Raw genomic sequence first — 143517 nt, 5'->3', positions numbered from 1 at the left:
AGTCAACATCAGTTCATGTAAGTCCTTCCAGGTTTCTCTGAACTCCTGCTCATTGTTTCTTACAGCACAATAGTATTCCATTACATTCATATACCACGACTTGTTTAGCCATTCCCCAGTTGATGGGCATTCCCTCGATTTCCAATTCTTTGCCACCACAAAGAGAGCTGCTATAAATATTTTTGTACATGTGGGTCCTTTTCCCTTTTCTATGGTCTCTTTGGGATACAGACCTAGCGGTGGTACCACTGGGTCAAAGGGTATGAACAGTCCCATAGGCCTTTGGGCATAGTTCCATCATAATTTCTTATAGCACAATATTAGTCCCTCATAATCGCATGCCACAATTTGTTAAACCACTTCCCAATACATAGATATCCCCCTCAATTTCCAATTCTTTGCCACCAGAAAAAAGCGGCTATAAATATTTTTTTGCACATGTAAGTCCTTTTCCTTTTTTAATCTCTTTTTGGATATAGACCTAGTAGTTGTATTGCTAGGTCAAAGAATATGTGTGCTTTTATAGCCCTTTGGACATAGTTCCAAATTGCTCAACGGGTTAGTTGAATCAGTTTACAACTCTAGCAACAATGAGGAATGAGGAGAGAGGGAGAGAATATGGAACACAAAGTTTAAAAAATAGATGTTAAAATTGTTTTTAAGGGGCAGCTAGGTGGCGCAGTGGATAAAGCACTGGCCCTGGATTCAGGAGGACCTGAGTTCAAATACCACCTCAAACACCTGATACTTACTAGCTGTGTGACCCTGGGCAAGTCATTTAACCCTCATTGCCCTGAAAAAAAATTGTTTTTACATGTAATTGGGGGAAAAGAAAATGCTAAATAAATAATTAAAAACAAAAACAAAAAACAGAAATAGTCTGCAACCTATTTTAAAAAAAAAACAACAACTCATTCTGCAAATTCAGGAAATCACTTCTTTCTTGGGTTCACAAATGGGCTTTTTCTACCACTAAAATATTATTCTTTGGGGGCATTGGATCAGAATCACAGTTTTCTGAGAGATAAAAAGAAAGTCAAGGAGAATACCACAAACACCAATTACAGTAACTTTATAAAACTTTTATTCATTTGTTCAAAATTATTTTTCAATTTGTTGCCTAACCCAGCACAATCATAGCAATGGCTGGAAGGGTTGGTTACTATTTAGAAGCAATAAGAAAATAGTTGTGTTTTTTTAACTGATTCAAGTGTAGCAGAAATTTAAGCAGAAACTTCATAAAAGATCAGAAATATCAGTTGCATAGAATAATATAATAAAAGATCATGCTTTTGCTATCCAAAATGGAAGGCATCATACAGGCTCAATGTTTGCATCTGTTGGAATTCTATTTCTTCCTCAAACACTTTACAATAATTCATTCACTTTCACCAGTTCACTTAACAGGTGGATAGCCTGGGGCATGGAGAGGTGGACATCTATGTATTTATTAACAGGATGGATTCTTGGACAGACAAGAGCCCACAGCATCCACTCCCTGTCTTTTGGGGATCTTTAAATTGGGATAAATAGAATCAGGAGAAATTCTGAATATTATTTTTGAATGAATTTGAAAAATATAACCCCTTTGGGCAGCAGCTATCATTGTCCTCTTTACTAAAACTGGTTTTATAGGATCCTCTTTGGATGTGGCAGAGCAGCATAACGTGGGTATCTTCACAAAAGATTATAACACATTCACTTGGGTTTTTTTTAAGTGCAGCATATGAGAAGTCAACTTTTTCTTTTTACCTGTTAGAGGAGAAAAGTAAACACACTTTGAACAATTCATCTTTTAAAGTACCAAGGATTCAAACCAAACCAAATTTTAAAGAACACTAGAGCTATGCAGGCCTCTCTTAATTTATACTTGTTCAAGGGTACTGTATCTCAATACTGCCCACAGAACCAGTCGTATAAATTCCAGAATAAGCCATGCTTATAGATGCAATATCTGTAAGAATGGAGCCAACGAAATTTCTGCAGAGTTCTGTAACTTAAAGAGGTGCAGTTACTATGAGCTCAGGCTATAGTGACATCTCTGAGGCTAGCCTCACCCAAGACCTATAAGGGTTCTGGGAAAGTACCAGGAACTCAGCATAAACTCTCTTCCATTGTTAAACTGACATACAACAAGCCTCATGCACTCTGATTCTGCTGGAAAAACTCAAACATTGCAGGTTAAATGGACTACCCCTGAATTCACAGTGAGTCAATGACCGAGCAAGTTTTCTCTGAGGCCTACGATATAAACATGGCAGCTCAATTTCCATGCCAATATGCAAAGTATACAAAAGTGGTGCAGTAGATAGAGAGACTGGCACGGAGTCAGGAGGACCTGAGTTCAGATCTGTCCTCACTTATTAGCTGTGTGACCCTGGGCAAGTCACTGTTTGTGCCTCAGTTTCCTTACCTGTAAAATGGAAATAATAATGGCACCAACCTCCCAGGGTTGTTATGACACAGTGCATGGCACATACTAGGTGTAATATAAGCACTGTTGTGGTGGCTGTTCAGCTGTTTCAGTCATGCCCGACTCTTCATGGCCCCATTTGGGGTTTTCTTGGCAGAGACACTGAAGCAGTTTACCATTTTCTTCTCTAGCTCCTTTGACAGATGAAGAAACTGAGGTAAACAGGGTCAAGTGACTTGCTGACAGCTATTATTATAGTTTTTTAAAACTTCAATGGAATTCTAATAATAATAATAATAATAATATTAAGTGTCTACAGTGAGCAGAGATTTGCCAAGAAAGATGCAAAGACAACTGGTTCATTAATCTTGCTCTCAGGGAACTCATAGTCTAATGGGGGGATGAGACTTAAATCCTGTGTCAAGAAGGTGATATAGGATTCCTTTTCTTTGAAAGGGAAATCTGGGCCAATGAAATAGCAGGCATTTCTCTCAGCAGTTTTCATGGTTAAATTAAATTACCTCCTGTTTTTACTTACGTCTTTTGCCCTCAGTTTCTGATCCGAGTCATGTATTTGTCTGGGTTTGCGGCACTCATTACTGTTGTGTAAATTGTTAAACTGGAAAAAAAAGAGAGAAAGAGAAAAGGGTGTACATGTCTACCATCATCCCTGATGAAGATAAAAGCAAGATAATCAAGGAACCAGGTTCACATAAACCTCTTCTGGGTTAGGGGCCAGACAGCATTTGTGACATGAGCCCTTCAAATTCAAGGCTAGTGTCTCTAGTGGTGGAGCTAACATTAAGTACACAGGACATCTCTCTGTACCCTTTGCATCCTCACTGATGCCGGGGTGACTGGTTTGTTGATTCCACCTACTTTGTGCATGCCCATGAGGCTACTGTGATCCTAACCTTGTCATTTCTAAGTCTGATCTAAGCTCCCAAAGGGCCCTAGTCCAGGAATAACCAACCACACATTCCAGCTTGTCCCAAGCAGGTCCGTCCATGCCAGAGTATTGATGTCCACCGATTGCGAACAATCTCTTGGCCAGGAATCAATGAGGAGGGGAAATGGTATAACTATGTGAGGTCATTCATGAGTCTGTGTACTATATAGAAGATGAATACATATCTTCAAAATCCTCCTATATGGATACTAACCCACTTCAACTGTAAAGACTCCTCACGGGGCAGCTAGGTGGTACAGTGGATAGAGTACCAGCCCTGGAATCAGGAAGACCTGAGTTTAAATCCAGACAGACTCAGACACTTACTGTGTGACATTGGGCAAGTCACTTAACCTTCATTGCCTCCAAAAAAAAGATTCTTCACAGGCTTAAGTTACACACACACACACACACACACACACACACACACACCCACCAAGGAGAGGTAGCATTGTCTAATAAGTGGAAGGAGTGCCAAATCTGGAATAAGAAAGCCTGGGTTCAAGTATTAGGTGTGACAGTAATATGCTTATCATGTGATATTATTATCTTATATTACTATTATAATGACATAGAATATTATTATAGTTAGCTGTGTTTGTAACTTATTTCCCTACTAGACTTTAAGCCTGCAACAGGGTAGGATTCTACTGTATCCAATAATCAACCAACAAGCATTTATTAACCACTTACTGTGTACCAAACCCTGTGCTAAGCACAGAGAATATAAAATTATTATTATTGTTTTTATACTTTGATCTACTTGTTATTCACAATGTCTCTGTTTGGGGGGCAGCTAGGTGGCACAGTGGATAAAGCACCAGCCCTGGATTCAGGAGGACCCGAGTTCAAATCTGGCCTCAGACACTTGATACTTACTAGCTGTATGACCCTGGGCAAGTCACTTAACCCCATTGCCCCATTTAAAAAAAAAGTGAGAGAAATTATTATTTCTTTTAGATATTAACAATCAATTATTGAATTAGGAGCAGGACTTTTTCAGAAGCCTATAGGTTGTTTAGTCTCTGAAGGACAGCTGATAATGAGATTGAATTAACTCTCTTATCAATCTTGTTCAGATTCCACCCAGGTAGGGAACTCCCTTGTGCTCTACTCAGGTTTGGGTGAGGATAAATTCTTTGATTAGATTGCCCAAGACTGGGCAATTTAGAAGTAAATGACAGGGGCAGCTAGATGGTGCAGGGGATAGAGCACTGGCCCTGGAGTCAGGAGGACCTGAGTTCAAATCCGGCCTCAGACACTTAACACTTACTAGCTGTGTGACCCTGGGCAAATCACTTAACCCCAATTGCCTCACTAAAAAACAAAAAAAACAAAACAAACAAAAAAAGAAGTAAATTACATAGTCAAAGTTGCCCCCTAGCCCTTCATTAGAATAGGTCCAGCCCCTCATTGTAATATCCATTTTCATTAATTATTAAATAATCAGACTTGATTATTTAATAATTATTTAATTATTATTAAATAATCAGACTTGATTTCCATCCTCAGGAACACCCACTCTTCCAAGGGCATATAAACTGTGAGCCCACCATCATGATTCCATTGTGGTGGACAGATAATAGAAAGAAGCCAAGGAGACAAGGACAAAAATGTCAATTGTCAAATAGTAGTAATTCAATTGAATTAAATAAATACTTATTAAGCACCTACTATGCACTACTATGTGCAGTGGTGATACAAAGACAAAAATGCAGCAGTCTCTGCCTTCAAGGTGTTTATGTTATCATTATTCAGATGGGCGTGGAGATGGTCAAATGGACAAAAATAAATTCAAATTATACTCAGAGTAAATAAAAAATAATTTTGAGAGAGACGGAAAGGAAGATCAGGAAAGACAACATGGAGTAGGTAGCAACTGAGCTAAGCCTAGAAGTAAGTTGGAGATTCTAAGAGGAAAGTAGGGTTTCAAATAAAGTATTCCAGAACATCAACTTCCTTGAGAACAGAGACTGTTTCATTGTTATTTTTGTATCCCTAGCACATAGCACAGTATATATTCAGCATTTAATAAATATTTATTGAGTTTAATTAATTTATCCTAGAGGCAATAGGGAGCCACTGAAGCTTCTTGAGTAGGGAAATAGAAACATGGTAAAATCTGTGATTTAGAAAAATTATTTTAGCAGTTTTGTAAAAGATGGATTAGAAAGAAGAGAAACTAAAATCTGGAAGACCAACTAGGTTGTTATTAATGAAGTCCAGGTGAGAGGTAATAAGGGGCTGAACTGCAATGGTGGCCACATGAATAAGTGGGACAAATATGAGAATTTGTAAAAATACAAGTTGACAAGATTTGGCAACTGATTACATATGGGGGAATGAAGAAAGAAATCAAGGAAGATTCAGAGGTTGTGTGGGTGATGCTCTCAACAGAAACAGGAAAGTTAGGAAGCATGAAGCATGATGAGTTTATGAATTATGATAACGAGTTTCTTTCTGAACATGTGTTTCTGATGCTGTCCATGATTAGGAAGTCATGGGCCAAGAGGCAGTTGGTCATGTGAACCTAAAGTTAAAGAGAAAGATTAGGGCTGGGGGTCACCTACATAGCAACAATACAATTAACAATATCATTCATGGAAACTGATGAGATTTCCAAAAGAATATGAAGAGAGGAAGAGGGTCCAGGAATAGGACACGGATGATAATCTAGCAAAGAAGACTAAGAAAGAGTGGTCAGAGAGGTAGGAGGAGAACAGGAGAGCACATTATCATGAAAGCCAAGAGAAAAGAGTATCCAGGAAGAATGAGGGGTCACCAATATAAAATGCTGCAAAGACCTCACAATGGATGAAGAGTGGATTTAGCAATTAAGAGATACTTGAGGGGGTGGCTAGGTGGCGCAGTGGATAAAGCACCGGTCCTGGATTCAGTAGTACCTGAGTTCAAATCCGGCCTCAGACACTTGACACTTACTAGCTGTGTGACCCTGGGCAAGTCACTTAACCCCCATTGCCCCTCAAAAACAAAAACAAAAAACAAAAAAAAAGAGAGATACTTGATAACACTGGAGAGGGCAGATTCAGTCAAGTGGGAGGTCTGGAAGTCAGATGGCAAGGGATTGAGAAGTGAATAATAGGGTAGGAAATAAAGGCAAGTGCAAAGTCATTCTCTGTGACTGATAACAAATGAATATAATTCATGTCTATGAATGACAAACACCATTTTTCCTACAGATTTCCCTTGTTCCCTGAGATAAGCATGAGACCATTCTCCCCAGTGTAGGTAAAACGAGACATTCTTGACTTAGCTGTTCTCAGCAATACAATGACCCAAGATAATTCCAAAGGACTAATGAAGAAAATGTATTCACCTCAGAGAAAGAACTGATGGAATCTGAATACAAATCAAAGTAAACTTTTTTCAACTTTATTTTTCTTGTTTCTTTTGGGTTGGTTTTTGTTTTTTTGTATGTTTGGGGTTTTGTGGTCTGTGTTTTCTTTCACATGATTTAGGCAAGGAAAATCATCAATGGTGGTGGAGAGACAATAAAAAGAAGCCAAGGAGACAAGGACAGAATGTCAGATTTTCAATAGTAGTAATTCAACAAATACTTATTAAGCACCTACTGTTTGCTACTATGTACAGGGGTGAAACAAAGAAATTGCTGTCCTTCTCAATGAGGGAGAAAATCTGAAACTCAAAAAATTTTAAATTAATGTTAAAAATTATTATTACATGTAATTGGGGAAAAGTTAAAATATTAAATTGTTAAAAACAGACATTCTTAATGACACAGAAGACACTTACTTGTTCAGAACTGGAAACACTGACAAAACCTGCAAGTAAAATTTTAAAAAGAATCCAATTATACACAAATTATTGGATACAAATCTGAAATACAAGTGGGATAGAAGGAAGTTAAGATATGACAGTAATTGGGTATGGAGGGTGGGAAGGATAACTTAATTATTTCACCTAAACAAGTCCAGAAATTATCAACCACCTTTATTAAAAAATAAAAGTAGGGGGCAGCTATGTGGCTCAGTGGATAAAGTACCAGCCCTGAATTCAGGAGGACCTGAGTTCAAATCAGCCCTCAGACACTTGACACTTACTAGCTGTGTGACCCTGGGCAAGTCACTTAACCCTCATTGCCCCGCAAAACAAACAAACAAACAAACAAACAAAAACAGAAGTAAAAATATTTCAGGTAGTTAATATTCCAACACAAATAATTTTATCAGTCTCTCTCTGATATCCAAATATAATCTGCTATATTTGTTTTCAAATCTCTTTTTCCCATGGCACCATTTTGTTATAGTAATAAATCTCTGAATTTTTTGTACAAAAATTTAAAATAGCAATCTCAAGTTACCTTAAAAAGTGTATCCAAGTTGATATTTTCCTGTCCAGTTGTGTTAAGGGCCTTGATAGCAGGTGTTCTGTGGAGGAAATCATTGAATGTTATCTATCAATAACAAAATCCTTGAGATAAGTTTTGAGACACAAGTCATCAAATTACAAAATTTATGGTAGAAAGGATTTTTTAAAACCTGAAACAGAATGCCCACAACAATCTGCCCAATAAGTGGCTATCTAGAAATGGCCCATAGGTCTTTGGGAAAGCTCTCATTGTTAGGAAATCTTCCTGACACCAAGCCCAAATTTGCCTCATTGCAGCTTCCATCCAGTGTTCCTGGTTTTGTCTTCTGGGTTAGGCAGGACCAATCTGAGCCCTCTTCCTTATGTACATTTGCTAAGCATACTCAAAGACAGCTACCTTGTTCTCTTCCCTGGGCTCTATCACTCATGCCTTCAAACGTGGAATGGGTACAGGACCCTTCACTATCCTGATTACTTTACTCTGGATACTCTTCATCTTATCGATGTCCTTCCTAAAATCTGGCACCTAGTTAACTGAGCACAATATTTCAGAATTTGACTTTCAAATACAAGACCCTGGAGAAGCATAAAAAGGTAAACAGGAAAAAGACTTCATGAGGGATATTAAAAGATCAAACTGTTTACATTCCTACATGGGAAGATAATACTTCGAACTCATAAGAACTATCTCAGTAAGGAATTCACAGAAGACACAGGTCTGAACTGAATATGAAGGGATGATATCTGTAAAGCATTTATGTTTTGTTCTTTGTGGGGCAGACAGGGTGGGGTGGTGTCTTATGTCTGGGGCCAGATTTGGGCTTGGGGCCTCCTGGGTCCAGGGCTGGTGCTTGTCCACTGTGCCACCTAACTAACCCATGATGACATCATTAAAATAGGGTTGAGGTGTAGGAGGAATAGACTGGAGGAGGGAAAAGGGGAGAGATGGTCTGGGGAGAGGTAGTTCACATGAAGGAAATAAGAAAAAAGCTTATGGAGGGGAGAAGAGAGGGAAGGAGTTGGGGGTTGGCTCAAAGAAAGACTCACATACATACTCAAGTAGGTATAGTATTATATTTTTGCCCTGAGGGAGGGGAGGGAGAAAAGGGGGGGAGGTAAGAAGAGAAGGAGGGAAGGGCAGATTGGGGGAGAGAGCAGTAAAAAGCAAAACACTTTCAAGGAAGATGAAGATGTTCTGCATTACTGCACCAGTATGACATATTGAATTGTTTGATCTCATAGGGAGGGTTGAGGAGGGAGGGAGAGAGGAAGAAAAATTTAGAACACAGAATTAGCTCAGGGACCTTGATCTCGTCGGAGTGGGCTCATGGAGGGAATAGCATTCATACCCAATTGGGAGAAGTAATCTATTTAACCCTGCAGGAAAGTAGGAGGAGAGGAGGATAAGGAAGGAAAGATGAAAAAGGGAGTGCAGAGTGGGGGAGAGGATAGTCAAAAGTAAAATACCTCTGAGGAGGAATAGGTAAAAAGAAGATAGAGTAAATGTCATGGGAAGGGAGTGGGATGGAGGGAAATAGTTATGATGATTGATTATAATGGCAAAACATATGGTACCTACTTTGCTGGGCTTTTATGTAGAAAATTATCTGTCAAGCTTTCTGAGGTTATAACGAACAGGATACTATCAGAATAACCTGGAAAGACCTACATGAACTGAAGCAGAGTGAAATGTACTGTATACAAATAACAGCAATAGTGGGGGATGATCTGCTGGGAAGTATGTGGTCATTTTCAGCAAGGCAATGATCCAATATAACCCTGAAGGACTTATGAAGATTGCAGCCCATCTGCAGAGAAAGAACTGATAGTATTTGAAAACAGATGGAAACATTTTTAAATTTTTTTTCTTTTCCTCTTTGACAATTCCTTAATCTGAAGTTTGTTTTTTTTACTATTTTCTCTCACAATTAGCTAATATGGGAATTTTTCCATGACTACTCATGTATAACTTATTTTGAATTGCTTGATTTCTTGTGGGTGGGGGGTGGGAATGGAGGGAAGAAGAGAAGTTGGAACGCAAAGTTTTAAAAAATTGATGTTAAAATTTGTTTTTACATATATTTTGGAAAATAAAATTCTATTCAAAGTCAAAAAAAGTAGTAGTCTGAGTGGAGCCGAGTACATCAGAGCTCACATCTCCTTATTTCCAGCAGTTATTCCTCTCTAAATGCTACCTAGGATTGCATTAGGTTTTTTTGGCTGCCATAAGAACAAGGTAAACTAATACTGAGCTTGCGGGTCACTAAAATCTCTTTTCCAGACAAACTTATCTAACCATGCCTCCTCCATCTTCTACAGTTGGGTCTCAATTACTATGAATCCTGAATGAGAATTAGGAATTAGGAATCTGATGAAATTTCATGCATTATAAAATTGATTTTTTTGGACCCAAATGTATGACTTCACATTGATCCCTATTCTAGTTTATCTAATTAGAGTTAATTCAAATTTTTGTGTAGAGTGTGGGAAGGGGAGTATTGTATAATGAGACCAGGAAAACAGGATGTCAATAGGGAGCCAGTGGACTTTATTGAGCAGTGGAATAAAACGGTTGGTTCTGCAGTTAAGGAGAATCACTTTAAGCAGCTTTGTGGAGGGAAGATTGGAATAGGAAGAGACTTGAAGCTGGGAGCACTATTCAGAGGTCCCACAAATGGAGGAAGAAATGGGAAAGGCCTGAACTAAGGTGGCAGCTGTGGGAATAGAGAGAAGGGGTCAGATACAAGAGATGTTGTACAGGTGGAAACATGGAGCACCAGAATGGCTCTGTAGGGTAAGGGACACAGAGAAACAGAATATAACGATAGGTTTATGAACCTGGGAGCCTGGAAGGATGGTGATGGCTTTGACAGAAATAGGGAAATTCAGTGGTAAGGAGGATTTGGGGGGAAAGATAATAAGACCCACAGGCTTCATTTCCAAATTGAGAAGAAATAATCGATCTTACCTACATTCTTAGCAGTTCTTCTACAATAAAACTCCCTATTGCCTTTCTCAGCAAAACCAGGTGGCTAGACGTGCCTTTAGCTAAATGGCTGCCCCTGAGGCTACCAAGGACACTTTTCTATGTTATTCTTTAAATAGCCATAGCACCATCAAGAAAAGGAAAACAAATATTCCTGGGAAGACAAGCTTCTTGGCTTCTAAAGCTTTCCATGTGCTGTGTGAGAGGGTCTCTTATTCTTCTCCTTCTCCTTCTCCTTCTCCTTCTCCTTCTCCTTCTCCTTCTCCTTCTCCTTCTCCTTCTCCTTCTCCTTCTCCTTCTCCTTCTCCTTCTCCTTCTCCTTCTCCTTCTCCTTCTCCTTCTCCTTCTCCTCCTTCTCCTTCTCCTTCTCCTTCTCCTTCTCCTTCTCCTCCTTCTCCTTCTCCTTCTCCTTCTCCTTCTCCTTCTCCTTCTCCTTCTCCTTCTCCTTCTCCTTCTCCTTCTCCTTCTCCTTCTCCTTCTCCTTCTCCTCCTCCTTCTCCTCCTCCTCCTCCTCCTCCCCCTCCTCCTCCTTTTCCTTCTCCTTCTCCTCCTCCTCCTCCTCCTTCTTCTTCTCCTCCCCCTCCTCCTCCTTTTCCTTCTCCTTCTCCTTCTCCTTCTCCTCCTCCTCCTCCTCCTCCTCCTCTTCCTCCTCCTCCTCCTTCTCCTCCTCCTTTTTTGTGGGGCAATGAGGGTTAAGTGACTTGCCCAGGGTCACATAGGGTCCTTCTTTTTGTTTGTTTGTTTGTTTGTTTTTGCCGGGCAATGGGGATTAAGTGACTTGCCCAGGGTCACACAGCTAGTAAGTGTCAAGTGTCTGAGTCCAGATTTGAACTCAGGCCCTCCTGAATCCAGGGCCAGTGCTTTATCCACTGTGCCACCTAGCTGCCCTGGGTCCTTCTTTTTAAAAGAGAAAAAGTACCTCAATCCCCAAACCCCTGTAGAAATGTACCTTCGGTCATCCCATGGGGGAGTTGGTTTCCAGTGATCATAATTCGTCTCAACCCGGAACCACCTACACCACAATACAGAAAAAAAGAACCTGAGATCCTAGGCATGCCTATGTAGAAACACATAATTTTGACTACATAATTCAGAAGCTACCAAAATTTTATATAACTGTTAAATAATAAAATATTTAATAGTAAATAGTAAAAAATATCATTGTTCATCAGGACTCTCATGAATCTGATTGATACGGGTATCAGCAGGTGAAGGGAGCTCCCAATTCCACTTACTCTCCATTTGTAGGATCAAGAGGCCAGATGTCTACAACACCACCTCTATTTCTGGTGATGACCACCCCTTCCTTGGGGGACACACCTCCAACGATATAGTAAACATCTGCAACGATGGGTGTTTTGGCCAGCTTGATCACAGCAGCTTCAAAATTCTCAGCTTCTTCCAAGGTCTAACCAAGAAAGGTAAATGAAAACATCAATCTCGTACATGGTGGGCTCCTATGCAAATGGGTGGCAGAAATGCCCACAAAGTAGAGCAGTATTTGGTTTATTTGGGTTTTATTACAAATTTAAGGATAAGAGAATTGTTCTTTCCAGACCTAATCACAGAAAAGGGGTGAAATGACAAGGTCTCATATTGTAAAAATGCAACTACATGAAGTCATCCTTTATGAGGCACCAGGAAATTTCTTGAAAGAATCAGATAAGAATCAATAAACCATAAAATAAAGGGCAATAGACCATGCATCCTAGTAACTTTTGAAAATTGGTTTACTGAGTCCAGAAGAGAGATTTGGGGGGCAGCTAGGGGGCGCAGTGGATGGAGCACCGGCCCTGGATTCAGGAGTACCTGAGTTCAAATCCAGCCTCAGACACTTGACACTTATTAGCTGTGTGACCCTGGGCAAGTCACTTGGCCCCCACTGCCCCGCAAAAAAAAAAAAAAAGAGAGAGATTTGAAGAGGAAATCAGTTCTTGGTGATATGCATAAATGACATCACGATCTGGAGAAGCCATGGAGAGCCGGGCAAATGGAAGCAAAGCAGAAGCAATTGTCACAAAAAAAGAAATCCAGGGGGCAGCTTGGTGGTGCAGTGGATAAAGCACCGGCCCTGGATTCAGGAGGACCTGAGTTCAAATCCTACCTCAGACACTTGATACTTATTAGCTGTGTGACTCTGGGCAAGTCACTTAACCCTCATTGCCCCACAAAGAAAGAAAGAAAGAAAAAGGAAGGAAGGAAGGAAGGAAGGAAGGAAGGAAGAAAGAAAGAAAGAAAGAAAGAAAGAAAGAAAGAAAGAAAGAAAGAAAGAAAGAAAGAAAGAAAGAAAGAAAGAAAGAAAGAAAGAAAGAAAGAAAGAAAGAAAGAAAGAAAGAAAGAAAGAAAGAAAGAAAGAAAGAAATCCCCGAGGGTGAAACTGTTTGGTGTGAGTGAGATTTTCCCCAACCCTTAGAGACTGTGATCCAATGTGCTCTGAGGATTCTTTGGTGGCTTAAGCAAATGCAGTAAGTAAGCCCTAAAAAGTATGTAACATATTCTTATGTACTTTGTCGTAAACTTGTTTCTTGACCATTTCCTTTTCATTGTGGTTCAAATGTTCAATTGAGGTACTAAAAATAGTATCTTCTAAGGTGAAGGAACCAATCAGCATTGAGTGCTTGATCTGACCCTTTTGCTTCGATTCACTGAGCAAATGTCTAAATAAGCTAGTTGCCAGCAAAACTTTGAGTATGGCACGTTGTATAAGAACCATGCTCATGACTTGTTTGATGGTGATTATGTCCCAATGTTTCATTCTTATCACATTTGGATCATGTTCTGTACTATTTGCTATATGAAGGGCAGCTAGGTGGTGCAGTGGATAGAGCACCGGCCCTGGAGTCAGGAGGACCTGAGTTCAAATCCAGCCTCAGACACTTGACTCTTACTAGCTGTGTGACTCTGGGCAAGTCACTTAACCCCAATTGCCTCACCAAGTGGAAAAAAAAAAAAGATTTTACTTTCCTCTTTGCTATATGCTCTAAAGATGCAATGGGAGGGACTTACCGGGATATAAATACCATCGAAGCCCTAGTTCCGGGTCTTCAGGTCCTAGACCTGAAACCAGCTTTATCATGAGACAGGATCCCTCTCTCAGTAGACCTATTTTCTACGGCTTGGAGACGTCACTGTTTCTTTTTCTTCATTGGACTTAGAAATTTTTGTGACATTGGGAAAATCAGACAGAAAGAGTATTGGAACAGCTGTGTTGCTGAAGCTCTTCTGAACTATAAATCCCAAGGTAGTAATCCTTTACCTCCTTTCCCTTCACAGGCTCCCTTAGGGAAAATCTGTTTACCTTTGTTTCAAATACTTTTCTTGACTTTATAAACAGTGCTAACTATTTTTAAAGCCTTTGTTATTCTGTGTGGACTTGCAGGAAATTCTCTTGGGAGAACGGGATTCCTCAGAAAAGAGAGAAATAGGTATAAGGTGTTTTTCCAGAGCGCTATCTCTGACTGGGGGGTTGGAGCGATAATCGAATTTTGAAAAATGAACAAACAAATAAATAAATACATGAATAAATAAATATTAAGAGGAGTACAGATCCTTTGATACAATTTCCCAAAGCAGAAAAAAGTGTCCATACTATCAAGGCAATGAGTCCATAGTAGGATAAGGAACAGGCAAATAGAAGTAGTTGTACAACCCTGAAGATACACAAATAATACCACTACATTCATAGTCACCCCAAAATTACAAAATATTAAATGAGGAATAAAATCTCACTAAAGATACCGAACATTTAACAATCTACAGCCAGCAAATAAGCAACAATGTTTTCGCATCATCTAACATGCCATCATGTCTGGTCGGCCTCTTTTTCTCCACCTTCCTAATACAACTGTATGCTGTTGCCCTGAAGCTAACTTAACCTGTCATCAGGATTATATATGCCTCTAATTCTGCTTCTACCAATTTTATTTTCCATTACTTAATAGTCTTTCCATATTTCTTTATAATAGTTGGGGAATTCCCCAGCTCCAGGTCCTAAGATTCTATTAGAGAATAATTCTTCTCACTTTGACCCATTTGACTGGAGGCAAGTTTAATTAGCAGCAGCTTGTGGGCAATTGTCAGATGAATAGCAACTCTCTGTAACAAAGGAGATACATACACATACATACACACATATATTTGCGTATATACATGTATCTCCTCTGTTTTACATACACACACGTACATATATGTGTGTATGAGAAGTGTGTACACATATGTATGTGTGAATATGTGTGTAAATAATGGCAACACACAAATCTATGTATACATACCTATATTGTATACAAATATAAGTATATATTATATCATATGCATGTACGTGTGTGTGTGTGTGTGTTTATATTACAATGGGCAAAAGGAACCCATTTTTTGAGGCTGTTCAGCTACTTTCCTCATTTAGGAGGTTGACCAACAGGGACGGGATGTCAGGGGATCTGGAGGAAAGGTTGTTCACCCTGGGATCTCAGGAGTTGCACAGATTTGGTTTGTCCCTTTGTGATAATATATTCTCTCAGGACAGTCTTATCAGAATATCCTCCTGGGAAAGGACATCTCTAAGGTAGTGGAGGCCTCCTTCTACAAAAAATCAGTAAGGCTAATTCTGTCTTGCCTACCAAAGGGTCTGCCTCTCATTTACCCCTAGCTCAGTTTCTTTGACCTCTAGGTTACTTTAAGGATTCACTTTCCCTTTAAAAATCTGTGTTTAACATCTTCCATAACTGGCAGATACCTTCAGCTAGAATCTGTCTCTCTGTTTTATGTCTCACTTGATGTTGTTAGCAAAGGGTCATTAAACAAAGTTATCCCCACAGTCAAAAACCCCAGAGAATTTTGCATGATTTTAATGTATTCATGGGTTTGCTTAGTTGAAGGAGAGCCTTTAAGGTTGGCAAACTATAGTCCAAGGGCTTAGTGCTATCTGTTTTAATATGGTTAGGGAAGCTAAGAGTGGTTTTTAGATTTTAAAGTACAATAAAACTTTATTTTAAAATGTAAAAGCCATTTTTAGGAATCCACCCACAAGCCCTGACCTTGGATCTACTGAATCAAATGCTTTTTGTTTCTGGAGACTTTGCCCTTGATTAGACCCCTTTGGGCATACTGAAAGTTTGCAGGTTCCTAGCCTGAGCTGTTACTGAGGTCCTGGAATAATATAAAACTCAATATCCCAAGAAAGCAGTAACAGAACCAACTCTAGACCTTGTTTCTAAGAGTACCACAGAGTCTAGCCCTAACATCAAGTCTGAAGTAGGCTGGAAGAACAGGCAAACAAAAAAAGAACCCTAAAAGAAGCTATTATGGTGTCAGGGACACTCAAGACACAAATGCAAAAGAAAATGACTGCAAAGCATCCACAAATAAAACTTCCAAGAAAAACAATGGGCACAAATTCAATTGGAATTCTTGGGAGAAATGAAGAGGTTTTTTTAAAGTTTAACAATGTTTATGTAAATAGAATGAGAGCACTTGAGGGAAAAAAAGAAAAGAAATGAGAGCTATGGAAGAAAGAATTCAAAAGGGAATTAAGAGCTTGGCACAAGACAAACAAAACCTTGCCCAAACAATAACTCTGTGAAAGTTCAAATAAACCAAACAAAAGCCAATAGCTCCCCAAAGCAACAAAAAAAAATATAAAAACAAGTCAAAGGATTGAAAAATAGAAGAAATGTAAATTATCTTAAAGCAAAAACAATTGAACTAGAAAAAAGATCAAGGAGAAAAAAATTTTTAATCACTGAACTATCTGCACATCATGACCAACAAAAGATCCTGGGAATCCTATTTCAAAAATTCTTAAAAGAAAACTACCCATATCTCTTAGAACCAGAGGGCAAAGTGTTAATAGAAAGAACCCACTGTCACCTCCTGTGAGAAACTCCCAAAATGAAAACTCTTGGGAACATCATAGCCAAAATTCAAAGCTTTCAGATCCAAGAGAAAAAATACCACAAGTAGGCAGAAAGAAAGAGTTCCAAGGATCCAATTAGGGTAACAAATGATTTAGCAACCATCACTATAAAGGAATATAGAACTTGGAAGAAGATTCCAGAAGGCAAAGGATATGGGATTATAGCCAAGAGTAAAGTACTCAGCAAAACTTAATATAATGCTTTGGTGGTGGTAGTGGTAGGGGGATCTTTAAAAAAATAGAGGACTTCCAAGCAGTTCTGCAGAGGTGCAGAGAAACTTTAAGATACAGGCATAAGAGGGAAGAGAAACAAAAAGGTACACACGAATGAACAATGGTAAAGGACCAAGCAAGGATAAACTGCTTACATTTAAATATAAGAAGAAGATCCAGGTGTCCCCTCTGATCCTTATTATCAGCAAGGGTTATAGAATGAGTCCAATTAGACAAAACCTGGAAGTGTTTTGTCTTGATGATCTTAAGAAAAGAATAGAGAGGGGAATAGGAATACATTGAGGAATGGGTGAGAAAGGAAAGTTAGGGGAAATTATCTTGTATAATGAGGGTATGCAAGGAGATAACTATGTAAAAAAGGAAAAGGGGGTGGGGGTGAGTGACTACACTTGAATTTCATTCTCATCTGAACTGGTCAAGAAAGAGAAGAATATATGTACACATATACACACAGAGTTGTGTAGTGGCAGTCTAGCAGTCTTGAGTTCAGTTAGGGATACTCTGACAACTAAGGGGGACACTCTGACCATAGAGAAATATGGTTGATCAACTTTCTGGGGTTAGTTAGAGATTACTCTTTCCTTGGAAAAGCAAAGTAGTTAATTAACCAGATGGTCTTTATTCAAACAGATAACGAAGCAGACATGTCATGGACACTCAGAAAGCTGGGCATCTTGAAATGTATAGCATGAGCTTAGTTGGGAGCCAGTCATGTTTGCTATGTGTTTAGGACCACGTAGTGACAATAATCTCAAGTTAGAAATGTGAAATTTTTATTATTCACGTATCCCACTCCCCAAATACCATCATCATTCCTCAAATAGCTATAACTTTTCAGTCCTATGTCTCTCCTCTATAAAACTATCACCTTCTTTGTGAGGAACATGCCATAAATCTTCTCCTCCCCAGGAGTTGAAGTTTAGACTTCTTCTCCCAGCCATACCTCTGCGTGCCGAATAATAAAAACTTTCACTTAAATTTGGATCAGATTGTGTGGGCGAGTAATTCTTTGAAAGATAAATATTTTCAGATTCAGTTTCATCATGACAGTTGGGTATAGAAATACAGTTCATTCAACATAAAATAGAAGGGAAGGGGAAGAAGGGGGAAAGGATTAAAGGGAGGATAAATTAAGGGAGGGATTAAATTAATCCAAGCAAAATGAATTCTGAGGATGTACAAAAACATTATAGCACTTTTTAAGGTGGCAAAGAATGTGAATCCAAGGCGATGTACATAAATTAGGGGATGACTGAACAAGCTATGGTATATAAATGTGCTGGAATACTGTTGTTTAATGACTAACCATGATTCCAAAGAACTAATGATGAAACATGCTGCCCACTTCATCAAAGATAGGGAAAGAGCTCAGAGTGTAGAATGAGATAAATATTTTTTAGGACACGGCCAACGTGGAGATAGGTCTTCATCAATTATACACGTGTGTATAATGGAGAAAGGGAGCAAGAAGGCAGATCTTGACTGGTTATAATTATATGAGTGTGTATGTATGTAAATAAAAGGAAACTTGAAAACTCTGATCAACACAATGATAGCCAATGATTCTAGAGGATTCCAGATTAAACATGGAGCCCAACTCCTGATTAGAGAGCTGATAGACTCAGACACAGTATGAAACATATACCTTTTTAGACATGGCCAATGAGAAATTTTGTTTTGCTTGACTATACAGGCTTATAACAGGAGTTTTGTTTTCTTGTTTTCTCAATGGGAGGAGGAGGGAGGGAAATGGGAGGGACAGATGGCTGATATTTTGAAAATAAAATAAAATTTAATTTCAAAAAAATAAAATAAAAAAGTCCTGCCATGATTTCTCTTGGAAAGGAAATATTAATTTATCTGTTTTTCAGTTTCAGACTTTTGTATATTAGATTTTTTTAAAAGGGAGAAATATCTGTTGAAAAGGTAAATAATAGTGGTAGCCAAACTACCTACCTTCTTCAGAGACAGTCCAGTTTGCAATGTTCCCCTAAATAGGTGTCACCCAAACTCCATATGTGACTTGATCAAATCAGAGTAGATGAAGCATATTGCATGTGCTTTGATCCTGAAGTCCACAGACTGGTTCTATTCCAGTCTACTACCATTTTGTGATCTTGGAAAAGTTACTTTTTCTCTTATTTATCCCAGTCTGATAAATGAGAGAGAGTTGTACTAGATAATCTCTGAGAACACTTCCGTCTCTAAAGTTCTGTAGTGGGGCAGCTAGATGGCACAGTGGATAGAGCACCGGCCCTGGATTCAGGAGTACCTGAGTTCAAATCAGGCCTCAGACACTTGATGCTTACTAGCTGTGTGACCCTGGGCAAGTCACTTAACCCCCATAGCCCCACCAAAATAAATAAATAAAAATTAAAATGCTGCTATTAATATTTAAAGTTCTATATTACTTGACAATTAACTCTTTTGTCTCATGTAATCTTCATATATGATCTCTTGAAATATAGCTCTGAAAAACTAGTTGTTGACAAAGCCCATCGGGATTTAAAGAGCTACTTGACTATGCCTTTAAACCCAAATCACTCTGGCTCTCACTGATTGGCCAATAATTGGTCCCAGCCCGAGTGTCGATTGCTCATTGTTTGGGTTTTGATGGCTCAGAGTAAGTGTAAATATTAACAGTTTCTGTTCTGGCCAGAAACTCTGAGAATCTTTCCCTCACAGACTGATTCTTTTGGGAAGTCAAACTAGGCCATCTTTTGCCTCAATTCTTACCTAGCCTTTAATTATTGAATGGGCCTTGCCTTAGACAAACTGAGACCTTAGCCATGGTCTCCCACTACATCTGGGGCCATCGACAGACCTCCTGACTTATGTTTTACCACTGGACTCTGATGACTCTGGAAGAGAGAGTGAGGCTGATAACTTTGCACAGCTCTACCTCACTTTAATCCAATTCACTTGCAAGTCAAGACATCACCCTGATGATGTCATTGGTCCTAAGGATGAAACAACCATCTGGAATACATTGTTACTGGTCACCTCCCTACTGTAATCAGGGTCTTGCTGAAAACACCAACCCTAGAGTTTTCAAGGACTTTGCAGATCCCAAAGTATTAGGGACTTGTTAAGTAATGTAGCTTCCTTATCTTAGAAACATGCATATGGAGTATGGGACATCAGAACAGGAATCACAGTACAGAAGACAAAGTTAGCTGGACAGGCTCAACGGCAAACATACTTACATTCCTGAGAAGCCAGCTCACGGGACAATATTTTCTGAGAAGAGCTGCCACCGCATTCTCCCACCAAAAACCTTTGGCTAGAAATTTGGGGACAGAATATTAGGGCAAGAGCAAAGTTTATTGATCTCTACATAATAAAGTTGATTTTTAAAAATTGACAATTCCACATATGCTGCTCAAATAACATTGTTTTAAAAGCCCTCACATCTAGTTTCCATTTTATTTCCTGAATACACAGCAAGAAGACTTGGCAGGAGTGTGGTTAGAGGAAGGATAAGCGGCCAACAGACCAAATATTGGGTAACATTCAGTCGTTGGGGGTTAGTCAGGCCTGTGCATTCTGATAACCAGGGAACAATCATCTCTTTAGGCATATGAATCTGCTAGACAAGTACAACTGATCTCTTCATAAGCATACCCCACCACCAAATTGTAGTAGTTTATGCAAGTTTTACAACAGAGTTACTGATTTTGCAGGAGGAAAGGCGGTGGATACTAGACCAGTAATTTCACATGCATAAGGAGGAATTTCATTAAGGAAACTTCTACCAACATGTCAGCATCTGCTCTGCAACTTAGAGAGTTCCTTAGGGTGCATCAAAAGTCAAGTGACAGGGCAGCTAGGTGGCGCAGTGGATAAAGCACCGTCCTTGGTTTCAGGAGGAACTGAGTTCAAATTCAGCCTGGGACACTTGACACTATCTGTGTGACCCTGGGCAAGTCACTTAACCCTCATTGCCCCCCCCTCCAAAAAAGGTTAAGTGACTTGTCCAAGGTCACACAGCCAGTTCATATCATAGGCAGCACTTGAACCCAAGTCTTCCTGACTCTGAGGGCAGTTTTTTAAAATCCACTATACCTTATTAATTTCCCTGGGCAAAAAGGTAGGGAGTTATTTCCAAGAATGAATATAATGATAACCTCAGAGAACATTAGAAGTCAGAGGACGGGGGAGGGGGGGGCAGCTAGGTGGTGCAGTGGATAAAGTACTGGCCCTGGATTCAGGAAGACCTGAGTTCAAGTCCGGACTCAGACACTTGACACTTACTAGCTGTATGACCCTGGGCAAGTCACTGTGATGTTTAAAATCTAAATGTGTGGTCGCTTTAAATTAGAAACTTTAGCACCAGTATTTGGACATTAAGCATTTATTAAAGCATACCAGGTATTCACATGGAGTTCAGAAAGTTAAGAAAAAGGCCTATCTAGTCTAGAGTTCCAGCCTGGTCTGGTTCTTCCTCAAGTCCTCCACCACAAGCCTGCTTCAACCATGAACTGCCCCCACAAACGGAGTGTGGAAGCTTTTTATAGGTCCGGAGCAGAGGCGGTCCTTACACACTGCTTCAAGCTGATTGGTTGGCGTCATCCAAATTCATTGATTCACTGGACTTGAAGGTGGTTTCAAGTTGAGTTCAAAGTCCTTAGCTTCTGAGAACAATACGTTCTTAAGGGCCAGCCAGTTGTGGTTATAGTCTAGTTAACTTGAAGTAGGCTAATAAACAAAGTCACTCACTCTCACTTAATTCAATCAGTTTAGATTAATCTCCAGGTAAACCTTTGGGTATCTGCCAAATCCCATTATTTTCTTACATTTCCCCCTGCTTCATTAAGAAACATTGTTTCCTTAATGAAGCAATAACATTACAGATACTTATGACTAACAATATAAAGGAAATGAGAGAAAAAGAAATTGAGTGATGCATTACCAAAGGCTAAAAGGGGGCACTCCCCTTTTAGCAGGAGGGCATTACAAACAGAAAAAAACTAAAGGGGGCATTCCACTTTAGTAAGTGGACATTATAAACAGGGTATACAATGGGGAAAAGGAAAACAGGAAAATGTCCATTTAAGTCTTTGGAAGTCTTTTCTCAGATGATTCTTGGGATGTCCTCTGGGTGTAGTTGTGGAAAGTCTTTCAGGTGGGGTAGCTAGGTGGCGCAGTGGATAGATCACTGGCCCTTGATTCAGGAGTACCTGAGTTCAAATCCGGCCTTAGACACTTGACACTTACTAGCTGTGTGACCCTGGGCAAGTCACTTAACCCCAATTGCCTTGCTAAAAAAAAAAAAAGAAAAGAAAAGAAAATCTTTCAGGTGTGGATGCTGATAATCAACTAACGAGTCTCAGCTGTAGAGTTTCGGGTGTGTTTGTAAAGTCCCTCAGGTGTTTCAGGTGTACTGGTAATCAGCTGGGAAATTTTCCTACAAGCTTAACACAACTTTAAATAGCTTTGCCAATAATCAAATCAAACAATGAGAGTTCTCAAAAACATGTCTAAGGAAACTCAGAATCTTTTAGAGATTTTACAATTATTGTCCAGTTGTTACAAGAGGGTCCTTCTCTGCTTTTCTAATTCCCCTTTAACTCGGTTCACTGACAGAAGTATCCCAATTACCAGAATCCTTTCTAGTCTTCTTTTTAGGGGATTTGTGTTTTGATTCTAATCTCTGCCTAGTTCTATCCTTTTCATTTTCTCTTTCTTTTTCTTTTTTATCCTTTTCTCATTCAGCATCAGACTCTGGAGAATCAGATTTGTGTCTCCTCTTCTTGCTTTTCTTCTTCTTTTTTTTGGATTTCTTGTAACTTCTCTCAGACTCAGCAGTAGAAGAAGGTTCTGAAGCAGACCTGGATTCTGACCTTTGCCTCTTTTTCTTTGAATGGCTATTATCATCATCTGAATCTGAGCCCGATCGAGAATGTGAACGTTTCCTGTGATGTTTTTTAGATTTTTTAGAATGTTTCTTGTTCTTTGAATGATGATGCTTACATTCATGCTCAAGCACATGCATGAAATCCTTAAATATTCTTTTTCTTTCAGACTCTAGAGTGATGTCTTCAAATGCCACTTCCTTTACAAATCTTTCTCGAATATCTTCCCAGACTGCATCCAATTCTATCGGAGGAGCAGCCTGTTTCAACATACTCTTGAATGCATACTCTTTTCGTTTCATTTTCCGAGCCTCTTCCTTTTCTCTTTCCTGTACATGGGCTTTTGCCTTTTCTAACAAACTATTAAAAGCCAATTTGATGTTTCCAGCATCTAATGTTTTTGATCTTTTAGTTGAACTGATTACTGCTACAAAATCTTCAAAGGTACTATTTGCTTCAACCAGAAATCCTTTATCCTTTAGAATGTCTTTTATTATCTTTTTTTCATCATGATAACGTGCTTTTAGATCCTCAATATAAAACTTGAAAAGATCAAGTGCAGTTGATCCTGATGAAAAACCAGGCTGACCAAGCATGTTGGTAAATCTAATATCAGAACTAATTGTTGGATATAATTCCATCCAAGATGACATAGAATGCAGCTGTCCACGTTCATGCAACTCATCTAAAAATATCTGAAAAGATTCTCTGTTTTTACGCTGTTGCCTCCTTTCTCGTAACAAACGCTTTTGGTTTTTTTCTTCTTCTTCTTTTTCTAAAGCCCGGATACATTCTTCAAAACATATCAGTGCATCTTCTTTGTCCATGTTCTGTAGCTCCTCATCTGCTGCAAAGGTAGGGTTATCCAGCAGATATTGCTGGGCTTCGGACCAAGTAGTGGAGTAGGTAACATTAGCCATGTTGTCAAGTATATTTTTGAAGGCCTCCCAATTTCTCTTTCGCAACTGCTTTGCTTGTTCCTTTTCTTTTTTTGAAAGAAAGAATAAGACATCTTCATAAATTTCAAGACGATCTTGCCCAGATATTGCATTCCATACTTCCATCTCTCCAAACATTTGTTCAGCTTTTTTATATCTAGTTGTAGAAGTCATTTTTTCATGGTTTTCAAGAAACTGCTGAAAGGACTCCTTAGCTTCCTTATATTTTGATCTCGCTTCTTCTTTTTTTTCTTTCTCTGTCTGGACTTTATATGCATTAAAGACCTGCTTTTTTTCACTAAGCTTTGCCAGGGCACTGTATCGCGGGTCATTGATAATCATTTTCATTGCTTGATTCCATGAGGCATTAGATGGTACTCGCTTTTCTTTTAATAACTCTTTAAAAGCTTTTTTTGCTTCTTCTTTTGCATTCCAAGGATATGTTATTTTAGCAGGTTGACCATCTTCTCCCTCCTTTTTGGAGGTGTAATCTATTGAAGCTTGTCGCTTTGAGGATGCTTCCTCTGGTACATTGCTAGACACTTCTGCACTTTGTTCACGGACAATAACAAGTTGTGCTTGTTCCTCTGTTGAAATTGTTACTGTATTGTCATTCTCTATGACAGTAGCAACAATGGAAGTAACTTCAGGCTCAGTGACAATTGGTGCCATTGTAGCAACAATGGAGGAAGGAGTTGATATGGAAGTATTAGCATTGGCAGCTGCTGCAGCAGAAGTCATAGTGCTCATTGTAGTTGGACCTTCTGTTGTAGGAACTGGGGCAGCTGATGTGGTTGATTCTTCTTCATTGCTTTCTTCTGCTTTGATCATTGCATGCAGGTTTGGTTTTGTAATGAGACTTCCAGCAACAATGATATTCTGGTATCCTTCAAGATCCTCAAGTTCCTTGGGTTTGGCCCAGCGAGATTCCTTTGTTTGAGAATTGTAATAATAAGGCTTTCCAGAGTCAGATTTGTACTCCTTCCAGGGGCATTTAGATAATAATTGCTCAGCAGGTGTTTTGAGATCATCAGGTTTTTCCCATGTAGACTGCTTTGTTTCTGTGTTATAATAGTAAGTTCTTCCATCATGAGATTTATGTTCAGTCCACATTGACTTTTGTGTGCCAGATGTTGCACCTACTGCTACATCCATATTGTTTACTCCTGGCGGTAAAGCAGGCTGTATGCTAGCCTGAGACATATGAGTCATCTTCATCCCAGGCATGACTGAAGACATCATTCCAGGCATCCAACATGAAGATCAGAAGGTTTAGGGGTTCAGCAATCCCTTTGTGGTTGCCAACTGTGATGTTTAAAATCTAAATGTGTGGTCACCTTAAATTAAAAGCTTTAGCACCAGTCTTTGGGCATTAAGCATTTATTAAAGCATACTAGGTATTAGAAAAAAGAGAACACATGGAGTTAAGAAAAGGCCTATCTAGCCTAGAGTTCCAGCCTGGTCTGGTCTGGTCTGGTTCTTCCTCAAGTCCTCCACCACAAGCCTGCTTCAACCATGAATTCTCCTCAAACTGACTGTGGAAGCTTTTTATAGATCCAGAGCAGGGGCGGTCCTTATACACTGCTTCAAGCTGATTGGTTAGTGTCATCCAAATCCATTGCTTCATTGGACTTGAAGGTGTTCTCATGTTGAGTTCACAGTCTAGCTTCTGAGAACAATACCTTTTTAAGGGCTAGCCAGGTGTGATTACAATCTAGTTAACTTGAAGTAGGCTAATCAGCACTCAATCACTCTCACTTAATTCAATCAGTTTAGATTAATCTCCAGGTGAGCCTTTGAGTATCTGCCAAATCCCATTATTTTCTCACATCACTTAACCCTCATTGCCCCACAAAAATAAACAATTTTTTTAAAAGAAGTCAGAGGATAAGATAAGAAGATTACAACAGTCTAACATGGATATACATCCCAGCTTGGAAAGGATTCAGCTTTGAAAAGTTCAGACAGAAGGGGGCAGCTAGGTGGCACAGTGGATAGAGCACCGGCCCTGGATTCAGAAGTACATGAGTTCAAATCTGGCCTCAGATAGTTGACACTTACTAGCCCCAATTGCCTCACACACACACAAAAAAAATGTGATGGGGAAAAGTTCAGACATAAGGTTAGCACAATCAGTCCCATGACTGGTTCTCAAGAATGAAATGTTACCAACAGTTGCTATTCATTCCAATGTGGGGAAAAAGCAAGGTTGTCTTAAAGAGCTAGCTGTCCTGTGTAGGGAGTTCATCCATGATATTAGAATGAGAAAGGAGGTGTGAAAGAGATGGAAAGAGAAGGTAAAGGAGGGGAAAGAGAAAAGAATGGTAAGGAAAGCTAACATGTTTGGTGAGTAGATAATGCTAAAGATGGGAAAATGGGCTCTGTCTTTAAAGTTATGCTGTGAGTGAAAGCACAGGAACAAGTCATATGGAGAAATGAAAATAGATGCTTGGGAGTTGGTTGAACCACTCAACTCTTTTACTTCTGTTTCCTCTATCAAGGAGAATAATTTTCAAACTAAGACAAGAAAGATCAAGAGGGAATTAACACCTAAAATAAGTAGAAGTTCTAAGAATATGTAGCTTCCCTAAAAAAATTGGAGTCACCCAGTGTGGACAAGCTACATCCTAGGGGATTTTTGGCAAAGGGCCCATGGCAGTGTGCATGTCATGGATTGCCAATGCTGCCAAGAAGGTCAAGGGAAGCGGACTAGGATAAAGCCCTGGATTCAGGAGGACCTGAGTTCAAATCCGACCTCAGACACTTGACACTAACTGTGTGACCCTGGGCAAGTCACTTAACCCTCATTGCCCTGCCCCCCCCCCCCCAAAAAAAAGCCAAACTCCCATTAGGGTGAAATCTTTCTAAAATAGTAGCACATGTAATAAGACTGTGGGCCAAAACTGTGAATTCACTGGGGTAGGGAATTCCCTGTAACAAGAGGCCTTCTCCAATACACATCAACAATTATCATTCAACATATAATAATAGAACAGTTTCTAAACTTAGAGTCCATTATTTTTTTTTAATTTATAACTATATTTCAATATAGTTGGTTTCCCTTATAATGATATTTATTTTATTTTATGTACTTAAAAACATTATTTTGAGGAAAGCTTCACCAAAAGCCAAAATGTCAAAGACATAGAAAAGGTTAAGAGCCTTGTCTTAGAAAGTTGCCTGGGGCGCTGAAAGACAAGTTAAGTGATCTGTCCAAGGTCACCCCAGCCAGTGTGTGTGTGTCAGAAGGTAGAGACTTGAATCTGGGAATGACTGACCCTGAGATCAGCAGTCTACCCATTATGCTTTTCAGCCCCTCAGCTTTGTGCTTCCAGCACATGGTATTCCCAGGCAGTCTCCCATCCAAATATTAACCAGGGCTAGCCATGCTTAATTTCTCAGACTGGCTGTATAGGGTGGTAAAGCTGTAGGCAGAACAGTCAATAAGTCTATTAAAATGCAGGAAGGGGGGAAGCTAGGTAGTGTAGTGGATAGAGCACTGGCCCTGGAGTCAGGAGTATCTGAGTTCCAACCCGGCCTCAGACACTTAACACTTACTAGCTGTGTGACCCTGGGCAAGTCACTTAACCCCAATTGCCTCACTTAAAAAAAAATGCACAAAGGTTAATTTGCTTACCTCGTTCATCACCAGAAATTGTAAACTTTTTGGGACTTTGTCCAGTCCATAAACCGATATAGCCAACGAACGTTGTCCCTGTGTATGCAATCTGAAAAAAAAAAAAAAAAGGAAATAAGATTATTCTACAATTCTTACCTCACATACCATAGTATAGATTTACTCTGTGTTTCCCTCCTCTCTCCTACTCAGTATCCTTGTAAATTTCGGGAAAAAGAACCTAACTATACAATGGCCTTAGAGGAGATGCTAACTGTCACCATTTACAAACTTCCTAACTTGTTTATAAGACAAAGATCAATCAACCTAATTTAAACAATGCTGAAAATTAGAAGGCGTGAGAAGCAACATTATTTCTTATTCACTCTTTATTTTACTCTTATTCACCTGCTAAAAAGATACCAAAGTGGTACCAGTTTGAATAGTAAATGATGTCCTCTTACCTTAACCCTAAATAAAATAATTATGTGGTTTTAGATCACAAGGGGGCCTTAGACATCATTCGATCCAACCTTTCAGAGATAAGAAAACAGAGACCTGGGGAAAGGGAAATGACCAAGGTCACCAAGGTAATCAGTGGAAGATTTGGGATTCAAAACCAGGTCTTCCAACTGCAAATCCCATTACCCCAAGCATGTCATTTCAGAGAACAACACTTATAAATAGCATTATCTTGTTTTGCCTCAGTTTCCTCAACAATGATATAGAAATAATACCAGCCTCTGTACCTCTTGCTCATTCTCACTGTGAGGAACAAATTAGAATAATAGAGAGAATTCTTTGGGGCATAACATGAGCCCATTTCACTATCAACCCAGAAAACAAAAAGTTTATTAATTTAGTAGACTAGGTTAGAAGTTGAGAAGCCTAGATTCTACTAATGGATTTCCCCTGACTCCCTGAGAGTTCTTAGATAAAAGTTCTCCCTTCTTATTCCCAACAAGAAAACAAGGATAAGTTAACCTACCATGGACAGCAGGGCATAGCAGATAGAGACCTGGATTCAAATTTCACCTCAGACTCACACCTATAGGTTGTGCAATATCAGGAAAGAACAGCCCCTTTAAACCTCAGTTGGTTTATCTGAAAAATGGATCTAAAAACACCTACTTATAGGTTTGTTGTAAGGAACAAACAGGCAGCTAGGTAGTGCTGCAGTGGATAGAGCAATGGGCCTGGAATCAGGAAGACTCATTTTCCTGAGTTCAAATCTAGCATCAGACACTTATTAGCTGTATGACCCTGGGCAAGTTGCTTAACCCTGTTTGTCTTAGTTTCCTCATCTGTTAAATAAGCTGGAGAAGGAAATGGCAAACGTCTGCAGTATCTTTGCAAAGACCCCAAATGAGGCCGCAAGGAGTCAGACATGGCTGAATCAACCAAACCACAAAAAACAACAAAAAGGAACAAGTAATATTGTATGGGTCAAAGTGCTTGGCACACCTCTAAATGTCATGTTAATGTTGACTTAATATTCCTAACAAACTGAAAAACTCATGTTAGAGATCTTCTTCAAGTTATATTGAGTTTCTGTAAACTAAATTATGTTCTTATCCACACGTAATCTATATACATATATGGGACCTTGGAACAAAGTTAGTGCCAAATTTCCATCTCTCATAGTCTTGTATAATTTTAGTATAGGTTAGGGATACAACTTAGAGGAGGGAATTCCAGGTTGTGAACAGCCCATAGCAAGTGATTAATAAATGATTGTTCAATAAATGCAGCAGACCCAACAGAAAAGTACAATGACAATCCTATATTGGCAGAACACAGAAGTTTTAAAAGTGCATTTACATATATTATCTCATTTGACTCTCATGAGAACCCTGTGAGGAAGAGTGGATGGTATACCCTCATTTTGCTGATGAGGACAAAGCAGGGAAGAGAGGCAATAGGAATTACTCAAGATCCAGTGGCTAATAAATGGCTGGAAAGAAACTGGAATTCAAACTTCCTGACTCCTAGCCTATTCCTCTCAGCCTTGTCATTGGTTTCTGAGCTAGAATGGCAACGACATTTATGTAATGATATAAGGTTTGTGAAGTACTTTACACATATTATGTCGCTTTTCCCCTCACAACACTGAGAGGTAGTGATGATGATGGTGGTCAGTGGTGTACAACTTTTTATGATCCCATTTGGAGTTTTCTTGGCTAACTTACTGGAGTGATTTGCTATTTCCTAATTAGAGAAATGATTATTTCTCTTTTATATTAATAACCAATTATTTAATCAGGATTAAAGTTTTCCCTTCCTATTTCCTCATTCAGAAACCAGCTCCCATAGGTTACTGGGCCAGTCTGAAAGACATTGCTGATAGATGAGATTGCCCAAATCCTTGGGATATGTGCTTTTTAATATTTTGGTGGGACCCCACCAGACCCCACCCAACTAAAAGATCTTACAAACAGAATCTAATGTAGGTGAGATCTTGCCCTTAGGGAGTAAGCCCCTGTCCTTGGAACCTTCCATTAGAATTTAGGGTGACCCAGCTTATGAAGTAGAAAACCACCCAGAGATGGATTCTTCTGTCCAGATTGCTGGAGGTGGCTGAGTCTCATGATCAAGTCATGTTCTCAGCAGGAGAAACTGAAGATTTTTTGCCCACTTCCTCATTAAGATATCCACCCCCTCATTGATTGTTAACCAAACAAGAGTTCTTCATTTCCCCCTTTTCGAAAAGCTTTTTTAGCATTCATCTGTTCTCTGGGGGCATCTTTGGTGTATGAGAGAAAGCCACTGACTTCAATCCATTAATTATTTGCTAACCATAATTAATAAATTGATTATTAATTACCCCCAAATTATGTCTCTCAGACTTTTTGTTTGTCACACTTCTCCACTTCATTTTACAGATGAGGAAACTGAGGCAAACAGGGTTGGGACTTGTCCAAAGTCACACAGCTAAGTGAGTGTCTGAGGTCAGATTTGAACTCAGGAAGATGAGTCTTCCTGACTCCAGGCTCATCACTTTACCCACTGTACCACAGACCTGTCCTTATTATTATCCTTATTATACAAATATAGCTTTTTTGCATATTTTTTGTTAGAATGTAAGCTCATTGCTAGAAAAAAATTATTTCACTCTTTATAATTGTATCCCCAGTGCCAAGCAGGTTCCCAGCATACAGTAAGTACTTAATAAAAGCATATTTGTTGATTTTGCCCTGGTCCCCAGCACTAAGTATGTTACTTACATTTAATAAAAAGTATTTTACAAAAGCACTTACATTTTAATGTGAGAAGATTAAAAGACAGGTGACTTTTTTTCTACTGCATTTTTTTTAATCAACAGGAGACTGGTAATGGGGCTGTTGGTCAATTATATTTACTAAAAAAAAAAAGGATTGTTTACTTTTTGGAGGAGCGGGGCAATGGGGGTTAAGTGACTTGCCCAGGGTCACACAGCTAGTAAGTGTCAAGTGTCTGAGGCCAGATTTGAACTCAGGTACTCCTGAATCCAGGGCTTGTGCTTTATCCAGTGTACCACCTAGCTGCGCCAGATTGTTTACTTTTAACCAGTTGATCTGAATGAGGAGAGAGTTCACTGGGGTATGAAAGTAAAAGCTGACCTTCCATTTTATAAGAAGACTCCTGACATTGCCATCTAGTCCACTAACTTCTGTGTTCTATACCGAAAGCACATTTGGATATTGATGCTGAGGGCAGCATCAGTTAACACCAGATCCCCACTGTACCTGCCCATTCTTTTTGTACTGCACATCTATTGTCAACTTTCTCAAAAGATTTCCAAATGCATAATCCAAGTTCCGACCATGGTAAATGTTGCCACTGGTATCTTGGGCGATGATGCTGGTGCAGAATCTGAGAATACAAGTGAGAGTGACATGGAAGGGGAACCACACGGACATGAACAAATGCGAAAGCAAAAAAGGGGAAAGAAAAATACATCTTCAGTTTTTTAAAGTAGTTTTTCAATAAGCAAGCTACCTACCACATCTTCAAAACTGAAAGATGTGATCCTATCCCTGCCCACAAATCTACATTTCCAACTGTTTCAGTCCTTTTGAAAGCACAATTTTCTGAGTATATTGACTTCATTTGTCATCATTTGAATTCAATGAGGGCACTACTCAGATGTGTCATGGAGATGGACAGGTGAACCTTGATTCTCAAAGGTGTTTCTAATACATGCATAACCTATATCAAATTGCTTACTATCTCCAGGGCAGGAGTGGAGGTAGGGAGAATAAAGGAGGGAGAGAGAAAATTTGGAAGTCAAATTTTTTAAAGTGGATCTTATGTTTTGTTTTTACATGTAACTAGGAAAAAATAGAATATGATTTTTTTTTAAGTTTCCAATAGAGCATGTGGTCTCACAGTTCCTCCTAAGAGGGAAGTACTTGGCTGCAGTGACAGTGTTTCTGTCATCTGGTAGCCACCCCAGCTAGCTAGACTGAAAAGGTCTGTCAGAAGATAGCTGGCCACAAGAGAGTTAATTTTTGTTTGGGGGATTATTTGGGTCTTTTAAAAATTATTTTTGTTACAACAACTCCTGAAGACTAAAGAAAAAATCAACAATGAAGATTTTTTAAAATTTTAAATTAACAGAAAAGAAAGGCAGTTCAAAGAGAAATAGACAAGAAGCACAGCTCTGAATGAAAGTCTTACATTTATTATTTTTTCAGAAGCGAGTTCTACGTAACAGAGATTCCTAGTTTCATATTCAATCCTTTTTCTATTTTTTGTATAAGAAAATGTTTACACTATTGAGTGCTTGTCAAGTTGAGTACAACAAGAAGAAAAAAAACTTTAAAAACATCTTACACAATCCTCTTTCCTATTCTTTTTATCTTGAAATGTTTGTGTTTATTGATGGTTACAAAGGTCACAATATTTTAAAACAACTGAGTGACACTGCAGTAAAAAAATTGTTTTAATATACCCAAATAGTCTGTTCCATGCTGGCCAGAGAAGTCCCAATCTGTGTAGCACTGACCTTCAACTCTTCAGCTCTGGTTCTTGGCTATCAACTGCATCCTCAGGGTTAAGGAGATAAGTGAATCAAGTGGTACAATGTAGCCATGAGTGCTTATGAGTACCTAGACAGTCTTAACTAACTCACTCACTCTCTCTCTCTCTCTCTCTCTCTCTCTCTCTCTCTCTCTCTCTCTCTCTCAAGAGAGGAAAAGGGCTCAAATGTTTACAGCATCTCTTTCTGTAGTAGCAAAGGACCAGAGACTAAAAGGAGTTGCCCATCATTTGGAAATGGCTGAACAAATTATGGCATATGAATATAACAGAATACTAATGATTAAAAGGATGGTTTCAAAGAAACCTGAGAAGACTTTTATGAACTGATGCAGAGTGAAATTAATAGAATGAGAACAATTTCTACTATAGCAACAATACTATAAAAATGATCAACTCTGAAAGAGTTAAGAATTCTGATCACTTCAGTGGTCAACTGTGATTCCACAAAACTGACAATAACTGCTACCTGCCTCCTGATAGAGGGGTGATGGGCCCAAGGTGCAGAATGAAGCACAAGTCTTTTGGACGTTGCCTTTGTGGGACTTTGTTTTGCTTGGCTATGCATATTTGTGATAAAGGTTTTCTTTCTCTTTCTTTCTCTTTCTTTCCCAACAGGGAAGGAAGAGATGGGAGAAAATAAATGCTTGTTCATTGAAAAAAAATTTTTTTTTAATGTTCTCTGAGCATCATTGAATGAAGTCAATGCCAACAATGCATCCATGAGTATGCTCCATTGTATATTGTTATCAGAACACAGGAAGCCACTGAACCCAGGCCCCAGACAGATTCATACTCCCATGGCTATACAACTGGCTTAGCCAATGTGACATATACATATGGCGGACAGCTCACAAACCAAACAGACATCATCCAGTCAATTTGGAGGAAATAGATTCTGCTCTCTAACACCTAGACTTGTTATAGAGAATACACAATAAGAAATAAGGGGGCAGCCACATTTCCCTAGAGCTATCTCATTTTTTAAAAGGTCAGTAAGTACTCAGTAGCCCCAAAACATTCCCTCAAAAAAATTTTGGATCATTTTTCTCCTAAACCCTTTTGAATTCCAAGATCCTAATGAAGCTACTTCTTCAATTTCTGATTTGTTACAGTACAAAAAAAGTGAGAATTTGCTTTTTTTATGGTGAGGCAATTGGGATTAAGTGACTTGCCCAGGGTCACACAGCTAGTAAGTGTTAAGTGTCTGAGGCCAGATTTGAACCCAGGTCCTCCTGACTCCAGTGCTGGTGCTCTATCCACTGCACCACCTAGGTGCCCCGAGAATTTGCACTTTTTTTTGACAAGTTTATATGATTTACATATACCATATTGTTTAATTTCTAAATATGATTCTAGTACAAATATATACATATACATATATATATACATACATACATATATATATATATATATATGAATAAGAATCTAAATCACCTTTTTTTTAGGCAATCGGGGTTAAGTGACTTGCCCAGGGTCACCCAGATAGTGTCTGAGGTTGATGGTCATGCTAATTCCAAGGTCTGTTTTCTATCTACTGTGCCACCTCATATCCCCTTTTGAATCATTTTAAGGACCTACTCAAAATCCATTCAGCCTTCTCTGTTTCCCTTCTGCCACCTCATCCACCCACTGGCAATAATATTCCTCCTTGGATCTTACACAGCATTTTGTTTGATACCTTTCTAAAGCACTTGCCATATATTTTTTTTATATTCTGGCTACCTATGTGTTTTATGTCTCTATTAGGCAAAAAGGGACATATCTTATCCAGAGCAAGGTGGCACAGTGGATAAATACTGGGCCTGAAGTTAGGAAGTGCTTCAGTCATTTTTCAGTCGTACTCAACTCTTCATGACCCATTTGATATCGTCTCGTCCAACTTCCCTATTTTACAAACGAGGAAACAGACCCCAGGAAATTAAGTGATCAGGGTCACACATGTAGCAAATGGTAGAGCACATAATCTGTTTCAGCCTCAGTTTCTTCATCTGTAAAATGAGATTAGTAATACCTGTAGGCTGTATTTTTCTTGTGTGGTTTTTTATCTGTATTTTCTTTCACAAGATGACTAACATAGTCATGCATGACTGCATTTGTATATAACCTATATAAAACTGTTTGTCTTCTCAATCCAGAGAGTAGGGAGAAGGAAGGGAGGGAGGGAGAGAATTTGTAACTCAAAAAAACCTTTTAAATGAACGTTAAAATTTGTTTTTACATGTAATTGGACAGAAAATAAAATAGTAAGTAAAAAATTTTTAAAAGGAAAGAAAACTGAGGCAGGCATAGGTGAAGTGACTTGCCTAGGATCACAAGTGTACAAAACCAGATTTGAACTCAGGTCTTCCTGACTTCAGGCCCAGTGTCTATCCACTATGCCACCTAGGGAGGTAAAAATAACTCCAAGACTGCACAGGGGCTGGGATTGTGGAGGTTTGAAACTTTTAGTATTTGAAATGAGAAACAAGAAAGATTTCTGATTCCATTTCCTCTCTCTAACAGCTCAAGTGACTTCTTACTGAAAACATACCACCTCTGGTCCTTGTAATTTTCTGAGGGCTAGAATCTGAAGAGATACTCACGCACTAAACTCATAGGCAAGGTTGATGAGAATACCATCTCCAACGGTTATGTTCAGTACGTCACATATTCCCCTAATCTCGCCTTCAAAGGGCTGAGGCAGGAATTTGTCCATCTTTGCAGTCAGTGGTTTGAGAGCCTCATGAACCCAGCTGGGGACAGTTTCCCTGAAAAAGACAAAGAAGCAAATATTCGCTGACCTTTCTGAGGAGGATAGATGGGGGATCAGGTATAACAGCTTTCCGAAGGCTTCTGTTTCTCACTGTGTGACATTGGGCAAATTACTTATGTGAGCCTCAGTTTCCTGAGATGATCTAGGGGGCAATCCACTGTCGTGGGAAGGACACTGGATTTGGAGTCTGGGATTTAGCATTGGCTTCCAGTGTTAGCTCTTGCTACCTGTGTGGCCTGGGCTGGTTGCTTGGGCCTCATCTGTAAAATGAAGGTGTTGGACGAGAAGATTTCTAAGATCCCTTCCATGAATGAAAAGCCACTCCCAGGAGGATGGATGGCACTGTGGACAGGTCAAGGGAAGTCTCTTCCTTCAGCCTGCGCCCACTTGCCCTCATATTTAATTAGGAATACTTCTAGTGTCATTCCCACCCTGCTTGTGATCGGCTACGCCCGTTTGGGGAAGAGCGCAGAAGAAAACAACCCCACGGTTTGAAGCGGCCGCTAAAAAGTAAGAGTTGCACAGACCACCGGAAGGAAAGATTTCGAGTTGGAAGAAGTCATCTAAGCCAAGCCCCTCATTTTACCGAGGAGGGAACTGAGTGAGGCCCAGACAGGTTGGGTTATTTCAGCCATCTGCAGGAAGCAGATGCCAACATTCGAAACCAGGTGCTCTGATTACAAATCGAGCGCCGTTTCCACTTACGGTCCCCTGCCCAGATGGCAGAGCCGGAGTGCCCATGCCAGGCCGGGCCCCTGCCCAGCCCTTGGAGACCCCCGCCCCACAGGGAAGAGGGGTGTGTCTCCCAGCCCGCCCCTCGCCGCCCACTGACCGGATGACGGTGGCTAAGGCTGCCCGGAGGAAGCCTGGGTCGAAGTGCCGCAGCACGGGCAGCCAGCGCTGGGTGGCCGCCTCGTCCAGGCTCACGTTAAAGCGGGGAGGAGCCTGCCCCGTGGCGGCGCTGCCGGGGCTGCCGGGGCTGCCGGGGCTGCCGGGGCTGCCGGGGCTGCCGGGGCTGCCGGGGCTGCCGGGGCTGCCGGGGCTGCCGGGGCTGCCGGGGCTGCCGGGGCTGCCGGGGCTGCCGGGGCTGCCGGGGCTGCCGGGGCTGCCGGGGCTGCCGGGGCTGCCGGGGCTGCCGGGGCTGGCCGGGCTCCCCGCCCGCAGCAGCAGCAGCAGCCCCAGGAAGACAGGGAGTCCCCGGGCCGTCCTCCAGCCCGAGAGCGCCCCAGCCCGCGAGCCCCACGCAGCGGCCCCGCTCATGGTCAAGGCCGTAGGGATCACTCAGCCCGGGGCCGTGGGGGCAGCGGGCCAACAGGGAAGGAGCCGGGCCGGCGGGCGGAGGGCGGAGCAGGGGCGTGGATGTATGGGGGGGTGGAGTCTTGGGGTACCCGGGGAGGAAGGGCGCGGTGTGTAGCTGCACCCGAGAGTGCTGAGCAGCTGGGGAGCGCGGCCGAGGCTGGGGGGGGGGGGGAAGAGGGGAGGAGGGAAGAGGGAGGGGAGGGGAGGGAAGGGGAGAGAAGGGAAGGGAAGAAGGGAAGGAGGGAAGGGGGAAGGGTTAAGAGAAGAGAAGGGAAGGGAGGGAAGGGAAGAGAAAAGACAACTTCTTCCTTATCCTCTACACACACACACACACACACACACACACACACACCCCATCACCATCACCATCACCATCACCATCACCATCACCATCACCATCACCATCACTTTGTTCACGATCCTAGTCTGCTTACATAAATAGGACAGTGGATAGAGAGGTGGCCTAGGAGCCAAGAAGACCTGCGTTGGAGTCCTACCTCTGACATTATAGTAGCTGTGTGACTTTGAGCAAGCCAATTAACTTCTCTGTGCTCTAGAGCCTAGCTTCATAAACTGTGAGTCGTGTGGACCCCATATGGGATCACAAACTGAATGGGGGGGTGGCATTCCCGAAAAATTTGGCAACAGTAAAAGGTTATGTATACCTATTTTATATACCTATCTCTCCCAGACCACGTTAAAAATTTTGGGGGAAAAAAGGGGTGGCAGGTGGAAAAAGTTCAAGAAGTCCTGCTCTAAGAGCAGCAACTCTCAGTTGCAAAAAAGATGCTTACTCCTTTGTTGGTGAGAGTTTCTTCATCCTGGCATTCTTTTGGGGGGGGGGAAGGTAATCAAGGTTAAGTGACTTGCCCAGGGTCACACAGCTAATAATTGTCTGAGGCTGAACTTGAACTCAGGTCCTTCTGACTCCAGGGCTGGTGTTTTATCCACTCCACCACCTAGCTAGCTGTCTCGTAGGCATTCTTTATAACAATGAAATCATGAATCTAGCTCCTATCTTTTTCCTTTATCAGATGGAAAAAAATAAGCATGTATAAAATACCTACTATGTTCCAGGCAGTGTAACCTCAAAAGATAGGTGTTATTATTATCTCCAATTTACAATTGAAGAAACTGAGGCCACCAGGTGTGTGGTAGGAACATCTACATGGGTCCCTGCCACGGTAAGCTAGGCTAATTTTTTTCCTAAAAGGAAAATTACGTTTTCCCCATAAAACTCAATTGGACTAGGGGCAGCTAGGTGGCGCAGTGGATAGAGCACCAGCCCTGGATTCAGGAGGACCTGAGTTCAAATCCTGTCTCAGACACTTGACACTTACTAGCTGTGTGACCCTGGGCAAGTCACTTAACCCCAATTGCCTCACCAAAGAGCATCTAAGTGTGAAAGCCCAGAACAGAAGTTGGTGGCTCTTCAGGTTTGGTGCAGACTTCTAGATATCACCTTCCTGCCATTGTTGAATAAATCTCTCCTTTTAAAAATGTTCCTTGGTGTGTGTGGGTGTCTTGTTTCCTTTAACTCTCCAGTCTGAACCACCAGATTGACCTGAGTCAGGACAGAGCCTTCTTTGAGACTTTCTGGTGTCACACTTAGATGATAAGGAAGCTATGCTTCAAACCTTAGTCCAATTGGTTTTTTGGTTTTTTCGTTTGTTTGTTTGTTTGTTGGTGAGCATAATGTGGTCAAACAAGTGAGTCCACCCGTACTACTCTGTGAGACCTCTGTCTACCTTAAGGGCTAAGGACTTTGGGCTTTGAGATGATGAGTGACATCCCAGCCCCTTTAACTGCATTAGAAAGCTTCATGTGCCCTTGTCTGTGTCTGTCAGTCTCTGTCTCTCTCTGCATATCTCTTTCTCTGTCTCGGTCTCTTTCTCTCTCCCTCCCCCCCAGGCATGTTTCCCCAACCAGCAGGAATGTTGACTCCTCTCACATGACTGTTTGAGCAGTTGTACTGGCCTGGATGAGTCCCCTGGCTGCTTCCTCTTCTTTGTGTTTCTTACCCCAGCATGTCAATGAACAGTGATCCTGACATGATCATTCCTAGCTTTGAGGGAAATTCTGTAAATTGAAGAGCTCAGGAGCTCCTGGGTTCCTCTGTTGGAGCTGACTGTTAGGAGGAAGAGTTTCTGCACTGGAGACAACCTCTCAGGAATAAGAGGCCAAGCTCTGAGCTAGCAGGCCAGAACCTCTCAGAGTGGCCTAAGCCATTCCGGATGGCGGTTCCCGACATCATTACCAGGGTGCATCAGCTCAGGGTGTGGATGTCCTGGCCTTTGGGTACTGGCAGCAGATATAGGAGGCAGTAGCAGGTCTGAGCAACATTTATCTCTGGCAGAGAAGTCAATAGTCCACACTTAGGAGAGGGAGCCCTGGAAGAAAGGGGTAGTGCCAAGCAGAGAGAATACCAGCACGGGCAGAAGGGCAACAACAACTAGCATCCATATAGGACTCGAAGATTTACAAAGTACTTTAGATATAATGTCATTTTATCCTTGCAACAACTCTGGGAGACAGGGGCTATTATTCTCCCCAATTTACAGGTGAGAAAACCAAGGCAGACGGGTTAAGTGACTCACCTAGGGTGATAAAGCTCCCACACATTGCAGCAACTACACTACCCAGTAGTCAACAGAAAACTCTCCCTAGGGAGCATTGAGAAATGGTGGAAATGTTGATAGGTCCCTTACTTGGGGGACAGGGGATAGGATTATTGGGAGGTGTCGGCTTTTAATGACAGGATGGAGAGGGTACTGTAATCATAACTGCTCAGCCTCCATGGAGGAAGAATAATGACCCTCAGCAGGAGTCTCTAAAGGAGCAAAGTTTGGTTATCCCTAGCCCCTTGGGGCTCTTAGAGATGGGAATATGCTGGTAGGTGGACAAAAGAACATTGAGCATGTGCTGGTGCAGGGCAGATCTTGGCTTTGACCCTGACAATTGAGACATGCTGCATACAAGAGGATAATAACTTCTTCACAACATTAGTCCATATGACCCTGACCCATGATGAGGATTGGTTATTGCCAAAAGTGTCATTAAGAATCCTTACGTTGAGGGGGCAGCTAGGTGGCACAGTGGATAGAGCACCGGCCCTGGAGTCAGGAGTACCTGAGTTCAAATCCGGCCTCAGACACTTAACACTTACTAGCTGTGTGACCCTGGGCAAGTCACTTAACCCCCATTGCCTCACTTAAAAAAAAAAAAAAAGAATCCTTACGTTGGGGTGTGTGGCGGATAAAGCACTGGCACTGGATTCAGGAGGACCCGAGTTAAAATCCAACCTCAGACACTTGACACTTACTAGCTGTGTGACCCTGAGCAAGTCAACCCTCATTGCTTGGCAAAAACAAAACAAGCAAACAAAAGAATCTTTATGTTGATCCAACCAATCTGGAGAGCAATTTGGAACTATGCCCAAAGGGCAATAGAACTGTGCAAACGCTTTGATCCAGCAATACCACTGCTAGGTTTATATCCCAAAGATATCCCCTCAAAAAGAGAAAAAGACCTATTTGTACAAAAATATTTATAGCAGCTCTTTTTGTGGTGGCTGAGAATTGGAAATCAAAGGAATGCCCATCCATTGGGGAATGGCTAAGAAAACTGTGGTATATGATGCTGATAGAATATTATTGTGCTAAAAGAAATGACAAGGGGCAACTAGGTGGCACAGTGGATAAAGCAATGGCCCTGGATTCAGGAGGACCTGAGTTCAAATCTGGACTCAGACACTTGACACTTACTAGCTGTGTGACCCTGGGCAAGTCACTTAACCCCCATTGCCCTGCCCCCCCCCAAAAGTCAAACATAAGGAATGACAGGGAGGAAAACTTCAGAAAGGCCTGGAAACACATGTATGAAATGATATATTGTGAAGTGAGCAGAACCAAGAGAACATTGTACACAGAGACAGCGATATTGTTTGATGAAGAACGGTGAATGATACAAACAATGATCCAAGACAACCCCAAAAGACTAATGATGAAGCATACTATCCACCTCCAAAGAAAGAACTGATATTGATGGAACAGACTGAAGCATGCTATTTTTCACTTTCTTTCATTTTTTTCTTTTAATCAAGTTTCCTTGTACAAAATGACAAATATGGTCGTTTTACATAATCATACATGTATAACCCATATCTGTTTGTTTGCCACCTCAGGGAGGGGAGAGGGGAGGGAGGGAGAAAAGGATAAAAATTGAAACCTAAAACTGTAAATAAAAATGTTTATTATTTTTTTAAAAAAGAATCCTTATGTTCCTGGTGTTGCTTCTGTTTATCATCACTGTGAACTTCAAATATTTGGTATCACCAACCAAATGCATCGGGCAGTTAGATGGAGTAGTAGATAAAGCACTGGGACTAGAATCATGAAAACTCATCTTTCTGAGTTCAAATCTGGCTTCAGACACTTCCTAGCTATGTGACCCTGGGCAAGTCACTTAACCCGGTTTGCCTCAGTTTCCTCATCTAGAAAATGAGCTGAAGAAGGAAATGACAAAAACACTCCAGTATCTCTGCCAAGAAAACACCGTGGATAAATAATATGGGCCTTGGGGTCCTGAAGAATGAGACACAACTGAATGACTCAACAACAACAACAACAACAATAATAAACACTGCAATATGAAATAATACTTCTTGGCTTTGGTCACAGTAAAACTAAGCCCTCGACTCCTTGATTTTTCTTTTCAAGGAACACCTGTGAGCCATCCTTCCATTCATCCTTCATTTTTTTTGTCCTCTGGTCTCGTTGATAGTGAGAAGGTACAGAGCATCATGGCATCATATTTGAGTTGGGAGGGACTTCAGAAATTATCAAAACCAAGCCCCCTGGTATTACACAGGAGAAAATTGAGGCTCAGGGAGCAAAAGTGATTTGACCAGGGTCAAAATGAGTGTTTCAAGTGGAGTTCAAAGGCAAGTTTTTCTGATTTCACTTAGTTCAACCCTTCATTCCTTATACCATACTCCAATCATAGGGTATTTGCTGATGATTCAACAAGAATCTCACATTTAAAGCAGCAATGATGAGTAATTAAATAATAAGCTAATAGATAAATAATTGGAAATAAATGGATGGTAATTAAATGGTTAAAGTAATACCTATAGATGGTCTAAAATTGAATGATTCTTACCTTCTCCTTTTTCTACAATTCTACCCTCCATGATGAAGAAAAAGAAGGGGGTCTAAGGTCTGAGGGCTATTTTGAAACTTTTCTTTGTTTCATGGTTGCCCCAGCCAAAAATTCATCACTGAGTAAGCAGCCTAATAATGTCAACCTGCTTCATAGTTAGCTAGTCCGGTCCTTGTAAAGCAGACATAGTTCATTGCCAGGATGACACAAGCATTGCTATAGCTGAAGAAAAGGTCCTCACTTTGTACCAGAAGATATGATGAGTACCATACATTCAGAGGATTGTGAACAGAATTGAGTAGACCAATATGGACTGCCATAAATAGAAAGCAATCTATATGATGACCACGATAATAACAGGGGTGGGGAGACTTTGAAAAACCTCAGAAATCTGCCCAAAGCAGCAATCAGTCCTGGTTTACAAATACTGTTGAAAAAAAAAAAGAGACACCAACAAATTTTTTAAAAATACTGATGATGAAAAAAAGGAACACCAACAAATTTTTAAAAACCCAGATACTGATGATGAAGCACACCTCCCACTTTTTTTTTTTTTAGTGAGGCAATTGGGGTTAAGTGACTTGCCTAGGGTCACACAGCTAGTAAGTGTTAAGTGTCTGAGGCCGGATTTGAACTCAGGTACTCCTGACTCCAGGGCTGGTGCTCTATCCACTGTGCCGCCTAGCTGCCCCCCACACCTCCCACTTCTTGATAGAGAAGTGGTGGAGAGAAACAGAATTAGATGGATAAAAGAGGAACTTTTTAAGGGAATGACAGTTTGCTTGGACAGGACATGTCTGCTTCTAAGAAAAGCAGTTGTTCATTTAAGTTTCTTTGACAGTTTATTGTCTGGGCATCACAATGACTCTGAGTTCTGAGAGAGCTAATAGTAATAATAGATAGCATCTTTATAGCACTTTAAAGTTTACAAAGTATTTTACAAGCATGAACTCATTTGAGCCTCATAATGACCCTGGAAGGTGGGAGTATTATTATCTCCCATAGATTATGAAACTGTGGCAAACAGAAATTGTGTCCTACTTGGAGTCACACAGCTAGTTAAGTATTTGAGACTGGATTTGAACTCAGGTCTCCTTGAATCCCCAGGTAGCTAGGTAGTGAAATGGATAGATCACCAGGCCTAGAGTCAGGAGAACCTCATTTCAAAGATGGCCTGGGATACCTGCTGTCCATGTGGGGCATGTCACTTAACCTTGTTTACCTCAGTTCCTCATCTATAAAATGAACTGGAGAAGGAAATGGCAAACAATGCCAGTATCTCTGCCAAGAAAACCCCAAATGGGGTATTAAAGAGTCTAAAATGACTGAACAACTTCCTGAATCCATTTCTCTATTCGCTATGCACCTAATTACTGCAAATGAGAGTTTGTTCATTTTGAATGTAACAGATGTAGTATACTAGAAGAACATGGACATTTTACCCCATGATTATGGGGTAAAATATAAGTTATTTGATTTTATAGACAGAATGAGAATGTGTTCACTAACTTTCATGGGGAAAATAGGTGCTGGGGGTCCTTTGGTCCTCTTTAAAGAATTATACCCTCAGGGCAGCTAGGTGGTGAAGTGGATAAAGTACTGGCCCTAGATTCAAGAGGACCTGAGTTCAAATCCGACCTCAGACACTTGACACTTACTAGCTGTGTTACCTTGGGCAAGTCACTTAGCCCTCATTGCCCTGCAGGAAAAAAAATTACACTCTCTCATGGATACAATTATATTAGAATAAAATAGTCATTTATTTGGGCTCTTAGAGAAAGTGACCAAGAGAAAAGTCAAAGACTTGCCTCAATAGGAGAAAATGGCTCAGAGACATGATTCTCTGAGACACGGTTTTCCTCCTCAAACAGAAGAAAGGCAAAAGTTTTTATATAGCTGGTAGATTGGGTGACCACCACCTGACAATGGAAGGGTGGCAGTGCTGAAGTCTGGGGTTATCTCAGTCCCCTGGCAAACTGACCAGGCAGCAGCCATGCCTTACTTCTCCCTTACTTCTTAGGTATGTCCATCCTGATAGCCAATTGGCGCAACCCCCATGTCACTAACCATAGCTATGATAATGTTTACTGAGAGGCCTCCAAGTCTCAACCTAGGAAGGATTTGAACTCTGGTCCTCCTGAATCTAGGGCCAGTACTTTATCCACTTCACCACCTAGCTGCCCTGAGGGTATAATTCTTTAAAGAGGACCTAAGGACCCCCAGCATCTATTTTCCCCATGACAGTTAGTGAACGCATTCTCGTTCTGTCTATAAAATCAAATAACTTCCTTTCTCATAGGAAAGATTTCAGTTTGGTTTGAAGCTAGAAGTGACAGATTCTACAGTTGCTGGTGAGGCATAAATCTAGCTAAGCAATAGAATAGCTCAGAAGCAGAGACGCTAGTCAGTTGATTGACTAGCTTGGCTGGCCTTGGCTAGCACTTTGTGCCTAGTGAGGTCAAGCACAGCATGAATCAACCCATCTTAACCACAGAAGCATCTATTCAACACAATAGCTATGTTGATCAAGGAATTGTTATGAACAGTTCCTGAGATAGAAAAAGGAAACCAGTTTCGAGTTACTCCGAATACATGAGTTTTCCTTACTTATGTTTCTTATTGACCAATTTCCGTGTGTCTGCTCTCCTCCACAGATACTGAGTTGCATTGGTTAGAGAAAGCGACCTAGGTTTATGTATGTTTCTTAATTTATGTATTATTCTTGCATTTGTTTAATATATGAGTACTTGTGATACAATTGTTTCTTTTTCATTACTAAGTAAATCGTATTTAAAATCTTAAAAGGTTATTATTGTGAGCAGATGGTTTTGTGAAAGTAGAAACACAGCCATGCTTTGAGAACTAAAGTAGTCAGTAGGAGAGTATTCTTTCACAACAGGATTATCTATAGGATCCTGAGAGAACTTGAAAGTTGCTCCATGGTGGTGACATTTTTCTGTGAACCTCGCTTTTGCCAGTGTGAGGGCAGATTGCAGAGAAAGTATCTATGTACCCTGTTGTGAGAGGTGTGGATGGTCACCCAATGTATATCTTACACATGTGTTCTAAGACAGACTAACATGTTGGTTTCTTTGCTGTATATTTATTACCAAATATATTTGTTTATTTACTACTGTATATTTATTATCAAAAGAGGTCTGCTACTTGGCTTGGGTAGTAGGTAACTAGAGACACAAAGAAAAGGGCATCCATTTTTTAAATGTACGGAAAAAAACAAAAAGAAGAAAGAAACAGAGCAATTTTGTTGCTAACTTGTTAAATATATGTGTGTGTGTGTGTGTTTAAAGAATTTGCTTACTAACCACAAGCTATGGATATATGTATTATACTATACATATAGCTATCATATACATGATACATATATTTATATTATATATTAATATACATTTATTTATATGTGTTTATTATGCATATATTTGTGTTTATTTACTATCTTAACAAGGTAAGAGCTATATATATATATTTTTTAATTGCATAGCAGAAATCCTGTTTCTTATACAATGCCTTTTCTTTTATGTATTCCTTTCTTAATTTCTTTTTCCATTCTTTTATGTATTTGGCAACGATCATATTTTTTGGTGATTATTGTTGTTTGTCCTTTGCTCTCAAAGAGGACTATGACACTGGGGTGACATCATGACATGCAATGAATTGGATTTAAGGGAGAGAGGGCAATGCAAAGTTACCAACCTCACTCTCTTCTCCAGAGCTATCCAGGTACAGTGGCAAGATATATATAAAAATGACTGGAGATGCCCCAGATGTTTAAGGCAATTGGGGTTAAGTGGCTTGCCCAGGGTCATACAGCTAGTAAGTGTCAAGTATCTGAGGTCAGATTTTGAACTCAGGTCCTCCCAACTTCAAGGCTAGTCTTCTATCCATTGTACCATCTAGTTGCCTTTGTTGATGATTAAGTTAACAATTAAAAGAAGTTTTTAAAACTGTTATCATGCCAGTCTATGGAACAGCCTCTTTTAACCTAGCCAAGTTCATCTTGGGATGAATGACATCCAATCTGTCACTGGGCCCATGCTTGTATTGAGAGCCTTGACAGCTTAGTAGGACCTGCTAAAGCTGATAAAGCTTGACAGAAGCCACGTTCATCTCTTCAAAGTAGGACTTTTAAGTTGCCTTCAGGACAATCAAGTTAAATGAGAGAGAACAAAAGGAAATAAAAATAGAAATTCCAGATTCTCATAGTTAATGACAAAAAAGTGAAAATACAAATAGCCCAGGCCCTCAGCTTTACAACCATAAAATCAGAATACATTCAGCTCTAAAAGTATTGTCCTATAATATTAGAATTAGTGAGAAATTAACATCTTCCTATTAACCTCAGTAAGATGTGACATCTGACAGCAGAGAGTAATGTTGGCGACTAAGAGGGAGCCAAACAACCCCCCATTTCTCTGTTGTCTGTAGCCTCAAGGAAAGTTAATATTTCATCCTTCTAGAATTCAGTTATTTGACCACCACACTTATTCTGAACATAAGCTAAGAATCAGGAAGTATGGCAGAAAGTTCTGATCAGAGGCTGTCATAGGACTTGGGATTAGAAGGTAATTAAAGGTCATCTAATTCAAACCTCTCATTTTACAGATGAGGAAACTGAGGCCCAGAGAGGTTGTGATTTACTCAAGGTCACAAATATAAGTAACAGCTGGTATATAGGGCCAGGTCATATGACTCCCATTTAGTGACTCTGCCCCTTTAAGGGCAGGAGTCACCAATGCCAGATATTAATATTCGTACACTTAAGTCATAGGAATAAAGGAGCTCACTCAATTTCCACACTATCTTAACAATTCTGATTATTGTCTGGTTTACATTCCACAGAAGATTAGAAATAGTCAATTAGAGACTGGCACATTGGCAGGAGTAAGAAAAGTAACAAAGTGACTACAAGGGAGGACACACAACTCTTAAAAATTAAACAGAATAAGCAGCGCAATTTTGTGTTGGGGAGAAATATCCCTCTATACCCAAGAGGAACCAGAAGGCAAGATTGTATTATCTGTGATACAATGGCACAGTGACATAAAAGTAAAATGGAACTATTATATTCAAAATGATAACCCTGAATCTCTAAAAGGAGGTTAAATATTAGCCATGATACTCTAAGAAAGCAGTAAAGTACTCTTACCCTTGGCAAGTCCCTGGACAAAGGAGTCAAAATGCCAAAAATTGAATCTGATCTTCCTGTAGCAAATAGGACACAATAGGAGATTATGTTCCAGACCAAAGGGCTGACTACTGACCCCAAGTTTTTATGGATTACATCCTCTTTAAATCAGTTTTAGATGTCATTTATTTCTAGGTTACCCCAAGTCTTGAGCAATCTAATCAAAGAATTTATCTCCACCCAAACCTGAGTAGAACACAATGGCTGCCCCACCCGGGTGGTGTCCAGATAGAAGTCCTCAGCTCAAAATTCAGTGACTTGAGGTGTTGAAATAATAAAAGAAAAGGGGGAAAATCTGAATCCCCCAAATCATTGGTTATTAATAATTATTCCTCTCACATATAAATGTATACAACATAAGTATGTTTATTAACTACAAGGAAGTTTGGGAAGGAGGCAAATAGCAGTTGGTGTGATCAGGGAAGTCCATGCACAGAAGATGGTGCATGGGTTATGTAATTAAGGAAAAGGAGTCTAGGAGGCAAAGGTGAAGAGGAGGGCATTGCAGGCATGGGCAATGGCCAGTGTGATGGCAGAGAAGGGAGATGGAGGATTCTGTGTGAGTAACAGAAAGAAGGCCAGATAGGCTGGGTTACAGAATGCAGGGAGGAGAGTAATGAGTCTAATGTAATGAGAGGAATGAAAGATAGATTGGAGTCAGGTTGTGTAGGGCGGGGCTTTAAAAGCTAAAGAGAGGAATTTATATTTGACTCTAGAGGCTGGGGGAGGAGAGACTTGACTTTATTTAAGTCCCATAGTCAGATCTGTTTGAAGAAAATCACTTTGACAGCATTGTGTAGAATGGACTGGAATGGGGAGAGATCTGAGGCAGAGAGAACAATAAGGAGGCTGTTGTTATAATCCAGGCAAAGAGTAATGATGATCTGAATTAAGATGGTAGAGATGTGAGTGGAGAGAAGGGGTCAGATATGAGAGATGCTGTGAAGACAGAAATAACAAGATATAGCAAGTGATGCCATATACTGCGTGAAGGAGACACCAAAGTCTGAATCGGGAAAAAGATGGGGAAGCATTTGATAGAAATAGGCAAGTTTGGAAGAGGGGAAAGAATAAGTTCTGGTCGGGGGAGGGGAGGACAGCCAAGATGGCAGAGGAAAGGTGGTAACTTTCTGGAGTTCTCCCTCAAAACCTCTCCAAATACCTCCAAATAATGCCACAAGACAATTCCTGGAGCAGCAGAGCCCACAAAAGGATGGGGTGAGATCATTTTACAATCAGAGATGGTTTAGAAGGTCATCAAGAAAGGTCTCTTGTACCAGCGTGAGAGTGTAGACCCGTGACCATGCCACATCACACAGACCCAGACCCAACCCCAGAGAATCAGGGCTCCAGAGCCTTGGAATCAGCTGCGGCAGCAGCTACTTCTGGAACTCAGCTCACAGACTGGCGAGGGGGCCGAGCGGTTGGCTGGGAGGAGATTGCAGGAGTCTCTGCTGTTACGAGACGGAGCTCTGTTGTGTTGCCTGTGCTCATAACCAGGAAGCAGCCTTGAGTGGTGGCCCAGGTTGCGGAGGGGCACAGGCACATCAGAGCTTGCAATCACAGTGAAATAGAATTCTGTTCCCAGGGTAAAGAGCAAGCAGGCTTGTGGTTACAGACCAGAGCATAGGCCAGGGGAGTATAGAATGTGCCTCTCCTTAAATTGTACCACCTGGGACCCCCTGAAGCTTGGGACAATGAACCCTGGAAGCAGTGCTCCACTTTAAGGAGTTAAAAGTCAAGAAATAGACTAGGAAAATGAACAGACAGAAAAAAAAAATGCCGATCCTAGAAAGCTACTTTGGTGACAAGGAAAATCAAAATACACCCTCAGAAGAAGATAACAAAGTCAAAGCTCCTACACCCAAAGCTTACAAGAAAAATATGAATTGGTCTCAGTCCATAGAAGTGCTCAAAAAGGACTTTGAAAATAAAGTAAGAGAGGTAGAGGAAAAAATGGAAAGAAAAATGAGAGAGATGCAGGACAGTCATGAAAAAAAGTCAATAGCTTGAAAAGCCAGATGGAAAAGGAGATAAAAAAGCTCTCTGAAGGAAATAATTGCTTTAGAATTAGGATTGAGCAAATGGAAACTAATGACTTTATGAGAAATCAAGACACAATAAAGCAAGTCCAAAAGAATGAAAAAATAGAAGGAAATGTGAAAAATCTCCTTGGAAAAACAACTGACCTAGAAAATAGATCCAGGAGAGATAATTAGAAAATAATTGAACTACCTGAAAACCATGATAAAAAAAAAAAAGAGCTTAGACATCATTCTCCAACACATAGTCAAGGAAAATTGCCCTGATATTCTAGAAGTAGAAGGTAAAATAGAAATGGAAAGAATCCACCGATCACCACCACCTAGAGATCCTAAAATGAAAACTTCTGGGAATATTATAGCCAAATTCCAGAGTTCCCAGGTCAAGGAGAAAATACTGCAAGCATCCAGAAAGAAACAATTCAAGTACTGTGGGGCCACAATCAACATAACACAAGATCTAGCAGCTTCTATATTAAAGAATAGGAGGGCTTGGAATGTATTTCAGAGGGCAAAGGAGCTGGGATTACAACCAAGAATCACCTACCCAGCAAAGCTGCGTATAATCTTTCAAGGGAAAAAATAGGAATTTAATGAAAGAGAGGACTTTCAGGTGTTTGTGATGAAAAGACCTGAACTGAATAGAAAATTTGACTTTCAAATTCAAGACCCTGGAGAAACATAAAAAGGTAAACAGGAAAAAGAAATCATGAGGGATATTAAAAAGTTAAACTTTCTACATTCCTACATGGGAAAAAGATACTTCTAACTCATATTAGTGCAGCTAAATGTAGTACTCTTAGAGGGCACAGTTGTGAATTGAATATGAATGGATATCTTTAAAGCATTTACTTATTTATTATTAATTTTTTTTGCGGGGCAATGGGAGTTAAGTGACTTGCCCAGGGTCACACAGCCAGTAAGTGTCAAGTGTCTGAGGCCAGATTTGAACTCAGGAACTCCTGAATCCAGGGCTGGTGCTTTATCCACTGCACCACCTAGCCGCCCCCCTAAAGCATTTATTTTTTTTAATTTATTTAGTTTTTTTTTGGGGGGGGTGTCAGGGTTGGATGACTTGCCTAGGGACATGTAGCTGGTGAGTGTTGGGTGTCTGAGATTGTATTTGGGCTCCAGTCCTCCTGGGTCCAGGGCTGGTGCTTTGTCCACTGTGCCACCTAACTGCCCCATGTTGATATCTTTAAAAAAAATAAAATTAAGGGGGCGGGGAGAGGAATGCACTGTGACAAAGGGTAAGGAAGAGGTGGAATGGGGTAAAGTATCTCATGCAAAATTGAAGCAAGTTTGTCTGATAGGCCTCAGTTCTCAAACACATAGAAAACTGAGTCAAATTTGTTAAAATGAGTGCCATTCCTCAATTGATAGATGATCAAAAGACATGAAATTTTCAGATGAAATAATCAAAGCCACCTATAACCATATGAAAATAATTCCTCTTAACTCACTATTGATTGTAGAGATTCAGGTCAAAACAATTCTGGGTACTACCTCATACCTATTGGATCAGATAATAGGACAGCAGAAGAAAATGACAAATGTGGGGGATATGGGGGAAATGAAACATTAATACACTATTGCTAAAGTTGTAAACTGATTCAAACATTCCGTAGAGCAATTTGGAACTATGGCCAAAGGGCTATAAAACCATGCATACTCTTTGACTTAACAATGCCACTACTACTAGGTTGGTATCCTAAAAGAGAGTTGTTTTTTTTAAAGCTGAATTTGAAATTGGGGTGATGCCCATCAGTTGGGGAATGGCTGAACAAATTGTGGGATGAGATTGGGATGGAACACTATTGTGCTGTGGGAAATGATGAGCAGGAAGCTATCAGAAGGACTTATAAAAATGCAATCCATTTACAGAGAAATGATGGTATCTGAATACAGATTGAAGTATAATTTTTTCTTAGTTCCTTTTTCTAAAGTTTTTTTTTTGTCTGTTTTCTTTTACAACCTGACTAATGTGGAAATGTTTCACATGACTGCACATGTATAACTTATATTGAATTGCTTGAGTTCTTAAGGAGGGGTGGGGAGGGAGGAAGAGAATTTGGAAACCAGAGTTTTAAAAATCGATGTGAAAATTTGTTTATACATATAACTTTGGGGAAATCCCAAATAAACAAATAAATGTTTTTTTTTTCTTTTTATTCATCATATTTATTATTTCTTTTTTTTTTTTGAGATATTTTATTTTTTCCGTTACATGTAAAGATAGTTCTCAACTTTTGTTTATACATGCTTTACACTTTCAGATTTTTCTCCCTCCCTCCCTCCCCTCCCTCCCCCCTCCCCTAGACAGCAGGTAATCTGATATAGGTTATATCTATATATATCTATACATATACATATAGATATATATATACACACACATATATATACACATAATAACATTAATCCTATTTCTGCATTAATCCTGTTACAAGAGAAAGAATCAGAGCAGTGATGCAAAACCTCAAAATAGAAAAAAAAAAACAACAGCACCCAAAACAAAAGAAATAATATGGTTCAATCAGCATCTATACTCCACAGTTCTTTCTTTCTTTTTTTTTCTTGGATTTGGAGATCCTCTTCTATCATGAGTTCCCTGGAACTCTTCTGTACCATTGCATTGGTGAGAAGAATATAGTCCATCACAGTAGGTCAACACTCAATGTTGATGATACTGTGTACAATGTTCTTCTGGTTCTGCTCATCTCACTCATCATCAGCTCACGTAAGACCCTCCAGGTTTCTCTGAACTCTTCCTGCTCATCATTTCTTACAGCACAATAGTATTCCATTGTATTCATATACCACAACTTGTCCAGCCATTCCCCAATTGATGGGCACCCCCTCAACTTCCAATTCCTTGCTACCACGTAAAGAGCAGCTATAAATATTTTTGTACATGTGGGTCCCTAAATAAATGTTTTTTTAAAAAAAGAATGAGTTCTGTTTTGGACATGTTGAGTTTAAGCCACCTCTGGGAAGCTTGAAATGTCTGACAGGCGATTGGCAATGTGGGCTTCCTGAAGCTCAAGGGATAGACCTTCTCTGTTCTAGTCTAACACATCCCTAGTAGTAGTAGTAGTTGTGACTACCTCCTTTTGTCATTCTTCAGTCCTGTTTTCAGTGGTTTCCTACTCTTCATGACCCCATTTGGAGTTTTCTTGGCAGAAATACTAGAATGGTTGGCCATTTCCTTCTCTACCTCATCTTACAGATGAGGAAACTGAGGCAAGGAGGGTTGACTTGCCCAGGATCACACAGCTAGTGAGTGTTTGAGGTCATATTTGAACTCAGATCTTCCTGACTCCAGGAGCCATGTTTTTATTCACTGAGCCACCTAGCTACCTCCCTTTAGGAAGGAAAATTGTTGAGTCGAAGGGTGTCCATGGAGTCACCTATAGTTAAACCCATGGGAACTGAAGTAGTCACCAAGAAAGTGCAGAGGCTGAAGAGAGAAGGACCTTGGGCCTAACGTGGAAAATTGAGGAATATTCATAGGTGTGAAAGGGAGGATGAGGCAGTAAAAAGGGGACTGAGGAGCGTCAGACAGGCAGGAGGCAACGATGACACAAAAAACAAAAGAAGGGAATATCAAGGAGTGGAGTCAATAGTGTCAAATACAGCAGCCAGGCTGAGGATGGAGGAAAGACCACCAGAACTGGAAATTTAAAAGCAACTGGTAAATCAACCATTTAAGATAATGTAAGGCACTTTGCAATCACCCTATCAACATCAGCAAATAACTCATTTTAATACAGTATTTTTTATTTTTTATTTTGTGAGGCAATTGGGGTTAAGTGACTTGCACAGGGTCACACAGCTAGTAAGTGTTAAGTGTCTGAGGCCGGATTTGAACTCAGGTCCTCCTGACTCCAGGGCCAGTGCTCTATCCACTGCGCCACCTAGCTGTCCCTTAATACAGTATTTTGAAAAATGCTTTAGAAATATTATTTTTATCCTCATAACAACCTTTGGAGGAGGTAGGTGCTATTACCTTCATTTTACAGATGAAGAAACTGAGTCAGATAGAGGTTAAATGACCATGCCCAGGGGTCACACAGCTATTAAGTGTCAGCCTTGATTTGAATCCATTGAGCTACCTAATTGCTCCTATGTTTATGACTGTTTCTGAGCATTGGTGATCACTAAGTGCTAAAATAGCCCTAAATATTCATCAAGATGGCAGCTAGGTAAGGCAGTGGAAAGAGTGCCAGGCCCAGAGTCGGAAGAATCCTGAGTTCAAATCTGGCTTTAGACACTGAATATCTGTTACCCTGGGTAAGTCACTTAAACCTCTTTGCCTCAGTTGCCTTATCTGTCAAATGAGCTGGAGAAGGCAATGGCAAACTCCTCCAGTATCTCTAGCAAAAAAAACCCAAATAGGGTCATGAAGATTTGGACATGACTGAAAATTCATCAAGACTGAGTCAGGACAGACCAATCTCATTCCCTCAGACAAGGTAAACTGCCTGTCTGGTAGGTTAGAAGAATGCTGTAGATCAGGAATTCTTAGATTAAATCATTTTCCAGGGGCCTGAAAACTTGGATGGAAAAAAAAAATCTTATCTTTATTTTCCTTTTTTAGGGAGGCTATTGGGGTTAAGTGACTTGCCCAGGGTCACACAGCTAGTAAGTGTTAAGTGTCTGAGGCCGGATTTGAACTCAGGTACTCCTGAATCCAGGGCCGGTGCTCTATCCACTGTACCACCTAGCTGCCCCTATTTTCCCTAACTTCTAAAAAATTTAGCATTTCCTTTCATTATTTAAAAAAATTTTTTTTTTCTGGGAAGGGGTTCACAGGCTTCACCAGACTACCAAAATTGAGCGTCTATGATACATAAAAAAGTTAAGAACCCTTGGTGAAAACAAGAGTAGACCTGGATTTCAACACAACTTTTGACAAAGTTTGTGAGAAAATGATCTGGAAGTTTTGACCCACCACAAACTCAAAAGGAGTTAATGTGTGACATGTTGGCAAAAGCAAAGAAAGAAAAAAAAAAAAACCACCCAGATCCAACTCACAATCCTAACCTGGGCTGTGTTAACTGGAGGCATTGCATGCAGTGTGAGCAAAACGGTAGCCCAGCTGAACTGCTTTGATCTCTGTTCTAGTCCCAACACATCTTTAGTACCCGTATTTCTGGCTACCTCCCTTTAGGAAGGGACATTATACAGCCAGAGGGTGTCCACAGGAGTGCAAGCAGGGAGGGTGAAAGGCCTTGAGATCATGTCCGACAAGAACTTGGTGAGACTTGGGGGGAGATGTAATGACTGTCTTCTGAAGAGCTCTTAATGTGGACAAATGGTAACATCTACTTATTCTGCTTGCCCCCCCAGGGGGCCAATTACAATGGGGCAGTTACCGAGTCAAATTTATGCTTGATGTAAAGACAAGATTTCTAAAATGTTGGAGATGTTCCCAGAGAGCACTGGGCTGCTTTTCCCTCTCCCTGGAGCTAGATGGTCACTGGGCAGCAACAATGCTGCAGAAAAGACTCTTGGTCAGGCGTGTGGGCAATGAAATGGCTTTGGAAGGTCTTTTCAGCTCAGACTCTAAGCTTCCCAATCAATAAACACACAATGGGGAGGTGCCATGGTTCTCTTTCAGCTACCAGACAAGAAAGGACAAGAGAAGATACCTCCCCATACTCCTTTGCAGAGGTGGTAGGAGATGGGAGATGTCTCCAGGCATGGAATATCATACAGATGTCGGGTTTTTTTCAAAGTATTGGCCAATTTTATTGAATTTTTCTCTTCCTTCTTTAAATGATAAATTCTTATAAGAGATGGCTCTCTGTGATGGAGAGGGATACAGGATAAAATCTAGGCAATGTAAAAATAAATATCAATAAAAATATTTTTAATAAACAATGTCCATAATTTAAAAAATAAATGATATTCATAAAAACACATTTTTTAAAAAGGATGTGAGGGAAAACTTTCTCAAGAAAGGTGGCACTCAAGAAGCAAACCAGAGAAATTCAAGACAATTACGTACAATTTGGTTTATTTTTTTAAAAAGCAAGATTTTCACCAATTATTTCCTTATGCACATTAAAAAAATATTTAACCCTTTGGCATGAATTATAGTAGTGCTCCCAAGTGTGTGTAGGTCAGTCAGCAGACTCATCGGGCAAACACAAGGTCGTTTTTCAAGACAGGGCTTACATCTGCACCATGCTATCCTGGGCTGACCAATGAAATAGATGTCCACTGGACAAATAATTTATTTCTTTTCTATAAATTTTTACAGATGTTGGCAATGTTCCATCTCCAAAATAAAAGTACTCTGAACAAATATGACATTTTGTGCAGTCAATGAGGGCATCCTCTCCAAGGTGACCATTAAGCACCAGAGTGACCAGTTCTCAGGATGGATGTGAGGCTGGGGATTCCCGCTGCGTAGGATTTGGGCTGGGCAGATGACTGGAGGTCTCTTCCAGCTGTGAGGTTCTGAGTTGGCACCTTCCAACATAGAGCTCCCATCCTTTCCAATGTCAACAAGAGCCCCTTGCAATTTCAAAGCAACACTGCCAAGATGGCCCGTGTCAGCCCCATGTGAAGGTTACTTCATTAGCTTTTTCCTCTTTTTCAAAAGTGCGTCCCGTAGAGCCAGCTGGAAGATTAAAGAAAAGAAATCAAAGGTAATCAAGCATTCCACCTCCCTTTAGTAGATCCCACTATGAGGTGATTATATCATTAAAGAATTCTGCCAGGGAAACTTGCATGGAGTAGTTAGAAAGCTGGAAGAGCATTTGATTAGCAACTCCCAAGACGCCACATTAATGAAACTCTCTTGGAAATGTGTGCTCAATGCGTCTCCAGGCTGTGAAATAGGGAGATGCAGCATTTGGATGGGCACCGGCGCAGCTAAGGCTGACATTTACCCGCAGCTGCCTAGTCCTCCTTTGCAAGGCCACCAGCCAGGGAGACCCATCTCCGGGACACTCTCCTCCCAACTCCTGTGCTGTTTTAGGGGTCGTCAACACACAGACTGATTCTTCAAACACCCTGAACTCCCAGTCCCTCGACTTGCTCATTTCCAGTGACCTCCGCGCTCCATCGTGCCACAAGCAGACACTGAGCTGGTCATGCCCTCGATCTCGTCAACTCCCAAGGGAAGCCCCTGCATTTTGTAACCTTGGTCTTCAGACATCGGCGCAGACTCTCGGGAATATTTCAAGTGGAGAACACAGCTGCTCGTCAGGTACTGCCCATACCGCTGTGGACAGCTGAGGCAGACTAGGAACTTTTGCCCCGGGCCACTAACAGTCGTGAAGGGGCGGATGAGGGTACTCCCCACCCCCAATCCTAAAATCCCAAGGGTTGGAAGTACGTCAGAGATCACTTAATCAACCCCTAAGTGAGTCAGCAGAGGTTCCGAAGACACTGACTGAGAGAACGAGGCCCAGAGCTCGGGTCTCCTCACTTGGGCCTTTTCTACCACGCTGTACAAAGCTGAATTATTTAAGAGCTGGTATGGATTTATCAGAGGGAGAGCCGCCTCACTTCCGTGGGCAGAGCCGGGCCAGTTCCTCAAGCATGGATCCCAGCTCACCTGTTTTTCTCTGAAGGAACGTTTGGTTTTAGATCGGATGTTATGGCTGTACCGCATCATCATAAAATTCTTCTGTTTTTTCTTTTCCTTATTTGTAGAACTGGCAAAGGGGTTCAGTTTGGTTTTCTTCTTTACAAATTCTTTCCTGTCTGTCTTCCCGGCCTTTTAAGACAAAAAGGTTATTTTTTCTTTCAAAATAACAGGCCCCTCTTCTCTCTTCCTATTTATTTCATACTCTTTGCCACATTTAGAATTTTTTCCACCCAAGGTACTCAGAGATAAATTTCAATACTGGTACAAACATTAAGATCTATAAGCAGTTGGGGGGCAGGAGCCACAGTGGATAAAACCCTAGACATGGTGCAAGGAAGACCTGAGTTCAAATCCTGCCACAGATCCTTGCTGTGTATTCCTGGGTAAGTCACTTAACTTCTGTCTCCCTCAGTTTCTTTATCTTTAAAATGGGTATAATATTAGCACCCACCTCGAAGGGCTGTTGTGAGCACTTTATAACCCTTAAATAGCTACACAAATGTTAGCACTTACTAGAGTTCAACAAGTGCCTAACAAGTGTTGCTTCCTGCACTCATGATTATCTACAACATATGAAGCCAAGTGGTGTGATTTCTGTCAATCCCGCTGCTATCTGAGCCATAGATTTAGAGATGGAACATTTTATGGATGCGTAACTAAGAGGCGGTGGCATCCCTGGCCATGCCAAGGTCCTGGCAAGCTGGGCTCAAATCTAGGGGCCTCCCAATTTCCCATCCCTCGGCCTCTCTGAGGCCCCTCACCATGGCAGTCGCCAGCCTCGTCTCTTTGTCAGACTTGGGTTTTTTATGGAGATGTTCAATGTCCCTCAAGGACAGCAGCTCTCCCCTGGGGGAAGAAAAGACACCACCAAGAAAAGGGTCAGCAAATAACAACGGGAGCTCCTTCCCCCTCCGCTGCCCGCCAGCCCTCCATCTTGGGTGTGGTGCGCCATGCGTTACCTCTCTTCCTCATCGCTGTCTATTTCAAAATTCTTCCTCTTCTGGGCTTTCCCCGGGGCGGCATCCATTTCTTTCCTCAGCTGGGCCAGGCGGATTTTCTTAAAGTCTTCTTGGGTTAGAACCCTGCTGGTGCTTACTGCAGCTGCCTTGGCCTTTCGCTCCTCCACTGGCACATTCTTTAGCTTCTCAGCCTTGTAGACAGACAGACAGACAGACGTTAAATGGGCAATGACTAAACACACGGAGGTCACGGACACAAAAGGCGGCTTGACCATTCACGTCTTAAGACTTCCTCTGCATCGACCGACCCGGGCAAAGCAGCCCTGGCCTAACAACTTCTAATGACTTAGAACGGAGTCTGAAGACCTACTATTTCCTGCTGCTCTTCGTCGGAGGAGTGGTGCACCTGGATCCACTCGCCATCTTCGTCGTCATCCTCCTCTTCGCTGAGGCTGGCGCTTTCCCACCCATCTGGATGGAGAGGAATGGGATGTTACCACAAGAGGCTCCCAGCTCACTCCCACGTATCAAGGTTAATCAGGCAAAGGAAACCCTAGGTTGGTGAGGGCAGAATGCCATCTCCAGCCAAGGAAGCGCGAGTAAAGCTGGCCCAACCAGGTTAATTTTAAGTGAACATACCTGTAACAGCACAAGGGTACCCAATTCACCCAGCCACACAGTTCTGCCTCATGTCTTTTTTTTTTTTTTAAGTGAGGCAATTGGGGTTAAGTGACTTGCCCAGGGTCACACATCCAGTAAGTGTTAAGTGTCTGAGGGCAGATTTGAACTCGGGTACTCCTGACTCCAGGGCCGGTGCTCTATCCTCTGCGCCACCTAGCTGCCCCCGCCTCGTCTTAATAGAGGTTGTTTATGGAAAACAAATGTGAAAAGAACTAAAAACTAGGACCAAACCTAAGCCACCCTCTAGCTTTGGGAGCGTCCCACACCAGGTCCAGAACCTGCTTTATCTTCCCAGCTCCCCCTGTACCAGGTTCAGATGAGAGACAGCTGGATCTGTGAGGAAACCCCTCCATCAGTAACCCCCACCCCCCCAAAACCCTCTTTGTATCAGAGAGTGGTCTTTGCTGAAATGCTGTGTTAGCAGTGAGTCAGACCCCAGTCAGGGTCATCCCATGTAAAAGGAGGTGGGTTGGCCTTGACTCTACATGTGTGAGGCCATGAAGCACTCAAGGCTCATATAAGTGATTTCCACACCAAATAACGAAGCCACTCACCATCATCATCCTCTTCATCTGCTTCCTTTTTCTCAACCTCAAGAACTTCTGCCCCTGGAATGTAATCTTTAGCATCTAATTCACCATATTCTTGAATTCTGGCTTCTACGGAAGCCTCTGTGGGTTTGCCCTAAAACACATAACATAAAAAGCATTGACTAAGCACTTATTAGAGCCTACGATTTAGTGGGGATGACAACACACAACACACACACACACACACACACACACACACACACACACACACACGAGCAAATACACAACAGGTGGTACCGAGCAAAGACGAGACTGCTTGGGGGGGGGGGGGGGTCGGAAGTCAGAAGAGGCCTCATACAGGAGGTGGCACTTGAGCTGAGGGGGCAGCTGGTGATGCAGTAGACACAACACTGTGCCTGGAGTTAGGAAGACCTGAGTTCAAATCTGGCTTTAGACACCGACTAGCTGTGTGATTCTGGGCAAGTCACTTCACCCTATTTGCCTCAGTTTCCTCATTTGTAAAATGAGGTGGAGAATAAAATGGCAAATCACTCCTGTAGCTCTGCCAAGAAAACCCTGAATGGGGTCCCAGAGAGTCGGACGTGACTGAAATGACTGAACAAAAATAATGAGCTTAGTTTTAAAGAAAGCTAAGACTCCCAAGAGGCAGAGAGCGGGATGGGGGGACATCCCAAGCACGGGGCACAGCTTGTGCAAAGGCTTGGTTAACAGCAATCAGGCCAGTTTGGTGGGAACTTCCAGTGTGTGAAGGGGAAAAACACGCCACTGCTGGACAGCCTCTGAGCAGCAAAAAGAAGCTGTGCCTCAGCAACAGGACTTTTGTGAAGCTTGGAAGAAAGGGCCTCGATTAGAGAGGGCTACTTTACCAGACCAGGTGAGACACCACAAGGCCTCTGACCTGGGCTGGTGAGTACGTGCGTGCATGGAGGCATGCGGTAACCAGGGACGACATCGGGGGATGTCAGGAGCCCCTCTGAGCTTGCGCACTTTGGTGGTGACTGAAAGAAGAGGTAGCTGTGACAGGAATATGGATGTCAGAGCGAGGAGCGGGTCGTGGAGCACTAGTAATGAGCTCTGCCTTGGCATGCTGAATTTAAGATGCCCACAAGAAAAGCCAGGGGAATGTCAAACAGGCAGCCGGACTGGAGCTCAGGAGACTGAAGCTGGATGCACGGTCATTTGTATGAAGTCATCTGTATGACTGAACTCTGGGGAGCTGATAAACCACTGAGAGGTTGTAGAAAGTGAAGAAGACAAAGCCTCGGGGGATTGGCAAGGCTGGGAAACAAGACCCAGCAAAGGAGATTAGAAGGAGTGGTCTGCCAGGCAGCAGGAGAGCCAGGAGAGAGACGGGATCTGAGAAACCCAAGGAGGAGAGAGCATCCACGAGGGGGATCAACAGCGTCAAAGGCTGCAGAGAATTCAAGGGCAAGAGGACAGAGAGGACGCCGGATTGGGCCATCAGACTGCCGAGAGCTCTGGAGAGAGCAACTTCAGTTGGGTAACGAGGGCAGGAGACAGACTAGAGCTCGGAGAAGTGGCAAGAAGGGTGGGTGTTGTGGATGCAGACTGGGGATGGTAGTTGAGTGGAAGGTTTTGTTTTTGGGGGTATCCCTGTAGGGAGTGAGAGAGGAGGCAACAGAGAGGAAAAGATCCAAGATTAGAGAGGAGGGACGACTACTGAGGAGATGGGATTAAAGATAGAAGGAGAGGGGTTGGGCTGGACAAGGAGAAGGGTCACCCCAATGTTAGAAACTGAAGCAAATGGGGGGGGGGTTACTGTCAAGAGGTGATGAGAAAACGCTAATGCCTATTCAATCATTGCAGACTTCCAGAGCCCTGTGACTTCACAGGTGTGAGCAGATCTCCACCATGACCTCCTGGTGCTGACTCCCTCTGACTCAGCTACCCTAGCTCCCAGATGACAGACACAAACCATTTTCACAAATACAGCTGTATTTGTGGTCTCCCTGGTCTGACAGGACCTGCCACGCTACTGACAGGTTTCTCTAACAGTCACCCCATGGTGCTGCCACATCAAGATGTGGCACTGGAACAGGATTTCAGAGAAGAAATAATAATTTTATAATAGTCTATACAGGTATGTTTTTTAAATATATGTGTAATAATAACACACATCCCATTTATACAAATCTCTTTCACAGATCTAAGTCCACTCATCATAACTTGCCCGTTATCACATGGCTAATATGCGATCAACCAGCAAGGACTTATTACTCTGTGCTGGGCGGGGTTCATCATAGAAAGGCAACGATAGTGGTCCCTCCCCTGAGGAAGCTTACACTCTAAAAGAAAAGTGTAAATAAAGAAGTGCCAATAAGTCACACAGAGTAGAGGGGACGGAATAGGCAGCAGGGAGGACCCAAAGGCCTCCTGCAGAGGGTGGGCCTTGAGTTCAATCTTGGAAAAAAACCAAACCAGTGATTCTAAGAGGCAGGTGGTGGTGAAGAAGGAGAGAACATTCCAGGCACGAGGGAACACCAACATGGAGAAAGAAAGATATGGAAAACAGCATTGGACAAGTAGGCCAATATGGCCCGACCACAGATCATGGAAAGAAATCACGAGTTAAAAGACTGGAAAGACAGGGAGGGGCCGGACTATAAAGGGCTTTAGTGATAATAAGAATACTAATGGCTAATATTTAGATAGCACTCACCCTGTGCCACCCTGTGCTAAGGGCTCCATAATCACTGTAAAATCTTGTCTGAGCCTCACAACATTGCTGGGTAATAGGTGCTCCATTTACAGGTGAGGAAACTGAGGCAGACGGAGGTTAAGTGACTTTCCCAGGGTCACACAGCTAGGGAGCATCTGAGTCTGGGTCTGAATTCAGGCCTTCCTGACTCCAGGCCCCTTGTTCTATCTACTGGGCCATCTGGTTTCCTACCAGCTTTAAATAACAAACAGGAGTTTCTACACCATCCTGGAGGTAACAGGACCATGGCAGTGTACTGAGTGGGGGCAACATGGTCAGACCTGGGCTTTGGGAGCCGAGCAAAGGGCGATTGGAAGGGGAGAGCAGGCTGCCGCCACAGCGCAGGAAGGAGGCAGCAAGCGCACTGGAGAGTGGCTGTCGATGGAGAAAAAGGATGTGTGTGAGAGTCTGTGAGGAGAAATGACAAAATTTGGCAAATGACTAAGGAGTGACAAGTCCTCGGGTAAGGAGAAGCACAACAGCAGCCTTGACAGCAATAGTGTGGATGAGGGGAGGGTTTGGAGGGAGGGAGAGTGAGTTCTACTTTGGACATGGTACCCACTGGGTGGCATTTCACGTGTCCAAAAGGCAGCTGGTGGCGTGGGACGGAAAGAGATCACGGCTGAATAAAAAGACTGGGAATCGTCTGCATGGTTAATAATAAGCCTGATCCTTGGCATGACACCCCCCTGCTGGTGGGCATGAGATGGATGAAGACCCGGCTGAGAAAACTGAGTGGTTTAGTTTGGTTTTACACAGACTTGACATGTGAGGAAACTGAAGCAGGCAGGAGAACGAAGAGACAGCAGTCATGGAAATCCAGAGAGAGGATCCAGGAGGAGAAGGTGGCGAATAGCATCCAGTGCTGCCGAGGCCACCATCAAACCCAAGTCTTCCCAACTCCAAGGAGGCTCTCTAGCTGACCGTCTCACTGCTCAGGTGGGCATCTGAGATGCTACACATGAGCGGGGCTGTCTGACCGTACCAGTCTTCTCTCATGCTTCTTTTCTTTGTGGCATATACCCTGCGCTTCACACACACACCAAAACACGTATTGTACGGAGCCTGGGCTTTCCCACCTCTGTGTCCCGATACCCACCCCCCAACTCCCACCCCATTAAAATCCAACCTGACCATGCCACCGTCATCACAAAGCACTCCTCATCCCCAAGTGGGTAAATGAGGCTTCCCTACTGGAAGATGCCTCACACCTCTCACATATTTATAATATGTTAGTTATTTATGACATATTCCTCCTCTAGATTAGAAGGTCCACGAGGGGGCAGCTAGATGGTGCAGTAGATAGAGCAGCGGCCCTGGAGTCAGGAGGACCTGAGTTCAGATCTGGCCTCAGACACTTAACACTTACTAGCTGTGTGACCCTGGGCAAGTCACTTAACCCCAATTGCCTCACAAAAAAAAAAAAAAAAAAAAAAAAAGGTCCACAAGGACAAAGATCATGTCTCACCAAGAACAAACAGTTGTTGATTGGGCTAAAGAGGGCTCAAGGTGATCTGGAGGTCAATGAGCCACCTTGCCTTAGTTCCCTAGCAGCACAGAGCTTCGAAGATACAAGTCACAATTTCCTGCCCCACCCCCCAACTAAAAGAAGAGATTAGATACTACTTGTCACGCTTTCCTTTCTGGGGTGTATTTTTAGAGAAAGATACACTTAGACACTGACACATTTTTTCCCATGAACACTAAAATTCAAATGCAACTTCCACTTCGGAATTCATAACTACCAGAAAAAACAAACAAACAAGAAACTGGTGGCCACAGGGATTACTTACTCGGAATTTCTTCTGTAACATCTGTGGATTGAGGGTTCGGAAGAGCTGAATCAAGGTTCTAGCAGACATCATCACATCTACAACAGCAAAGATTCCAGAAGAAGTCACTGACGTGTAGCAGCAAATAATAATGATAAATACAGCTAGCATTTATATAGTAGTACCTACTATGTGCTAGGCACTGGGCTAATTGCTATACAAATATCTCAGATAAGCCCAGAATATCAGCAAGAACCGCATGGATTCGAGCAGAAATGGGCAGCTTGGCATAGGATACAGTGTACGGAAAACAAGAATGAACTTACTCTTGTCTTTATGGGATTTGTATTGGGCCAGATCTTGGAGGAGATCTTCAGTCATGGCCAGAGGGCATCGAGCCGTTATCTCTTTTATAGCATTGATTCTAAAGAAGGAAGACAAACACACAGTGATTGGCTCATAAGGACAAATGGGCAGCAAGTCCAGAGGAGCCACTGCGGATTCAGGTTGAACCTTCTCCTGGGGTAAGGCTGGACGACTACTTGTCACAGATCTCCTAGAGGGAATTCCCAGTCAGTCTAAATGATCAGTAAAGGGTCTCCCAGCTCTGACGTGCCGTGATTCTGTGAAAGTGGGTGGCAGAGCCGAGGAGGGAGACGTCAGGGCTCTTCATTCCTAGAACCATGAGAAAATTCCACCCTTTCCTGCCTCCTCAACTCCAGCCCACATCACCAGTGGCCCGTGGGATCCTGACACCTGGGCATCCGTCCTGTGACCATCTCGGAAATGTCCAACACAGAACTCATTCTCTTTCCCCTACGCCTCACCCTCCTCCAAACTTCTCTATTTCTTTTGAGGGATCTAGAATCTTCCTCATCACCCAGGTTCATATCCTGAGTTATCCTTGATGTTTTGCTTTACCTCACCTCCCAGTCTCCCCACGTTCAATCAGTCCACTGAGGAGTTTTTGCTGAGTCTACATCCGGAGCTTCTCTCTGGTCGGTCCCACTCTCTTCTATCACGTGCCACCACCCTATCTCATTACTCCTCCCTAGGCCTATGGTAATGGACTCTTAATTATCTTCCTGTTTCAAGTTTTTGGCCTCTCCAGTCTATTCACACAGTCTTCCTAAGGCTTAGGTCTAACCACATCACTGTTATTTATTCAGTTGTCTGACTTTTTGCGAGCCATTTAGGGTCTTCTCGGCAAAGATACTGGAGTGGTTTGCCATTTCCAACCCCAGTTCAAATGGGGTGAAGTGACTTGCCCAGGGTCACACAGCTAGTGGGTGTCTGAGGGAAATCTGACTCAGGAAGATGCCTTCCTGACTCCAGGCCTAGTGCTCTGCCCACTGTGCCACCTGGGGGGCAGCTAGGGGGCGCAGTGGATAAAGCACCGGCCCTGGAGTCAGGAGGACCTGAGTTCAAATCCGGCCTCAGACACTTGACACTAGCTGTGTGACCCTGGGCAAGTCACTTAACCTCATTGCCCTGCCAAAAAAAAAAAAAAAAAGCTCACTATGGCATCTAAGGTACACCTGGTATTTAACACCTGGCCCCCAATTACCATTCTAGTTTTACCACACTACTTCCATTCACGTACTCCATGCACACACCCCAGACTTAACATTTCATCTCCATCCTCAATGCGTCAGCCTAGGAAACCCCCAATGCCTGGAATGCCCTACACATCTTCATTACTCCTCAAACCCCTTACCTCTGAGACACAACTCTGGGGCTATCTCCTCTGCAAAGAATGTTCTGATTGCTCCCCTTCAATTTGTTAACATTCTCGACCTCTTCAAATTACTTTGTAATTATCCCAGTTGTTAGTGCCCTCCCCATCTATCTTATGTTTAACTGCATCATATCTTTATAGCTATTCCACATGTACTTTTATTTGCATCTATACACAAAAGCACATATTATGTATACACCCCCACCCACACATAATCTTTGTATTTGTAGTGCCAGGGCCTAGCACGGTGTCTGGAACACAGCAGGAATTTAATAAATACTTGCCGATGGACTGTATTCACTTACCTGCATGCAAGGCGTGATTGCTCAGTAGACAGCAAGTCTGCTGAGAGCTGTGAATGTTTTTAACTTTGCACCCCCCCCAATGCACAAAGAGGCATTTAATCCACAGTTATTGACTTGGACCAAATGCCTGTTGATGTCAGAGAGCGCCATGCTCACAGCCCTCAACGCCCCTTATCCAGGAGTCCCGCGGGGAGGGAGGGAGGGAGCCAGACCAAGGTAGAATAAATAAATTGCTGTTCTGACAGGTTTGCTCGTGGCAAGAGAAGATGCTGCAGTGTCTGGCTGGGGCCAGAGTGACTGAGGTTATCACTGGCTTTAACACAGCCCAAAGAACAAAAAATGACCACCTACGTAGCAGTCCTTCTTACAAAGACATTTAAAGGATCTTGGGGAGGTACAGTGAGCTCCTCCTCATCATGGAGGGTCAAATCACACCTGGTACTCACACCTCACTAGTGGATTCCTGGGGCCGGACCCCAGGCCAGTCATCGCCTCATTTCCCACCAGGCCCAGGAATTCTTCCTCTCTTTCCTTTCCCCACCCTCTCCCCAACTTCCCCACCCTTCAGCTTCCTTTAGCAGTGGTCTTCTTCCTTTAGACAGTAAGCTTCCCGAGGGCAGGGACCGTCTTTTTCATAGGTAGTACGTACTTAATAAATGCTTATTGACAGACTAAAGCTTAACGTGTCAATCTCTCTGGGAGCCTGAGATGGAGAAAGTCACTCCCGAGAGGGGGTCTGTGAAGGGTCAGCAAGAGTTAAATATCATCTGGTGAGAGACAGAGGAGCTAATTGTTATCATCTTGAGACATCTCTTGGAGAAGGTATCCTGAGGAGGAGGATCCTACAGAGAGAGACTGGGCCCACCTTCCATCCTGAGAGTTGTTGAAAGGCTAGAGGTGACTGTAGCTGACACAGTGCCACTCTGTATTGTTTATGACAACAAATTATAGCATTTGGAACTCTGATACCTGTCTAAGGCTATAGGACCAGGGTTTGATGCAGAAAGAGAAGAGACAGAAAGTTTATGGGAAAGGAAGGTTCCCGAGTTTTTAAAAACTGAGCCAATTAGTTAACGAGAGATGATACATTTTTAATATTTTATGAGGAAATATCAGAACTTGCTCCATGATTGTCTTTGAATCTAATGCAGGAGAACTAATGGTTTAAGTAGCAGACTCCTGGATGGGGGGGGGAGGGGGGGGGCTGTATTTGCTCCTGAGAACACCTGAGGTATCTGCAAGACAAATGGACCTGCCCAGGGGATCGATGGATGCAGTTTAGCACAAAGCCCGGGCATCTGTTGGGAAAGGGGTTTCATTCCTAACCTTGCTGTTCACGAAGGTTCAGTCACTAAACTAAAGAAAAGAATCATTTGGCCACAGAGAAAAGAATGAACAAGGGAAAAAAGGAATGACCAGATCACAGTAAAGTCTCCCTTTCCTTCTCTACACACCAGAATAAGTGTCCGAATTCTGTTTCAAAGTTCTCAGCTGTTGAGTTTGGAAAATGTAGTCTGATATTACTGAAATGTTGCCTCCCGTCGCCATGACAGCTAACCTGCATCCTCAGATAATTGTACAACAGGGCATTTTCCATGACCGCACACTACTTACCCAACAGTCATCACTTCCCCGGAGTTCTTGTCAGTGACAAAGTTGTTGGCCACAGTCATTAGCAAGGACTCAATAATCTGGATTGGCGATGGTTGGAAAGAAATGATGAGAATCAGAACCGCGTGTGCAGGAGCTCAACCCAAGCTTGAGCATCGATACACAAACCATCACCCCCCAAAGGAAACCAACTCAACCTTCAGGTCTGCAGTTAATTCTCCCTGGACCCACGAGGGAGCAACCAAGACCACTGGGGCTGCTGTCCTTCAGTGTTAGGGTTCTAGCAGGACTGTGGACTGACAAACCAGCTTCCCCTTCAGCTAGAAAGGAAAGTCTGACTTCTGAGTAAGCCCCCCCCACGCCAACAGAATTAGCGACCTACCTTCCCTCACCTCCTACTCGAGATCATAAAGAGGGAGATGCTACTGAGGCACCACGGACATCATTCCTTGCTCTGGGCAGATGGCTCTCTGCCAAGCTCAGAAGGACAGACAGATGGGTGGGGGGAAGGAGGAAAGGAGGGATGGGGAGTCAGGAGACTGGGTCCTAGAGACAGTTCTGCCATTAACCTAACCATGTAAGCTTAAGCAAATCACTCCTCCTCTAGGACTCAGTAAAATATAAATTGAGAGATAGTTATACTAGATAATTTTTTTCCCCTTTTTTTGGGGGGGGGGGGGCAGGGCAATGAGGGTTAAGTAACTTGCCCAGGGTCACACAGCTAGTAAGTGTCAAGTGTCTGAGGCTGGATTTGAACTCAGGTCCTCCTGAATCCAGGGCCAGTGCTTTATCCACTGCGCCACCTAGCTGCCCTAGATAATTTTTTTTTTTGGTGAGGTAATTGAGGTTAAGTGACTTGCCCAGGGTCATACAGCTGGAAAGTGTCAAGTGTCTGAGGCTGGATTTGAACTCAGGTACTCCTGACTCCAGGGCCCATGCTCTATCCACTGCGCCACCTAGCTGCCCCCCTAGATAATTTTTAAGGTAATTTCCTGCTCTAAGTGTTTATGACACTTTTCAACTTTTCAGTTAAAAGCAATGGACTTGGAGACAGGAAGACTTGAGTTCAAATTCTGCCTCAGACATCTACTGGCTGTGTATCCCTGGGATCTGTGCCTCAATTCCTTACCTGTATAATGAAGAGCTTCTAAGGTCTCTTCCAGCTTTCTATCTATGGTCCTATGATGTGGTCTACCACTTCTTGTTCATTTTTCAGTCATATCTGACTGACGACCCCATTTTTGGTGGTTTCTTGGCAGGGGTACTTGAGTGGTTTGCCATTTCCTTCTCCAGCTCATTTGATAGATGAGGAAACCAAGGTAAACAGGGTTAAGTGACTTGCCCAGGGTCACACAGCTAGTGTCTGAGGCCAGATCTAAACTCAAGAAGATGAGTTTTCCTGACTCCAGGCCGGGCACTCTATCCATTGTGCCACCTAGTAGCTTCATCTACCTGTCTACCATGACAAAGAAAGAAACAAAAACTGTCCTGCTGTCCCCAACAGGGACAGACAGCCTTGTCTGTGCCAGCCCCAAACCAGGCAGGAAAAGTCACAAAGGTCACACTCACCTCGGGGGGTACCAGGTGATGGGCTGCTTGGGCAGCAAAGAGAAGAATCTTTGTCACCTCTGAAACATTAAGACAGTAGGAAAAGGCTGTTTACACGTACACAAATACACAGTGTTTATCAATGCCTCTGATCATGACCAATGACGGTTCCAGAACCAGATGGCCCTTAAAGCCTGCACACATGTGTGCTCAGAAATCAGGTTAGGGCCCAGCTCCAACCTGCTTCAGAAGGGGCTGTGCTCCTCAGTCGTAATCAATCCATCCATCCATCAACAGGCCCTCACTAAGCTCATGCTAAGTGGGAGGCACTGAGGATACAGAACAAAACCCAACCACCCCTATCCCGAGGAGCTAACACTCTATGGGGAATGTCAAAGCAGACGCGCACACACACACAAGCTCATAGGAGCCCAAAGCGGGAAATAAAGATCGGGAAACTTCTCTTCTTCATTCTTCCAATGCTGAAAGCGTGTGAGGGAAGTACCATGACACGGAAGGCACAGGGGAACCCTGCGCGTGTGTAACACAGGAGTAGTGACGCTGAGTAGCCCTAACAGTGGTATTCCTCTTCTTCCTCTGTGCCCTTTTGCCATACAGTGGCATCCCTCCTCACTTTCACCACTTTCACTTCTTGGAATCCTTTGACCCCTTCAAGCCTCAGCTTGTGTCCACCTTTTTTTTCCCCCCAAGGCAATGAGGGTTAAGTGACTTGCCCAGGGTCACATAGCTAGTGTCAAGTGTCTGAGGCCAGATTTGAACTCAGGTCCTCCTGAATCCAGGGCTGGTGCTCTTATCCACTGCGCCACCTAGCTGCCCCTCCATCATAGTTTTTTTTTTTTGGTGAGGCAATTGGGGTTAAGTGACTTGCCCAGGGTCACACAGCTAGTAAGTGTCAAGGGTCTGAGGCCTGATTTGAACCCAGGTACTCCCGACTCCAGGGCTGATGCTCTATCCACTGTGCCACCTACCGTCATAGCTTTTTAAAAAGATTTCTACTTATAGGAACCAGTGATTCTGTGAATTATTAAAAAAATGACCCTGCCTGTTAGAAATGTCTTTTTTTCTTCTCCCCCCACCAAGAGATGGTTACCATTAGACAGAAAGAGGTATACATACACACACACACACACACACACACACACACGCGCGTAAAATTTTCTAAAGAAAAAAAAATTTATAGGACAAATTATCTATTTAAAAGGAATTGGGGCAGCTAGGTGGCGCAGTGGATAGAGCACCGGCCCTGGATTCAGGAGGACCTGAGTTCAAATCCGGCCTCAGACACTTAACACTTACTAGCTGTGTGACCCTGGGCAAGTCACTTAACCCCAATTGTCTCACTTAAAAAAAAACAACAACAACAACAAAAAAAAACAAAAAAAAGGAATAGCACGTTGTACGTAATAGATTTGCAGTTTCATGGGCAATCATCTTTTCTATTATGCTATGTTACAGAACTGCTTGTTTTATTTCATGAATTAAAAATAAAATTTAAAAAAAATTCAGGAGAGAAAAAAACCCCAAACCAATCCTGCCTATTGGGAAACCACACAAAAGAATAAACCCACTTGCTTCATCCGGTCTCTGCTCTGAGAACCTCTATCAAGTGGAGCAAATCAATTAACTCAGGATTCAGCTGGCTCACCTGAGCCCTGATTGATAAGAAGATCTGGGGTCCCTCCCAGTTCTAAATTCTGTTCTAGAGAACACTTCACTTCTGATCAATGAATTCAAAACGAGAGGCTTTTAGTCTTTCTAATAATGTCCCAAGATCAATGAGATAAAAAAGGACAGTGGCTTACCTCTCTGATGGGGTTGGAGGAACCGTTGTATAAAGGGATAGAAGTTAAAAAGAAAGAGCTGTGGGGAAAGAGATTGTATTTCATGTTAATGTCCTTAATGCTAGACAGGTCAGACACATCGACGACATTCACAAAAATTATAATTTTACTGGGAAATAAAAATATTCATCTTCCTATTGCTATTTTTTTTGCCTTAAACATAAAAAAAAATGCATCGATTGAAGTGCCTTGGTATTCTTCAACCCCCCTTAAAGCATTATTAAAAGTTTAATTAAACTACAAGTCATCTTCCAAACCCTAGTACAAAAATACAGTGTGATGAAATGACTAGAAAGGATCTCTAGAAGGTGAGGCCTTGCTCAGACACGGCAATGGGGGAGGGGTTAGAGAAGGAGAACTGATTCAGAGTTTACTTAATTCCTGGAACAAACAGGGAAAATGAGAGAGAGGGAGGAAGGAAGGTCAAGGGCAGGGAACTAATATTCCCTGGTTTTCCTGTGGGCCCTGAGCCATGGACCAACCTTCCAGTTTTCCTTTGGAAACAGAAACAGATGGGCCGGTTTGCTCAAGGCCGATGTTCCTGCCCACACTTTCAATGCCCTTGTGAGTCAGGTGTGGAGGACAGGCCAGAAGGGATAAGAAGCTGAGCGGCCACACACGAGTGGCGAGGGCTCGTCCACAAGGCAACCCAATGCCCATTCTCAGCCCAAACAGTGACCAGCAAACACGCAAATCAGTGGAAAGGTGGTAGGGAAGGAGGGGAGGATTTTCTCAAGAGGACAGAGCCCTTTCCCAGAAGGGCAGGTCCTGCACTCCAGTGCAAGCTGTATTGCTTGGTATTTTCCATGAGAAGATTCCTCCCCACACTTTAATTTCGGTGCAGGAAGGGGTGAACTCCCAGCCCCATCACAGCTCATCTTCCAGAAGGAGTCCCCCCTCAGCTTTTCCTGGGCTTCCTTCATCCCCTCCACCACCTGCTCAGCATTAATGTAGAAGTACTTGTAGCTGGGGTTCCCTTTCTCGTTGATGATTTTGGGGCAGACCTGGCCACTGGGATCCAGGAAAAGGATTCTTGGAATATAACCATCATCGGGACTAAAGGTTTCATCCTTGGGTTCTTCTTCATCCTCAAGATTGACCATAATAAAATTGTGGGCAAGTTCTAAGATCTCCTTAGACTCTGCAAACAAGGGCTTTAAGGCTTTGCAGGTGCCACACCAGGACTTATGGATGATGACCATCAGGGGTAGCCCACTGGCAGCAGCCTCTTTCTTCCCATCTTCTAGTGTTCTCCAGTGAATGTGATCCCCAAAACCCTTTCCGAGCCCTTCGGCCGCGGACGCAGAGGCGACGAAGAGCAGAAGGCAGCAGTGCTAGCGGGGGCCCATGGCTGGGGGCGAGGACGGGCTGCCGCCGCCGCAGCCGCCACCTCCTCCTCCTCCTCCTCCCACCTTGGTATTCTTAAATTCCAATCTTTCTGGAGTGAAGGCCCCAAGACGCAGGTTCTAAGAATGAGTCCTCGTCAGTCAAGCTGGGCCTTGTACTTGGTAAAGAAGGTTGTACTGAGGGCCAAGTGTGGGCAAACCCAACGTCAGCCTTCTGAGCTTCTAACTCTGCCTGGCACACCCCGACAACCCGGCTCTCTAGAGAGAAAAGCTTTGATGCCCTTGTTCCCCAAGGACAGACTTTCTGATAAAGTGATTTCCCAAAATAACTCCTGGGGCTGAGCAGGCACTTCCCATCCAAAGACCATCCCCTCAGCTTCCTGCCTGTGTCCTCAGCTGCTGCTTGGTGCCTGATGCAAGGTCAAGGAGGATTGAGGCCTCCTGCCAAGAACCACTGGCATAAAATGTGTGTGTGTGTGGGTGATTGTGAAGCAGGCTCAGACCCCTGCTCTGTGTGACCCTAAGTCAACTCTTCTCCCTAGGCCTCAATTTCCTCACCTGTAAAATCTGGCTTCCAATCTAGGCTGGGAACGATCCCAGCGAGAGCCCCGTGAAGACTGTTCCTTTCCAGTGGCCCATTCTTCCTAAAATGCCCAGGACTACAGCTGTGTGGGGTCGCAGCGGGCTGGCTCCAAGATCCCATCATCAGGAGCCATCCCCCGTATCCTCTCCATCTGAGTCTGCTGAAATCCCAAACCCATTTCTCTTCCTCATATTGAAAAAAAAAAAAGCTTCAAACCTCATGAATTCCCACTAATCTGGAGATAAGGTCCATGAGCATCATCTTGACTTCAAATCTCTCTTTAGAATTCTCCAGCTGCTTCAGAAGTTTCTCTGCAAAATCTGTGAGACAGAGAAACACAGTCATGAGCCTCCTGGGCACGAAGGCCACATACCATGACTGAATGAGGCCAGGGGAAAGAGGGCCAAGACTATGCTTCAGATGCATTCCCGAGTCAGAATCCTGAAGCCAAGGCTCAGGAAAATGGAGTGACACGAAAGAGGCAGAAAGACACAGAATCCCCTATCTACGTGGCTATAGCATCTGAAAAAATAAAAATGATGTGCAGGGGAAGAGTACTCCAAACCAAGTCAAGCGATTTCGGAAGCGTAGGCTTTAACACACACAGCCAAGACTGACTGATTTGTGCTCCACTTAGGGGCAAATGTGTCTAGAAAGGGGAGGCACTCGGCAGAGAAACCATCAGCTCCCTCACTTTTGTGAGACGAGCCTGGTGGATTCCATGGGCCACATACAGTAACAGATCTGGAGGGCTGTATTTCAAATACCTTGGGGATCATGAATCAGATGAATGGCTGAGAAATTAAACACCTCTGGCTTCTTCTTCTTCTTTTGTTTCTGAAAGAAAACAAGATGGTTCTTACTCCCACGAATTAATCTGATACCAAAGCAACTTCAAAAGTATTGCTATTCAGGGCAGAGCCAACATCACTCCCTGATATTGAGTTCCAAATCATAAAACCCCCCAAACCTCCCTAAAAGGAACTACAGAAGGCTCCGCTCTGCTAAGACTTTGGGAAGGCAGACCTCCTGGATAGCCTACCTCCTGCCAAGACAAAGGCAGACCCAGAACATGAAGGTACCTAGACACCAGCAAAGAGGAGGCTGAAGCGAAACTCAGCAACTGCACTGGGAAAAAACACCTGGGGTGGGGAGGGGAGTAAGAAGGGAACGTGGAAAGAAATGGGGCAATTTTATTACTAACTGTAAATAAAAGCTAGTATATGCTCTCATAACTTTATATATCTTTAAAAAGCCAAATTATACATATGTCCACACTTTGTGTCTGTGTACATATGCATATGTGTGTATATATATATACATACACACACACACACATATAAATAAATATATACTTTTTTTTTTTTGCGGGGCAATGGGGGTTAAGTGACTTGCCAAGGGTCACACAGCTAGTAGGTGTCAAGTGTCTGAGGCCGGATTTGAACTCAGGTCCTCCTGAATCCAGGGCCGGTGCTTCATCCACTGCACCACCTAGCTGCCCCCCTCCCCCCCCCCCCCCCGACAATGGTTTCTAATTAAAGATTCTTTCTCATTCTACTTTGTACACTGAAAATATTCATGTTTGCTGATCATTTAGGTTCACACACACACACAAGAAATTAAACTGTAAACCACAGGTTTGTGGTTTTATATAAAATCTTTGACGCTGTCCTTATTTACATTATTTCCAGTTGTTGATGGAGAAGTTCATAACTTTAAAAAGCAAGATATACAATGTATCACAGGGAGTGGTGAGAAAAGTGCACATGGAGAACAAAATGGAAACAAATGATGATCAACAAACATTAAGCATGTATATGTGGTTTTGTATCAGATGATATAGAGCAGTCAGGTGGTACAATGGATAGAGCACTGGGCCTAGAATATGGGAGACTTCATGGGTTCAAATCTAGCCTCAAATTACTAGCTGTGTGACCTTTGACAAGTCACTTAACCCTGGTTTGTTTTTGGGTTTTTTTGGTGAGGCAATTGGGGTTAAGTGACTTGCCCAGGGTCACACAGCTAGTAAGTGTTAAGTGTCTGAGTTCGAATTTGAACTCAGGTACTCCTGAATCCAGAGCTGGTGCTCTATCCACACACTTAACCCTGTTTACCCCAGTTTTCTCATCTGTAAAATGAGTTGGAGAAGGCAATAGCAAACCACTCCAGTATCTTTGCCAAGAAAACCCCAAAAGGGATCACAGAGAGTCAGACATGACTGAAAAATGGCTGAACCAATCAAATGAATCAGACAGTATGCTCTGCTCTTCCTTAATTAGAAACACAGGTGTTCTTGGCCCAACAGGGATGGAAGGCCTATTTCACTGAAGTCATGGAATCTGGCTATAGTGGAATCATTTTTATTCATCAGAAAAGTTCAGATTTGCCCTAAGCCAATATACTGATTTTTTTTCTTTTACTCTCTCTAAAAAAAAAGATTTAAACATTTTTTCCATCTTCTTTTACTACAAAAAGAAATTTGTTTTAACCAATGTTTTGTTCTTTCTTTTTTTTTTTTGCAGGGCAATGAGGGTTAAGTGACTTGTCCAGGGTTACACAGCTAGTAAGTGTCAAGTGTCTGAGGCCAAATTTGAACTCAGGTCCTCCTGAATCCAGGACTGGTGCTCTATCCACTGCGCCACCTAGCTGCCCCTTAACCAATGTTTTGTAGTACGTGTTCTTTCCCCCAAACTCTGAGATGCTCCTTCTGCATCACTTTCACTACATATAAATGTCCCCTCGCACCCCAAGTTAGCCTTACCCTCAAGACTTTCATGGCCTTTTCCAACTTCTTTTTGTTTTTGGAGGTTTTCTTTCCTGTGTTATATTTAACAACCAGGTCTCTTGCTGTGGGCCCATCATCCTAAGGAAAAAGAAAATAGCAGTGTAAAGCTGAAAGCAAGAAACATCTCCAGAGAAGCGGCTACTGTCTCCTCTTCTCTAGCTTACCCTCCAACCCCCAGAGCAAATCCAGAATTCCCCTCCAAAGCTCTCAGGCTGAACGCTCTCTGCTTATCTCTCTTGATGCAGCCAACGTCACAACGCCCCCTCCACTACCCCCACCCCAAGTTATGGGGAATCCTGGTCAGGAACAATAGCTTCACACTCCAAAACAGAACCAAAGGAAGCCACATTTTACTGATCAGAAAGACAGCTGTTTGACATTCTAACCACACTACTGAAGATAAAGGACCGCTCTGTTAAAAGGCTCTCATACAAAGCCACCCTACAGCCATGACCCCACTGGTGATGGGCATTCTTCTGAAGGTGAATGTCACTTACACCGGTCAAAGGCTTAAAGCTTCATTGCCTAACTGGGCATAGAAGACAGACCCCTTTCAGACCGACGTGTCTTTAAAAATTCTGTTGAGACACGAACCTCAAAGGAAGCACTACAGATTATGTAGAATACAACTCAAAAAATGGAAAACACTTCAACAAACCTCAGATTCTGAATCACTGTCTTGTTTCTCATCTTCATCTTTGCCAAGGAAGAATTTTAAACCAGCAACTAGTATCTGAAGAGCAAAAACAAAGGGAAATACATTTGAGATAGTCCCATAAAACCTGAACAGCAAAGAGTCACTGAAGTAAAAAATGAGAGCAGAGAAAGTAACTGTAAGAATAACGTTATTAATAGTAATAACCATCGCAATAAGAGTTCAGCAAGATTCCACCTTACTTTTTAAAAACTTATCTTTCATTCCTACATCACTTTCATTTCCAGATATATTCCTTACTCCCTTCTCCTATCAGCTTGTTATCTCTTATAACAAAGAATGAAAAAACAGGGGGCAGCTAGGCGGCGCAGTGGATAAAGCACCAGCCCTGGATTCAGGAGGACCTGAGTTCAAATCTGGCCTCAGACACTTGACACTTACTAGCTGTGTGACCCTGGGCAAGTCACTTAACCCTCATTGCCCCCCACCCCCACCCCAAGCTTCCTCATTCATGGTCAAATCCAAGCTTTGAATAACCATATGAAAAAATGCTCCATATTACTAATAAACAGAGAAAAGGAAATGAAAGGTTGCTCCTCCTCACACGCCTGAAGCTGGCAAAGATGACAAAGAAGGAAAAAGACAAATGTTGAAGTTTCCTATCCTTATGGGAAAACTGTTAGTGGGGGTTTGAATTGGACTAGCCATTCTAGAAAAAAAAATCTGGGAAGATGCTCAAAAAGTTATTGAACTGGGGGTACCTTCTGAACTAGCAATACCATTACTAGGTCTATGCTCTAAAGAAATCCAAAAAGGAGGGGAAAAGCCTATTTTTTTTTCCTTCAAAATATAGCACTCATCAAAAAAGTAGAAACCAAAGGAAGTATTCATCACAATTGGGGAATGACTGAATGAAATATGGAATATGAATGTTATGGGATACATCTTAAATGACAAAAAAAGGTGAAACAGTAAGCCCCAGAGAGACTACAGAAGACTTGTATGAACTGATGCAGAGTACAACAGCTAGAACCATAAGACAATTCAATACATCATCATAAAAACAAACAACTTTGAAAGACTCAAGCACTCTGATCAAAAGGACCAGATATGATTCCAAAGGACTCCTCACAAAGTCCATCTTCACTCGGGGTGCAGACTGAGACATATATGTTTTTGAACACGGCCAATGTGGGAATCTGTCTTGTTTCACTATTTGTTATAAAGGCTCTGGCTTTTCTATTTGATTTTCCCCCACAAGGGTGGCAAGATAGAAAATAGTTAGTTGGAAAAAAAAGATTGTTAGCTGAAAAAAAATAAAACTAAATTTTAAAAGTAAGCTCCCCTTTCCAAACATCCCATATGCTTGAAACCCGGATGGAAAGGAGGCAACCCAAAAACCCACCAGAAGAATATTTCCTGCATAGTTTCATGTGGAGTCTCACCTTGGTGACTTTAGAAAAGCATGCAGTTGTGATCACATTGACAGTTTTGGTGTCATTCCTGTAAGAAAATATTTTATGTCAAAAACCACAGGGAGATTTTTCACTGAACTCTAGCAGGGCTTTCTTTCTCCTGCAAACAACTGGGACCCGAGAAACTGATTAGAGAGAAGAAGGTAGGGGTGTGTGTGTGTGCGTGCTTGTGTGTGTGCATGTGCGTGCGTGCGTGTGTGTGTTCAAAGTGAGAGGCTTGACACTGAGGGGTGCCCTGAAACAGGGACCAGTTCCCACGAGCTCCTTGTCTAAGATTAATTCTGACTTTAGGCTTTAGTCCTAAATTGCGATGTGTGTCAAGATTTTAGTGTTTCTACTTTCTGGCTTGATGAGGAACTAAACTGGAGGTCGGGAAGAGCTTGACATCATGAAAGAATGAGCTTCTCCATACATTCTGTGGGAGTGCTTGGTGATGTAACTGTCTCAAAGAGTAAGCTGGTGTGGGGGCAGAGAGGGACCTGATTTGTAAGATGCTCTCTCCTCACCAGATATTTCTCTTGTACAGCTCAATCATCACGTCCAGAGAGATCTTGGCAGCCGTGGCGTTGCTGTCTCTTAACATGGTATACATGAAGTTCTGCAGTGCCTTGAAGGGAGAGAGAAGCCCAGAGAGTCAAGACAGGCCAGCAGCCTTGGGCTTCACCAAAGGCCAAAAGCAGGATACTTACCACATTCACTTTATTGTTTTTGTGTTTGGCATTGATGTTCTTGATATCAGTCACAATGTGAACATACAAAGTCTGAGGAAAGAAAAATAACCATTCCCATTTAAAGGCCATAAGAACACATATGATTTTTTGACACATTCAATTGTAAGTATGTTGAAGGACTCAGGGATATCGTGTGTGTGTGTGTGTGTGTGTGTGTGTGTATGTGTGTGTGTGTGTCTTCATGACCCCAGTTGGGGTTTTCTTGGCAAAGATACCGGAGTGGTTTTGCCATTTCCTTCTCCAGCTCATTTTACAGTTGAGGAAATGGAGGCAAATAGGGTGAAGTGACTTGTCCAGGGACACACAGCTACTAAGTGTCTGGGACCACATTTGAACTCAGGTCTTCCTGACTCCAGGCTCGGCACTCTGTCCACCGCACCACCGAGCTGCCCCACAGTAACCATATGAAAGGGGAAAATAACACTCATTTACAGAACACAGACCAGCCTGAAGGCCTTGGCTATTTTTTTTAAGTGAGGCAATTGGGGTTAAGTGACTTGCCCAGGGTCACACAGCTAGTAAGTGTTAAGTGTCTGAGGTCGGATTTGAGCTCAGGTCCTCCTGACTCTAGGGCCGGTGCTCTCTCCACTGCACCCCTGAGCCGCCCCGAGCCTTGGCTATTCTCAGCAGACCATCTACCCCAAAGGCCGGCCGATCGCCACGCTCCCTACCTTTCGCAGAAGCTTGTCATGGCAACGCAGAAGCTCAAAGAACAGCTCCAATAAACTGGTTGGGTTGATGAGATTCCTGTTCCTGAGCAGCATCAAAGCTTTGCAAAACGTCTAAGGGAAGAGAGAGAGAGCAAACTCTGTTCTCACACTCGCATTCAAATTCGGCCCCAGCCCCTGGTGTGGCCAGCCCCAGGCCTGGGGGCAACGGGAAGACTGAGGAGCAAGATCCGGCCTCCAAGGCAGGGACCGGACAAGCAGCCGGCCGACACTGCTCTCTGCAGGCAACAAATGGTGGCCCCGATCTTTGAGAAAACAGCCCTGTTAGGACACAGCCTGAGGACAGACACACTGACAGAGGTTTTCAGGATGGACCAAAGAAAAGCAAGGAAACCCACGGGGAGGTTGCTGCCACAGTCTAGGTGAGAGAAATAAGGGCCTGAGTAAGGGGGACAACTGCAGCTGTGCCAGTAAGAGCAGCAGCCAGGGCCCCTGGCACCTGACTGAGGGAGGAAGCAGGAAGAAAGACGCTGCATCGGATGGATGTGATCTCGGCAGAGGATGCTGAGAGAGATGGGGCTGGGGGCTCGAGTTCTGATAAAGTGGCACAAAACTGTCCTTCTGGGATTTAACGGGAGCTGCGTCATTGCACTCCAAACTCCCATGGGGCCTCCTACCCTCAGTCTTAAGATCAACACAGACAGTCCCCTTTTTCAGAAATTCAGATTAGGCTAAAAAAAATTTTTTAAAAGCCCAAGAAGAAATTTAAAAAACAACAACAACTTTATTAATCCAAGCCCTGATCTCACCATTCGAAGACCTGCATCCAAGACCGTGTGGTTGTAAGAAAGAAGTTCCTTCAGCTGTTGGGGGAAGTTAACCAGATGCTCTGGATAACAGTGGCCGACCTGTAACAAAGCAGACTCTCCTGAATCTCAGGTCAGCGTGGGGTGGGTCTTAAAGCTACATTTTGCAAAAACACCAACCGAAGTCAACCACCTTTGTCACTATTCATTGGCTGCCTTTTGTCTTCATTCTTACTCCTTTTCCTACACCCTATCTCCACATCTCTTCTAGCACTGCCTCATCTAATGCTTCCAGGGTCTATAAATTCACCCTTTGGCAGATGAAGTCCTCATGCTCTTTCTACAATTCAGTAAATGACTTTAATTGCTCTAGCCAAAAATTTCATCATGCAAACAGCCAACCTTGTACCACTCTCTGGTTGGTACATCCAACGGCTCAGAGTTTTTATTGTGGAAAACAATCTCTGCAAGACTGTCTGGTTCAGGCCAGACCATTGGATTTTTATATCATAACCAAAAAGAGGAAGGGGAACATCAGAATGTCTAAAGAGTACTGAAATGGGGACATCTCGAGGGGTGCTTGAAGCCAATGATGGGTCACTGTTGCTAAGGCAAGGACAAGCATTCCAGGGTCATCTAAACTCAATTTTCTCTCTCTCTCTCTTTCCTTCCTTCCTTCCCTCTCTCTCTCCCTCCTTCCTTTCTGTTGTTCTCTTCATTACAATGAAATGTTTACTGGATCATCTCAAAAACAAATTTAATTTCTGTGCCTTCATTCAATGATCATTAAGATTTATTTTTTTTTTAAACAGGAATGGCAGTTACATCAGGTTAGTTTTCAAACAAAATGCCTGTCATTTTGCTTAGGTCTAAATAATCATGGCTGACACCTTTGCTTTACAATGGTTTACATACTTTCCAAATGTCTCCCCTGTTTCTATGAAGAGTCTTATTCTGTTTCAAACGTACACCTCTTAATATCTTAAGCACAACTTTCAATGGAGCCCCTTTGGTGAATCGGAGTAACACTTTCCTGATCACGTGGCACAATCTGTGGTCCCTACAGGCAGATGCAAGGAAGATAAAGTGCAGCAGGTCCTCTCTAATGGAGAGCAGTTTTTAAAAGGAAATAACTTTAGCTAAGCTGGCTTCTACACTGGTAAGTGGCCTCTAGGATCTGAGCTAAGGTAGGCTGGTCCTGGGACAAGACACAGCAGGTTGGTGTTCAAAGGCTTGTCTGCCTCCAAGGGTGTGTGTTTCTTTGGCATGACCTTTGAGAACTGTGGATGGGTCACCCCTTCTAGATAATCCTGGGACATGAGTAAGAGCCTAACTTTCTTGTGATCCACAAGATCTCCCCAGAAGAAAATGTAAAGCAAGAATGTTTTGATTTGGCATGCTCTATAACAAAGTGCTCCACTAAAGTTTCCAGAGATATGAGAAGCATCAATGAAGTCAATGAAATGAACAACAGTTTAGGGAAGATCGTCTAGACTGGTTTCTATTGCAGTTATCAAGAGACAACTGAGATGAGGGTACTCTTGTATGAAGCTGAAAAAAAGCATGTCATTTTTAAGCGTAGGCCCAGCTACCAGTACAATTTCGAAGCCATGCACAGGAAAAAAATATTTCGTGGGTTAGACATCTCTAAGGGATACAACAAATGTGTCTTCAAGGGGAGTCATCTTACCTGGGCCAAGAACATCACTAATTCAGCCAGTTCTTTGCTGGGTTTATTTGGTTGTAATTTGAAAATCTCCACATTGGACTTGTAGTGATTATACTGCTGCATAAACTGTAGAAAAATAACATGTACAGACCCATGAAATGCCATCACAGTATCAGAAAAAATACCCGACATGTTTTACTATAAAAAGAAAACTAGAGCAAAATGATCTGGAATCACTCCGCATTCTCTTTCTTTAAAGTTCTTATGTTTGTTGTCTTCACATTTAAAGGCAAATTTTATGTAAGCAATATAATAGAATGTTTCTTTAGAAGTCCCAGGAGTTTTTAAACTCTCTCCAAGACAGCAATGATCATTAATTGCCTCTCTTTGGGCTCAGACATTCAACCAGTTAGGAATCTATATAACTCAGGGGTTCTAAGCCAATGTTAAAGCACTATATAAATGCTGGATATGTTATTCTTCTTAACCTTAAAAAAAAGTCATGGATCCTTTAACAGTCTGGTGAAGCCTGGGATCCTTTGTGAGGATAATGGTTTTAAATAAATAAAATGAAATACATAGGGTCACAAAGAAAGCCAATCATATTGAAATACAATTATCAAAATATTTCAAAACAAAACACACACGTTCACAGACACAGATTAAAACCACCTGAAAATGTACTATCATCCAGCCCACAAATCTCCATCTTACTGCTAAGACTATCAAGAGATATTTTATCAAACACCTTACTAGAACATACCTAAGTGAGATCATGCATATAGTATTTGCTTGATCCCTGAATAATATGGTCACAAAAGGAAATGAAGGGGGCAGCTAGGTGGTACAGTGGATAGAGTACTGGCTCTGAAGTCCGGAGGACCTGAGTTCAAATCCAGCCTCAGAAACTTGATACTAGCTGTGTGACTCTGGGCAAGTCACTTAATGCCATCTGCCTCATTGAAGGGGAAAAAAAAAAGGAAATGAGGTACTCTGGCTTGACTCCTTCTTGAAGAGCCTACACGCATCTCATTTGCAATCACTGCCATTTCCTCTGTTAAGTGTCTCTGTCCAAAAGCACAAGTTATCCCTTTTGGCCTCATTGTTTATGTCGATAGTACCACCACTCATCCAGTCTCTTGGGTTTGAAATCTCAGTGTTATTTTGGACGCTTACCAATACGCCGGTCTTTTGACTATTCTCTTGTCAATCTGCTCTCCTTTCTTCCCCTTGACACCACTCTATTATAGACCTTACTTCCACCTGCCTGGACTAATTTACAAGAACCCTTCCATCCCAATCAATCCATTCTTCAGACAGCTGCCTGGCGAACCTCTCTTTACACTTCTGGTCATGTTATTGCTTTGCCCCAGAACTACCCATAGCCTCTGACTGTTGACTAAACAAAGTTCAAACGCTACACTTGCCAGATGAGATTACTTACTACCATTATACTTGTGTCATGTTTCTCCTTGTTCCTTTCTCATGTTACTTCTAGTGCCACCCCCCCCCCTATACCATAGCACTTTGTACCTCTCTAACCCACTCATCAGGTATTCTTTGGTATTATATTCATTTGCCATGAAAAACAAATGCAGATATACACCACGATTTCAGAAGCAAAAAAAATTACAAGTGACCCAAAAGGCAATGGAAAGAAGCAAGGCGTGAATATGTAATTTGCAACACATTACCAATACCGACTGAACTACAAAAGTGACATAAAAGACTTTGTGGAGAGCATCTGTGCCCTTGTAGTCATGTAGCAAGAGTGAAAAATATAGGCTGTGTGACTGATAATCACATAATATTAAACAAACCAGAAGGTCTCCAGGACAAAGGACAGATCCACACTGGCGGCTTTCAATAAAGAGCAGGACAAGAATGAGAAGAAAGGAGCCCCCACTCTCCCTGGAGAACAGCTGAAAAAGACCACGTCCCTTTACGAATCCCCCCCTTAGGACAGGTACAGTGTCACTTCTGTACTTCATGCTCTGTACAGAGTAAACACTCAATAATGTTTAATGAATTGCATTTTTGAACAAAACTGTAGAGCAAAAGACCATTAGGTTACTGGGAGGGAGGGGGAAGGAGAGAGAAGAGGATCCCATTTTAAAAACCTACAAACTGTAAAACAATGAGGTGAGTTGGGCTGGAGTAAGTCAAGGTATCTGAGTGTGACTTATGAGTAAATAATAAAGAGGAAAAATCTGGGGAGAAAAAGGGAAATGTTTTTAAAAACCATTTCCCCCTAGTCTTTCATATGTCCATACCAAGGATGGTAATTTTATGAACAAACCAAGTTAACAGAGAAGCTAACAAAATGATTTTAGGGCCATAATGAACTAGTGCTTAAAAAAAAAAAAGTACCGCATCTATTCCAATTCTCCCCCAAAGTTTCTGTGTTTTTCAATGTTTCTAGAAATTGTCTCACCAGGTGAGCTTGATTCACTTTACAATGCTGTTCTCCTGGAAACTTACTTTAATCAACATCCTAAGAACGTGATCTCTAGACTGCAATTGTATAGGATTTTAAGTTTGCGTTTTTTCCTGTTTGTTTTAAAGGTTTTTTCTTCAAGTTGAAAGAGCAAGGGCTACTTACTCACCAGCCTGATCCCTGGCCTCCCAAGGTGCTGGGATCCCAGGTGTGAACTACCACACCTGGCTCAGTATTTTAGTTTTCAAAGAGTTTACATGTACAATATTTTCTTTGACCCTCACACTATCAAATGGAATGAGCAGGGGATATTACTTACCCTAGTTTCCAAATTAAGAAAGTGAAGTTCAAAGGATAATGGACTAAAAAGTGACAAAAATCAGGTCTTCTTGACTTTCAGGGCAAACCAATTCAGAACACACCACAAGGCTTATCTTCATGAGAAGCAGATTTGGTGCCCGTGGAGAAAGTCCTGGACCTCAAGTCTGAAGGACCTGAGTTCAACTCCTGTCACAGATACTAGCTTTATGACCTTGGGCAAATCTAACCACTTAGTTATTGTTCAGACCTTTCAGTCATGTCTGATTTTTTGTGACCCTATTTGGGGTTTTCTTGGTAAAGACAGTGAAATGGTTTGCCATTTCCTTCTCAAGCTCATTTGACAGATGAAGAAATTGAGGGAAACAGGGTTAAGTGACTTGCCCAGGGTCACACAGTTTAGGAAGTGTCTGGAGCCAGATTTGAATTCAAGAAGATGAGTCTTCCTGACTACAGACCTGGCACTCTATTCACTGTACCACTTAGCTGCCCCCTTGCTTGTTTTTTAATCTCCAGTAGTGTGTGAATTATTTAGGATAGGTGAGGTTTTTTGTATGATTTCATTCTGTGACAGCAATGGTCAAGTTTGTGTTTCTGCAGACACCGGGTTCATTGAGAACATCTGATCTTGACCCAGCTGGTTTCCCGACTTTTAATTAGTTCTGTCCGCTGAGTGCTGGACTTTGTGGTACTCATATATGTCACGGCTCTCTTGCTGGGTTTCAAATTCTGTGCTTTTCAAGAATGGTTATTACTCCAAGGAAAAGTGTAGAAGTGGCAGGTCTTAAAAGAGCACAAGTCAAGAACCGTTACAGCTATTGGTGTGGGGAAATCAGGAGTTTCAAGGGTGATTCAAGGCCATAATAAAAATAGGATCAGCCAAACAAAAAATGCAAAGGCAAGTTAAAGGGGGAAAAATGCCAAGAAGCTGCAAAATAGCCTAATTAATCCTCAGAAAATAAGCAAAGGCCTTGAGAAGGACCTACATGATAGAGGGGTTATTATAGCTTCTCCAAGGGAACTGAGGCTGTTTGAAGTTGGAAGAACATTAAGAAAATCAATAAAACAATTTTTTTTAAAATGCTTTTCACAAGCAAGACAAACACAAAGACTGAAATACTAGAGATTGGGGGGAAAAGGTAATATTTACTTATGAAACTTATTTTTTCCAAGAAGAAGAAATCTTGCCAGAAGAAATCTAGGTAAGCCTGTAAAATCTAAGTGTCTTCATCACACTGTATAGTGTATGGGTCAATAAAATTTGATAATTACTTCTTTGTAGTATAGTTTGGCATCTGGTACTTCTTGGCCCCCATATCTTTTCATTAACTTCTCTTAAGATTCTTTTTTCCCCTACCAAATGAATTTCATTATTATTTTATCTAGCTCTATTAAATAATCATTTGGTAGTTTGATGTCCATGGAACTGAGTAAATCACTTAGGTAAAATGGCTACTTTTAGTATATTGGTTTGGCTTACCCACGAGCAATCGATATTTTTTCAATTATTTAGGTCTATCTATTTCTCTAAAGAGTTGTTTGCATCTATATAGTTCTTATGTGTATCTCAGAAGGTAAACTCTCAACTATTTTATACATTCTGTATTCATTTTACATGGAGTTTATCTCTTCCTGCTGGGTTTTATTAATATTTAGAAATGCTGATGATTTGTGTGGATTTATATTTGATTACTTTACTCTTTTGGGGACAAGAGTGGGAAATCCAAACTACTCTGCTGTGAGGACTAACGGAGGTTTGAATGTAAAGCACAACTTAAAAGTACTGCATACTTCAACGGATGTATTGGGACACAAGACAACTCATCTGTGATTTCTGTCCGTGTCTCCCATGGATCCTCCATCCATCTTTACTGGAGACCTTCCTCCAGGTCATCTCACATTTCTCAGGAAGTGAAATCATTTGCAGAACACACCTGTTCTCCATCAGATCTCAACACACAGGGCTGGTCTACTGACGACCTTTTCCAACCACACATTTTGGGGGACGCCTCTTATGTACTTTCTTGCATGTAGAGTCTCACTGGAAACATACTAGAGCTTATGTGATCCCACCAGGCATCTCTTCTGGACCACCTGGAGCTGTGATTTCTAAGAGATGGTTGCGTTCCCAGATGTGACACCAAAAGCAGAACAATTGTGTTCAAAGGAAAAGACGAGTCTTTGCACCAAAGGGCAGCTGAGATCACAGGATCTTAGCTTTAGATCTGGAAGAGACCTTAGGGGCACTGAATCCACTATCTTCATTTCACTGATGAAGAAACTGAGGCCCAGAGGAGTAAGTGACTTGCCCCAAGTCACTTATAAGTCACACAGATATGATAGGATTTGAAACGTAGGTCTCTCTGACTCCAAGTTCAGGGCCCTATCCACCATACCACACTGAATGAATAAAATTTATGTATTAAGTTCATAATATATGCTAAGTGCCTGGGTCATAAGTACAAAAAGCAAGGATTCTGTCTCAAAAAAAATTGGAATTATCAAAAACGAGGTGCCATTTCTGAAGTGCATTCCAGCCTACTCTTTTCTATGGCTTATTGTAATCTGGATATCCCCCAACACCTCTACTTCAAAACATCTAAAACTTAACTTTGGTTAGCATAGTCTAAGACAGCCCCTCCTCGATTTTCACGCAGGCTCCTCCTTGACATCTGGGGGGCCAGCCAAAGAAAATCTCATCTCTCTTCTACAGGACAGTCCTTTGGACACTGGTCCTGTCCCTCTTCCTTTGAGAGTAAAGCCGGGGCTATTTTATCCTTCCCTTACATCTACACCCCCACCCACAGGGTCTAGCCGTGATCAGAATATCCAGAGGCTTATTAAATATTTGCTGAATACCGTTAACTCGGAGAAATACAGGGAATCGGGGAGTCAGATCTAGAGTTGTGCGACTTTGGACAAGTCGTTTTCATCTTCTTGGACCTCAGTTTCCTCATTTGTAAAATAAGGGGGCTGACTTCTATGAGCTTCATAACCTGAGTAAAGTGAGAGATATTGCGAAATATATTTCAATCTATTCCATATAATTGGCTTTTTTGGCAATCCTAGGTACTTGACTGTATGGCTTTTTTTTTTTTTAAGTGAGGCAGTTGGGGTTAAGTGACTTGCCCAGGGTCACACAGCTAGTAAGTGTTAAGTGTCTGAGGCCAGATTTGAACTCAGGTCCTCCTGATTCCAGGGCCGGTGCTCTATCCACTGCGCCACCTCGCTGCCCCGACTGTATACCTTTTAAAAACGTGATTCTGTGAAAGGCGTTCACTAGACTGTGAAAAGGATTCTTAACATAAAGAGGTAAAGCAGCGTCTAGTTTTTCTTTGCATCTCCCAAGGCCAGGCACAAAGCAGACACTTAATGAATGCTTGTCGACTGACTGCATTTACTTTTGTGTGGGGGTGTGGATAGGAAGTAGACAAGAAAACGGGAGTCAGGGAGCCCGGTTCCAGTCCTACCTCAGATGCGTATCTGTGTGTGACTCTGGGGAAGTCACTTAACCAACCTGAGCCTCAGTTTTCTCACCTGCCAAAGGAGGGGAGTTAAGCCAGGCGGCGTCAAGTTTCCCCTTAGCTCTAGATCCAGACTCTTGGGATTTCCTCTGCCCTGAGTTTACTAAGTGTTGGGGGGGCTCTTTCGCAGTTTGTGTCCGCACCCCCGGCTCCCCGCACACCGTGGGAAGCGGATACACGCCAGCCACGTGACGCCGCGGCCGCCGGCGCGGAGCCGACCGGGGGGAGAGAGGCACGGGCTGGGGACGAAGCGTCTTTCTCCAGGAGGGACCCCGGCGTCCTCCCTCCCTTCCCCGGCCCCGAGGCCCCGGGTCTCCGGACCCACCTCCTCCACGTAGGCTGAGGGGTCCCGCTTGATCAGGTTCTGCAGCTGCGGCAGATTGCTGGGCAGCTTGTTGTTGTTTCTTCCGGACATGGCGGCGGCCGGTGAGATCCGTCCTCCTCGTTCTCGGACCGAAACCGGCTCTTCACTGAGCCGGACCCGAAGCTTCACTTCCGGCAACCCTTGCCACCGTCAGCTCCGGCCCGGAAAAAGCACGTGGGGAAAACTGTGGGCGGCGCCATCTTTCTTTTCGTCATCCGCAGACGACGGCAAGTCCCGACGGCCAAAATTCCCCTTTCCTGGGAGTTCATTATCGGCTAGGGCAAGGCAGTTCCTCGGGGGAGGGGAGGGGAGGGGCGGGGCAGGAGGAGGAGGGGGAGGAGGGAAAACACTTCACTGTTTATCCGTAGAAATGCCGAAAGATCTAAGGGAGCCGCCAGTATGCAGAATCAAAGAGAATTAATCAAACGTCTATTATGGTGAGGACATTGGACTGGTGATGGCGAAAAACAAAGGTACACAGCCCTTGCCCTCCTCAGCTTGTTTAGCAGGGGCAAAAGTCTCAGGGACTAAATGCTTGACAATTGCAAAAACTTTAATTAAAAAAAAAGTCTCAGGGACTAAATGCTTGACAATTGCAAAAACTTTAATTAAAAAAAAAGTCTCAGGGACTAAATGCTTGACAATTGCAAAAACTTTAATTAAAAAAAAAAGTCTCAGGGACTAAATGCTTGACAATTGAAAAAAATTTAATTAAAAAAAAGTTGTACAGAGGGCAGCTAGGTGGTGCAGTGGATAAAGCACTGGACCTGGATTCAGGAGGACCGGAGTTCAAACCCGGCCTCAGACACTTGACACTAGCTGTGTGACCCTGAAATAAAGAATGAAATAAATGAACGCCTGTCTTAAAAAGTTAAATGATAATGGAATCATTTTACAAGTCAGATTCTCATAGTTCTTTTTAAACTTCAGCCTGTTATTGACAGTGTCAATATCAGGTATCCAGTTCAGATAAAGGTAGAGCGGCAAAGGGTATGTAAAAACTCAAATTTGCTGAAGTTTCATATGAACTACGGGTTCCTAATTTGATGTTCTTCTTGTAGCTCTGACATCAGGAGGGCGAACCAATTCATCATTCCACCAACAATGTATTAGTGTCCATATTTGAACACCGATCTCCAGCATTGACTATTCCCATGCTTTGTCCTATTTCCATCCTTTGTCAATTTCCTGGGTATGTGGTAAAACCTCACAGTTGTTTTGACATTAATTTCTCTTATTATTAGTCACTTAGAGCAATATTTCTTATAATCATTGATACTTTAAAGAGGTTTGTTCAAATCCTTTGATCATTTATCCATTGGGTACTGGTTCCTAGTCTTATCTTTTTGTTAATTCCACATATATCTTGGACATAAGACCCACATCAGAGATATTTGAGGCAATGATTTTTCCCCCTCTTGTTCCTTTTACTTATTTCCTTCACTGAATCGATTTTGTTTATTTTTTTCCCTGTCCATATTCCATTTTTCATCTGCAGTAACATATAAATAGGTCAGGATGGAGTTACTTCATTGAATGTCATACATTTTTCCAGTTTTTATTCAACTTTGACCTTTCCTCTAGCCAATCAGTGCGGTCTCAGTGTACAAACCACAGGTTCACAAATAGCTCCCATATCAGTGACAAGTTCTTTTCTGCTTGTTAAAATTCAGTTGCATTTAAAAATGCTATTCATGACACCTGCCCATTTTTTTTTTCTTGAAGAAAGTATGAGACACAGGCAGGAGGGTTCTGAGTAGTGTACAAGCCTCATAAAGGGAAAAACTTCAGTTTTACTATACTTGTAACTGTCCTGTGATACGTTAGCAAATGGATACATTTAGGAAATTCAAATAACAGCTGAGAGATCAAAAACTAAACATTTTAAAGCACCACAGAAGGCAGAACTCTGAAACTTGTGTGTGTGTGTGTGTGTGTGTGTGTGTGTGTGTGCGCGCGTGCTCGAGCGCGCAATGGGAGTTAAGTAACTTGCCTAGGGACACACAGCTAGTGTCAAGTGTCTAAGGCTGAATTTGAACTCAGATCCTCCTGAATCCAGGGCCAGTGCTTTATCCACTGCACCACCTAGCTGCCCCAAGCATAATTTCTAAGCTATTTAACTTCAATTTGTAAAACTCCCAGGTCAAAGTTTCTCATTTCAAAAATGCACACCAATCGAAAATTTCTTTCTAAATTGGTTTGCACTTAAGAATCAGGTCATTTAAACTGAAAACTACAGCCCATTTTTAACTTTGCTTTGAAATTTCACTTCAAATTTACTACTTTCTAATTGGTAAAATGACCTTCCTCTCTTAGTTGTAAACAATAAATCTGTCACTCTCCAAGGGAAGAGTGATAAAAAAATAACATTCGCAGTTATGTTCTTAATTTCCTTAAAAACAAATTCTAAAGAATTTTAACTCAAAATCACTAGAATGGGGGCAGCTAGATGGCACAGTGGGTAGAGCACTGGCCCTGGAGTCAGGAGTACCTGAGTTCAAATCTGGCCTCAGACACTTAATACTTACTAGCTGTGTGACCCTGGGCAAGTCACTTAACCCCAATTGCCTCACTAAAAAAAAATCACTAGAATGTTTCAGCATTTATAAAAACATTAAAACCACAATTTGGAAACTCACAGTAGAGAAACTATGTTTTAATCTTTGCTTGGTCTCTATTTGGTTTATGACGCCATGAATTTCCTGCACACTTAGTTCTCCTGTATTCTCTTTCTTATTTGTGTTCCTTCTCTGTTTTCTAACCTACCCAGAATTAAAAGACAGATTCTTTCTCAAGAAAAAGTTTTCTTTTTACTCTTGCTTTTCAGGCTGATAAAGCCTCAGGAAAAAACTAGTTTGACTTTCAAACAGATAATACAAGACAAACACAGAGAAGCATTTCCTGGTAAAACCTTCCTTCCTCACTAGAGATTTATGAGGATTAAATCCCTGCTAGCTTGTTGAGCTGTTTTAAAGCTCCATTCTTTTAAGCTCTCTGCTGAAGCATACGCTAGAAAGTTACACAGATGGAATCTCAGTTGTTTACAAGTGGGTTGATATTCTCAGTTTGGTCACTAGATGTCTCCAGAGACCATGCTATAGATACAGAATCACAGAAAAGCTGATATACACTTGTAGTGGAAATGCCTAGGGAAAAAAATAGGCTATGTTTTGATTATCCCCTTTTTATACAACTGAGAAAACAAGCTTCCCTACCCCTTCATGGGAAATATTCCTTCATATAGGTTTGGGAAATGCAAGAAAACAAAGAACAGAGTTGGGTAGGTGGGGAAGACAATGCAATTAATTGATTATGGGGTGGATGGCATCATGAGGGTGGGGACAACATGACTGGTTTCATCAAAGAAGGAATTGGGGGTTCTTGTTGTAATTGGCCTTTTCAAGGAGTTTAGGAGTTTCAGGAGAAAAATGGGATGAAAGCAATGAGGGATGGATGAATCAAGTGACAGTTATCGTGGCCAGGGGAGACATAGGCATTTTTGTAGACAATAGGGAAGCAGCCAGTAGACAAGGAGAGATGAGAGATAATCGAGAGAATGGGGATGATGGGAAGGGGGCAATCTGCTGGAGAAGATGAGATAGAATGAGATGATTTGTGCATGGAGAACTGCTTGTCTTGGCAAGGAGAAAAGTTACTTCTTCGTGTGAGACATAGGTGAAAGAGGAGATAGTGACAGGAGGCGTCTGGGTGACATGGGATGAGAAGTAGGGGAGAAAAGGGAACTCGATTTTTTCAATGAAATATAAGGCAAGATTCTCAGCTCAGAGAGTTGGAGGAGGGGGAACTATGGGAAGTTGGATTGAGTGAATCTCAAAGGGAGATGACTAAGTAAAGATGATAGAGAAAGACAACCTAGTTGAGGCAACAGGGAGCAAGGACTATTCACTCCAACCAATTGAGTCAGGGGAATGAATAAACGTACGACAAGTATTGGAAAGGGAGACCAGGGAAGTTGTGCCATCAGTAGCGATCTAGGTTTCAGGGAGAGCCAGAAGATGAAAGGAGTAGGAAAGGAAAAGATTTAAGATGAAAGCAAGTTTGTTGCTTATGGAGCAAAAATTTCATAGTGCACAGCTTTGGACTGGGCCATTAGAGAGGTTGAGTTGAGGGGAATAAGGGATTAGGTAGTGGGGGACAAAACAGAATTTGGATGAGTACAGCTAGGGGCTCAGAATCAATGGGTTGGAAAAGGTATGACAGGGGTAGTGAGTTAATCATTGACAGATGAGTTCAAGTCAGTTTTCATCATCCATAGGGGTTTGGCCTCAGGGGAGTTCAGAGCCTTAGGCATTTCAAGTGGGCAATCAGTGCTGGAAGCTGAAGGAATGGGGTTACTCTCCTTCCCCGAGAAAGGAGACCAAATTGGAGATTCAATGGAATGGCCTTTGCCCTCTTCCCTGGAAAGGAGAAAAATTGTGTTTATCCTTTTCCTGAGTGACTTGGGAATCTCAGTTGACCCAACGCAATGGAATGTCATTTGTCCTAGAAACTAGAGAGGAGACCTTCTTGCAAAGAGGCTCTTTGTAGATGTGCCAACACTGGGAGCCTCACTCTCCTACTGAGGAGACAGGCAACCCCCAAGCAATGCAACCAGTACAAACTGGGAAGGCAGGTAAAGGACAAAGGTTGCCAACTCCTGTGGCCTCAGACTAACCATGCCTGCCTAGCCAGAGTGCTAGCAATACTAACCCCAAATTATCTGAAATCTCTGGGCTTTTGAAGATGAGTATACTTTCCTCTAAACATTTATCCTTTGGTCTAATTGTACCACAATCCCCAACCAATATCTCTACTCTCTCCCACCACTTTGATGTTGGCCCTGTTCCCCCTCCAGAAAAAGACTTTTTTTTTTTTTTTTGTGAGGCAATTGGGGTTAAGTGACTTGCCCAGGGTCACACAGCTAGTAAGTGTTAAGTGTCTGAGGCCGGATTTGAACTCAGGCACTCCTGACTCCAGGGCTGGTGCTCTATCCACTGTGCCACCTAGCTGCCCCCAGAAAAAGACTTTTTAAGAATGAAGTATGTTGCTTTCATTTTTAATGTGTTCTAATCAATATCAAGAATACTTTTTCTACATTAATTTATATAATCATTGCACATAGATATTTATGATTCATCAGACCATCTTAGATGAATCAATATAGGTACCTTTTGCAATTCCTCGCTAAAATCTTTTTTTAAGGGACTATAGGTATTGATTAAAAGTTGGGGTTTTGGGGCAGCTAGGTGGCACAGTGGATAGAGTACAGGCCCTGGATTCAGGAGGACCTGAGTTCAAATACAGCCTCAGACACTTAATACTTACTAGCTGTGTGACCCTGGGCAAGTCACTTAATCCCAATTGCCTCCCCCCCAAAAAAAGTTGGGGTTTCAAAGTGTCTGGATCCTTGTGGAATGCCAAAATTATCATATCAAAAGACAAGATTTTGGAATCATAGCTATTTTTCTTGACATTTCAGCCAACTTATCAATTGTTGCCTGGGAAAGACTGAATTTTCTAAATTTTTATTCCAATGTTCCATTGTAGATGTAGGAATCATCAACATAGGGGTGATAACTAAACCTATGGATGTTGATGAGATTATCAAGAGAATGCATGGAGAAAGAAGAGGGCCTGGGACAAAGCCTTGGGGTACAGCCCCCATTAGATATGATATGTGTGGTAGCAGCCTCGTAGGCCTGGGTCCAGTTAGAGATGCTCTGCCCTGAGGGGAATATTCTGACCATAGAGAAATAGGATTGATCAGCTTGCTGGCGTCAGTTAGAGAAGTAGTTAATTAATCAGACAGTGGTTCGTCCCACAGAAAACAAAGCAGCCACCCAGGAAGCTGGGCGCCTTGAATTTACACCGTGAGCTTATTGGGAGACAGTCATGTTTGCGATGTGATTAGGACCAGGGAGTGAGAATAATCTCAATTTAGGATTGTAACATATTTATTACTTTATGTATCCCACTCCCCGAAAAGTCTCCTCCCCCCCCCCCCACTCCCTTCTCTACTCTATAAAATTGTCATCTTCTCCTTTGTTCTGGGAGTTGAAGCTTAGACTTCTTCTCCCGGCCACACCTCTATGTGCCAAATAATAAAAACTTTTACTTAAATTCTGATTGGAATGTGTGTGCGAGTAATTCCTTGATAGAGGAATATTTTCATAGCCAATTTAGCGGTGGCAATATGGATGATGGTGCAACAAAGGAGAATGAGTGATCAGACAAACGGGAAGAGACCAAGAAAGCAGTGTCAAGAAAACCCATAGAGGAGAGAGCGTCCAGGAAGAGGAGTCAACAGTGTCAAATATTCCAGACAAGTTGAAAACGGTGAGGACTGAGGGAAAAAAAAGCCACATTAGTTTTGGCATTTGAGAGATCATTGCTAACTTTAGAGATGTTCTCAATTGAGAGTTAAGGTCAAAAACCAGATTTCAAAGGGTAGGCAAGCAAATGAGAGAAAAGTAGAGTCAGTGAAGATAGTTCTTTCCAGAGGTTTATCTGTGAAAAGGAGGAGAAATGGAGGATGATATGTTAAGGGGTTGGTTTTTTATTTGTTTGTTTGTTTTAAGCATGAGGGAGACCTGGAAGTGTTTGTAGGCAGTAAGAAAGAACCCAGTAGATGGGGAGAAATTGAAGATTAGAGGGACTGTTTGTGAGAGCAGTCTACAGGAGAACACTAAAGGGAATGGATTCTAGGGAACACATAGGGGGTGACATCAATAAAGGCTACTTCTGGGGGCAGCTAGATGGCACAATGGTTAAGCACCGGCCCTGGATTCAGGAGTACCTGAGTTCAAATCTGGCCTCAGACACTTGACACTTACTAGCTGTGTGACCCTGGGCAAGTCACTTAACCCCCGTTGCCTGCAACAACAAAAAAAAAAGGCTACTTCTTTTTCTTCAGAGACTGTAGTAAAGGCAGAGATGAGAGAGCATGATGTTAAAGCACCTAAATGATCTCTAAGGTGCCTTGTAGCTCTAAATCTATTATTTTGTGTTTGGCTATATGTGGATCGTCTAAGAATTTTTTTTTTTGTAAGAGGAGGCATCTAATTGGCTGGGTATTTGAAGAATAAAATGATGGGGGAAGATGGGGACAGTGAAATAAGAGAGGTAGGTAAAGGCTTTTTCCCAGCTCTCTTTGTAAGAACTATCCTATTTGATTCTGAATTAATTTTGGAAGGGGATCAAAAGAACAGTAAGATCAGAGAATCAGAGAAAGAAATTGAATGTAGTTGTATCTACTTCTCTAACATGGTCTAAATGAAGTAAACAGTGTTGGGTTTAGAGTCAGAGGACCTCTCTGGCCTCAGTTTCCATATTTGTAAATTAAAAGAATTGGACCTCTAAGGTCCCTTCTAGCTCTGATTCTTGAGTACTTACTGAAGAGAAGAAATTCCACTTTTGCTAAGAGTTGAACATTAAAAGGAACTAGCACTAGGGGGCAGCTAGGTGGCACAGTGGATAAAGCACCAGCTCTGGATTCAGGAGGACCTGAGTTCAAATCTGACCTCAGGCACTTGACACTTACTAGCTGTGTGACCCTGGGCAAGTTACTTAACCCCCATAGTGTTGAATAAAGCTGTTCCAGCTTGGTGTCAAAGGATCTGGGTTCAAACCTTACCTGTGCCAATGTGCCACAAATTACTTAACTTCTTTGGACCTCGGTTTTCTCATTTGTAAATGGTGGGGTTGGACCAGATGGTTTTTAAAGTCGCTTCCTGAATTAAATTTACGATCCTATGATCTGAGTCGCTCTGTTCCAGGACGACGATGACAAAGAGGATGGGGGGGGAGGGGACGACCAAAGTGGGGAACAGAGTGAATATATAGAGAACTCTATTTTCCAGAAGGGCATATTTTTCCTTCCTTTTCTTTGGAAAGGGAGAGGATGCTTCTTTCCTGTGCTTCAGTCTCTCCATGATCTAGCTCAATTAATAAATATTTATTGAGTTGAAAAAAAAAAGTGTTATTGAGGACCTATTATCTGTTGGCACCAGGCTAGATAATGAGACACAAAAGAACAAAGGACATGATCCCTTACACACACACACACACACACACACACACACACACACACACACACACACACACACACACACACGAGTAGTATAGGAAATATTTGTGATTTTTTCCCCCTCCGTTTTATAGGTTTCTTTGCAAGTGCAGCTCCCAGAGCCAGTTTCAATTCAGAACTAAGCTTGCAGGCGGTGGGGAAACATGCCACCAGGTGGCGCTCCTTCCTTGGTCATGTCTCAGAAAAAGGCATGGTTAATTTCAGGTGCAGGTATTTCAACACATTTTTAAAAAACAACAGCAATAATAAGGGCAGCATGGATAGTATCCAGAGTGGTGAACTTGGAGTCAGAAAGGCTGAGTTGAATACTGCCTCAGATACTTACCCTCCACCTCTCTATAAAATGAGAAGTCGAACAGTTCTGGACTTGTTGTTGTTTGCTCTTCATTTTCAAGGAGGACCAACAAAATCATGGGGTGTAGATGTCTTGACTCATGGGTAAATTGGCTTTAAGTGAGGTAGAGTTGCAAAAAGTCATCACCCTCAGTTTCTCATCCACAGTCACTGAAGTCCAGTTATTGGACAAAAGTCAAAGACGGCCTGGGGTGCAGTAGACACTGGTGTCTTTGATGTCTGACCAAGCTCTAAGCACTCCATGGTGCCTTCATGACCATTGGAACAAATTGTTCTCATCTGCCCATTTTTACAAAGTCTTCACATGCTTGGGGTAGACATCCCCTTAACTCACTGACAGGTTTGGGGCCTGTCAAGTGCCCTCAAGCTGGTTTAGCCTGTCTGCCCAATTGGTTGTTATCAGGGTGTGACCACTGCTGTGCTACAGCTTCTTGGATCCACATGGAAGAGTTGACTGAAGGTAGATGAACAGCCCTGAAAGGGGCTCAGCCAGCCCTCCCACCAGAGGTCCTAGTCTTCCTGGAACATCCTTTACACCCCTACAGTAGGGGCTGTGGTGGGGCTACAGGCAATCAGATGTCTGCACTACGTCTGACATGAATCTGATCAGCCCCTGGAGTTGAGGGCCCCCAGATTGCTTAAGGAGGGGAAAAGAGATCCAGGTCAGAAAAACAAGTTAAAGCTTCTGTACCCATCAGTATTGGAAGTGGACCCATGAGTGACCCCTGTACTTCCAGTCTAAGGTAAGATAGGGAGACCCAGTCTCAGAAAATAAAACAAACACACACAAAGAAATCGTATATCCAGCTTTCTCAAAACCTCTGCAATTCCTACCACTCCTCTTGGCATCATCTATTATAAATGTAAGTATCCATCATCATTCATCAAATATTGTCTTCTATTAAAATGAAAATTTACAAAATGGAAAAGGGCTAGGAAGACCTTGGAGAGATCAAACAATTGTTGAATTGAATAACTCTCAATTGTGTGCTTCTTAGTAATATTCTCTCTTTTTTATCCTTCTAAAGGCTGGAAAATAAAGCCTATATCATCATGTAATAAGGAAAGCAATAATGACACTGTCATATTCCTTATAAAGCCTTCCCCCCCCTTTTTTTTTTACTGAGGCAATTGGGGTTAAGTGACTTGCCCAGGGTCACACAGCTAGTAAGTGCTAAGTGTCTGAGGCCGGATTTGAACTCAGGTCCTCCTGAATCCACGGCCAGTGGCCTTTTTCCTCTTTTTAAAGAGCCTTCACACAGTTTTTGCCTTACATCTGAGAAAATTCTTCATGGAAGAGGTTGTGAGGCTTGCATCAAGGCCTGGATTCAGGAGGACCTGAGTTCAAATTTATGTGGGAGGCAAAGAAAGGGTTAACAGAAAAACCTAAGACCAGAACTCTAATTTAGATCTAAACTCCAAGACGGGTTATAACTTACAGATCCCAGCTCCCAAAGCGATTAATGGATAACTTAAAGACTTGGGCCTTCATTAATACAAGTCAGGGCCTAGGTTCTTGTTCCCCACATTAATCAGCACTCATAACAAGAACAGAAAGAGGCAGGTCATAGAGACTTAAACTATAACAAAGACATAGAGACAGGCTATAGAAATTCTAATTGATAAATGAAAATATTCAGAAACTAGGCGTGGGAGTGAAAAGGTGACATGCACAGAAAAGGCCACATTTGTCCCCAGATTCACCTTATGGTGGGTAAACCCCCAAAACACACCTCCACAGAAAAAGGTACCTGCCTTGGGGGTTGGCCTAGGACCCCAGGAAGTCCAAACTAGGATAAGCCTTCCTGTGAACCTCCCTAAAGTGGAGATTATTATAATGAGACTGATAATCAATTTATCCATACTATATATATTTTCTTTCCCTATTGGAGAGATACCTTTCCATGATTTTTTTCTGGTTCTCTCCCTGTGGTCAACAGTCTTTCAATAAAATTTGGGAAAACCGAGTCACTAAGTCTTGTAATTCTTTGGGAAGCCTCACAATCAATCTGATCACCCTAATTCCATCCCACATCAAAATCACTCAGACGGGCAGCTAGATGGCACAGTGGGTAGAGCACAGGCCCTGGAGTCAGGAGTACCTGGGTTCAAATCTGGCCTCAGATACTTAACACTTACTAGCTGTGTGACCCTGGGAAAGTCACTTAACCCCAATTGCCTCACTAAGAAAAAAAAATCACTCAGACACTTGACACTTACTAGCTGTGTGACCCTGGGCCAGTCACTTAACCCCGATTGCCTCACTAAGAAAAAAAAAATCACTCAGACACTTGACACTTACTAGCTGTGTGACCCTGGGCAAGTTACTTAACCCTCATTGCCCCGCAAACAAAACAAAACCATTTATAGAAAGAAGGTATGTATAGTCAATGCATTACCAAAATCAAGAAACTTATGATTCTGCTAATGATTTGCTTGTTAACATATTTATTTTCCCAATACAGCAAATATATTTCAAGATACAGACTATATCATATAAGTGGTAGTTATTCTATCTAAAAATTCCAAAATATGGTGCTCATTTTTTCTGCTTAATAAGCTGTCTATAGCATATATTTGTGTGTGTATTATATGAGTATAGTTGACAATGCTGTTTTACTTGTAGTTATCTCATTTGCTTCTCAGAACAGTCTTGTGAGGTTGCTGCTAATATTACCACACCATTTTATAAATGAGGAAACTGAAATTCAGGGAGGTTGTGATATGTAAGCATTTGAGTACTTTGCAATGAGATAAGATAAGAGATCTTTTCTTTTATAAACAAATTATATGAAAAAATGGGCTACCTGCCCCCAAATTATGAAAGCAGTCAGGTTGTCAAGGGACTTCTTGCCTCTAAGAGTAGCTCTAACATATTATTTGGACAAAGCCAGTGAATCACTCAAAATTTAATCCAGAGGAGGACAGAGGGGGAAAAATAAGGAGAAATTACATTTACTTTTATTTTCTGATCTTTTGAGCAAAATTTTGCAAAGTTCCTCCCCCTCCTATCCCATTCACTGCCCCCCTCCCTTTTCTGTTGGCTCCCCAAGCCCTGCAGGAACCACGTGTCCTCTAGCATGGCCTCTGAAAGAAGGACCCATGGGCCTCTAGTGCTGCTAGAGCATCACTGTCCATTCCCCTCTTCCTCCAACCATCACAGAGGCAACAGAGGCAGCTGCTCTCTTTGTTGTGCTCATCAGTGAAAGCAGCTGCTTGAAACTTCTCAAAGGGCGGATGGTGCTTGCTGATGCGAAGTGGCTGTCCAAGAGCTGATAGGATATTGGAAAGTTCTCAACTTAATAGCAAAGTGGATATAAGCAAAACTGAGAATGAAATTCATATATATATCTCAACTGAACTTTCTTAAGTATCTTGGGAGATAGTACCCCAGATCACATGGATCAGAGGCTACATTTCCTAGGGATGCTATGAGAAAGACTGCTGCCTAGACAATGGAAGACTGGACCAGAGGAAGGAACAACCTTGAAGATCTCTTGCAAAGATCCAATCATTCTACATAATATGTGTGTGTGTGTGTGTGTGTGTGTGTGTGTTATGTTATATGTTCCTCAGACCTAGCAGGAGACAAGTTAACACTGATGAGACACGGATAGGTGGTTGTAACACGGGAGTTGGACTCGATGACATCCAAGTTCACTTTCAGCTTTTAGTCTATGACGCTACGCTATGATCTCTGTTGTTTAAGGAGCTTCCAATGTCTTCGAGGAGAAAAATGAAACAACTAGAAGACAAGGAAGTATCAACTCCTGTGGCACTAACTTCAAGCACAGCGAGGTTCTAGAAAAGGGAGGAGCTGGGGTAGATAGTCACGAAAGGCTTGGTGGAGGACCTTAAGACTTTAACTGAGGTATACAAGATTGGACAGGTATTGGCTAGGGTGGGGAAGCAGGTCATTTGGGGCATAGGAGGCAAAAAGTGGATAAAGGCAGCAGGCGGGGATGAGTGCTGTGGGTTTATTAGAACAAGAGATGCTGGATGAGTTGGGAGACAGGAAAATTAGTTGGAACAGAGTGTATAATATTGGAGAACATTATGCTCAGATAGATGATATCGGGTCAGAGTATAGATGGCCTGCAAAGCCAGAGGCTGGTATATTTCTGGTGGTATAACTAACTCATTTATGTAAGACTCGAAGGTTTTGCAAAGTGATTTCCTCATGGTGACCCTGAAGGAGTTATGGCTTGTCTTTCCAATTGGGGGAGCATGTGAGAAATTTTAGGCCCAGGTGATGTCCTGGGATTGTAGGATGTCACTGCTTTGTCAATCCCCCAAGCTCAATCAAGTCCTTTCAGGTAACCTGTTATTTATATACGATGTTGTCCCATCACTCCAACCATCCCAATACCCACTTTCAGAGGAGAGTTGCTTTAGTTGTAAACTCCTTGAAAGGTCTTTTTTTAAAAAATTAATTGTATTCCCTGACACACATTTATTGGATTGGATTGGATTTTTAAATGCTAGGGGAAGCTCGAGAAAATGAGATTCAGCCCAAGTCTTTCAGCCTAAAAGTGACTATTCTCTCCCAGGCTGTGAATTTTCTGAGGCAATGATTTCTTTCACAAAAAAGACAGAAAACAGATCTCAGGATATTTGACTATATTTGCCCCCTGATGTTTCTAGGAGGCTTATGATAAAAGGGGAGCTTTCCCTTTCTCTCTTATCTACATATATGCACAATAAGTCATTTAAAAAAATGACTAAGCTTTTATTGGCCAGTAGGTTTTCTCAAAATATTAAAGGTTTGAAAGGGGTAATGAACATCGAGAAAAATCACTACATCCTTAAAACCCCAAGGGTCTTTTCCAAACAACTATAGAGGGCAAAGAAAGTGAAGGGGTTAACAGGCTCCAAGGAAACTTATTTTCCCCTGGATTGGAAAAGAAGAGAGAAAGAAGAATAGAGTTCACCATTTCTCTTCCAAGTTCACTTTGGGACAGCAAAGTCGGCCACATCTGCTTAGTTGTTATTCTCAGCAATCTGGGAGCCCATTTTGCCCCGATGTCACATCCTTCAGTCCAACGTAGCACCTCTTTCAGTAGATCCTTCTGCTTACAATGCCTTCTTCCTTGTTCCCACAAGTCTCTTTGTCCTCAAGATCAGGGTCAAGGTGAATATCATAGCAGGTTCCTGAGTCCCTAACTGCTACCAAGTCAAAAGGAGGGTTGTATACAACCCTTGCAATTTTTGTGAGACATATAGATTGTTTTAATTAGTCCGCCATAGGCCAAAGTAACTCAACAGCATCCAGCTATTGGGTAGGGAGGAAGGAGAAAAGAAATGAATTAAGCCCTAGTCATTCTATTGGGCATGAAATGAAATGCCCAGGGATAGGAGCTAGGAGATAGTCAAGGATTGAGTCAACTAAATTGGACTTCATGGGTGGCTACCTGTCATATGGGCTGTATAGCAGGCAAATGCAGGGATATTTCCCCCAGCAGCTTCTTAGATGACATATGTGTGCACGGGAGAATCTTTGTCAGTATCAGGGTATATGTGTGTATGTGTATGTGTATGTGTATGTCCATGTATACATAAATGCAGACATTTTATTTTCTCTCTGTAATGTGTTTTGATTCTCTTTGTTGTGATCTTTCATCAACTTAAAGAGGTCATTGTTCCCCATCGAGGGGCTCCTGTCTTTTTCCTCATTACACATTGTAGACTCTAGACTGAGAAGTGACTGGGTTTTCTAAGATAACATCCAAGAATCATTAATATTTCATCATCATGCTTAATATGTCTGGTTGCCATAATAGTTAAATTTTCTGATACATTTTTAACACTTAGAATTTTTCTTAACTTTTTTTTTTCTTTTAAATGTTTGAACTCGAAAGACTTGTTGACTAAGTAGCCTCTCACACAGTCTTCTGTATAGGAACATGTTGAGTCTTTTTGGCCTTTTCAGCATTCTTGATTTGTCGTTTTTTGTTTCCTGCTTTTGGTTTCTTCTTTTTGTTCCCCTGAAAGGAAAGAGGAAAGAAAATAAAAATGAGTTCTTGTTCTCTTAATTTTTTTTTTACCATACTGAATTAAATTTGGATTTTTGAATATGCTCTTTTTTCACCTTAAAATTATGGTTTAAAGATCTGTCTCAATAATTCTCATCAACTAGCTTGAAAATACATTAGTGGGAATTTACATGCCATTAAAAAAGCTTCATTTTTTTTTGTGGGGCGATGAGGGTTTAAGTGACTTGCCCAGGGTCACACAGCTTGTAAGTGTCAAGTGTCTGAGGCTGGATTTGAACTCAGGTCCTGTGCTTTATCCGCTGTGACACCTAGCTGCCCCCAAAAGCTTCATTTTTAAACCTTACTCCACAACCCAATCTGAGTAGGAAATTTGCTCCCACGTCAACTTGAGTTGGTTCCTTTGCCTCTTGAATTTGTTTTCAATCTATAAAGTAGGGGCAGTGATGACAAGTAATGATTAGTACAGGCAGAGAGTTTGATTTCTTTGAAGAGTATCCTTTTGTCCATGTCCAAATCAGTTGGTTGCTGAGAGGAACATGAAATGAACTGTTGTGTAAAGAAAAAGGGTTAAAGCAAAGTCTGATATTACCTAAAGCACTGCCCCTTTCCTATGTGAACAGTTTGGAAACTGAAAGAGGGCAGAAAAGGGATTTTTGTATTGAAAAAATTGATAAAAATTCATGTGTAAAGAAAAAATTTTCTGTTTAAATGGTAGAACAGATGGCTCCAAGAGCCAAATGGGGATTTTAGAGGACCTGTTTGAGGACAGGGAAATGACCAAGCCTTCAGAGTACTGTGGTCCCACCCTACTTTATTTTTTTAAAAAAAAGATGTTAAAATTCACAGTGTTAAATGAAAGAACTGTTTGGAGATGAGGAAATGATTAAGGAAGGACTCTTGGTTTCACAATTAATTGAGCCCCAAAAGGTTCTGATTTGAGCCACTGAGTATATTTAAGAAGTCAGTGGGAGAAGAGCAGAAAAAACAGGCAGAAGGAGCTGAGTTAAAGAGAAAGCAGAAGACAATTAGGAGGGTATTGCTGATTGGAGGGGAAACCTCTCTGGTTACTCTCCACTCTCTGTATCTCTGGTTGGATAGGGAGAAACAGAATGGAAAAGACAGGTTGTACATCCGCTTTGCTGTTAGAAGAGACTTGAGGGGCAGCTAGGTGGCGCAGTGGATAGAGCACCGGCCCTGGAGTCAGGAGGACCTGAGTTCAAATCCAGCCTCAGACACTTAACACTTACTAGCTGTGTGACCCTGGGCAAGTCACTTAACCCCAATTGCCTCACTAAAAAAAAAAATAAATAAAAATAAAAAAAAAAAAGAAGAGACTTGAGAGTGATTTGGAAAGAAGGAGCAACCTATTGAGTGAAGAAATGGCTGGGCTTTTTGACATTACCCAGACAACCAAGCAGAGGAGCTTTGCAGCTCTCTGCTTCAAGGGCACTTCTTATCTGTGTAATAGTATAATGCTACCTCAGAACTCTTTTTAGGGTGAGAATGAGTTAAAAGAGCTTTTCTCTGACTCATTAGTTTGAGAATAGAGAAGGAACAGATTTGCCCAGCAGGAGAACAGTGAGGACTTGAGGGGGATCGGCCAGCAAAGAAGCAGTTTTATGTGGTACAGATTGTTCCTGAACGTATCAAAAACACTGAGGCCTGTAGTCCAGAGTTGTAAGTGGCATCTGCTAGGTTTCTGTAATTATGTGCCCATTTACCAACAGGAATTCCATGTGCATTGATTGGTAGGAGGTGATGCTGGCTTATGGGTAACTAATGAATTGATTGTTCATGCATCTCCTTGTATTAAATGAGTGTAATATGCAGATTATTATTGATTTTACCCTATTGTTAAGTAAATGTTTTCTGTTTAAGAGATAATGATGCCATCACTGTACTTGATTTTGTATAGCTCAGAAGCATACCAGTGTGGGCTCAGGAGCTACAAAAGGGTTATCCCTAGGACCCTGAGAGAGTTTGAGTTGTAGTTGTATGGTGGTGGTCCATCTCAGGGAACCCAGACTTAGCAGGGTGAGGTCAGGTTAGGGTGAGTGGACTAGCCCAAAGAAAGAGTGAGTGGCACAATGGGAGACTGCCCCACACATATGCTTCATTGATATCACCAGTTGAGATCCTAAACTATGATTTCATGGGTACAGTGAATCTCTCTACCAGTGTTGGTCATCAAGAGTTTCTTGGTGACTTAACTACTCCCAGCAATGCAGTCATCCAAGACAACCCCAGGGGACTAATGACGAAGCTTACTATCCACCCCCATAGAAACAACTTATAAAAAGAGCACTTGTGGATTGTACATATATAACCTGGTTGCTGTCTTGTGGAGGGGGGAGGAAAGGGAGGAAGGGAGGGAGAAAAATTTGGAACTCTAAATCTTATGAAAATGAATGTTGAAAACTATCTTTACATGTAACTGGAAAAAATAAAATAAATGTTTGTTGCAAATAATTTTTTTTAGAGTTCAGAATAAAATTTTTAAAAAGAAAAAATAATAAAATAAGAGTTTCTTGTGCTATCGAAAGGTTAAATGCCTTGCCAGGGGTCACCTGGGCAGTATGTGTCAGAAGTGGGACTTGATCTAAAGTCTTCCTGATTCCGAGGTCTGTTGTATAACTCTTACACTGCACTTCCCCTCAATATCTTTAAATAATACAAATATAAACTATTATTGTTCCTTTTACTGACTTCCTTATATGGGTATTTGGAAAAGATAGTAATGGTAAACTTTGAACCAAAGTTCACTTCATATACCCTATGTGGCAGCCAAAACATCTTGTTTGGGGAATTTGTTGTTCCCCAATCTTTTCTCCTGCCTTCTTCTTCTACCTCTTTTGGGCATGCCTGAGAGTTCTCTGTTAATCTTTCCCTTCCTTCAAGATATAGCTAAAGTGTTATTTTCTTCTCAACTTTTGTTTATACAAGCTTTACAATTTCAGATTTTTCTCCCTCCCTCCCCTCCCTCCCCCCTCCCCTAGACAGCAGGTAATCTGATATAGGTTATATCTATATATCTCTATACATATACATATAGATATAGAGATATATTTTTTTCATGTATAAGGTATTTTATTTTTTCCGTTACATGTAAAGATAGTTCTCAACTTTTGTTTTAAAGTGTTACTTTCTTTATGTAGTTCCTGATCTTCCCAATTTTGTGATCTTTCATTCTTTGAGACTCTTTATAGATTCACAGAATTTGATCTTTGGTGTTCCTTTAACCTCCCAATCACAGAATACTGTGCTTGGGACAACTGGCCTATAACAGAGGGTTAGCTCTTCTTGATGCCAGTTTCGTCTCTAACATTAAGGGTTTGAGTTGGTGACTAAGCTAAGTGGATTTCCACCCCAACCTCCATATCCATGACCCTCACAAGTATTATTTTTTAGGGGAAAGAGAGAGGAATGGTATTTTACCTTGCTATTCACCATTTTCTTCCAGGTTTTTACCAAATTTTTCACATATGGAGAATCCGGGTCCAGACATTTTTTCATCCCATTCTTCAGTGTGGCACTGCCAAGAGAAATATCAAAGTGAACCCTTTCTACCTGTCCAATGACCTAAGGGCTCTCCATCACCCATACTCTGAGCTCTTGGTCAGGAAGTCATTCTGTTCCCACTAGAGTATCCAAGGCTCTTACAAGCCATGATGTTATATTGCCAGAGATGTCAAGTGACTTGTCCAGGGGAAAGTTCTGGGGGAAAATTCCACCATTCTACAATGTTTTGTGTTTTCCTATCTATGTACAGAATAATAATAGTAACAGAAGCTAGCATTTAAACAAACCTTAAGGTTTACAAAGCACTTTACAAATACTACCTTATTTTATCCTCCCAACAACCCTGGGAGCTTTACTATCATCCTCCCATTTGATAGATAGGGAGACAAAGGCCAAGTGACTTGCCCAGGGTCACACAGCCAGTAATTATCTGAGGCTGGATTTGAACTCAGGTCTTCCTGATTCCAGGCCCAGTGTCCTATCCACTGTGCTACCTAGCTGCTTCATGCCTTCACTAGGGCCTAAGCTCCTTGAGGATAGGGCTTGTTTTGTTTTTGTCTTTGCATCTCCGGCACCTAACCCAATGCCTGGCATGTAGTAGGTACTTAATAAATCCTTATTGGATTCATCTGAATTGCCTCTTATGGGGCAAGGTCACTTGTGTTGACACAGTAAGTTCTTCTTAAGCACCTACTATGTGCTAAAAGATCCCTGCCCTCAGGGAGACCACAGTCTAATGGGAGAGACACCATGCAAACAACTACATACAGGATAAATTGGCAATAATCAAGAGAGGGAAGGCACCAGAATTAAGGGGGATTTGGATCCTTCATCTCACACCAAAGAAAGTTACAGTTGCTTCCACCAGCATTTTAGGTGGTTTTTCACTCACATGATCTCAGTGTTTGAACATAAAGGACCTGGAGGAAGCTGCTCAAGTCTCAGTATGGTTCTTTTCTGGATCCTGCCTTCACTGACATCGATGCAGGAGCAGCGTCCTGATTTGGAGACCAGGAGTGCTAAAGGAGAGAGACAGAGCCCAGCAAGTGAACATTAGGCAGTCTGCTGTCTCAGTTTAGAGATTCAATCAAGATGGTTTAGACTTCAGGTGGAGAATATGCATATATTAGTATGAGAATATTAACCCCATCACCCCAAGGTGACCTAAGCTGAGAAGAGATCCATATTATGCAGAGTGTAGTCCAAGATGAGCAACAAAGGATGTGCAGGCCATGTAGGCAAAAAATTCTGCAGGACCCTTGACTTGGGCAGAAGAGAGTTGAGATTGTTTGGGTTAGAAAGCTTGACTTTTAACAACCAATCACAACCCCATCTTGCCTTGGCATACTTTTTATCACCTTTTTTTTTTTTTTTTTGGTGAGGCAATTGGGGTTAAGTGACTTGCCCAGGGCCACACAGCTAGTGTTAAGTGTCTGAGGCTGGATTTGAACTCAGGTCCTCCTGAATCCAGGGCCAGTGCTTTATCCACTGCGCCACCTAGCCACCCCCACCTTTATTTTCAATTACATCCCTCCCCATCCCCTGCCCAGGAAGTAATTTTTTTAACAAAGAATTTTTAAAAAAGGAAAATGAAAAAAATTAGTTCAGCAAAACCAACCAACCAGCACACCAACCTTTTTGGAAGCACATATAATATTTCAAACCTATATTTCCCCATTTCTGCAAAGAAGGGAGAGGGGGATATTTTATCCAGGGGCATTGGTAGTGTTTGAAAGTTCTATCACATGTCATTTCTTACGAACCTCAGAAAATTCATAAAAGATAGGTAGGTACTGATTGTCTGCCACCTCAGGGAAGGGTGGAGGGGAGGGAGGGAAAGAGGGATAAAAATTGGAATCCAAAACTATAAATAAAAATGTTTATTGTTTAAAAAAAAGATAGGTAGGTAGAACAGGTAAGACTACTCCTATTTTATAGATAAGAATACTGAGGTCCAGAGGCCAAGTGCCTTGTCCAAATTCACATAATTAATAATAGATCAGAAGGTACACATCCAGGGTTCAGTTGCAGGCTTAGCTACAACAATAAAGCTTTCTTAAGAGTCCATTTTGGGGGGAAAAAAGAGTCCATTTTGGGAAGAGCATTGATCACTGTCCTAATGGGACATGTAGGTGGAGCAGTAAATTGAGGGCAGTGCTGAAGTCAGGAAACCTGAGTTAAAATCTGGCCTCAGATACTTCCTAGTTTGTATGACCCTGGGCAAGTCACTTAACTTCAGTTTACCTCAGTTCCCTCAACTATAAATTGGGAGTCATAATGTTACCTCAAATGGTTGCAAAGATCAAACGATTAATATTTGTAAAGCGCTTAGCATAATGCCTGGCACATAGTGGGCACTTAACCAATGCTTATTTTCCCCCTCCCTTATGTAGCAAAGTTTGATAGGCAAGTAAGACACAATACAGATACTATTATGTTACAGACATTTGACAGCAATGAGTCTGGCGCTCTTCCCCTAGACCTAATCATAACATTTGACTTTGCAGATAGCTGTGCCTTTGGACATTTAACATTCATCAAAACAGAGAAGCCTCAAACACCAACTCTCACACAGCACCATTCATTATAGGCATGCTAGACATTTAAGAGGAATTCTCAAGGACTAATAGTAAATCACAACTTTGGTTTCAGTAATCTTTTTACCTTGAACTCCAATCAGGGACAGGAAGATGATTCCCCAAAGGAAGGCAATATGGCTGCTCTTCATAATGGTGCCTATATTTCTCCCAAGGTAAAAGAGTTTCTCCTGGGCCTGATATTTATCTAGAAAAGCTTTTTCTTCCCTTAACACTGATTGGTCATTTATTGAGATGATCCAGCTAAGTTTGCCATAGTTTCATTATTGTAGGGGAAATCCTAAACCACAGATCCAAGGGAGTTTCTCATGTACTTTAGTTATCTTTCACATAAATGGGTGGTTTATAGTAAGGGAGGTGAAACTAAATTGGAGAATTCTTTGCTGTACACTCTGAGAAAGAAGTAGATTATACTTGTTATAACTATTTGCCACATAATGTTTTTGAATGAACAAAGGTTCCCACACAGAGGAATAGGACATCTTTCATACCTTCTTAAAATATGTTTTTATATATTCTGGTTCTTTTCTTTTTCTTTTTTTTTGGGGGGTGGGGGGTAGATTTATTTATTTATTTAGAATTTTCCCCCACCTTACATGTAAAAACCAAATTGTAACATTGATTTTTAAAACTTTGTGTTCCAAATTCTCATCCTTCCTCCCTATCCCCCTCTTATGAACTCATGCAATTAAATATAAGTTATACATGTGCAGTTATGTAAAACATAGCAGCCAAAAAAATTTAGAAAAAGGAACTAACAACAACAAAATATGCTTTCATCTGTATTCAGGTACCATCAGTTCTTTCTCTGTAGATGGATTGCATTTTTCATAAGTCCTTCAGAGTTGTCTTGGATCATTGCATTGCTGAAAATAACCAAGTCATTCGCAGCAGATCATCTTACAATATTGCTTTTATTTTGTATACAGTACATTTCACTTTGCATCAGCTCATGTAAGTCTTTCCAGGTTTTTCTGATAGCATCCTGCTCATCGTTTTTATTTTTTTAAATAGTGTGATGTTTAAAATCTAATGTGTGTGTCCTTACCTGCCCCCCAGCCCCCAGTATGTGTGTGGGAGAATTAGCTAAGGTTTACTTATAAATTCAGCAACAGTTTAGGCTTTTAAGCATTTATTAAAGTATATTTGGGGTTAGCAAAGAGAGAGAGAGAAATCTGCCTTCACCTACCTATCCAAGAGTGTGAATTTACGGAAGTTAGGGAACCTGGCTACCTTCTTCCTTCTTCTGCCACCAGAAGCTCCTTTCTGAATCAAAAAGACAGTTTCCCCCTTTGTTCTAGTGGAAGCTTCCTGCAGGACTGGAAGGGGGTAGTCCCCACACACAGCTCCAAGCTAATTGGCTAGTAGCATTGATTGACATGACTTACAGGTGGTTCTCACAAAGTCTTTCTCAGCAGGGGGTGGCACCCTGGTCTCACACTCCTCTCTGTGCTTCATAAAGAAAGATCATTTCATGAAGATCAATTACACGAAGCAATAACATTACAGATACTTATGGCCAACAAAGTAAAGGGAAGGTAAAGAGAGAAAAGAAATTGAGCGATGCATTAACAGAGGCTAAAGGGGGCACTCCCCTTTAGCAAGTGGACATTATAAACAGTGTATACAATAGGGAAAAGGAAAACAGGAAAATGTCCATTTAAGTCTTTGGAAATCTTTTCTCAGATGATTCTTGGGATGTCCTCTGGGTGTAGTTGTGGAAAGTCTTTCAGGTGTGGATGCTGATGATCAACTAACAAGTCTCAGCTGTAGAGTTTTGGGTGTGATTGCAAAGTCTCTCAGGTGTTTCAGATACTGGTAATCAGCAGGAAAGTTTCCTATAAAATTGATCTTAACACACCTTTAAATAGCTTTGCCAATAACCAAATCAAACGATGAGACTTCTCTAAAACATGTCTAAGAAAATTCAGAATCTTTTAGATTTAGAGACAATTTGTTACACATGAAACATATAATAAAAATAAAAATTGAAACATTCTCTAAAACTTAATATTACTACACTGAATATTCAGTTTTGCTGGGTAGGTGATTTTTGGTTGTAATTCCAATTCCTTCGCCCTCTGGAATATCATATTCCATGCCCTCCGGTCCTTTAATGTAGAAGCTCCTAGATGTTGTGTTATCCTGACTATGACTCCATAGTACTTGAATTGTTTATTTCTTCCTGTTTGCAATAATTTCTCCTTGATCTGGGAGCTCTGGCATTTGGCTGTAATATTCCTGGAAGTTTTCATTTTGGGATCTCTTTCAGGAGGGGATCAGTGGATTCTTTTAACTTCTATTTTACCTTCTGCTTCTAGACTATCAGGGCAATTTTCCCTGACAATTTCTTGGAAGATGATGTCTAAGCTCTTTTTTTGATCATAGTTTTCAGGTAGTCCAATAATTTTCAGATTATCTCTCCTGGATCTATTTTCCAGGTCAGCTGTTTTTCTAAGGAGATATTTCACATTGCCCTCTATTTTTTCATTCATTTGGATTTGCTTTATTGTGTCTTGGTTTCTCATAAAGTCATTAGCTTCCATTTGTTCAATCCTAATTCTTAAGCAATTATTTTCTTCAGAGAGCTTTTCCATTTGGTTTTTCAAACTGTTGACTTTTTTTCATGACTGTCCTGCATCTCTCTCATTTTTCTTTCCATTTTTTCCTCTACCTCTCTTACTTTATTTTCAAAGTCCTTTTTGAGCACTTCTATGGCCGGAGACCAATTAATATTTTTCTTGTAAGCTTTGGATGTAGGAGCTTTGACTTTGTTATCTTATTCTCAAAGTGTATTTTGATCTTCCTTGTCACCAAAGAAAACTTTCTATGGTCCACATTTTTTTCCCTGTCCATATTGCTAGCCTATATCTTAACTTTTAACTCCTTCTTAAAGTGGGTCACTGCTTGCAGGATGCATTGTCCTAGGCTTCTGGTGGTCCCAGATGGTACAATTTAAGGAGATGTAGGTTCTCCACTTGCCTGGTCTGTGGTCTAGTCTGTAAATAGCCCCAGGCTTACTTGTTCTTTAACCTGGAAATAAAATTCTGTTTCACTGTGGTTGCAAGCTCCAGGTGAGCCTGTGTCTCTCCCGAACATGGGGGTACTACAAGTTAGAAGACCTGTGTTCAAATTCTGTCTTTGATACATACTATCTGAGTGACCTTGGACAAGTTACTTAAGGAAGGAAGCAAATATTTATAAAGCACCTACTATGTGCCAAACACTATGCTAAGTGCTTCATAAACTTAACCTTCTTTGGCTTCATTTTCCTCATCTGTAAAATGAGAGTGTTAGACTAGCATAGTTTTCAAGGTCCCATTTAGTGCTAAACTTACTATTCTATTGATTTTATGCATACTTATTTATTGTTTTCATGGTTTCCCTCTGTAGAATAATGTAAGATCCTTGAAGGCAGGGATTGTTTACTTGTCCTTTTGCATCCCTAGCACCTAGACTAGTTCCTGGATTTTTTTTTTTGGTAGGTGGGAGTGGGATATCACTTGGTATAGAGAACTAGTGATGGAGAAGACCCTCTGAGTTAATATCTATCAGCTCTTGCTCTATAGTTGATAGTCTTAGAGGCAGCTGGGTGGTAGAATGGTTAGAGTGCTGGCCTGTAGTGAAGACCTAAGTTCAAATCTGGCCTCAAACACTTACTAGCTGTGTAACCCCGAGCAAGTCACTCAACCACTGTCTGTCTCAGTTTCCTCAATTGTAAAATTCGGATAATAATAGAGCCTCCTGTTAACATGGGCTCTGTAATGACCACACTATATGCTGAACTTTCCTTCACAGGGGACAGGACAATGGAGTTGCACAACAACCAGTCAGTGAAGATTTCTGAGGCTCAGAGCTGCTTGAAGTACCAGGGATCCTTTGTCAAGTGAACTCTATCAAAATTTGGAGCTGCCTGGGTGAGAAAAAAGATGATATTTGGACACTTTTCAGAGCCCTAAAGGCAGAGTGAGTCTGGTTTCAGGCCCTACATATTTGTTGCCCAAATTTCCCAGCAGGGGGCCTGCCTGGCACGTGGGGGTCTGGGGAGCTGAGGCTCCTGGGCCTTGGGCCCGAGCAGGGCCTGGATGGGGCCTAGGTTTTATGGGAGTCGGGCTGGGCTGGGAGTTCACTTTGAGGTGCCTGAGGTGATCCCCAGGTGATCCCCAGGTGACCCGATGTCCAAACCCCAACTTAAGTTTTGTTTCTTGACAAGTTATGTATGGTTCTATGTGTTCACACAGTCCTGTTCTAGTGAGGAATGGGGACATTCTTGCCCAGAATAAGGTTAAGGCCTAGTGCTGCAATCTGATTGGTCAGCTGGTATCACCTGATGGGTTCTTAGGCTGTTATTGTTATTCTCTATAACTAACAACTGAAGTAACTGAAATGTAAATAGGGAGATAGTAAAATACCTTAACATGATTGGTCAGGAGGGACCCCTTGAGGGGTATAAATAGAGGTGTAATGATTGGAATGACGCCACCTGCTGGAGACTTACTGTAGAAAAGCTCTGCCATGAAGTGAAGGTCTTTGAGGGCAAGACCAGGAGTCTTTTCTTTGGCATCAGGAAGTGACATCTACTTGTGGGGGGAAGAAGGGAGGAACCTGGTGCTCTGACTGGGTCTCTTTCCTGGGGACTCTGGCGGAGAGTGGAGCGAGAAATGTGCTCTCCCTTTAATAGATAGATGAATGTAAACCTTTCTCTCTTTACCAAATTCTTATTCTCCTTAATAAATGCTTAAAAGTCTAACTCTTGCTAAAGCTTATAATTTATTGGCGACCATTCATTAGATATTTTAGACAGAATAGCTAGAATTTTAGCCCTTAACAGAGGTGAGGGCCCTCACTTCAGTGTACTCTCTAGCCCATTCAGAAGAGTACCCATCTTCGAAGATGAATAAAGACGCCTTCACCCACCCTCTGCTGCCTGCTTGGATTCTTTGAGCTGCGTTTCTAACACTGGAGCTGCCTGAAACCACAGAACCAGCCTTGAGCAGCCTCGGGCAGAAGCTGCAGACTCAAGACCTTCCTCAGGACTTTGTAAGTGTCCCGCTGCCTGGTGTATTGCATCCACAGATGTCTTCTCCTGCCAAAGTCACTGGAAGATATGTTATCCACTCTCCTCCGAGCAGCTGAGAATTCGCGCTCTCTGTCTCTGCTCTTTTGCCAGATCTTCTCTCCCCCACAAGCTTTTCTCAGACAACAAACACTTTGTAATCTGTGATTTGACTGTTTCATTTCAGGTCCCTTTATGGGTCTTAATGACGCAGAATTATTCTATGTTCTAAATCAGAGGATATTTGTACAAGTGATTAGCACAGGGGCAGCTAGGTGGCACAGTGGATAAAGCACTGACCTTGGATTCGGGAGGACCTGAGTTCAAATCCAGCCTCAGACACTTGACACTTACTAGTTGTGTGATCCTGGGCAAGTCACTTAACCCTCATTGCCCCGCCAAAAAAAACAACCAAACAAAAAAATCCAAAAGTGATTAGCACAATGCTTGGCACATAGTAGGTCTTACACCCTGTTACATTTTGATTCACCCGACAGATTTTTTTGAACGTCACAATGGTACTGGTAGTAAGTAGGAGCTTTACAAATTATGGATGACTGGTTGAATTCCTTTGGAAGTACTTCCTATTTGTCATGGTTCCAGCTGCAGTTCATTTGTTTTGTCCTCCCCAGATTTGATCCAGGACACTCCTCTTGGCGAGGCAAATCTTGCCTCTGATATTTATTGGTTGTGTGACCCTGGGCAAGTCACCTCTCCTCTGCCAGCCTCAGTTTCCTCCTCTGTAAAGTGGGGATAAATGAAAGTCAGCACCTTCCAGGTTGTGAGCATCAAAGGAGGTAACACCTGGAAAATGCTTTGCAACCCTCACAGAGCTATATAAATGCTACTATTATTACTATTCTAAGCAAGTCCCTTTGAGGGAGTTGTCAGTCAGGCAGATGTTGACTGAGCACACCCAAGAGGCCGCAAGTGTCAGGGTCAGTCAGGGCAAAGTCCACTGTCCAGGAAGGGGGCATCGGTTGGAGTGAGACCAACCGAATACGCCCTGAAGAGCCCCAAGAGGCAAATTGGAGACAGACTGAGCATGCCCAGAAGGGCCCCAGGGGGCAGATTGGAGACAGACTGAGCATGCCCAGAAGGATTTCTGGCGCCAAGGCTCACAGAGCATGCTCCAAAGTGGCTCGAGAAGCTTCCAGAAGCTTGAGGTTGTTTGGTTGCCAAGGTGCTGAGAGGCGAGGCGAGGCCACCCTTCCAGAGCCACCGCTGAGCAAGGACGGGGGAGAGGGGTCGATGAAGGTACGATAGGCTTTGGGGCAAACAAAGGCCCCTCCCGGCCTCACCCATCCCCCTCCACCCCTTCCGGAAGGGCTCTCCCCACCCAGGAGACGGGGCCTTCCGGCACCCAGTGGGGGGCGCCCTTTTCTCGCCCCCGCCGGGCAGGCCAGACCTCTTTTATTGGGCCTGTTGCTGAATCAGTGCTGAAGGGGTCTAAGTGGACCCCAGATCCAGCGGAAGATACTAGTTCTGGTTTGAGAACGCACTGAAGGAATGTGTCTCACCGGGGAAAAAAGATAGAAACCAATTAAGTTTTATACCAGCTTGTTAAAAGTCAGTGCGGGGCCAGCTAGGTGGCGCAGTGGATAGAGCACCAGCCCTGGAGTCAGGAGGACCTGAGTTCAAATACGGCCTCAGACACTTAACACTTACTAGCTGTGTGACCCTGGGCAAGTCACTTAACCCCAATTGCCTCTCTAAAAAAACCAAACAAACAAACAACAACAACAAAAAACCCCAAAGTCAGTGCGGCTGGAGGGAGGGACACCCCACTGGGGGAGGCCTGCCCGGGCCTCAGCCCTAGCGGATCGTGTCCTCGCTGAGGGGGCTGTCCCTTTGTTTGGCCCCGCCCATCTCCTGGGATAGGACGCCAAGGCCCGTCAACCCCAAGAATCACGGCGGTTTTGGGGAGGCCCGGGTGCCACGGCAGAGGTTCAGCCTCGTGCTGTCCTAAGAGAACCTCCGATATGTGGGCGTGTTTTTTGCCCACTCACCCAGACACCCCTTTTCTGGCTGTCAAGGATGACTCAGAGCTAGGGTGCACTTAATAGATAGAACTACTCTACGTAATGTAATACCATAGGGTTCACCTGGTCTGTTCTCACAGTCTGTGGAGCTGAGCTGGTATAATTGAAAGGGCACACAGGCCTGGGAGTCTCCTGACTGACTTTAGCCCTAACTGCCTCTAACAAGCTGTGTAACTTTGGGTAGGATCATTTCATTTCTGAGAGTCTTGCTGTGCTCCTCTGTCTGATGAGGTTGTTGGATTAGACGGTGGGGAATAATAGCTGACATGTTTATATAATGGACTTCAAGTGTCATAAAGTGCTTTACATTATGGTATCTGGTTTTGATAGCAGCACTGAGCTAGGCAGTATTTTACTCCATTTGACAGTGGGATATGGAGGCTAATGAAGTTAGGTAGGACTCAAACCTCGCTTTGTAAGAGCTCCAACTTAGAGGCAGCTGGTTGTATAATGGATAGAGCTGGGCCTGGAGTCAGGAAGGCCCGAGTTCAAATCCAGCCTCAGATACTTACAAGCTGTGTGGCCTTGGGCAAGTCACTTAATCTTTGCCTCAGTTTCCTCCTCTGTAAAATGAGGATGATGATGATAATAACACCTGGCTCCCAGGCTTGTTTTGAGGATCAGATGTGATAATATTTGTAAAGTGCTTGACCCAGTACCTGGCATATTGTAGGTGCTCTATAAATGCTTGCTATTATTGTTGTTATTTTTAAGTGGCATACACTTTTTGAGCTACTGCAATGTCTCTCTTGAGGGCCCACATAACTAGAAAACTCTTTATTTCTGGGTAACAGATATAATGTCATTTGTAGGCCCCTTGGATTACTTGAATTCACTTGCTGTTAGAATTTTTTTCAGTTGTTCTTCATTCCATTTTCCTTCTGCAGTCCAAAACAGGAATTTCCCCTCTCTTGGAGAGAGAAGAGAGGATGAGGAAGAAGGAAGGCATCTCTAACTTTAATTGTATGTCGTGGGTTGGAAAGAACATTATGCAACCAGTGTAATTTTTTCCTGTTACATAAGGAAGAAGAGAACTTTCCCTTTTTTATTGTTTTGTTCTTTTGTGATTTGCAGAGGGGCTTTTGCCCGTCAAAATGAAACTTGTTAGCCTATTTGAGTTTCTCAAAATGGACTTCCCCTTTTATATCAGCTCCTCCTGTAAATAGGACAGAGGATGATGACAAGAAAGAACCTTATTTCCTGAAAATCACTGAAGATCCTACATGAAATATTTATTTTCATTCCTTTCCTTTCACTTTCATGTTTCCATATTTCTCATGTCTGACTCTTCTTCACAGCTCATTGTAATAGTAGGAATAACTTTCAGATCCTTGTCTGCAGGCAGCCCAGATGTCTCAGGGACAGGAACAAGTTTGCTGACCTTGCAAATGGTCTCTTAGTTTACAATGTCTACCTTGGGTTTGGAAACCATTTGAGCTCCTTGGACTGTTGGCTAATTCTGGGAGAGAGAGGATCACAAAGGTCAGCTATGGCCAAACAGTAACAATGATACGTACACATCCAAATTTGTTCCCTTTGGAAGATCAAGCATTTGAAAAGATAACATGTCCATATGTTACAACTCCCCAATTAGAATGTGAACTCCTTGAGAACAGGGACTTGTACTTTCTATTTGTATCCCTAGTGCTTAGTACACAGTAAGAGCTTAGCTTTAATAAATGCTTTTTTGTGGGGGGGGCAACTAGGTGGCACAGTGGATAAAGCACCAGCCCTGGATTCAGGAAGACCTGAGTTCAAATCTGGCCTCAAACACTTAACACTTACTAGCTGTGTGACCCAGAGCAAGTCATTTAAATGCTTTTTTTTTTCATTCATTCAACATGTATAGTCATTAAATGTGGGGTAATGGACAGATGGCTGGTATTGGAGTCAGGAAGTGTTAGATTCAAGTACTGTCTGTCTCTCTGTCTCTGTTTCTCTGTGTCTCTCTCTCTTGCTCTCTCTCTCAATCTCTGTCTCTGTCTCTGTCACACACACACACACACACACACAGATGTGTGCAACTGTGGGTAAGTCAATTTCTCCATGCCCCAGGAAATTCTCTAAGTCTGTAAGTTACTGATCTGAGGAGGAAGTTGAGCAGTGGAGTAGTAGTAGTGGATAGAGTGCCAGGTCTGTAGTCAGGAGGACCTGAGTTCAAATCCAGCCTCAGACACTTTACACTTACTAGCTGTGTGACCCTGGGCAAGTCACTTAACCCCAATTGCCTCACTAAAAAAAAAAAAAAAGAAGGCTTGACTAAATTCAAACCCAGCCTTAGCACTAGCTGTGTGACCCTGGGCAATTCACTTAACCTCTGTTTACCTCAGTTTCCTTATATGTAAAATGGAGATTATAATAGCACTCACTTCCCAGGGTGGTTGTGAGGATTCAATGACCATAATGGTAAAGGGCTTAGCACAGTGCCTGGTACATAGTAGATACTATAGAAAGGTTAGCTGCCACGACCACCACCATCATCATCAGAACAGCTTGGGGAGGTCAGAAGTCTTCATGTAGAAGGTGTTGCTTGAGGAGAGTTTTAAAACAATTTTAAGAGGTAGAGTTGAGAGCAGAGTACAGATGTGAATTCACTGTTTTACTAAAAACTTTAATAAGACCAGAGACAGGTTAGGTGAGAGGGATTTAGGCTAATCAAAAAGAATGTGGTATCACATAGTTTATGGTTCAGTGCAGGGAAAGGGCTTAAACTACAGATGTGAAATTTCTGACACTTTAAAAGAAAAAAATGTTTACTTTTAAAACCATTTAACTGGGAAAATTGAAATACACATACTTTAAAATCCCTTTTTTGTTTTAAAGCTACTGTTTCTGAGCATACAGATATATTATGTTTTGTATGGTTAGAAATATAAAAGCTTGGGGGGCATGAGAGGACTGATTTCTCTGAGACTAAGGTCTTCTTGTCTCTAGGTGACATGTAAGTCATTTAGAAAATGATTGACAAAGTGCAGCCTTTTCAGTCTTTGTACCCCTTGGTTTTAAGTAAACCTTCCCATATTCTCTATTCAATATAAATGTAAATAAATTCTGGAGTTTACTATGCATGTTGCATAAGAAATAAAATAGATTATTTTTCATAAAGAAAAATTTATTTGGTTTATAATGCTTTATTTAGTATCATAAAGTTGTTAAATGTTTATCAGTACAAAAGCAAGGAAATTAAATGTGATTGTTGGTTCTATTTCTTGTTGACCAATAGTTTCATTCTCAATATAAATTTTTTTTTTTGTGAGGCAATTGGGGTTAAGTGACTTGCCCAGGGTCACACAGCTAGTAAGTGTGTGTTAAGTGTCTGAGGCTGGATTTGAACTCAGGTCCTCTTGAATCCAAGGCCGGTGCTCTATGCACTGCGCCACCTAGCTGCCCCCAGTATACATTTTTGAAAGAGATTTCTGCATATCATGTTCCACTGTAAGTTTTTCTTACTTTGGATTTGATTGAGAATAGGACTGAGAATCCTAATTCACAGAGAATGGAATTTAAACTTTGGGAGCATGTTGTAAGAATGGGGATATAGTTCTCCAAGAGCACACCAAAAGTTTTGTAGCTCCATTGATTGGAAATTAATTTGGAATTTCTGGTTATTTCTTAGACTAGTCATCTTGTTTTTCACTGGGTTATCACTAATGTTTTTTCCCTAATTCAATATGAAAAGTCAGATCTCACTCATTTGGGTTTGGTCAGTAGGAATTAGTGCTTCGACTGTCTCAGATTTTTCAGATGTACCACAACACTCTTTCCTTTCCCACCCTTTTCTCAAGTTTCTCTCTCTCCAACCCATGAATTGTTTTTCTCTGACCTTACCACTTTTGGAATGTTTCAGTAGGGTAATAGAGCTTATTTACTTAGAGTCCCATGACAGATAACTCATACCCACTCGGGTCCATATACCCCAGGTTGAGCACCCCAGGATTTACTCAAAATATTACTCAGTATCCCTTGGTGAGTATCTTGTACCCCACTGGGAGCACATATACTGGGTTGAGAACCTCTAACCTGGTAGGTCACAGCCTCTCAGATTTTTTGAATCCTAGCATTTTGTCATTAAAAATTTTTGCAACCATATGGTTGCATGTTTGATAGCATGGTCCTTCAGTGTACTCAGTAAGATAACTATTCTCTAAATGGGTCTAGTAGTAAATACCTGATGAAACTTTTTATTGTCAGGCCTGTATTTTCTAATAGTATCATCTGCTAATGACAATCTTTAATTGTAGACAGAACCATTCAGATCTTGGAAAGAATGTCGTTAGATAAACCTCTAATCAGAATGACTTAGGGGGCAGCTAGGTGGCACAGTGGATAAAGCACCGGCCCTGGATTCAGGAGGAATTGAGTTCAAATCCAACCTCAGACGTTTGACACTTACTAGCTGTGTGATCCTGGTCAAGTCATTTAACCCTCATTGCCCTGTCCCCCCCACCAAAAAACAAAAACAAAAACAAACAAAATGACTTAAATATCACTCACTTAAAAACACCACAAGATCAGGAATTACAGGACTAGAGTTTCTGTTGCTAAACAGATTTTTTTTTAAAAGTAGCCAGTTGATTATTTGTGATTGGTGATTAAGTACTAGAGACAGTTGGTGCTTGACTCTTCTCTGTATATATGGGAGGGCTTCATTCTAGTTAACCCTTGCCAGCCACATGAGGAGTATGTGTCTTCTTCAGTTGTGGACAGGAGCTGTTTAAGACCTATTAAAAACAGAGGAGAAAGTAAAAAGATGAGATGGGAAACTTTGCCCCTTATCTAGGTTTTGCTTTGTTATATTGTCATTTGCTCCAGATTGGAGGGAAAGGTCAGGATTAAAGTTTTCTTGTTGCCAAGTAAACACAGTGGGTTACTTGGATTGTCCCAGTTTGCAAATGAGTTCTGAAAGTTAGCCAGCCATTTTCTAAAGGCTGGGCTTTGCTTCAGAAAGGTATTAAGTTTCTGCTTTTCAGTGGCTTATCTGAATTCACAGAAATGGGAATGAACAGGAATCACTTCATTCTGAATCTGTTTGAGGATGAGTTAGCGGTTTTGCTGAAAGTGTGTGTTGATCGTGAGGACTGGCCACACTCCACTCTGTTTGCCAGTTGTGCTGAGGTGGCGAGCCTCTCTGTTGTGTTAGAATGAGAAAGCCCATATCAAGTGACCCCTGAGGTCATGCTGGAAGAAAAACTAACCCAGGGTAGCCCGAGACCCAGGGCAGGCTGCAGGCTGTTTGGGTCTCCTGGAGAGGGTTCCCCTATAAGTCAGAGCAAACTTACCTTGTCCTTCTAATTGCTTTCAGTACAATCTTCATGGTTGGGGTATCTGGATTCAGACATACTTGTTCCTTAGTATCCTTCATTGTGCCTCTATAGTGAATAAACCACAGTGAAGGATTTAAAAAATTGTATCAATGATAATGGAGCAGTCAATAATGGGACTCATTACACACCAGGCTTTGTGGGCACTATTCTGAGAAATCTCAGGTCAGCCTCTGCCCCCTGCTTCATTGAGTGATCTGAAATGAGTCCGTAAACTTGCCTGGGCTGCAGCATCTTCATTTGTAAAATAAGACAACAATATTGACTTCATTCATAAAGCACACTAAAGGCAGGCAAGATTTTCATTAAAAGAATCCTCGGGGCAGCTAGGTGGCGCAGTGGATAGAGCACCGGCCCTGGGTTTGGGAGTACCTGAGTTCAAATCCGGCCTCAGACACTTAACACTTACTAGCTGTGTGACCCTGGGCAAGTCACTTAACCCCAATTGCCTCACCAAAAAAAAAAAAAGAATCCTCATCTTCTTAAGCCTTTCTCAGTGTGACCTTTCCTTTCAGAGCTGTTAGATTTCTCTCTTCATAAAAACTAAACAGTGAGAAGGACTTGGAAAAACACTGGGTAGCATCCTTCCTGTAGATATGGAGAGGAATCTTTGTGCTTCCCCAACCCCTCTGAATAACTTCTGTAGCAGGTTTATTTGTGCCCTATCTGAATAGTTCACATTTCACTTTGCTAAGGCCTCTTTCTTCCTGAAAATCGTCATTGTACCTTATGCCTTTCAGCCAGAAAAAAAAATCGTATGGTAAAATGGACATTGATTTCAGAGAAAAAGCAAATTTTAATAAGAAGATATTGAGAAATTAAAAAAAAAACCCTTTTTTTGTTTACGTATTGTGGTGGCTTTGTTAGGATAGGTTTATTTACACTGTAGCCATTGTCAAAAGTTTGAGCCATATTGCTTTCCCTTTTCCTCAAAATCATCACAAATGGACCTTCATTAATTTTCTTTTTGATCATTTGGTGAAACATTTGATTCAATCTGCATCCCTGGGGAATAAATTCCTATTTACTATTAGGTATGCTTTCTAGGCGCAAGATGATATGGTGTAACAAGAGGTAGACCTGGAGTCAGGAAGATCCAGGTTCAGATTATATTTACAACTGTGACAGTCACTCTAGCCTCTCTGTGTCTTAGAAAACCGAGGTGATAATATGCCTCTGTCGTACTTAGCTCACAAGTCTGTTAGGAGGAATGATCACATGTGATAAAATAAGTAATGTGCTTTGCAGACCTTAATGTGCTACATAACAATAATGACAGCTAGAATTTATATCCAGTATCAATGTGAATGTCACTTATTTTTACTTACATGATCTCAGGGCGTGAACATGTAGTACTGGGAAGAATCACATCAAGTTTCTCAAACGATTTTAGGCTGGGGATACTCTTACTAACTTGTGGGCAGCGACAGCCAGTGGCTACTGGGAGTATGGGTGCTGTGGAAAAGAGACAGGGAAGGGCAGGTTAATTCAATATGCAGCTTAAAGGGTTCCGGCATTGTGCAACAGTGGATCTGGTATCAAGTCCTCTTCCCCACCACCATGCCAGAACCCCAGTTCCTACCCCCAAAATATGCAAGATCTGCTGGGAGAAAAAAATAAACTTTTGAAGAAGCTGCCTTCTAGAGGAAGCAGCATTAAAAGCAAAGGGCTCTGCTTCATTGGGCTATGGATCTAATTCTGTAAGCTAGAAGGGACCTTAATGGTCTTCAAATTCCTTTCCCTTAGTTGATGATTCAGCCTCGGAAAGGGAGCCAGATCTGCCTGCTAGGCTGTGAACATTTAAGAATGAGTAGGAATGACAAGGTAAAAGGGGTCTCATTCTCTTCCAATTCTAATTTGACCACTCATTTCCCTGCTAGTACAGCTTATTCAGACCCTGGCCTTTAGTCAGTTGAACTAGTAACCCCTGCTTTGTACCTTGGCCCTGTCTGGATCCTTATTTGAGCTTGTGCTCACTCTTTTTTGGGTCCCTTGCTTGTGTTAATCCTATCTATTTCCTTGCCCTTTACCCGAGTCTTTGTCATCACTCTACTTTTCTGGACCTGACTTCTGCCCAATGACAAAACCTCAGCCTGACTTGCCTAAAATACCCTGTTTTTCTGACCATGTCTCTAAGTCCTGGTGTTCGCCATGACCCTCCTAAAAATATTGCCTGTTTGATTTCTAACTCTGATTAGAAATTGCAGAATCACATTTTTGACCCTTCACAAAAGCTCTGAGTTTAAAAGGTACAAAGTTCCACGTATGTCGTCATGATTTGAATCTGGCCAAGGATTTGGGCTGACTAAATTGCATCTTATTACTGAAAGCATTTGGGATGTCTTGCTGTTGTACTTTGGCAATTCATTTCACCTTGACACTGGGACAAGGTAACTGGAAGACGTTTCTTGTCTGCATACACAGCAATACTAATAGTTTGGCACTCAATACCATCTGTGACTTAAAAAAATGAATACATCTCTGTGTTACTTACCTTGAGCCTTAGCCAAAGCTAGCAGGGTGTTGCAGAGGAGAAGGAAAATACTTCGTTTCATGGTTAATAAGATTGGATGAGATACAGTATTCTTGATATGTCTCTGACAGATTGAGGAATTTCTCAGTGAACAAGCTACTGTGATTCGGTATTTATTTGCTAAGGTTCTTTTCCCTCCTTAATTCTGATTAGTCAGTATTACAGTCAACTCAGTAAAATGGACCATACAGTGGTCTGTGGCTGGGAAAGGTCTCAGGTTACAGAACAGCAGGTATTATTTTTATTAGATACTTCTTATTCATGAACACTCTCATTTTACCCCCAAAAGAAATTTTCTTTCACTTTCTCTGAATCTACAAACTACTATATGCAGAAATACATTAAGGATTAGAATTGTTATTCTTATCTCAAACTGTCTTCTTCACTTTATCTGTTCCTCACCCCCAAGCACACAAAAGAGCAGTCAATCAACCCTTTATTAAGTGCCAACTATATGCCATATACAATGCAAGCTATTGGGAATACAAATTCAAAGAACGAAATGCTCCCTACTTCCAAAGAGTTTACATTCTAATGGGGGAGACAAGAAGTACATATAATGTATATGTATATAATGTATAACAGAAACATAAAGTTAGTTAAGTACAAATATAAACAAAATAATTAAGGCAGTTTGGAAGAGAGCACATTAGTGGTTGTGGGAATCAGGAAATTTTTTTTTTGGCCCAAGAAACAATAGGAAGCCACTGGAGTTGAGTAAGGGAATCATGTGATCAGATCTGTGCATAAGAAAAGTTACTTTGGTAGCAGTGTGTTGAATGGAATAGAGTGGTAGAATGAGAGACTTGAGGCAGGGATAGTGGATTAATTCTCAAATTAAAGTCCTTACTACTTTATTCCTTCAGTGGATCCATAATCTCATGAATGTTTCAGTGCTATAGCAAAAATGATTATTATTATATGACAGGTACTAAGAATATAAAGACAATTTGTACAAAAATATTTATAGCAGCTCTTTTTGTGGTGGCCAAGAATTGGAGATCAAAGGGATGTGCCTAGCAATTGGGGAATGGGTAAACAGGCTGTGGTATGTGATTGTAACGGGAGTATTATTATGCTATAAGAAATGGCAAACAGGATGATTTCAGAAAAACCTGGAAAGACTTGTATGAACTGATGTATAGTGAAATGAACAGAACCAAGACCATGTTGTACATGAAGTCACAGCAATATTGTTTGATGAAGAATTGTGAATGACTTAGCTATTCTCAATACAGTGATCCAAAACAATCCCAAAAGACTAATGATACTGTCCACCTCCAGAGAAAGAACTGATATTGATTGAACACAGACTGAAGCATGCTATTTTTCACTTTTTCTTTTATTCAAATCTTCTTTCACAAAAATGGCTAATATGGAAATGTTTTATGTAATTGCACATATATTACCTATATCCGATTGCTTTCTGTCTCAGGGAGTGGGGGAAGGAAGGGAGGAATGGAGGGATGGAATTTGGAATTCAAAACTTTAAATAAAAATTTTTTTTAAAAAGAATATGGGGGGGCAGGTAGGTGGCCCAGTGGATAAAGCACTGGCCCTGGATTCAGGAGGACCTGACTTCAAATCCGCCCTCAGACACTCGACACTTTCTAGCTGTGTGACCCTGGGCAAGTCACTTAACTCTCATTGCCCAACCAAAAAATAAAAAAGAATATAAAGACAGAAACAAAACAGTCCCTTCCCTCATGTAGCTTAAATTCTAAGACTACTTAGAGAAGTAAATGTGTGTGTATGCATGCTCATATATATACATACATGGACACAATTTAATTTTGGGCAGCATTATTTTAAGGGACAGGTGAGGAAGGAAAGCATTTTGGGGAAGAGCTTACGTCCCCCCAAAAGTCACAGAAGCAGGAGATGGCATTTTGAATATAGCAAATAGACTGATTTGGCTTGAATGACATGACTGAATTAACATGACAAGCAGTTTTGTTGTTGTTGTTGTTTTTGCTGGACAGTGAGGGTTAAGTGACTTGCCTAGGGTCACGCAGCTTAAGTGTCAAGTGTCTGAGTCTGAATTTGAACTCAGGTCCTCCTGAATCCAGGGTCAGTGCTTTATCCACTGTGCCCCCTAGCTGCCCCCATGACATGCAGATTTTAAGCAGTTCCTGATTTCTTGTGCTGTATAGCACTTGTCTATGTGGTCCCACAGGTCTTTTAATGATTAATATTAACTAGATACCCCTATAGCGCAAAAGATTGCCCATCCCTTGTCCCTTCTTGCTATATGACTATCCTCCTTTTTCCTCTTGGCCTTGGTGAGGGGAAAGGGCCACACTGTCATCAGCAATACGAGTAAAAGACAAGAGCATATTGGATTATATCAAAGCAATAAGCATTTATCACCTACTATGTGCCAGGCAATCTGCTTAGTGCTGAGGATACAAAGAATGTCAAAATACCTCCCCCCAACCAACCAAACAAAACCCAGTCCCTGCTTCTAAGGAACTCACGGTTTAACAGAGGAGACAACATGCAAACAGCTCTGTGCAAATGATATATAACAGATAAATTGGAAATAATTTCAGTGGGAAATCAAAGGTAAAGGAGAGCCAGGAAAGGCTTTTTGCAGAAGAAGCCAGGAGGCAGAGATGAGGAGGGAGAATTCCAAGAAAGATGTTGCAGAGTTTGAGATATAGTGAAGAGTAGAGTAGATGACACATGTCCTCTGTTTTCTTAGTAAAGCATAAGGAACAGTTCTAAATGGGAGTGGGGTGTGGGATTTTTGAGGAGACCAGGTTGTTTGGAGTAGCCTTCCTGGAGAGTGGGTTAGATAATCAATTAAGGAGAAGTAAAATTATTGGGTTTTTTAATAGGGGAGAATCCAGTTAAAACTAGATAATGTAGGGCAGCTAGGTGGCACAGTGGATAGAGCACTGGCCCTGAATTCAAGAGGACCTGAGTTCAAATCTGACCTCAGACACTTAACACTTATTAGCTGTGTGACCCTGGGCAAGTCACTTAACCTCAATTGCCTCACCAAAAAAAAAAAAATAGATAATGTAAATTTATAGTGGATCCAGTCAGATTGGTTGCATGAATTCATCAAGTGGATTAATCTAGGGTTGGGGTTTGTCCTGGAATAAACGGAAATAGTACAAGTGGACAAGAGATTTTGGAGTAGAAAGCATTGTAGAGTTGGTTTGCTTAATAATAAGATTACCACTGGGAAGAAAGGTAAGTCAAGTCCCAGCAAGGATGATAGCCTGAGAGCACCAGTCTACCTTTCCAGGTTTACTGCACATGATTACCTACCATGCACTCTGTGTCCTAGACAAACTGTCACTAGCTGTTCCCTGAACTTGATATTCTATTTTTGCCTCTGTGCACAAGCAACCACCCCCACCTTCCCCCCTTCCCTCAAATGTACCGCTGACTCAACCTTGACTTTCAGATTTCTTATCTTTCTTCAAAGCTCGGATCAAGTGCCTCTCCTTAATGAACCCTTCCCTGACTCCCCCAGTTATGAATAGTTTTTCCCTCATCATATTTTTCTAGAAGCTGCTAATCTCTCCTTTTACCCCTTTACTTTCTGCTTTATATTTATCTGTGTACATGTGTCCTTTCTAGTAGAATAGGAGGTCAGTTAGGGCAGGGATGCCTTCATTTTCACTTCAACAAGAATTCATTAAGTCCCTACTGTGTTCCAGGCATGCAGAGACTTACAGCGTAGTAGAGAAGACAATAAATGCATATGTAAGTGGAACAGGAGTTTGGTGTATATGTAGAGTACCTACGGTAGAGACAGCCACTTTGACCTCCCATATGGTTGGGAAGCATTATATAGAACTACCTGTGTCTTCAAATCTGCTTGAATGAGGCAGTCTCTCTTTCTTGTGGCATCTAGGGGTGAAGGATTCAGTGGCATCTGAGTGAGGTTCCTCTATGATTTTTGCTGCTTCAGTTAATATCGATGCAAAAATTCTAACAGAGAGGCTATAGCAATATTTAAAAACTATTGACACATAATGGTCAGGAATGACAGGAATGCAAAGTTGTTTCACTATTAGGTGAATTGTAATCATAATACTGGAAAAAAATCACGATTGTATAAATAGTTGTAAAAAAAGCTTTTTAAAAATATAAAATCCTTTTATCTTAAGAATACTAAAAAGCATAGGAATAAGTGGGCCTTTCCTTAACTTTTTGAAGTATTCGTGTCTCTCTTAAGCTAAGAGCTAGCATTATTCCTAATAGAGAAATGCTAGAAGGTATTCCAATAAGATCAGGGACAAGGAGGTCCATTTTTTAGCATGTCATTATTACCTCTATTATTTAATATAATTCTAGAAAGCTATCAATAGCAATAAGTCAAGAAAAAGGGAATTGAAAGAATGAACATGGGCAATGAGGAAATAAAATTATTCCTTTTTTGACCCTTACATTGTTTATTTAGAGAACATTCAACTAATTGAAAGAATAACTTCAGCAAAATACCAGATTTCAAAACCCACACAAATCTACTGTTATTATCAATAAAATTAAGTAGGAAGAGATAGAAAAATTTCATTCAAAATAATTACAGAATTATACAATATTTGGGAATCTACCTAGCAAAATATATTAGAATTATGTGATTCCAAAACACTTTTTACAGAATTGGAGCAAGATTAATTTTTCATGTTTGAGCCATGTGAATATAAAAACAATAAATTCATTCTTACAACAATACATTTAATGTAACTGCAAATGCTACCTAACTTATTTATTCAGTTCCATTCCAAGGAGACTATCTAAGTAGTTCTCTTTGGAAAACTAGGAAAAAAACCCAACCAAACAAGAAAATTCATTGCAAAGAATAAAAGGTTAGGAATCTTAAAGGAAATAAAGAAAAGGAGCTGGCAATACCAAATCTCAAACTATACTAAAAAGCTGTAATCATCAAAACCATTGGGGCTGCTTAAAAAAGGAAAAGTTGATCAGTGGAACAGATTAGGTACACAAAACCTAAACTAAACACAATAGCAAAATTTGCAATAAATCTAAACACCCCAACTACTGGAATAAGGACTCATTTAATTTTTTAAAAAATTAGTGGGAAAGATGGAAATTAGTATGGCAGAAATTAGGTTTAATCCAGCATGTTACACTATATACCACAATAAGCTCCAAATAGCTCTATGACTCAGATATAAAAAATTGCATTATAAACTAGAGGAGGTAGGGAAGAAGGAATTACTTTCCCCAGCTATGGCTAGGGGAAAGTTTTTGACTAAACAAGTGATAGAAAGAATGAGAGGAAATATAATTTTGATTATGTATAGCTGAAAAGTTTTTGAATAAAAATTAATAGAATCAGAAGGGAAAAATTTAGCTAGGGAAAAATTTTTGCAACAAATTTCTCTAATAAAAGTCTGATATACAAAATAGATATAGAACTTATTCAAATACATAAGATATTTCAAATATAATATATTTCTAAATCTATACTTTAAGAGTTCTTAAAACCCTTTTTGTCATGGACTCTTTTTTTCAGTATAATGTTTTTAAGTGGATGAAATTAAATTTGTAGTATTACAAAGGAAAGCATTATATAGAAATATGATTATCAGAACATTTTTTAAAAAACAAATTCATGAACTACAGGTTCAGAGCCTTTGCCTAAATGGTCAAAGATCAGGAACAGGTAGTTCTCAAAGAAGAAATGCAAGCTAACATCACATAACAATTCTCTAAGTCATTAATTTCTTTATTTTGTATTTTATTTTTCCCCAGTCAGATGTAAAACAAATGTTAACATCCATTTTTAAAACTTTGAATTCCAAATTATCTCCCTTCCTACGCCATCACCCCCGCCATTGAGAAGGCAAGAAATACAATATAAGTTATACATGTGTAGTCATGCAAAACATTTCCATATTAGTCATGTTGTGAAAGAAAACAGACCAGAAAACCTCAAGAGAAAGAAAGTAAAAATAATATTCTTCAATCTATATTCAGACACCATTGGTTCTTTCTCTGGGGATGGATAGCATTCTTCATCATAAATCTTTGAGAGATCTCTTGGATCACTGTATCGCTGAGAATAGCTGATTCATTTACAGCTGATCATCTTACCATATTGCTGTTATATTGTACACAGTACATTGCGCTTTGCATCAGCTCATGTAAGTCTTTACCGGTTTTCCTGAGAGCGTCCTGCTCATCATTTCTTACAGCACAATAGTGTTCCATCATAATCACATGCATGTGTGATAATTTACCCCATTCCATCTGTCCTTTTCCCTTTCTCCCAATGCATTCTTCTCACCCCTTAATTTTAATTGTTTTAGATATCATCCCTTCATATTCAACTCACACCTGTGCCTTCTGTTTATATATACTCCTTCTAACTGTCCTAATAATGAGAAAGTTCTAATGATTTACAAGTATCATCTTCTCATTTAGGAATATGAACAGTTTAACCATATCAAATCCCTTATTTCCTTTTCCTGTTTACCTTTTTATGCTTCTCTTGAGTCTTGTATTTTATGGAAAATCAGATTTTCTATTCATCTCTGGTCTTCTCATCAAGAATGCCTCAAAGTCCTCTCTTTTCATTGAATGCCCATTCTCCCCTCCCTGCCCAAGTATTATATGCAGTTTTGCTGGGTAGGTGATTCTTTGCTGTGATCCCAGTTCTTTTGCTCTCCAGACAATCATGTTCCAAGCCCTCTGATCCTTTAATGTAGAAGCTGCTAAATCTTGTGTTATCTTGGCTGTGGTTCCATGATATTTGAATTGTTTCTTTCTGGTGGTTTGCAATATTTTCTCCTTGACTTGGGAGCTCTGGAATTTGACTATAATATTCCTGGGGATTTTCATTTTTTATCTCTTTTGGGAGGTGATTGGTGGATTCTTTTAAAATTTTATTTAATTTTTTGTTTTTTTTTGGTGGATTCTTTTAATTTTTATTTTACCCTCTGATTCTAGAATATCATGGCAGTTTTCCTTGAGAATTGCTTGAAAGATGGATCTAGGCTCTTTTTTTCATCGTGGTCTTCAGGTAGTCCAAAAATTGTTAAATTATCTTTTCTGGATCTATTTTCCAGGTCCATTGTTTTTTCTTTCTTTTTTTTAATCATAAAAGTATTTTATTATTTTCTAGTTACATGTAGAGATAGTTTTCAACATTTATTTTTATAAGATTTCTGGTTTCAAAATTTTTCTCCCTTCCTCCCTCCCCAAGACAGCAGGCAATCTGATATAGGTTATATATGTACAATCACATTAAACATATTTCTGCATTAGTCATGCTGGGAAAGAATAGTCAGAACAAAAGGAAAAACCTCAAAAAAGAAAAACAAAAAAAATAGAAATAGTATGGTTCAATCTGCATCTAGATTCCACAGTTCTTTTTTTTCTGGATTTGGAGAGCATTTTCCTTTGGAACTATCTTGGACCATTGTATTGCTGAGAAGAATCGAGTTTCTCACAGTTGATCAACACATAGTGTTGTTGATACTTTGTACAATGTTCTCCTGGTTCTGCTCATCTCATTCAGCATCAGTTCATGTAAGTCCTTCAAGATTTCTCTGAAATCTGCCTGCTCATTGTTTCTTGCAGCACAACAGTATTCCATTACATTCATATACCACAACTTATTCAGCCATTCCCCAATTTCCAATTCCTTGCCATCACAAAAAGAGCAGCTATAAATATTTTTGTGCATGTGAGTCCTTTTCCCTTTTTTATGATCTCTTTGGGAAAAATACCTAATAGTGGTATTGCAGGGTTAAAGGGTATACACAGCTTTATAGCCCTTGGGGCATAGTTCCAAATTGTTCTCCAGATTGATTGCATCAGTTCACAGCTCTACCAACAATGTATTAGTGTTCCAATTTTTCCATAGGTTCTCCAACATTTATTATTTTCCTTTTTTGTCATGTTAGCTAATCTGATAGGTGTGAGGTGGTACTTCAGAGTTGTTTTAATTTGCATTTCTCTAATCAGTAGTGACTTAGAGCATTTTTTCATATGGCAATAGATAGCTTCGATTTCTTATTCTAAAAATTGCCTATTTAAATTCTTGGACTGTTTCTTATTTGGAGGATGGCTTTATTTTAATAAATTTGACTCAATTCTATACCCAGTATATATTTGGGAAGTGAGGCCTTTTATCAGAGAAACTTGTAATTTTTTTATATTACTTCATTGTCTATGGTACATTTTGTCAAAATGCAGTTTCCCTGATGATCTCTTTTGATTAGGTCTGTTTTTGCTTTCTCTGAGATCATAATTACTACCCCTGCCTTTTTAACTTCAACTGAAGCATATTAGATTCTACTCCAGCCCTTTAACTCTCTGTTTTGTTGTTGTTGTTGTTTTGTTCTGTTTCAAGTGTGTCTTTTATATATAGCATATTGTTGGATTCTGGTTTTTAATCCATTCTGCTATCTGCTTCCATTTTATGAGCGAGCTCATCCCATTCACAGTCATAGTTATGGTTATTAACTATGTATTTCCCTCCATCCCATTTTCTTCTGTTTTTTCCCCTCTCTCTTTTCATCCAGTTCCTCCTCAAAAGTCTATTTTACTTTTTTTTTTTTTTTTGGCAGGGCAATGGGGGTTAAGTGACTTGCCCAGGGTCACACAGCTAGTAAGTGTCAAGTGTCTGAGACTGGATTTGAACTCAGGTACTCCTGAATCCAGGGCCGGTGCGTTATCCACTAAGCCACCTAGCCGCCCCTCTATTTTACTTCTAATAACTGCCTTTCTTCATCCACCTTCCTATTTTTTCTCCCTCCCCCCTTTCTAATATGTTCTTCCCCTCATATTTCCCTATTAGGTAAGTTAGATTTCTATGCAGGACCAAGTGTGTGTATATCCTTTCCTCTTTGAACCAATTCTAATGATAGTAAGGTTCAAGCATTGCCCCCCACCCCATTTCCCCCTCAAATGTAAAAGCTCTTCCTTTTGTGCCTCTTTTATGTGAGAAAAATTAAAAATCTCCCCATTTTAGGTGGTGGTTGTGTCCAAACTTAAAATATCTAAGATAAAGTTAAAAACGAAGCCTCCCAACTCTGTCAGGTTTTTGTGAATACATTTAACGTGATAACGTGGTCCTTTTGCAGCCCTGGAGCCTGAGGCAAGTGGCATAGTGTTATGAGCCATCCTTGCTTGAAGTACAGTCAGTCATGTTAGGATGCTTTTCTTAATGTTGGTACTTATGGGCCTTTCATTTTTATTTTATTTTTCAAACTGTTCATTTTTTAAAGTTAATTTTTATTTTTAGTTACATATTCTCTCCCTATCCATTGAGAAGGCAAGAAATACATACTATTGTACATATAAAATCATGTAAAACATATTTTTACATTAGACATGTTGCAAAATTTTTTTAAAGTAAGCAAAATAAAGTGAAAAAAGTGTTCTTCAATCTTCATTTATAGTTCATCAGTTCTTTATTTGGAGGTTGGTAGCATTTTTCATAATGAGCCTTTTGAAATTGTGAATAATTGTATTGATCAGAGTACTTAAGTCTTTCATGGTTAATTACTGTTGCAGTATTGTTGTTACTATGTACAATGTTCTCATGGTTCTGCTTACTTCACTTTGCATCAATTCATATGTCTTCTTGGGTTTTTCTAAAACCATCCCCTTTGTCATTTTTTAGAGTATAAGCTTGATGCTTGATCTTAGTTTCTTTCAAAGCTAGACTCAAATGCCACCACCTACATGCTTTTCATGATTCCCCTCAGCTGCTATTTTAGTGCCACCTCCCCAACTTACTCTGTACTTATTTTGTATATATATTTTATAGGCTTGAGAGACTGCTGTTGAGCCTAAAAACTACACACATTCCCTATTCTGTACTCAGGTTGCAGTCTGAATCAGCTTCAGTTCTGGGGGCTAGGTTCCTTGTTCTTACACTTATCTTGTTAAACCCTACTCCATCACCCTGGGATGATTTTATATATAGCCTGATTTATGGCAGGATTCCAGGGCTCCCGTAAAAGGGAAAAATAAAAACTTCTTAGTGAACAGTGTGGTTCAGATACAGGACAGGTAATATATTCCTACAAATAACAGGAATGCTAAAAATACAGTACACTCACGAACATGCATGTGACAAAACACAGCTTTAAGATACAATTCAGGGGCAGCTAGGTGGCACAGTGGATAGAGCACCGGCCCTGGATTCAGGAGGACCTGAGTTCAAATCCGGCCTCAGACAGTTGACACTTACTAGCTGTGTGACCCGGGCAAGTCACTTAACCCCCATTGCCTCACCAAAAAAAAAAAAAAAAGATACAATTCAGTAACATTTTACAGCTACTCTTAGAATCTTAGAGGTGAATGAAAAGAAAATGTATGAGGACATGAAGATATTTGCAGGACCAGTGATTCCACCTTAGCTCTAAACTGTCCCGGCAATTCCCAGTATTTGTCTCCTGGTAGAACCATTCAGACTTCGGTTAGCCCACCTTATGTCAGTGATTGTTCTTTTCAAGAGCCCTGGAGTAATCATTGAATACTCCTCCCAAGGCCACCATTCAGCTTTAATCTCTGATGGACCTCTAGAGTTCTCAACCTCCCAAAGTTGGCTTTAGTTTTCTTGGCAAAGATACTGCAGTGGTTTGCCCTTTCCTTCTCCAGCTCATTTTACAGATAAAGAAATGGAAGCAAACAGAGTTAAGTGACTTACTCAGGGCAACATAGCTAGTAAGTGTCTGAGGCCAGATTTGAACTCCAATCCTCCTGATTGAAGGGCCAGCAGTATATCTGCTGTGCCACTTAGCTTCCCTGGTGGGGGAAAAATTACACACACACACACACACACGCACACACGCGTGTGTGTGTAATATATAATATACAAACATATATATGTATAGATGTGTTGTTTTGTTGAGTTGCTTCAGTCATGTTTGACTCTGTGTGACTCCATTTGGGGTTTTCTTGGCAAAGATACTGCAGTGGTTTGCCATTTCCTTCTCCTGTTCATTTTACAGTTGAGGAAACTGAGGCCAACAGGGTTAAGTTACTTGCCCAAAGTCACATAACTATTAAGTGTCTGAAGCTAGATTTGAGCTCAGGAAATTAAACCTTCCTGACTTTAGGCCTGGCACTCTGCACTGTGCAGCCTCGATGCCTATTCAGACACATGCTCACATACATATGTATGCACACACACACACACACACACATATATGTGCTTAACACATTTTTAAGTTCATTCCACATTGTTAACATTTTTCTCCACTACTCTCGTTAAGTCTGGACAATCATCCAAACAATACATCGAGCCCTGAATTGCATTGTTTGCTAATTTCTGAGGCATAATGCTCCCTGGGAGGAGCTGGCTCCAGCACATGCCATGATACATCTCTTCTCTGAATAATTTTTTTAAAAATCATAAATAGTAGGAATGAAAATAATAAATACTTGTTGATTGATTCAGTCCATTTTTAGAAAAATCAATAAAAAAGAAAGCATTCTTGTTAGAACAGTAGCTTGTAGTACACGACTGGTGTATACAACATGTATGTTAAAAAAGAGAATTGTAAAAAAATTAATTATAACTAACTAATCTAGTCTGGAAAATTATATAATTGGACTTTTGAAAAATTATAAGTATATGAAAATGACAAGTTTAGAAAAATTATAATTGGGCCATAAGTCCCTTTGTGGTTGCCGTTCAAATGTGAAAATATTTTGACTAGTTGGGCCTAATTTGGGGGGCTAATCTGACTGGAGTACTAATCTGGGGACTTTTGACTAACTACCTGTATGACTGCTATTAACTTAATATGGACCGTTTATAAAGTTTCACCACACTGCTCCACTCCCAGAATTGATAAGCAAAAGATTAAGAAGCCTCTTAACTAAATAATCAAAGCAGAGTTTATTTATGAGATACTATTTAAAATTAAGAACACAGGGAAATAAAATGTACAACCTGACTGCATTGCAGCGAGTCTCCTTCCACCTGCTGTACCTGGGACTTTTTTAATACAATAAGGGCCGTTGCTGCCTCTTGCCTTAGAGTATATTCCACTTTCACTGCTCAGCTCCTTTATTCTAACTCAGAGCCCCTGTCACTTTGTCAATCCCCCTGCGTCTAACTTTCCTCTCCATACTGCCACCACTGAACCCCTGTCAAATCTCGGGGCTTTGTTCTCTTAATCTTCTCTTTCTCCAACCTGTACCCTGTGCTGACCGCTTCTGTGCCCTCTGCTGCCTCCTGTTCTGTCTGTCTACTCCGTCAGTTTGCCCTCTGCTGCCTTTGCCGCCCCCCTCCATGTCTAACTCTCAGGTTTATATATCTTCCTTCTCTCCACTCAAATCTCGGGGCTTTCTGTGACCCCCCCCCCACACCAAGCTAGTCCGCCAGCCGCCCTTGGGCTGCGGCTGGGCAGAGGGGACACTCAATTGTCTCCATACCCAGGGCTCCAGGGGCCGTGCCCCTGCTGCATGCCAGGGACCTCAGGCTACGTCGGAGCCTGGCCAGGACAAGCTGGGATCTCTCAGATAGATCCGCTCAGGGCGGAGGGAACTGGGGCTCCCTCCCCATCTTGTACAGCCCAGGGGGCTTTTTGGCTCAGCTGAAGTGGAGGGGGAGGGGCACCAGACCTTCACACAAAAAAGACCCCGAGGGCCTAAGGCTTTTTAATCTCAGCCCAAAGGTAGGGTCCCCAAATCAAAATAAATTTCCACAGAATTAAAGAGGAAAAGGAGAGAGCAGAGGGCTTTGGGAAAAACTGACAATGGAGAAAGCAGTAACTGCCAGGGGGAGGGGAAAATCAGGGAAAGATTCATCTGGCAGTAGCACCTGATCTGATCTTTGGAGAAAGGTAAGGAACCTGAAAGTCAAAGTGGAGGTGGCAGAACATTATAGTCGTGGTAGAGCAAGGAGATAACAATTACTTGGAATGGATGATTAGAAGAAGAAATAAAACGTCAAGATCAGGGAACACTGCCTGGCACGTGGAGTGCACGAAGGAGAATACTGTGCAATAAATCCAGAAAAGGAGCCTGAGGTCAGATCTTGAAGGGTTCTACAAAGTAGAGGAGTTGTATTTTTTCAGATGCAGGTTGGAGTCACTATGTGCAGAATGGATTGAAGAGGGGGACATTTTTCCTACTACTAGCCTAATAAATAGGCCAGTTTACCCACTTAGGGTGTAGGAGAACCTGAGGGAAGAGAGTGAGGTAAAATACTTAGCCCACAGACAGTGGGGGTTGAATAAGCCCCTGTAGAAGATGCCATTTGTATGTTCTTGGCATTCACCAAACTCCCATTACATATGAATAAGACTCTCCCTTGTTATCTTGCCAATGGTCCTTCTACCCACAAACCTGAAGTGTAGTGTGATGAAAGTATTTGTTGAAGGAATGCCCATCCAGTGGGGAATGGTTAAACAAGCTGTGGTATATGATGGTGATGGAATACTATTGTGCTATAAGAAATGACAAGCAGAAGGATTTCAGAAAGACTTGTATGAACTGATCCTTGGTGAAGTGAGTAGAACCAAGAGTACATTGTGCACAGAGACAGCAATACTGTTTGATGAAGAACTGTGAATGACTTAACTATTCTCAACAATCCAATGACCCAAGACTATCTGAAAGGACTATTTATTAATGAAACATACTATCCACCTCCAAAGAAAGAATTGAAGCATGCTATTTTTCACTTTCTGTCATTTTTTTCTTTTATTCAAGTTTTCTTATAAAAAATTACTAATATTGGGTAATGTTTTACATATTCATACATGTATAACCCTTATCGGATTGCTTATCACCTCAGGGAGGAGGGATAAAAAATGGAACCCAAAACAATAAATAAAAATGTTTATCACTAAAAAAATTAAAAATTAAGTATTTGTTGGCATAATCCACTTGGTAGTTAAATTTGAGACATTCAGTTGACTTCCATTATTAATTGACCTGATATACACTTTTTTTTTTTAAAGTGAGGCAATTGGGGTTAAGTGACTTGCCCAGAGTCACACAGCTAGTAAGTGTGTAAAGTGTCTGAGGCCAGATTTGAACTCAGGTCCTCCTGACTCCAGGGCCGGTGCTCTATCCACTGCGCCACCTAGCTGCCCCTGATATACACTTTTAAAACTGACTCCAATCAAGTTACTTGTTTGATAGCTTTCCATCTCACTTGTACTCATTCAACCCACTCCTCATCTTTCTTATCTCCCACCTCCAAATAGCTTCAAGGAGACTCCCATCAGGCATGGTACTGTTGATGGTTGTTTCTCACAATAATTACTTCATCTGGACAGCTATTCCTATTTTTTTAGATGAGGCCCAGGATAGAGGATGACCCTCAGTCACGAGGGAAGCCAGTGACAGAGACTCATTGTCTCACCAAAATCCTGAGCCAGGTTCCATTTCTTTATTTTCTAAATTAAAAAAAGAAATCACTGGTACATTTTATTTTGATAGGACACTTGCTTCCCAACAAGAACCAAACAACCCCATTTACAAAATGCTTTCTTTACAGATTGTCAAGTATTAACAGAATAAAAAGGAATATGTCCTTACACTTTGGCAGCATGGTAATAATATTTTGGTATTTCAACTGAGTTTTTGTTGCATTAAAGTATTATATTAGTTTTTAGTTATCATTATTGTATTTGGCTCTGCTTTCTTCACTTTGCATTACTTCATACAAGTCTTTCCATGTTTCTCTAAATGTTTCACTGTCGTTCTCCCTTACCATTACAGTCATATTGATCACACTTTCAGAGTTGGAATATTGCAGAATTAGAAGGTATTTCAGAGACTGTCTTGGACAGCCCATCCTTGAATAAAAATCTCTATTATAATTGACCTGACAAGTATTCAATTCAGCTTTTGCTTGAAGATCTTCATTGAGGGGCAATCCACTACCTGCAGAAGCAGCCTATTCTACTCTTATATAGCTTTCATTGTTTAATTAAATTTAAATAATTTAATTGTTGGGAGCTTTTTCCTTCCATAGAGCAAAGCTTCTTACACTGTGGGTTGCGACCCCATATGGAGTTATGTAACTAACTGAATGTGGAGGTCACAAAAAAAGTGACAACTGTAAAAGCTTATGTATACCTATTTTATATACCTACATGCCCAGGCCATATAAAAAGTTCTCTGGCGGAAAGGGGCCACGAGGAGCCCAGATCTACCTTTTTGCAATTTCTCTCTGTTGTTCTCTCGATCCAACCTAAACAAGTTTGTCTCCTCCATGACAGCCTTTCAGATACTTGAAGCCAACTTTCACCTCCCTCCTCAGTCTTGGCTTCAGGCTAAACATCCCTCGGACCTTCTGTTGAACTTCATAGGGCAAGAGCTTCAAGCACTTGACCAATCCTGGTTGCCTTTAATGAGTGCCTGTGGAAACTAAATACCTTCACCTGGAATGGAATTTGAGGCACTACAACAGTTTGGTGATGTTGATAACTCACCTGGAGTTGAAGGCTGGCTTTTAGGTACTTCTCAGATCATAACCCTGGCAGATGCCTGTTATATTGAAGAAAGAAAATAGACTAAAACTGAGGAGATAATAAGAAGGAACAATGTCTCAACAGTTGGTTTGATCTCATATTCAAAATACTGATCCAAAGGAAATATGCTAGAGGTATGCATTATTGATAATCAATAAAATCACTAGGGTTTTTTTCCTTTCGAATTTTCTATAAAACAACCAGGCTTGGCTCTTGCTGAAAACGCAAAGGTTACCTTTTAATTGATTCCAAACATCCTTTAATGAAGCCCATGCCTAAGAAACAGTTGAATTTCAAAGAGAGTATTGAAGGAACGTCGTGTGCTTTCAGTATATGGACTGCTGCATTAGATCATAGACCACTTTGAAACTTTCTACAAAATTTCCCCTTTGAAACTTGATGGGTTTTATCTTGCAGTTGTGTGCAAATGCATTTGTGCAGGATATCTGACTCATTTGTAGAAATAGTCTCTTTTAGACAGTAGAAAGTGGGGCACTTGCCAACTCTTTGAACCCTCTGATGAGGCCTTTCTAATTATTTTTGTAATACACACCAGGTTAAAGCATACTCCAGTGTATTTGCTCCATAATGACCAGGTGTGAAACCCACAAATGGGGACAATCATTGTGGTTAAAAGTAGAAGGTTGGTACTGAACCTGTGAGTCAGTAATCTGGCAAAATGAAAAACTATCCAGAAGTAGCTCTTATTCTTATAGAGAGTTCATTTAAGAGTAAGAAATGAATACATTTGGTGAAACACAGGGAACGAACTCCTTTTTCTTGATCACTGATTATAAATTATTCCTTTAATTAATACATCAATCTGCATGCATTTCTTTTTTTATTTATAAAGCATCCATATATTTATTGTTGCAGATAGAGCTTAGTCATAAATAAATTAGTCATCCTAGGAGAAAGCTCATGACCAAAGAAGGAATAAAGAGTATCATAGAAGATAAGCTGGATAATTCTTGTTACATACAATGAAAAGGTTTTGCACAAACAAATCTAACAAAGCTCAGATTAAAAGGGAAGCTTGGGGGCGGCTAGATGGCGCAGTGGATAAAGCACTGGCCCTGAATTCAGGGGGACCTGAGTTCAAATGTGACCTCAGACACTTACTAGCTGTGAGACCCTGGGCAAGTCACTTAACCCTCATTGCCCTGCCAAAAAAAAAAGGAAGCTTAAGGAGCTATTTCATATTTATAAAAGATCATCCCTCAGTTGGTAAATGGTCTAAGGATATGAAGCAAGTTCTTAAACCCAGGCAATCCATAGATATATGAAAGAAGCTCCAAGTCACTACTTTTTTTTTTAGTGAGGCAATTGGGGTTAAATGACTTGCCCAGGGTCACACAGCTAGTAAGTGTCGAGTGTCTGAGGCTGGATTTGAACTCAGGTACTCCTGACTCCAGGGCTGGTGCTCTATCCACTGCGCCACCTAGCTGCCCCCAAATCACTACTAATTAGAGAAATGCAAATGAAAACAGCTCTGAAATTCTACCTCATACCCAGAGGTTGTGAGGGGCAAAGATAACAAAAAAAAGGAAAAATAATAAATATTGGAGGAGCTATGGCAAAACAGGCACATCAGTGGACAATGTTAGTCTTGTGAATGAATACAAACAATTCTGAAAAACAATTTGGAATTATACACAAAAAGTTAACTAAAAAGAGAGAAAGATCCTCTATGTACAAAATACCCCGTCAGAGGCAAGGAAAACCGCCTATTCAGAAAGGTAAATGTATATATGTTTTCCTCCCTTGATAGAATATAGAACTTTTGAAATTAGAATTCATCTGTCTTTGTATCTATAATGCTTAGCACATATTAAACAAATACTTAAATAAATGCTTGCTTGTTTGATTCACTTTAGCTGTGTCCCTTGTGTCAAGATAATGGAATGTGGTAAATAAGGGGATTTAGCAGATTCTCAAAGGACCACCTGGAGATTAATGTAAACTGATTGTTAACTAGATTGTAAGCACATCTGGCTGGCCCTTAAGAAGGTATTGTTCTCAGAAGCTAAAACCTTTGAACTTAACTCGAGACCACCTTCAAGTCCAGTGAACCAATGGATTTGAATGACGCAAGCCAATCAGCTTGAAGAACCTCCCATTTCTGGGAGGAGGACTTGAAGGAGGAAGTGGATGCTGACGGGGAATTTCTTCCTCTTTGGTTCAAGACATTGGCTTGGTGGCAGGACTTTACGTGGGAGATTAGGAAGACTAGGATTTCCATGCTATAAGGAATCTGTTCTCAACCTTTTTCTCTCTTTACTATATCTTTTTTTTTTTTTAGTGAGGCAATTGGGGTTAAGTGACTTGCCCAGGGTCACACAGCTTAGTAAATGTTAAGTGTCTGAGGCTGGATTTGAACTCAAGTACTCCTGAATCCAGGGCCGGTGCTCTATCCACTGAGCCACCTAACTGCCCACTATCTTATATCTTTTAATAAACCCTTAAAAACCTAAACTCTTGGTGAATTTATCAGTGATTTTAGCCAGTGACCCCCCCAAGACTGGGGGGACCACATTTAGGTTTTTAAACAACACACCCTTCACCCATAAAAGTATTCTGTCTATTTTGTATTTCCTCTGTGTATTCAACATTTGGTATATTTTACATTGAGATATATACCTATGCTGTTTACCCTCAGTATAATGTAATTACCTTGAGGGCAGAAACAATTCTCTGTGTGTGTGTGTGTGTCTTCCTAGCACCTAGCATAGTGCTTTGCACATTTTTAGACAGGAACTGGGATCCCTGTGATTTCCTCAGTGTAGGGAAGTTCTGGATAAATAACTACCTCTTCTAATTCAGATTCACACCTGCTGTGCAGCTTATATCTTTTCATATTATAGGCACTTGATAAATGATTGTTTAATGAATGAATGACTGAAATATTTTCCAAATAAGATGTGTAGAAGGGTTGGAGAGAAATTGTTTAGGTAAAAAATGTCATGCTATATATTTACAAAATTTTTAAGGCTCCATGTATGATATTTTGCAATAATGTGGTCCTTGAAAATATGATTATGAGTGATACTGTTTTTTAAAAATAATAATCTTTTTATTTAAAGTTCTGAGTTCTAAAATTCTATCCCTTCTTCCCTCTCTCCTCTCTCCCCTCCCCCCTTCCTGAAGCAGTAAGCAGATATGGGTTATATGTGTAAAATTATGTAAAACATTACCATTTTAGTCATTTGGTATAAGAAAACTTGAATAAAAAAATTAAAGAACATGAAAAACAGCATGCTTCAGTCTGTGTTCAATCAATATCAGTTCTTTCTTTGGAGGTAGATATAGTATGCTTCACCATTAGTACTTTGGGATTGTCTTGGATCATCATATTGCTGAGAATAGTTAAGTCATTTACAGCTCTTCATGGAACAGTATTGCTGTCACTGTGTGCGTTTTCCTGGTTCTGCTCACTTCACTATATATCATTTCATGTCAGTCTTCCCAGGCCTTTCTGAAATTGTCCTGTTTGTTATTTCTTATAGCACAATAATATTCCAAGAGTGATACTGTTTTGAATGCAGTATTCTGCCAAGGTCATTATAAGTTCCATGAGGACCCAGTCTCATTTTTGTATTTTTATAACCCCATTGCCTACCACAGTGTCTGAAACATAGTAAAAGCTTACTAAATGTTTATTGATTTATTGTTTTACCTGTTAGTTCCTTTGAATTTTATTCCTGGGGCAGCTAGGTGGCGCAGTGGATAGAGCACCGGCCCTGGATTCAGGAGGACCTGAGTTCAAATCCGGCCTCAGACACTTAACACTTACTAGCTGTGTGACCCTGGGCAAGTCACTTAACCCCAATTGCCTCACTAGGAAAAAAAAAAGAAAAAGAATTTTATTCCTAGTATCACTTATTAATGATTTCCTTTCTGTCACATTTTCCTTCCTACCCTCTATATAACAATAGAATGGCCAGGCACATCAATTTATGCAAAGAATTGCCAATTTTTCCAAATAGTCTATATAGTGTTGGAATTAATTGTTCTTTAAATGTTTGGTAGAACTCACTTCTAAATCTGTCTGGCACTGGAGGTTTTTCTTAGGGAGCTTGTCGATGACTTGTTCAGTTTCTAGCTTTGCAAGGTGTTTAGATATCATTTTTTTTCTTTTTCAGACATGGTTTTCCATTTCTCAAACACTTTTTGGGAGAACTCTGCAAAGTTTATAGGAGTATCTAGGTCCTAACTCTCGTGCTGTTCCTGATAGGTTTGCATGAAGAAAGCATGAGTATTACTCTGCTTGTTGGGTCTTTACCTATTCTGATTCGTGCTTCTCTCTTTCTCTGCTGTGGGAACTGATCATTGTTCCTCACTGTGCCCAGTGCTATATTTCCTCCGTTCCCAGAGGCTCCTTCATCAAAATGACGCCTCCCTAATTCTTAACTACCAAATGTGAGACATTCTCCTCAGTTTTCATCCTTCTTGACCTCTCTGTAGCATTTAGCACTCCTGACATCTCCCCAGCCCCCGTGTGTTCTTTTCTCTGTTTTGTTTTGGTTTTTTTCCTGGTTTTCTTCCTATCTCGCTGGCTGTCCCTTCTCAATTACTTTTCCTGAACAGTCATCCATGTTCTGCATTCTATGTATGGATGTATGCTAGGGTTTGTCTTAGGCTCTTTTCTCTCTCATCATATTCCTTATCAAAGGATCATCTGTCATCTCTAGGCAGAAAACTGAGAGCTACACAGCTCTCCTGAGCTCCTATGTCATATCACTATGACATTTCCTAATAGACTTCTTGGACGAAACATGTCCAAAACAGACCTCATTATGTTTCCCCCTGTATACTTTTTTCTTAACTTCTCTATTGTCTCAAGGGTACCACCTTTCTTCTGGTCATCCAGGTTGTCAACCTCAGAATCATACTTAAGTTTTCACTTTCCTTCTTCCTTTATATCTAATCAGCTGCCAAATCTTGTTGAACCTATCTAGCATCTCTTGCATCTTTCCCCCTTATTCCACTCACATAAACACTGAACCTGATAAGCGACCAAAATCTACCTTCTCTCATTCCACCCCCTTTTTGAGAAAGAAAAAAAATAACCTCCCCGATACAAACATATATAGCGAAACAAAAAAAAAATGTTTACATTGGACGTGTCCAAAAGAATGT

At 41.4% G+C, this 143517-nt stretch overlaps 6 protein-coding genes and 1 long non-coding RNA gene across 8 annotated transcripts; 1 reads left to right on the top strand and 6 right to left on the bottom strand.

Annotated features, from left to right (window-relative positions):
* Nucleotides 1–1061: 1061 nt before the first annotated feature.
* NAAA (N-acylethanolamine acid amidase) lies at nucleotides 1062–36312 on the bottom strand. The gene is made up of 12 exons (XM_043969512.1): nucleotides 36154–36312; nucleotides 35856–35982; nucleotides 34854–35018; nucleotides 30975–31101; nucleotides 27271–27361; nucleotides 20047–20123; nucleotides 11934–12106; nucleotides 11648–11710; nucleotides 7705–7771; nucleotides 7137–7165; nucleotides 2952–3032; nucleotides 1062–1752 (listed from the first exon to the last, which is right to left on the bottom strand). The coding sequence occupies exons 1-11, from the start codon at nucleotides 36281–36283 to the stop codon at nucleotides 2963–2965; spliced, it is 1119 nt and encodes a 372-aa protein (XP_043825447.1). The 5' UTR covers nucleotides 36284–36312; the 3' UTR covers nucleotides 1062–1752; nucleotides 2952–2962.
* LOC122730912 (pre-mRNA-processing factor 40 homolog A-like) lies at nucleotides 21311–24884 on the bottom strand. Its single transcript, XM_043970464.1, is given in 4 exon segments — nucleotides 21311–21321; nucleotides 22354–22408; nucleotides 22410–24641; nucleotides 24798–24884. Coding segments are annotated over 4 exon segments (2385 nt in total).
* Nucleotides 36313–54729: 18417 nt separating the features above from the next.
* SDAD1 (SDA1 domain containing 1) lies at nucleotides 54730–87613 on the bottom strand. Its single transcript, XM_043972766.1, has 22 exons — nucleotides 87399–87613; nucleotides 80816–80920; nucleotides 79129–79227; nucleotides 78323–78433; nucleotides 77610–77681; nucleotides 77427–77527; nucleotides 76891–76948; nucleotides 75449–75523; nucleotides 74767–74868; nucleotides 72773–72842; nucleotides 72222–72325; nucleotides 70038–70095; nucleotides 68236–68294; nucleotides 66670–66746; nucleotides 63339–63436; nucleotides 63034–63110; nucleotides 58525–58654; nucleotides 57660–57760; nucleotides 57290–57480; nucleotides 57092–57176; nucleotides 56298–56459; nucleotides 54730–55355 (listed from the first exon to the last, which is right to left on the bottom strand). The coding sequence occupies exons 1-22, from the start codon at nucleotides 87486–87488 to the stop codon at nucleotides 55305–55307; spliced, it is 2076 nt and encodes a 691-aa protein (XP_043828701.1). The 5' UTR covers nucleotides 87489–87613; the 3' UTR covers nucleotides 54730–55304.
* LOC122730911 lies at nucleotides 70600–72125 on the bottom strand. Its single transcript, XM_043970463.1, has 3 exons — nucleotides 71981–72125; nucleotides 71601–71680; nucleotides 70600–71410 (listed from the first exon to the last, which is right to left on the bottom strand). The coding sequence occupies exons 1-3, from the start codon at nucleotides 72123–72125 to the stop codon at nucleotides 70739–70741; spliced, it is 897 nt and encodes a 298-aa protein (XP_043826398.1). The 3' UTR covers nucleotides 70600–70738.
* Nucleotides 87614–87777: 164 nt separating the features above from the next.
* On the top strand, nucleotides 87778–112967 carry LOC122730643. The gene is made up of 3 exons (XR_006353523.1): nucleotides 87778–87910; nucleotides 111785–111903; nucleotides 112851–112967. It is a non-coding gene; the product is annotated as an uncharacterized LOC122730643 (long non-coding RNA).
* CXCL9 (C-X-C motif chemokine ligand 9) lies at nucleotides 98345–108153 on the bottom strand. 2 transcript variants are annotated; one of them, XR_006353522.1, is made up of 5 exons: nucleotides 108054–108128; nucleotides 106282–106408; nucleotides 105306–105402; nucleotides 101702–101861; nucleotides 99136–99149 (listed from the first exon to the last, which is right to left on the bottom strand). XR_006353522.1 is itself a non-coding variant. In XM_043969838.1 (4 exons), exons 1-4 carry the CDS (start codon nucleotides 108115–108117, stop codon nucleotides 101757–101759), a joined length of 393 nt encoding a protein of 130 aa, XP_043825773.1. In that variant the 5' UTR covers nucleotides 108118–108153; the 3' UTR covers nucleotides 98345–101756. The 2 variants fall into 2 exon arrangements, 1 of the variants encoding a protein (XP_043825773.1); XM_043969838.1 differs by having other exon boundaries at nucleotides 98345–101861; nucleotides 108054–108153.
* A 6518-nt stretch (nucleotides 112968–119485) lies between the features above and the next one.
* LOC122732558 (C-X-C motif chemokine 9-like) lies at nucleotides 119486–123010 on the bottom strand. Its single transcript, XM_043972786.1, has 4 exons — nucleotides 122900–123010; nucleotides 121734–121860; nucleotides 120364–120453; nucleotides 119486–119805 (listed from the first exon to the last, which is right to left on the bottom strand). The coding sequence occupies exons 1-4, from the start codon at nucleotides 122958–122960 to the stop codon at nucleotides 119799–119801; spliced, it is 285 nt and encodes a 94-aa protein (XP_043828721.1). The 5' UTR covers nucleotides 122961–123010; the 3' UTR covers nucleotides 119486–119798.
* Nucleotides 123011–143517: the final 20507 nt, after the last annotated feature.

This window comes from Dromiciops gliroides, chromosome 6 (assembly GCF_019393635.1).
Source record: "Dromiciops gliroides isolate mDroGli1 chromosome 6, mDroGli1.pri, whole genome shotgun sequence".
Classification (NCBI taxonomy): Eukaryota; Metazoa; Chordata; class Mammalia; order Microbiotheria; family Microbiotheriidae; genus Dromiciops; species Dromiciops gliroides.
Note: the sequence above shows the minus strand (reverse complement) of the source record. Positions and strands in the feature narration are given on the sequence as shown.

Bases quoted from the DNA above. Each gene is read 5' to 3' on its own strand.
- NAAA (XM_043969512.1), bottom strand. From the start codon at position 36,283: ATGAGCGGGGCCGCTGCGTGGGGCTCGCGGGCTGGGGCGCTCTCGGGC. The intron at 31,102-34,853 runs GTGAGTATCTCT...TTGTATTCTCAG, and splicing joins CTTGCCTATGAGTTTAGTGC to ATTCTGCACCAGCATCATCG. The intron at 7,166-7,704 runs GTAACTTGAGAT...TTTTACTTGCAG, and splicing joins ACTTGGATACACTTTTTAAG to GTTTTGTCAGTGTTTCCAGT.
- LOC122730911 (XM_043970463.1), bottom strand. From the start codon at position 72,125: ATGGGATCTTGGAGCCAGCCCGCTGCGACCCCACACAGCTGTAGTCCT. The intron at 71,681-71,980 runs GTGAGGAAATTG...TTTTCTCTCTAG, and splicing joins TTGGAAGCCAGATTTTACAG to AGAGCCGGGTTGTCGGGGTG. The intron at 71,411-71,600 runs GTACAACCTTCT...GGCCCCCGCTAG, and splicing joins TTGCCCACACTTGGCCCTCA to CACTGCTGCCTTCTGCTCTT.
- SDAD1 (XM_043972766.1), bottom strand. From the start codon at position 87,488: ATGTCCGGAAGAAACAACAACAAGCTGCCCAGCAATCTGCCGCAGCTG. The intron at 76,949-77,426 runs GTGAGGAGAGAG...ATTTTCTTACAG, and splicing joins CTGTACAAGAGAAATATCTG to GAATGACACCAAAACTGTCA. The intron at 74,869-75,448 runs GTTTGTTGAAGT...CTTTTTCCTTAG, and splicing joins ACAGTGATTCAGAATCTGAG to GATGATGGGCCCACAGCAAG.
- CXCL9 (XM_043969838.1), bottom strand. From the start codon at position 108,117: ATGAAGAGCAGCCATATTGCCTTCCTTTGGGGAATCATCTTCCTGTCC. The intron at 106,409-108,053 runs GTAAAAAGATTA...TCTCTCCTTTAG, and splicing joins GTCCCTGATTGGAGTTCAAG to CACTCCTGGTCTCCAAATCA. The intron at 105,403-106,281 runs GTGAGTGAAAAA...TTCTCTTGGCAG, and splicing joins TGTTCAAACACTGAGATCAT to TGCCACACTGAAGAATGGGA.
- LOC122732558 (XM_043972786.1), bottom strand. From the start codon at position 122,960: ATGAAACGAAGTATTTTCCTTCTCCTCTGCAACACCCTGCTAGCTTTG. The intron at 121,861-122,899 runs GTAAGTAACACA...TCTTTTCCACAG, and splicing joins AGCTTTGGCTAAGGCTCAAG to CACCCATACTCCCAGTAGCC. The intron at 120,454-121,733 runs GTAAGTAAAAAT...TATTCACTATAG, and splicing joins TGTTCACGCCCTGAGATCAT to AGGCACAATGAAGGATACTA.